At 32.0% G+C, this 102,325-nt stretch overlaps 3 protein-coding genes and 2 long non-coding RNA genes across 14 annotated transcripts; 3 read left to right on the top strand and 2 right to left on the bottom strand.

Annotated features, from left to right (window-relative positions):
- Window positions 1–6,427: 6,427 nt before the first annotated feature.
- LOC148625176 (forkhead box protein N2-like) lies at window positions 6,428–40,237 on the top strand. 5 transcript variants are annotated; one of them, XM_088568537.1, is made up of 9 exons: window positions 6,428–6,552; window positions 10,558–10,672; window positions 25,756–26,374; window positions 29,482–29,630; window positions 32,984–33,039; window positions 33,615–33,674; window positions 35,369–35,428; window positions 35,848–35,923; window positions 36,268–40,237. In XM_088568537.1, the coding sequence occupies exons 2-9, from the start codon at window positions 10,650–10,652 to the stop codon at window positions 36,767–36,769; spliced, it is 1,545 nt and encodes a 514-aa protein (XP_088424663.1). In that variant the 5' UTR covers window positions 6,428–6,552; window positions 10,558–10,649; the 3' UTR covers window positions 36,770–40,237. The 5 variants fall into 5 exon arrangements, with proteins under 5 accessions (XP_088424663.1, XP_088424664.1, XP_088424665.1 ...); XM_088568538.1 differs by lacking the exon at window positions 6,428–6,552 and adding an exon at window positions 6,816–6,836; XM_088568539.1 differs by lacking the exons at window positions 6,428–6,552; window positions 10,558–10,672 and adding an exon at window positions 22,070–22,210.
- LOC148625177 (uncharacterized) lies at window positions 21,019–24,150 on the bottom strand. The gene is made up of 2 exons (XR_015919873.1): window positions 23,863–24,150; window positions 21,019–22,142 (listed from the first exon to the last, which is right to left on the bottom strand). It is a non-coding gene; the product is annotated as an uncharacterized LOC148625177 (long non-coding RNA).
- A 336-nt stretch (window positions 40,238–40,573) lies between the features above and the next one.
- On the bottom strand, window positions 40,574–87,067 carry LOC148625174 (phosphatidylinositol N-acetylglucosaminyltransferase subunit H-like). Of its 6 annotated transcripts, none has more exons than XM_088568543.1 (5): window positions 51,314–51,608; window positions 50,548–50,626; window positions 46,300–46,427; window positions 45,935–45,997; window positions 40,574–43,250 (listed from the first exon to the last, which is right to left on the bottom strand). In XM_088568543.1, the coding sequence occupies exons 1-5, from the start codon at window positions 51,539–51,541 to the stop codon at window positions 43,167–43,169; spliced, it is 582 nt and encodes a 193-aa protein (XP_088424669.1). In that variant the 5' UTR covers window positions 51,542–51,608; the 3' UTR covers window positions 40,574–43,166. The 6 variants fall into 6 exon arrangements, with proteins under 6 accessions (XP_088424669.1, XP_088424668.1, XP_088424674.1 ...); XM_088568542.1 differs by having other exon boundaries at window positions 45,935–46,000; window positions 51,314–51,584; XM_088568548.1 differs by having other exon boundaries at window positions 45,935–46,000; window positions 51,481–51,566.
- LOC148625175 (NF-kappa-B inhibitor cactus-like) lies at window positions 55,037–59,645 on the top strand. The gene is made up of 5 exons (XM_088568541.1): window positions 55,037–55,446; window positions 56,306–56,658; window positions 57,615–57,703; window positions 58,074–58,310; window positions 58,753–59,645. The coding sequence occupies exons 1-5, from the start codon at window positions 55,076–55,078 to the stop codon at window positions 58,759–58,761; spliced, it is 1,059 nt and encodes a 352-aa protein (XP_088424667.1). The 5' UTR covers window positions 55,037–55,075; the 3' UTR covers window positions 58,762–59,645.
- Window positions 87,068–92,311: 5,244 nt separating the features above from the next.
- Window positions 92,312–100,409, top strand: LOC148625173 (uncharacterized). The gene is made up of 2 exons (XR_015919872.1): window positions 92,312–92,554; window positions 100,161–100,409. It is a non-coding gene; the product is annotated as an uncharacterized LOC148625173 (long non-coding RNA).
- The last annotated feature ends 1,916 nt before the right edge of the window (window positions 100,410–102,325 follow it).

Below are 102,325 nucleotides of genomic sequence, written 5' to 3'. Positions count from 1 at the left end.
CGTAAAAGGCGACTAAATAGTGCTCAGAACCCTAGCCGGGGGCTAGGGCGCTCTGCCCACAGAGCAACTGGGATGTGTGCCTCAGGTGGTGGAATAGGGTACCCCTGGCGTGTTACATGCTGGGTTTGTCAGGCTATAATACGGAAAACCTGACCGCAAACCATAGTGGTGCACCGTGTTGGGAAAGATGCCACGTTCCTCGCACGTTAAAGAACCCTACTGTGGTATTCTCCCGGAGTAGGAACCATAGGGCTCCGCCACAGGAGGCTAAATTGCCCGACCCTACCCACCTCTCCCTATTTCCAGTGGCAATTAAAATTTGTCTACCCCATTGTCCTTTTGTCCCACCCCCTTTTCATTTCATCATTTCATGATCATTTTCTCATCGATTTCATGTTCATCGTCTGAATATAGTTGAAATATTGCTGCTCGGACGTTAAACCACAACAAACAAACAAACAAACATAATATAGCTCGAAGACAAGAATTGATATAGCAGTTGCAAAATCATAAAGATTTGTAAAACCTTTTAGCATCTGCAAATGCGGTTTGAAAGTCTCGTTCTAATTTCATTTTCCAGTCCGGAATTTCCGATGTAAAACGTGTTGAAAGAGTAATCAAGGGAACCAAGGTTATAGCGGTAATCAAAAGAATGAAATCCAGGGACAAAGACCAGACATGGAAAACAGACATACACCTCAAAGATCATAAAGTAACTAAAATCATAATACAAAGTAACAAAAGCAGATGAGCAACTCGGACTTCACTAAAAACTAGGAGCATGGACCAGGTGCACCGGTAGGGTAAGCGTCCTCTGCTTTTCTAGAGACACCCACCGAGTTGCTCATAAAAAGTCAAGTACGGGGTAGACAAACGAGGAAAGGAAAACTACGACCCGTTGAATAAATCAGTTTTCATGGTGCAGATGGATACACCATAACGATCCACGAGTTCATGATGACGACCATGAAACTTCTCTAGTGATGACTTCAATCTTGTAGCAACATAACCCTGTTCCAGAAGCCAATTTGTTAGAGTTCTAGCGCGATACAAAAAGTCTGCGTAGTTTCGGCAAGCTCTGGCATAACGTATGAGTTGTGATATGAACACTCCATACGCAGGTGCTGAAGGCTAAAAACCACTAATTCCACTTCCCATAGGCTTCTATGCTAATTTCACAATATTCAATGGCTTCTCTGGACTTTACCTTAACTTTAACCTGCAGAGGACTATATATCAGCATGATTCTACATATGTCAGCTCACAATCCTCAGAATGGCATGTGGGGTTAGCAGACTTGCAGTGCAGTACTGGTCACCGGAAGTGAAGGGTCTATAAATAGCATGGGAAATCCCAGTGTTTTCACAAGATAGGGGTATATTTAAAAATCATTATGGAGATTAAGCTTCACATCACAAGAAGAAAATGCACCTATAAAATGTACAGAAATGTTTTTTCTTTCAGAAACTGTTTAAATTTTTTAAATAAGATGAGAACTTTTTTCACAGCACTATGAGGAACAGGGGTAATTTTTGCGTAGGACTATTTTTGCCTACGTTCCAAATGCTCATTGGTTGAATTGGTGGTCTGTAACCTGAAGGGATGTTGAAATCCGGAGACCGTGCACGATTTTTATCTTGATAGTCGTTAGAAAAATTAAAGGCCGGTTCCCCGCGGTACCGTTGAATCTCCAACTTTTTTTATGGCACATCATTCTGACCAAGGAATTAAATATTATATATATATATATATAAATCCTTGTTCTGACCCCAACCCGATGTATTGATATCCAAATAAAAAAGAGGATGGTTGCAAGGTCCGCGCCAGAGCAAATTCGGACTCTATATCGGGACCTATTCTCTTTATCATATTCTTCAACGACATATTTCACTTTACACTTGATAGCTCAATGTACAATTACGCGGACGAAAACACTATCTTTTATGCAAATACTGACATTAAAGAATTATAGCAGTTTTTGTCACGACATGGGTTGTGTCCTTATTGCATGACTTATGATATACCGGGTTCTCAACCCCGCTTGGGAAGAATTAGGATTGATTTTACCTACGATGTGGACATTGTAGTTTTAAACTGGTCTGGAGCTGGCATGTTAGTTAACTGCTACTAGTCCTCTGTTTGTGTATTTGTGCATTTTCTATTCAGTTTCTTTATTTCTATTGTAACAACGTATTCAGACCTTTTTGAACTAATCTAATTTTTTCCACAGTGGCCTGATTTTAAAGGTGGAGGGCTGTGATCATGCCGGGCCAAAGTACTTTAATCCCGCCGCATTTTTTTTTTGCGCCTGTCTCAAGTCAGGAATTTCTGGCCACTGTCTTGTTTTATTTTCACCTTTAGTTTATTTTTATGTTACTTTAGTATTCAAGGGCAATTCTTTCTCTGTACCTATGTATAATGATGTTTTAGGACCAGTTGCAGCCTGCCCTTTAGTGTGAGGATTTCCTCGTCATTCATTGAAGACCAATGGGCGGCCCTGGGCTAACATTTTCATCCAGGTTGGGTTGTTGTCTCTTTGATATACTCACCGTACACATTCTCGTTATATTGTAAATGCACTTGAAACAGATATCTTGGCTGTAATACATGCAGTGGTTCTCAAGAAATCAAATGAGAGCAAACTGATAAATATTTCGACACTGGCACTTGACAAAAGATCAATGGATACATATATCACCTTTGATCTGGCAGGCAACAAAATAAGATGTGAAAAAGAAGTGAAACTTCTTGGCGTAACTATACTTAACTATAAACTTCACATCAATACACACACATTTCAAACATTTATAATTGAAAAAAAAACATCAAGAGAACTTAATGTTTTACAACTACTTAAGCAAACTAAGAAAATTAACAATATACCATTTTTATCTTGTAAAATCTAATTTTTGTTCATTATCATAGCATTTCTGCAGTGAAACAAATACAAAGGAAAAAATAAAAGATACAGAGATGGGCACTACGTTTTATTAACCAAGATTATAACTGCTCTTATGTAAACCTGTTAATTAAATCTAAAATGGCATGCTTAAAAATAAGACGTTTAAGAATAATGACAGTTGGAGTATTTAAAATTATGAATGATGATAGCCCTACAAAATCTTATCAATGTTAAAAATAGAAAATTCTCTTTCAGATACAATAATATAGTTGACATACCCAGAACCAGCAGGTATGGCTTGAAATCTTTCCGCTACTCTGCAGGAAAACTATGGAATGAATTGCTGGTTATATGGCGCTGCTTTTCAATGGTCTCACACTTTATTTAAACTTATTGCATTTATTGTTGCTAGTTTGATTATGGCTATGCTTGCATGATATGCGTATGTCTTCTGAATTTTATGTTTTGTATTATATGTGTACCTATGTCTTAGTTTTAGGTTTTATATGTAAGTCGGTTATAAAAGCTCGGTTAGAGCTTATGTTTCACTGTTCTTAAAATGGCGACTCTAAATAAAGTTTTTTTATTTGATTTTATGCGTAAAATAGTACTATCACACCGGTTGTTCAGTTCTATGCATTATAGTTACTTTGTCTACGAATGTTAGACGCATAGTACTAGTAAGTCATCATCAGCGGCGGATCAAAATATTTACAAAAATGGGGTGGTGATTCCGATAAAGAAATAGTTTCCAGTTGGGCTATTATTTGCTCATTTTCACAAGGGTAATCAACCCCAAAAACCATCCCGATGTACATCCGTCACTATTTCATACATTTCAGAACAGCAGCATTCTGAAATGGAGATGGAGCCTTTCTTTGCATTAGACCATCATGCGAAAGGGTACGTCCTATTTGTCCTATTATTTATGGCAACAGACGCCATTCTTACCACATATACCTCAGAACAAACAAAAAACAAAAAACAAAAACAAAAACAAAAACAAAAACAAATAAACAAACAAACAAAAATAAAAAAACAAATAAACAAAAACAAACGCAAAATAAGCCGAACTGAATGCTATGTTGAAAACTTATTGTGCGCTGATCTCAATCTTACTTAAACATGCTTTATAGTATTGATAATGCAATTTCCCCAGTAATGGTGTCAGTCTGCGGTTTGGTGTTATTTATACCTATAATAATCTATATTCATCTAGGTTTTCCATGAAAACCGACAACGAATCTAGATATTACGCAAACTGACGCACTGCTTTAGGATGACATTTTAAAGATAATTTTATTGTATGGTCATGGTCAATTTATGAATCAAAGATTTCAATGTTAACAATATACAACAAGAAGCGTGTGTTCAGATACGTTTGATGTCGATCTAGGTTTTTTACTTTTACCTTATCCCTACTTTAGCAATTATTTTAGGCGTAAAAAATCAAACAATCGATATAAATTTATTCAGTACGTGTGTACTTTGATTATAGTAGAACTGTACTATGTATAAGTAAGGATGTGAACATTGCAAACTAATTTTCAAGACCGAAAGAAAAGGTAAATGTAACTTTAAAAAAATGAGAACAAAATATTCATGCAAATTATGAAGAGAAAAAAACTAGACACTCAATTGAAATGTGAAAACGGACTTGATTGATGCTATATACATAACAAGTCAATTTAATTGTCCAGTTCTAATGTGTGTTTTTTAGGATCCAGTTGAAAACCAACTGGATTGGTATTAATGGTGTAAATTGTGATTCAACCTACGAAAGTACAGGAAATGCCGCTTTGCAAATTTGGGGAACGACTGGGCCAATTCCGAGGCGAATCAACGAAATAATGAGTGTTATTGAGGATTTCAAAAATGAAAACACCAATATGTGCTGATCAGTTCCAGTGCAGAAGAATTACAACGTATATTCAACGTACCACGATAACACCATTATAATCATCATCCCATATATATGAAAACAAATGTAATTGAGTTCAATCAGAATACCATACTGGCACGTATTTGGACTTTCTAAAGGTGAAAAGTACAAACATAACTGCTCACTTGGGTTTAACAGGTTGCGATAAACGAGAAACTTGTGTAAATGTCGATGAAAAGAATACAACCGAAAAGAAGAACGAACTACATATTCTCTGAATATCAATCGAGTACGAAAAAGCATGGTACGAACGGTGTATAGATCCAGTTACACCCTACAACATTTATACAAACTTGATGTGTTACCCCATTTGCAATATGGATTACAGAAACTACCTTTGCCTACCGTAGATCTAGATAAACTCGATAAATTTCGTTGTGGTAGTCATAGACTTTGTTGTGTATGTCTTTTTCCAAGTTAGGTCTTTGTCCCTGGATTACATTCTTTTGATTTCCACTATAACCTTGGTTCCATTGATTACTCTTAGACAATTTTTATCTTCACCACAACGAGTTGCTAAAGCAGCAATATACCTTCTCACTGGTGCTGTATCGATTTAAAAAGAGCTTCGTAAGCGACAGCATTCACTACTCTATCAAATTATAGCATATGTTTAACATTAAATCATCTTGTATTTGTTAATTACAATATTTTGTCAAGTCTTGAAAATTCTACAACTGTATGGCTTGCAGCATATAAATGAATTTCAACTTATTTACATCGAAAGAACTGGGAACGGTTTCAGTTAATGAATATTGGAGCAATATCCTATTGAATGATGCCCAAACAAAAACGTCCATAAATTGTTTTGTATAAATACATTGTATATATCTCATTTATAGAACTATAAACCCATCAATTTTGGATGTTAGAAAATGTACCGTAATATAACTAATATAATTATTTATTTATGAATGCTTAATTCGAATATTACCTATGCTTAATCATTTATGCATATATGCTAAATTCGAATTTTGTGTATGCCAAGTTATTTGTGAATATGGATAATTCAAATTGTGCAATTTACTTAAGCATATGCTTTATTCGAATTAAGTATACGTTATTTTAGCATATGCAAAATATGAAAGCATACCCTTAATTCGAATAAAGCATATGCTTGTATAATTTAGCATATACAGAATTCTATTTTAGCATATGGATTTTGGACAGAATTGGATGGTGAAGTTGAATGAAAACTTTTCAAATAGAATGAATATTACCAGAGACATAAATATCACTGATAAATATACATGTATTTTATATGTCTTTGACATCACCCAGCTGATATTGGATTGAAGTTATTTCACAAATCTGTTCAATACTTAACAATATAGAGAAAATGTATGTAAGTTACTGTTACAAATTACACTTAAAGAGACTTGAGTTACTCGGGGTGAATGAAAAAAAAAAATGACATGTATTTCTCGTTTTTTTGGGTTTAGATTTTAACTGTGTATTTTTATACTTGGAAGATATTCATTAGTGTATGGTAGAAATTTTTATAAACTTTGACATTTCTACTTTGAAAAAAGTATGTTCCTTAAGGAGGAAGATTATACAGAAGAGAGACGTGAGTGAGTGAACTACTTTACTGTACGTAGTTCCGAGTTTTAGAAGTATCTTTGTAACCACCACGTGCTCCAGTTGGCGTTGTCACGTGGTAAATAATTTCCGCTTGAAGAAAGACCATGCTGAAGACCACGCCAAGGTATAGTTTTGGATTTTTCTCTTATTTCATTACAAGACAGCTATTTAAAGCACCTTCTTACCGATGATTGACAATGGAAGAAAATAACAAATATCCTTTTATCATGTGCTTGTTCCGAGAATTCAGCAGACGCTTCAAAACGTTGTGTTGTTTACGTTTCACTTCCCGCGAAAATTCTACATTTCTCTCTATTCCCGACGCAGAATAGCAGCATGGATAAATTAACGCAATTCCAATGGGTCCTTGTTTAGTTTTTATAATTTCTGATAGCCCCCTTTTATAAGGTACGTTTTTCATTGCATTTCAACGCTCTTTTTGCGTCAGTATGAGTCATGTGTTTTGTCTTTTTAGTGAGAAATATTGGCGAAGCTCCAAGTCCAAGATGTACTCCATCATAGGTTTTACTTCTTTTTCGATATTTTCAGTTCTTGTTTTATGAACATTTTCTCATCTTTTTTCATGAAAAAAACCTGCTGTTAAATCCCCATTTCTATATTACCGTTGTATTTTGTTGTGACTATGTCACAGGTATAGTTTTAGTTGATAATAAATGATTGACATCAGCTTAATCAATGATTGTAATGATCTGTTCACTCTATTGGGATTAGACTAATGTTATATGATCATAGGTGAACAAAAGACGTCTTATTAGTACATTTGATAATTAAGAAAAATGCTCCCTCACCATGCATGTAATGATTATCAAGCTTTCTAGTCATCTTGGCCATAGAGTTTTGGCCATGATCTTTTTATAAATGCAGTGTTATATATATATATATATATTTGAAATCAAGTAATTTAATTTGCATTTAATTTATCATTTGATATATTAATCATTATCAACATGCTTCTTTCATGGTAAAATAGTTTTATTATAGTGAAATATGTTGTTTTGCCTTAATTCTGGTCATTGGAGAAGCAAAGAAAATACATGAATAACATAATTATATAGAACTGAAGCAAAATAATACCTATGGAAAAATGTGGCAATGCCGGGATTAGAATTTAGTCTAGATATTTGTCTGGACCACAGGTCTAGTAGACAAAAAAATATACCTAGACTTGCAAGCAAACCACTAGACCTGATTTCATTGAAAACTTTGATAGGACCCAGAACTGAATAACACAAGGTGGTTTGTATTTTATAGAAGTGGCAATTCGTTCATTTTTGTAGTGTTTTTTTTTATATTTCTATGCAAAGTCAAGATCTTTTTAGAAGGTAATTTATTAAATAAACGAGTGAAAATGATGTCAGCTAATGGGAATTTGGAACTTAGGTGACAGCAGAAAATATTATCTTGGAACTTGATGGGCTGCAAACTTTAAAGGAAAAAACAATGTTATTGTGCAAGTAATAAATATTGAAACTAATCTGTTAAATATTCATGAAAATTAAATTGAAACAAATTAATTTCCTTTTCTTAATTAATAAATCGCAATTTATAATTAGGAAATTTGAATTTGGGACTTTTCCTGTATAATTTCCACCCAAAATAAATAGAAGAAGAGATTTAGGCGCAGCATGTATAAGCAAATGTCAGACATCATTGACCAACAACAGGATTTGCAGCCAGATGACTATTATTTGTAAGGAAAATCTTATGGCTACTTCCGAAGAATGTTCGTGTTGCTGGTAAAGAAACTTTCAGAACATTTCTATTTTATCATTTGTGCAATCGTAAGCTTGACAAGTAATTGTGTTTTGGTGATTAGATAAACATGATCGTAAGAAATATATACGGAATATTCTTTGTTTACATATTATTTGCAGTACTTGTATCAGTACCAAACTGACTTAGTGACGTCACGAGCCAATCGGAAGCTATCGGTAAAAATCAATAAAATCTGGCTATGATCTTCCTTCAAGTAGGAGAATTCTGCAAGATGGCTATCCCCTTATAGTTCAAGGATTTCGAACTTTGCATAGCCTTGAGCATTATATAAAAGCACATTTTGTATTAAAGGTTATTTATTTTTGTTTGCGTGGGTATGATTTATCATAAGAGTCCAACTTAATGCCAAGGTGGTCTTTCCCTTTAAAGGAGACGTGACACAAATTTTGTTTATATGATTTTTTGTTCATTTGGTTTATTACACCTAATATATATATAATCAAAACACTCCTTGCAGTCACTTACATCCTTTAATTGAAGATAAATTAATTCAAAATTGACAATAACCCAAGTCATACAAATTTCAATTAGCCATGTGGTCTTGTGACCGTGTTATGTCATTGCTTCTCACTTCGTAGATTGATTGAAATATGTGGGGCTTCTGCATTTGTTACATGATTTCTACAACTGAGAGTGAAAATATTGAAAGTTTTGGTTTGCCAGCAAATATATACTTACAGTTGTATCAGTTAAAACCACTTAGAGAAGAAAATGATAAAAAATGTTGGATATAGTTAACTATTACATGTTTGAAGACTACATACAAATATTTCATTATGTTCTGTCATGTAAGATTGAATATTTTAGGTTAAGTAAATTAAATTCATATTCTAAGATTAAACTCTTCTGATCTCAATCTATAATGAAAATATTGATTTCACCCCTTTTTAGCTGACCTGGCCAAAGGCCAAGTGAGCTTATACCATCACTTGGCGTCCATCGTCATTGTCATGGACAAATTTTAAAAAATCTTCTCCTCTGAAACTACTGGACTGATAGGTTTTAAACTTGGCATGATTGTTCCTTAGGGTGTTCTGCACAAAATGAGAGATAGCAGTTTTTTTGCAAATAATTCAAGAACCGTCGCCTTTAGCAAATTTCTGGCAAGGGTCATATTGTTCAGCATCATGAGCTGGACCTATGCCAAAATTTTCAAAATGATTGGTCAACTGATGTAGGATTTTACAGCCCCTGGAACAGTTGTTTTTGCATTTTTCGCATGTGCAACTTTGAAAATCTTCTCAAAATCCATTGCTGAGAATTCAGTGAAAGTTGACATATATGTTTCTTTGGGTATCCCACACAAATTGACAGTTGGGATTGTTGATTCATGAAAAAACATGGCCGCCATTACTAAATATAGAACATAGGGGTCAGATGGCAGTTTTTTTTTTTTTTTTAAATAACTCAAAAACCGTTGCCTTTACCAAATTTCTGGCATAGGTAAAATTGTTAAGCATCATGAGAAGGACTATGTCAAAATTTTCAAAACCATTCATTGATTAATGTAGGAGTTGCGACCCCTGAAACAGTTTTTTTGTTGTTTTTTTTTTTCACATGTACAACTTTTAAAATCATCTTCTCTAAAACCATTTAAGATCATTGAATGAAAATAAGCATAATAGTTCTTTAGTGTATTGTGCTCAAAATGCCTGTTGTGATTTTTAATCTGTGAGTACATATGGCTGCCTATACTAAAAATGGAACTAAGGGGTCATAAGACAATTAAAAAATTGTTGCCCTTAGCAAAATTCTGGTTCAGGTCATGAAAATGCTTTGAAAAGCATTTCCTGCATTTTGGCAATTTAGTTGATTTTAACTTAGCCTGTCTCATTCCTCAAGTTTTTCAAATAAGCAAATGGTTAACAAGGTGAGCGATTCAGGCTCTCTTGAGCCTCTAGTTTACAGAATGTTATTCCTGACAAGTGTACAAGTACCGGGGAGTGTAATATAAAGTCCCAGCAAGTTCAGATGATAACAGGAACATGTTTATTATTTTGATGATTTTATTTGATAACCCATAAGGGTGTTGTGCTGAAGCTTCCTGGTGTACTAAATCTTTTTTGCTAAAATGAAGTATTTTAACTGACCTATAAAAGAATTTTCTCGGTACCAGAAAAGCTCCCTTAAACTTACCTATGGTCAACTATTATTTACTGTGTATTGTGTCAAATTCTTCATGTATATTGTTTTATTTCAAATAAAGAAAATGTGATTTTGGAATGAGGGAAGGTTGCTGGTAATGCTTTATGTACCATACCATATCAAAATTAAAATTTCATCAATTACAGATTACATGTATACAGCAGTCATTTATTATCTTCTATTACAGGAAAGGAAGAAACAAAATAATGACTGAATGAATTAAAGACACACTACAGTTATATATTTTTGTGTTTTTGAAAAAAAATAAAACCTACTAAAATGAGAGAATTAGATGAAGAAAGGTAAGTTCCTTTTGTTTTTTTTTTTTATATTATTGAACTGATTAATTAATCTTGCTTCTCTCACATATTCAAGCTTGTCTTTTAGCTGCATGGATAGAAGTGTACACATTTTTAATTTTAAAACAACTTACCTAGTAATTAGAAAATACAAATAACAGAAGTACATGTAGAAGTGATTTAAATTTTTCAATAAGGCAAAAAAATATGTTTTGTTTCCTGCTTTTTCCTGATTTTATAACCATTTTGTCTCGAGCACTGTTAAAGTCTAGCGTGTTTCCCCATTAATTCAATGTATTATGGTTTTGAAAAATAAAATGATTTCCCTACCTACCTACCCTATTTTGTAGCTGGAAACAAGACTTATTTTTAGCCTATCTTACATACTAGTCTTTGGCTTGTTTATCACAGAGCAGGCTAGTTGAAACTTAATTAATTTGCAATGACATTGTAGGCTAGTAAATTATCCCACTACTTTTATTTTATTATAAAACTCTGACAAACTCAGGGAAGCGAATTTAGTGCAGGGACAATTTTGCTTAGTGAACATTTTCTCAGCACACCAATGGACTAGTGTGCCAAATTAGCTATTGTCAATCTCAAGAAAGATGTGTATGATCTCTAATGGACGATCATACTGTAAATAGTTTTGTTTAATTCATGTTTTCAGAGTTGGCATCATGATAATGATATACTAGTCCTGATGATTAAAAATCTCATAAATGATAATGTTAGACCACATAGAATGTGGCAAATGCCACTTTTTGATCTTCTGGAAACCCTCAGTTTAAGATTACTATCAGAATACAATAGCATTAAAACCTAAGATTTTTCAACTCTTTATATCTTTTTTCCCCGAACTCAGTTGAAAACTTGACATCATTGTTATTCCAAAAAAGATGGTACACCTAGATACAAATATGTAGTCCTTGGTATTGATTCCTCGTAGTTGTACTTGTTAAAAAAAGATTCCAAATCATCTTCCAGATATACCGAAGATGTTTTCAAAATGCTGGAATTTTTGATCAACAACATATTCGTCCAGTGTGGTGGATGCGATTTTCAACAAATGGGAACAAATTGTTATCCTCTACTTGCTGACATATTCCTTCACTCTTATGAGGCTGACTTTACAGCTGATCTGATCCAAAAGAAAGGACATCATTTAGCTAGATCCTTTAATCTCAGTTTCCACTTTATAGATGTCATATTATTAAACAATTCCCAAACAATCCTAGTTTTGGGGATTTTATACATGGCATCTACCCTTAAGAACTTGACACAAAGGATACTACAGACACTGTGAAATCAGCCTCATATTTGACCTACACTTAGAGAAAGATGGTAGAGAAAAACTATTGGCCAATCTATCTGACAAACACAATGACTTTTTATTCTGTGTTGTCAACTTTCCTTTCATCTGTGGCAACATCCCTTCAGCACAGGTCTGCATATGGAGTTTTCATTACACAACTCATATGTTATGCCAGAGCTTGTCTTAATTGTGTAGACATTTTGGAACTGGTTAGACTTCTTGAAATTAGGGTTCTGAAACAGGGTTATATCGCAACAAGATTTAAGTTGTCACAATAGAAGTTTAGTGGTCATCTTCATGAACTCTTGGATCGTTATGGTGTATCCATCTACATCATGTGAACTGATCGTTCAAAGTGTCATAGTTACCATTTCCTCCTTTGTCTACCCTGGATTTGACTTTTTAATGAGCAATTTGGCAGGTGTTTCTAGAAAAGTAGAGGATGCTTTCCCTACCGGTGCACTTGGTCCATGCTCCCAGTTTAAAGTGAAGTCCAAGCTGTTCATTTACTTTTGTTGCTTTGTATGTATCATTTTATGTTCTTTGTTGTGTGTGTCTGTTTTCCATGTCTGGTCTTTGTCCGTGGATTACATATTTGATTTCTGCTAGAATATTGGTTCCCTTGTTTACTCTTTGTATATTTTTTTTTCACAAAGTAAGAAATAGTACTGAAACTGAAATGTTATGCTGTTACTGACATTCTTTTTTTTCGATATTAAAAAAAAAATTTTTGAAGTCATTTAATGGTAATAATAGGCTACTGTCACAGTTACATGCTGTTTTCCTGCAATGACTTGAATATATAAGTGCCTTTTTTTTTGGTCTTTTCTTTTTTGCTGGCAGCAGTAAACAAAACTATTATTTCTTGTTTGGCCTTATCACAAATTGTTACACAAGTTAAAAAGCTGTCTTTAGTACTAGTATGATTCACAATCAATGCTTCAATAAAAGTGAACTTAAGTATGAGTAAGGCACTCAATAACGAATTGAATCAATGTGCTTTGTAATGCAACGTAAGTCGAGAGTGTAAAGGAAAAGTATAATTGAGTCTAAAATTTAATCTGTGGAGTCACAATGTATAATACATGTACATTTACCCAATGCGACCCTCTGCAAAGGAGAAGAAAGTTTCTGACATGTCTGATAGTCATTTTTCCTGACGGTGGCCTGAAAATGATTAACTTTCAATCAACAAAACTCAATGTAGATTTTAAAAGATTTGTGTGCTCCCAACAAAAAAAGTTACTTGGCCATGTACATGTATTTTCTCATCTGTTAATCTGTAACAAGGTGTTTTTGACATTTTTTTCTCATAATTTGTATTGATTTTGCCACAACATTTCTATAGTTTTAGATAGTAACATTGTATTTTATACAAATTACATTATGTTGCATTACCTATGTACTTGAATGTGATAAAAGATTTATTTTACCCCAACTCAGCTAGTCAGTGGTATATAGGAATCACCTTGTATGTCTTCAAGGATAACAATTAGTGTAACAAAATGTTCAGTGTTTTCATTAGGAACAGACTGGAGGCCAATTTGCATGCTTCAACACCTGTCTGGCCGGTTAGAATTAATTACTTGAATTTTATCCCTTTGAACGTAATCACTCCATTTACCTGCTTTTCCTTCCAAAATTATTATTTCTGGATTTATAATTTTGTTTTGTATGCAAGACAGGATAAATAATCAAAAGCAAAAAGTGGGCAACCAGTTGTGTAACATGGGATAATGATTGCTGAATGGTAAAATCCCTGGTTTGACTAAAATGTTGATGGGAATCAATATTAGGCTCGGGATGGCAGCTCTGAACTATATAGAAAAAAAGATTAGAAGTTATGTTATGATTTACTTAGTTAAGGAGAAAGTTAAAAAGACAGAACTATCTTGTGTATGTTTATAGTTTCCATGGATAAATGTGTTACTTAGATCTACAAAATTGAATGAAATAAAGGAAAATGCAAGATCATTTACCCTTTTGGCCTTTGTGAAATAACTCTTCTCTTTTACAGGTGACATGCACCTTTTGTAGAGTTGGTCAAGATACTAAAAACTTCACCAAATGTTGCCATATATATTGATGGGTTGAGTGATCCCTACTTCCTTCCTTCTGTTACACAGGGGTCCCATTTCTATTCATTACTCCTCTGATACCACTGAATGGATTTAATGAAACTTTCTCTGAATCTTTATTACGTTCCTATAGTGCACCTCCTATTTTAGATTTTCATCTGAATCAATTTGGCGGTTTCAAATAGCAAAACATGGACTTTGTCGTTTGTGCATATGGAGACCTGGGGAGGGGGGGGCATCTCTTTTCTGTTACTCCTCCTATACCACTGAATGAAATTGAATTATATCACAAGGTACCATAGAAAGGCTGGAATTGATATTAGGGGTTGTGACTTGAACCATTTTGAAAATAGAGGCTAGAAATAATAATTTTTTTGCTCATCTGGCCTTAAAAGCTATTTTTAGACCACAGGGGTCAAGTAACCAATTTCTTCATATATCTCAAAACTATAAGTGATATTGGCAAAATAAATGAGACCTTCATTCTTCTGTTTGGGTTGAAGTTGTAGATAGACCCCTTGTTCGATGAAAGATGCCAGGTTTGTCTTTTTTTTGGTGCAGTCTTTAACCAATAACTTGAACATTATAATACAGTCGAACCTCATTAAGTCGAAGTCAAAAGTACCATGCAAAAATATTTGAGTTATCCAAGGTTTGAGTAATCCGAGGTCGAGGATAAACCGAAAATACTACTGTACTAGTTTGGTCCATGATTTTTTCTGTATTTACATCATATGTTGTACTTGTACATGTACAAAAATGTACTTCACTTTACATGGTACTTTGTAATGTTACGCGTTTCATATCAGAAGATATTTTTTTGTATGTTGTATATCATGTTTGAAATACTGAATGGCACCGAGTGTTTTAGTGAAATTTCCTTTTTATTTTTTCTATATCAAAAACTTTATAGTTCATAACATGCTCTTTGTTTGATTCACAATCAGGAGTATCATCAAACCATGTACTCTACAATATTACGATAAAATTTCAAATTCACTAGCGAAACGAATGTAGTCGTTGAAATAACCTTACTATCGTCTGTTTGAAAGTTCATTAAATAGTCAAATACCATTACAATTCATCTGTATTTAAAAAAAAAAAAATTCAAAATATCAAAATATCCGATATCACTGTTGGTGTAAATTCCGACGTGATATTAATAAAATTCATTTCTTTTAACAACACGCGCAATTTTAAATTAATTAAATCAAACTATAAAGAGTGTCAACAAATTAATTTTAAAAGCCACGCTAATTGTTGTTAAAACACACTTTGATCATGGTTTGTAATAAAGCAATCAGTTTTCCGACTAATTAGTTGACTTCGAGACATCAGGCTTAATTAACCTCAAAGTCCGATCGAGGGGACTGATTGATTACTTCGAGTTATTTAAGGTTTTGATTCATCCGAGGTAAAATTGTATTGGGTGAAAGGGGAGTTTAGCTGGGACTTTGTAATTAGTTAGAGTTATCCGAGATTTCGACTAATCCAAGTTCGACACATCAAGGTTCAACTGTAGATAGGAAAAAAACATTCAGTTGATTAAATGGTTCTTACGTTAGGCCCTACAAAGGTCTTCATTGGGTAGAAGTTGTAAGAGGACATCTTGTGGCCTTATTGCCCTTGAAAGGCAAAAAATGATGTTTTTTGCTGTTTTCAGCCAATTTCTTGGAAACTATAATCAGTTGATGAAATGATCTATGTGATAAGGCCTGCAAAAGTTTTTTGGGTCAAAGTTGTCAGATGACATAAAAAGAAGGGTTAGGATTGATTTTGGGGTTGTGACTGTTTGGGAGTTAGGGTTCAAAAAGGCCCAAAAACAAACATTTTCATTATGTCTGGGCAATAACTTAACTGTTAGTAAAGAATCTCTCTCTTTGAATTGAACCACAAGATGCCATATCACAAAAGGAAGGCTAGGATAGAATTTAGGGTTTTTGACTGGAGCCATTTATGAAAAAGAGGCCAGAAAACAGACTACATTGTTTATCCTGAGACAAAATTTTATTACAATAAAAAATTAGGAGAGATATCAAGCTTGAATGCCAAAACTGCCCCAAATGTTTAGGGTTCAACCTCTTAGGTCATATCAAGCAGCATCCTGCAAAGCATTTTATTTTACTATAACTTCAGAATTCTTTCAGTAATTCCATGTAAACTGGTGAATAGTTCATTTTTAGTTCACCTGGAACAACAGTCCCAGTGAGCTTATACCATCACTTTTCATAAACTTCACATTTTGCTCAACATGAAAACCCCTTGAATAATTTTAACCAAATTGGGCCCAAATGATGTATGCAGGAACTTTTACAAAAGGTCCACTTTTGGTTCCCCATGATTAAACAAGATGGCACACAGAGGACATTTAAGCTTTTCAAGGATCAACTCCTTTGAAACGACAGATGCCAGTGTTTGAAACTTGATAGGGTTAATGACCATAATGCGCTCCACAAATGATCCTCTTTTTGTATGCCTCAGGTGGCTCAGCAGGTGGCTGCAGCCACTCAAATTGGCATTGAAAACCTATGAGGAAATACATTGCCTTTAAGGTCCACTTTTGGTTCTCCTTGATTAAAGAAAATGGCAGTCAGAGGACATTTAAGCTTCTGATTGGCCATTTTTCGAAGATCAACTCCTCTGAAACCACAGATGCCAATGTCTTGAAACTTGATAGGGTTAATGTAATGACCAATACAAACAGTCCTCTTTTCATGTGCCTCAGGTGGCTCCATCCATTCAAATTGGCATCGAAATCCTATGGGAAAACACATTTTGGCTTATATCTTTGCTTTTACAAAGCCAATACTGACTTAACTTAGCAGAAGTGATAAAAGGGACAACTTTAACATCTGATAAAATTTTGGTTCTGCTGGAATAAACGAGATGACCTCTAGAGATCAAATGATGTGACTACATGATTTCAAGTTCTTCGGGTGATCGATTCATGCTCTCTAGAACCTCAAGTAATTGAATTACAGTACACTCAGGGACATTTTGTTCTCAGACACTCAAGTCAGTGTTTTAAATATGTGTTCCACAGTGAAACTCTGTGTCAGTCAAATTTTTTCTGGGTGAAAAATGAGTGTTACACCCACCCATTGGGATATCATATATTCTGGTTAGTAATTGTGAACAGAAAATCTCTGATCTGGGTGTTAATTTCCTGGGTATTCACACCCAGGACGGTGAAGTTAATCTCATTGATCTATGCCGTCAATATAGACGATGGTACCTGAACTTCCAGGTCCCTGATATCCAAAATTCATTTGGGACCTCTTAAAATTACAATAGGAGAATCCAGGGGACTTGTGAAAATTCTCATTCCAATTGCCAAATTCTACACTTGTAATATGAATCAATAGTTTATTTGCCCAGCTTTAATCCAAGCCTTCCACACAAAAATTCACCAGTTGAGATGATTGACAAATATAATGATAAAAGATAAGAAAATCGTAAAATAGATATTATCGTTGATTAATACTTCATTACTGTCCCATATTGAGTTATAATTAATTGAAGTCCATTTGATGACCCGAATCACATCAGAGTCATTGTACACAATGTGTTCATTTACATTTTAAAAAATAGACAACTATGTGTGAGATACTTCAAGAGATTTTTTTATACGGGAGTAAACATTGGTCAGCATCAATTAAAGTTTGAAATCTTTTAACAAAACTTATCATTAAAATAAAGATATTTATAGGTTGTGTTTAAAATCTTTTAATAAAACTTACCATTAAAATAAAGATATTTATAGGTTGTGTTTGAAATGTACTTTAAATAAGAAATGTCTCCGACTTAACTTGAAGCATAATTTTTTTGTGGTTGAAAACGACTTGTTAACTTGAAGAAGACTGAACAAGGTGGCCTTCTCCTTGTTTGGACAACGTATAGAATTTGGCTTTCCGTCTGTCCAAAAATGGTATTCAGAGCGTTACTTTTGAACATTGTCATATAATATCACTGAACTTTGACTGTTGAAGGCTTATGAGGTAAGGAAGACACCTATTGATTTTGAGGTCAGTAGGTTGAAGGTCACAGTCACATGGACTTCATGAAATAGAATTTTTTAGATGAAATTTTGTTTCTGGAGTGTTACTTTGAGCATTACTTTTGAGTGCCTTGGTAGAATTTCACCAAACTTGGACAGTTGAAGCCTTATGGGATAAGAAAATAATATTTCATGAAATTTTACTTTTGTTATGAGGCAGGGGACCTGGAGCACTGCTCTTGTTACTTTTCCAATTTATGGGACTTTATTCATAAAAATTATGAGATTTCACCATCATGTCATTTAGACACCTTCCATCATGTACGTGTTGTTGTATTTAAATCGATGCATATTGTGGCGGCATGTTTATTTTGGGGAAAGATCTAATTTGACACTGTTCTTAGTCCTTATGGCATTAAATGATCTGAAGTATAAATATAAGCTTAAAGGGGATGATTGGTCTACCCTATTGTGCTGCTCTTTAGTTTGGGTTAAATAAGTAAGCCTCATGCACAATGATTTTTACCAAAATTACGGGCCTTGAACATAGCAAAATTCACAGAAATCACAGTTTTCCAGACTTTTTTTCTAAACGCTTGCAGATATGGACATGATTTTTGGTATATAAGTTCACCATGATAAGTTACAGGTCAAGTTTACATTTTGTTCCGGTACAGTGATATTTACTTTGGATTAACTAAAACTCAAAGAAATCACACTCTGGAGTTTGAAACTACCATTCTGAGTAATAGAATTTAGTTGAAGATAAAGGTCTATAGCCCAAAAGACATTCTTATTCCTGTTTTTACTGAGGTCCTTCTACATGTATTTCTCTTACAAACAAATTTACTTGAGTATCCAACATGGGGACGTGTGGGGTATGTGAGCGGGCTCATCAAGGTTCTTTAATTTATGTAGTCTAGTCAGTGTTGTGCGTATGTTTATACATGCATTTCAATAAAAAAAAAGTATTAAATTTTGAAGATATGCTTTTAGGATTTTCTGAAATATTTGTTCAGTTACAGCCTCAAAGCCTACAATTTTTGTGTACCCCGCAATGCATTGTGAGGGGACATGGAAAAGCTGGGCTTCAGTACGTCCGTCCAGGTTTTCCACACTTTTTTCTGACGCAGTTGGTAGAGTTTCGCTTTTTACCCTTTGACCTTAAAGACGCTTCTCTATGGAAATGCAATGCACCTGATCAAAAATCTGTTTCCCAATTGGCCAAATACTGATAACTCAGTGGTGTTCGAAAAACTGTAAAGAAAATTGAAATTGCGTGGCATGTGTTATTTCATTGAATGATAAGTTGAAAAATATTACTAAAAAGAACAAAATTTTACTGCGACGGCTATCTTTTTTAAAAGATAGTACTTGTTTTGTAATGCTTCTACCAAATAAGATTTTGGTATGTGGCTTTATTATGAAGGGTTACAGATTAAGTTCTACTTGGGTTATGGTTGAATGATTTTTACAGAAGGTACCAGTATCGTATTGCATATCCCTGAGCAGGTGTACGTCAAAACATGGATGCTATAAAAATATAGTGCATTTTCTTTTTGCCTCTCTACAAACTAATATTTTGTCAAAAGATATGAACAATGACTTATAAAATAGAGCAAACATCACACTGTAAGATGAAGAACTTTTTTAAAAGAAAATCTAACATAATATCATAAAAATGTTCCACTGAAAAGGTTGGTTTGGTGAGTGCAAAACGAAAGTGAAAGTAGGGAAAATGGCTATTTGTAGTTCGACTTTTCTGTCCGATCTTCGTGGACTTACCCTATTTTCTTTGCGGGAAATTATTTTTTCACATGTCCTTAGAAATGCTACATAAGTGAAAGTTTTATTGAATCAATTTACATATTTTTTAAAAAATCCTAAAAATATGCACTTCACTATAGAAGTCTATGGGAAAATTCATACGATACTGAGACCAGAAGTTTTCCAGGCTTATTTTTGTAATGGTTTTACCATTTGATTTTATCTGTTGTATGTAGTCTTACTCTGAAAAGTTACAGATTAAGTTTGACTCTGGTTATTGTTGAATTATTTTTACAGAAGTTATGGCTCTGGACTTAAAACATTTAAGTGAATTTAAAGTTTTGAAATGTATCTTTTCAATGTCAGGGCAAGGGCATTTTACAGGTGTATGAATATTTATGGAATAGAACCACAAGGTTACTTACCACACAAGTCAGTCTGATTTGATATTGAAGGGTGTGATCCTTGTGGTTTCAGATATAAAGGGATAAAAACTATGTTTATGCTCAAAAACTTGAGAGAGAGTATGTAGCTCTACCTTAAGGTTCCTTGCCACAAAAAATGTCTCGATTGAATTGTTAGATTATGAGCATAAATTTTAGGAAAAAGGGACCAGAAATTGGTTTTAAAAAAACCCCTTAAAATTGAGTTCTTTGACCACTTTCATTCTGGTCAAATTCCTATGTCATGGAAAACAAAATCACAATCCTAATTCAAGCTTGAACGTCATGTTTATAATTGCCCCAAATCTGCGGTCACACCAAGCTGTGATCTGCTAACCATATTTTTTTCCCTGTTGACTAGTCACATAATGGGATATTGTTTTAGTTCAGATCAATTGGTCTGTCTTCCGTCTTGTACATAGCATTGTTTCACTGGTAAACTTGGGAAAATTCCATTTTTGTGCATTGTAAAAATAATTCCAAGCATTATGAAAAAAAGCTCTTCTTTCCATTTATAAGATTTTTGCAATAATCTATTGGTATAAATGCTCAAAAGTAACCTCAAATGTATTGATCAAACAGTAAGGTTTTTTAAAAAAAAATTGAGGGTTTTTTTCTTTTCTTTTCATCAATAAAGTAAAGGATTTTTCCTGTACTATTTCCCTGTCTGTGTCAGATCAATACTAACAAGTAGCCTATATTTTATCTGCCTTGGATTGTAACATGTTCTAGATCTTAATAAACATAGATTGTGTATGTAAATTTTCTTTATATATCAGTTACATAGGTAAATGAGTGTGTATTGTCAGTTAAGTCAATATCTATCTTATAATCCAGGTCACAATTGACAAGATAGTCCTTTATAATCAATTTCATTCTATTGCAGTCATTCATTAGGGTCATCTATTTCATCAGTGTTTGTAGGCGGTGCTCTGAAACATACATCTTTAGCCAAGGAGGCATGGAATTTACTACAGCTGTTGAGTAATCAATGAAGTGTATTTATGACAAATTTAAATGTCCTTGTAATGGATGATTGGGTCTCATTTTTCTTTTCCTGCAATTTTCCCCATGTGTTGCAGCATTTGCATAGAGAGCGCTTAATTCTCAGTTCAAGATTCATGATCTTAAGATATGCTTTTGTCACTTCAATCATTTTTATCTATTAATTTTGTACAACTCTTCTATATTTTCCAATTTATGTTTCCTTGTACGCTAAAAATAATTTCTAAATTTTTTTATGTAAAATTTTTCAATGCCCTCAAAAATGTCCTTCCTTAAACTAGACCATAACTAATTGTTTTCAGTTATACTGGATAATCTTTTAGGTGGAAATACATTATGCAGACAGTAAAATTATAATCTTCTAACACTTGTTTCAACTTCCTGCTGAGTTAATAACATCCCCTCCCATGAAAAATGAGGTAGCCGTGAACATTTATAGTGAGTGATTATAAAATGTTTACAGTATATTGTATAATTGCCTATATCTATCTTTAATCTAGATAACATTTTTGCCAGGGGGCACTATCTCTTTAGAGTGTCTTCCCCTTGACTTTGACATGTCCAATTGTTATTTGTGCACACATGGCCTGCAGGGCTGGTAATTAAAGCCCCTAACATGTCACTAGTTTAAATAACAAGTACATGGTTGGTTGCCAGGGAAACAGTGTGTGGTATCCATGGTAATGATGCACAGCTGTGTGTCCTAATCACATGGTAGCTGGGATGATCTGGTCAGCTAGCCAATGAAAAGCTCTCTATATCTCATCTCCCAGCATTCTAAGTTAGTGATGAGTTGGAAAAGGGGACGCCATCTTTAGCTGTCCTTAGCATCTATGTAAACTTTCTCCATTGATGTGAATTTTTACATCTGGAATATGAAATAAGAGACTTTGTAATTTGACAATCAGTTAGAAAGAGTTTCACAAGTGTATTAAGGTAAGTAAGAGAGATAGTTTATCTCAGATCACATGTCATTGTGTATTAAATATGTCACTTGTAAACTTTTTCTCAATTTGTTTGTCCCCAAGTCTTTTAAATAGAGATGAACATCAAAATGTTATGAGAATATTTCTCAAGACTAGTGAAGCATAAATTTTTATTGTGGCCATTATTATCTCACTCATTCATTGTGAAATATTACATTTTCCCAAAGATCTGAAGACTGTTGCATAGTAAAAATAAAAGCATGTGGTTGAAAATTTAAATACCCTGTAGTGGATTTAAATGCCATCAAGTTATGGAATACCTATTAAATCTGAGATAAATCTTTGTTGCTCAAATGGAAGCGGCATTTTTAAATGACTTTGAGGAGTTACACAAGCTTTAGACTTGATTTTTACATTGATTTTGAGTCTTGTTTACACCATTGTGTTGACTTCCTGTTGTGTAGCAAATTTCTTAATCCATAAACTTAGTAAGATGGATTGTAGATGATTTGTACATGTAAAGTACTGCAGTATGCAGAAAAGTGTATAATGTATATTAGGTGTGTGTATGTTTTACAAAATGAAGTATTATGACTAGCTTGTGGTGTGGTAAATTATGAACAATTTGACAGGTTTAATTTCATTTGTAAATGATCAGAATATTGTTTGTTACTCAAAAAATGTAAACCTAAGTTTTCGTTAGAAGTTAGTTTAAGGATGTGCAATACCCAAGTAAGGCATACAGGATTAACCTTCTGTTTTATTTCAATTCATATAAAATAAAGATCATTTCTTTAAACTGTTAGAATGGAAGTTTAATTGTACTCTGTGCTTTGTAGTGCATGCACATATATGTATTCTCTGCATTTTTTTCTTTTAAGTGCAAATAATTTTGTTTTTTAATTAGTAGTAATTTAAAAAAGTGCACTTACACAAAAAAGATAACCTTTTTTTTTGCTGTGTTTGCCTTAAGGAATAAAGAAAAAATAAAGTAGGTTACTTGTTTTTACAAACATGTAGCTTATTTGACTATTCAACCTACTATACCAGGTGTGGATCCAAGGATGGATGTGCTGGCCATAACCCCCCCCCCCCACAGAATTGAACAAAAAAGCATTTTTTTGTGCATAAAATCTCGATTTTTCCCTAATTTTACCCACAAACTTTTCTTTAATTCTATTTATATCCTATATCTGCCCCTATATACTGTCTGTGAAAAGCTGGTCTAAAAATAATATGGTCTGAATCATCTGTGTTCAGTAGGAATTTGTATTCTGAATTAAAAAATATGTTTATATTTAGCAAATGCAGAAAAATATTGTCTGAAATGCCAAAGATGGTTCCTAGATAAGTTTAGATGACACTCCGTCTTAAGTCATTGTTTCTTTAAGGCATTGTTTACCCAGAATCCTACACAGAAGCAGGTAATTGATTCTATGGAGGGAAAAAGAAATAATCAATGACAATATGGCCATATTGGAAATCTGATGAATAATTGTATCATTGTATGAGTTAGACAATATTGCCCTCTTGATTAAAATCTTCTTTAATAAAAATTATCCTACCCTTTGTGAAGGATCGTGAAATAATAAATGTTTTTCCATGATTGCTTTAATATGGTGTATTAATGGAATAATTAACTAGTGTCAACTAGAGACTTACCCTTCTTCCTTGGTAATTAGATTTCCTCTTTGATCAATTTCACCTCCATCAATCTATTTTGCTGGCTTTCCATTTTATCATGAGCTGGAAGGGATTGCATGTGTTTCCAGTAATCAGCAATACTTCTCCAATTTCTTCTCATCAAAAAATGTCTTGGAATCAACAGACATGATGGATGGGATGTTCTCACCTGGTCATCATCCACCTGTTATGATGTCTACCTGTACAGGTAGATTAATGATGCAATTGATGCTGGTCCAATAGATTTTGAGCTTACATCTTCAGAACCCAGGGCTATATTGATTGGAGAGAAAAAAGAATGAAATTAATTTTATTTCTTTTTCATTTTCTTCAACTGTCACCTCATATTCAGACCATTTTCTTTGAAATCTCATGAATTTTCAACTGATGAATAAAATGTTGAAATCAGATACATTTGTCTTAAATCGTGTGACATGGCTTCCATCTGTTTCCATGGAAACATTTAAAACAACTTTATTGATTTGCTGTAAGCTCAGGAATGAAAGATAATTTTTTATGGAATTAATGTGTGATGACAATTTCAGATAATGTAACAATGAAAAGGTATAGTAAGTTTTAAAATAACATGCCATCAAATGTTGTCAGAAATTAACTTTTCATCTACTTTCATTTTGCTGTAATAAATGTATTACTCATATTTTTTTAAAACATTCTCTGACATCCTTTGTTCAAATGGTTGTATTGTGATTGACAATCTAATTTCTCAAGATGTATTTTTTTGAGTATTTTTCCAATAAAAAAATGACATTTTAAAATTGTTTTACAACTTCATAAACTGACTCAAATGCTTGTAATGTCATAATACCATTTTGTGGCATTTTGTTATTTTTTTTTAAGTTAAATGCAAAGCTTGAGTTTCACACCTGGCCTGTTAACAATGGGGCTTTGCATACATTGACTGTTTTACATATTCTGTGAAATACTTTGTTGTTTGAGCGATGTTGTCTTTTCAGTTAGACAACACCAATTAAACAGTTCAACTGCTAAATAACAGTTTAAGTGATAATATGCATAATTAATAGAAATAAGAACACTTCCCTTTTATCATCTTTGTTTTGAAAGTTAATTAGATTGAGTTAAGGATTGTAATGCTAATGGTCTGGGATTATATAATTAAGGGGGGACAATAACTTCAAAGGATTAAATCTGTGGGTCATAAAGACTGGCTTCAGAGTGTGAGATTGTTGGAGATCTGAGTATTACCAAATTGTCATTACTAATGTCTGGGCTCTGAGTGAAGGTGCTCAAATACTCTTTGATCAAAGTGTTTAAAGTGTAGATGTAGATGTTATTGTCATTTGTACATTTATAGAAGATTTCTTGGTGTATTTTTTGAGAGTTCTTTATTCGTTTTAAAGGTAAAATTTAATCATTTACCCATTGTTAACATGTATTAGTGAATTTTCATCGTTACTGGTGATGTTAGATATCTTCTTATTTTTTTTTAGTCAGTATTTTCCTTAATATCAATATAATTCATCATTCAAAAGTGGAGAGACATAAATGAAAACAGGATCAAAATGTTTTATAAGTTATAAGTTAAGACTATTACAAATATTTTGTATATTTCATTGTGTTAGTTACTCAAGTATTAGCCTTGTCAGTTTATGTGTGTGTCTTTGGAAGTGTTTTAATTTGTTTCTTTGTGAAATTTACAAAATACACCTTAATTAGACTGAATACACTCTTAGAAAATCAGTCAATTGTGGTATGCTAATTTTCCCCTTCTGTAGATGTTATGTACACATGTTTGAATGATATATGATAGCTCCATAAACATGTCATTTATTTCATAGCAAAAAAATATGTCTTTCTTCAAAGAAATATTTCACTGTTTGTTTATCATTTCAGCTTTGCATTGATGCAACTAGTTACCATGGTGCCCACTCGAAACTTAGATGAGAGTGATGCCTCGATGAGAGAAAGACTGGTTAACAGTCTAAGCCAGAGTTTCCCTGGTAGTGCACTATCCAAGGCACTAAGTTGTATGTCTGCTGAGGATTCTGATGATGACATGAAGGACCCAATGAGTAGCAGCTGTTTTGCCGAACTTCGTCTGGACAAAATTGACGTCGATGATGACGATGATCTAACAAGTTTATCTTGGTTACAGGACAATGATTTGTTGAAAAACATCAAACCGAGTGATGTGGATGATGTTGATGATGATGATTCCCAAAAGGAAAATGACATTAAGGAGGGCAACCATTTTAATCCAACACATCCACCACATGTACCGTACAATCCACAAAAACACATTCACAGTAAACCACCATATTCATTCAGCTGCTTGATTTTCATGGCGATAGAAGATTCTCCACACAAAAAACTTCCTGTTAAAGACATTTACTCTTGGATATTAAACCATTTCCCATATTTCCAGAATGCCCCTACAGGCTGGAAGAACTCAGTGCGTCACAACCTCTCTCTCAACAAGTGCTTCAAGAAAGTTGACAAGGACCGTGGACAGGTAGGTTGGAATTTATCTTCTCTTGAAAATTTTAAAGAACATTTAACAATTTTCATGTGAGCAAGAAGCTTTTAAGCTTTGTATTGCATGGGAATGAAATGTCCACAAAAATGTTGAGGTTTAGGTTTTAATTCCATCTATCATTAAAAAAATCTTTATTTCTAGAAAAGCACAAAAAATGGTGTTCTCTTATACTCTCATGATATATTATTTTAGATTACATTTTATTTTCTGGACTCATTTACTTTTAATCTATTCCCAGAACTGTCATTTAAATCAGCTATATTGTAGGAGCTCTCTTGACATTGTTCAATAAATAATCGTTTATTCAACTTAAATGCATTTGAAATAAAATCAATTGTAATCACTTGAGGGTTAAATGTAATTGACGGAACATCTATATTAAAAGATGGTTACTTTATTTTATTCTAATCCTTAGGATTCACTGAGGTAGGGTTATTATTAATTTGAAGGAAAGGCATTTAATAACACAATTAGAAGTGGTGTTTAACTATCTGTCACTGTGATCGATAATTTGGAGGAAATGTTAACACGATCACTTTCCTGGGTTTTGTTCCCATACACAATTTGTTGACTAACCTGTCGATTATACATACATCATAATAGGGGGGCAATTTTTTGTTTCAGTCTGTATTGTTGATAGTTAAGGACTTGTGAACTTGTACTAATGGAGTTTTTACATACATGTAGGTTGCTTTAAAGTAACTCACAGTTATACATATACTTGGTACATGTGTTATGTGCACCCACTTAGAATGATACATATTTGTGAGGAATGTACTGATATCACTCCTTTCTTTTTAAACATTTTTTATCTTTGCATTCATTGACATTTTTCTGAGAAATGTTTAAAAGGCCTTTTAAAAATGAAACTTGCTACAACACAATCTTTCTGTGACACTTGTAAATTTGATTCAGATGTCTTATAAAATAATTAACCTCCTGGCACTTCCATTTTTTTCTTGTAGGCCACTCTGCAAAAAAGTTGTAACAACTTAAACACCACTTGATAATGTATTCATAAACAAGTACATTTAGTATAGAGGCCAAGAATTTGATAAAACACTTTCACTGAATGGGTGTAATCTACTACCAGAAGCTTGTTATTATCAGGTCACATGACCAAACTAAATGGTTACCATGGTATCCTTGTACACAGATATTTGGCAAGCATCTTTGTTGTAGCTACCTTGTAATTAGTAAACAAAGGAAATATTTAATCAGTCATGGATATAATGTAAATAGATATGTTTGATAATTATCTCATCAGGGAGCAAGTTGCAGGTTACTAGGATTTCAAAATTATTTTTATCCGAAAATGCAAGAGAAAGTTATCAATATCTGTGATGCTTGATACTTCCAGGTTTTTAATAAGAATTTGTATCAGTTATACAAGATAGTGATCCAGTTTTATAGGTAGTTGAATAATTTTTTAGTTACTGAAAAAGACAATGCATCTTTAATTTCTTATATGTTCGACCATGTTCAGGCTTTCAACATGGTATCATTGAAATTTGAAAAAGTTAACACACTTCAATGATACTTAAACATGATGCAACAAAAGAAACTGTAAACTTGCATGTACATGATTGTTTGAGAACCACCAGGTGGAAAAGACAGAGGACTTTTTCTCGACAGGTGATAATACTTGTTACTCCTTATCTTAAGGAGTCTCCTCTTCTCTTATCTAGACACAAGTGTCACTGTAATGCAGTAATAGATAATCAGTCAAAAATATGTTAAATACATGTATATATATTAATCTCTAGATTAATTCAAATATGTATGTAAATTTTTGTATAATGTTTGAGATAAGAAGGACCTATTTATCAGTTACTTATAGACTGAAGTCCATCATAGTTATGGCTATTATCTATTCTCTTGTCTGTATGATATATAAACCTGTTTTAAGCCATCTCCTTGTTAAGGTGTCATTGGTCAAGTTCTAAACTGCTATCATGTAGTGGTCAGAACTTATAAAACACAAATAATGTGGTGTGAACACTTTGCTCTGATGAACTAAGATAATGTTTTGTTTCTCTCATTTAAAAAAAAGAATAAAACAATAAATTTGTATTATTTTGAACCTATCATTTCCTTCAGACTGACAAAGATGTACTGCATTGAAGCTTCAGTTTTCTCTGTTTTTATTTTTTTTCTTTGCTTGTCATATGTAATGACCATTCAAGCTACTTATTGTAAAGTGATTGTAAAAAGCTCTCTTTCTGTAATAAAGGCACTACCTTGCCATTAAAGCTCAAGTATTAAGGGATATCCTGTATTTCTCTTGTGCTTTATGGAAATATTAAATTGTATCCCATAAAAGTATTATAAAATAATAATACCATAATAAATAGGGTCATTTCTGAACAGGTTTTTCTGATCAAAATGTTGAAGATGCTAATTACAGGGCTTCCTGGTAGAAAATTAGTTCTGCCGGCCATTGTGTTTGTATCCTGGTGATAGTTTAGTAGGGTTGCTATGGATACAGTTTTCTGGTTATAGGATTTCAATTTCAGCGTGCTAGGGAGCAGTGAAATAATTTCTGTCAATTAGATGCTTGTGCTGTTCCAAGTTCTGACTCTCAATAGTAAAAGTGGTTGATCTATTTATAAGTTTTTGCAGTCAAGCCTTTGTAAATGTAGTACTGAAGTAGTTCTGCTGTGTAAAATGGACCTTTCTATTTTTCATCTATTTCCTTTTTGGTCAATTCATTTACATATGTACATCGTCATATATTACAGTGTTGTTTTCTATTCAAAGATTGTGGCCAACAATTTAGTAAATGCTACCAAATTTGATTTATAACCTTAAGACCGAGAGGAAATAAATATATTTCTAAAAAATAGGGTAGGTAGGTAATATTGTTTTAATTAAAATTATTTTCAATAGACACTTATGGGAGAATTTCTTGACTTTAATAGCGCCCAACGAAAAAAAAAGATAGTTCAGTGATATTTCATATAAAAATGTGCATGGGTAGGTATAGTAAGCTTAATCAGACAAGTTTTTTTTCCCAAACGTGTTGTTAATTTTCTTGTTAGGTCAGAGGTTATGTAAGCTTAAATGTCTTGTTTTCTTTGTAGAGTATTGGGAAAGGATCATTATGGTGTATAGACCCAGACTACAGACCAAACTTACTTCAGGCTCTCAGGAAAACTCCCTACCATCCATATCATCAACTACAGATGTTAGCAAACCCTCAACCAACACAACAATACCACTATGTTCCTAAGTAAGTTAATTTCTTTAAAGCCAGAGTCCAATAAAATACTATCAACAACATGTAACTCAGTGAGTCAAATTCTCCCTACCATTATGCATTTAAGTTTACAAAAACAATTGTTTAGTATCAAATTTCCAGCTAACCATTGATTTTTAAAGCCCTACATGTACATGCATTATTGTCTATTTTAAGCCATTTGAAAAAGTAAAAATATTAACAAGGGATGAATGGGAAATTTTTAGGTTCAGAGAAATCACATGCAAATAACTGAAGTATGTGATTAAATGTTATGGGATTTAGTCCAATTGACTGTCTAAGGTGATGTGTTTGGTTTTTTTGCTCACCTGGCCGAAGGCCAAGTGAGCTTATGCCATCACTTGGTGTCCGTTGTTGTGGACAAATTTTAAAAAATCTTCTCCTCTGAAACAAGAGGACTGACAGGTTTTAAACTTGGCATGATTGTTCCTTAGGGTGTTCAGCACAAAATGACCGTTGGCATTTTTGATCCATGAAAAAACATGGCAGCTGTTACTAAAAATAGAACATAGGGGTCAGATTGCAGTTTTTGCAAATAATTGTGCAAATTTCTGGCATGGGTAATATTGTTCAGCATCATGAGATGGATTTGTGCTAAAATTTTCAAAACGATTGGGCAACTGATGTAGGAGTTACAGCCCCTGAAACAGTTTTTTTGTATTTTCGCATGTGCAACTTTGAAAATCTTCTCAAGATCCATTGCACAGAATTCAATGAAAGTTGACATATATGTCCCTTAGGGTATCCCACACAGATTGACAGATGGGATTGTTGATTCATGAAAAAACATGGCCGCCATTACTAAAAGTAGAACATAGTGATCAGATGGCAGTTTTTTGCAAATAACTCAAAAACCGTTGCCTTTAGCAAATTTCTGGCTTCAGGTAAAATTGGTAAGCATCATGAGAAGGACCTATGCCAAAATTTTCAAAACCATTCATTGATTAATGTAGGAGTTGTGACCTTTGAAACAGTTTTTTTGTTGTTTTGTTTTTCACATGTACAACTTTGAAAATCTTCTTCTCTAAAACCATTTAAGATCATTGAATGAAAATAAGCATAATAGTTCTTTAGTGTATTGTGCTGAAAATGAATGTTGTGATTTTTAATCCGTGAATAGATATGGCTGCCTATACTAGAAATAGAACTTGGGGGTCATAAGACAGGTTTTTGAAAAAAATTCGAAAATTGTTGCCTTTAGCAAAATTTTGGTTCAGGTCATGAAAATGCTTTGAAAAGCATTCTTGCATTTGACAATTTAGTTGATTTTAACTTAGCCTGTCTCATTCCTTAAGTTTTTCAAATAAGCAAATGGTTAATCAGGTGAGCGATTCAGGCTCTCTTGAGCCTCTAGTTTAATTTTCTGGTGGTTTTTAGTGGCAAAAACATGTGAGATTGTGCATTGTTTATTAAGAGCTCTATGCCATATTTTTTAGGTCAGTGTTGTTAGTGATGAGTGCTTTACTTCTGAGCACAATTTTAACACCTACATTTTAAGTAGCAATATATAGAATCTATGAAGATACTTTACTTTTGATACTTTAGATAGTAACATCAATTATGGACTGTATTGAAGTATCCCCCAAAGGTCTTTAAAAAAAAGGTGTAAAATTATGACCCATCTAGTGTACATAGTTGAATGGCTCTTAATAAACCTTATTAATGACCACTAACATAACATCATTGATTTTCAGTTGAGAATGGTTGATTTTGTTAAATAGAGTCAAGTGAATGTGATTGTGATGTATATTTCATAAAATGACTAATGATTATGCACATATAATACTGAGTCCCTGAAGTCCCATAGCTCCTATATAGCTGGTATATTTTCTATGTGTCATTTATATTAACATGTTATTTTCCCCTGTCTTTGGAATGTAAACAAAATGTCAGAAAAATGATTCAATTTAGTTATATGCAGGTAGAGAGATATCTCAACAGCTCTATGACCGATGATGGTTTTATTTTATATAAATTGAAATATGAGATCTTATTTCCAAGGACTCAGCTGAAAGTCAAATCAAATTATCTGTAGATTTACATAAACCTATTTTAACAGTTCCCTGAAACTGAAAGTTTAAGAATACATTGAATAAAAAATGCTATAAAAAGATGTACAAATGTAAGTAAACCCCACGATTACATCATCATCATTAGGGATAGGTGTGTTCCATGCTCATCTTTCTAGATGGTACATATTATGGTATATTGTTGTCTGTCTGGCCTTCTCACTTCCCAAAACAACTCGAAATGCTTTCACTAATTTTCCTGAAACTTTGGTTAATTGATTTTTCATTTGAAGTGAGCTTTCTTTCAATTTATAAATTTAGGATTTTATGCTTTTGGGATGTGGACTTTATTAGTAAAAGTTATTGAACAGTTTATTTTAAGAAGCACTCCAGCTTAAGAATCATGCAAAATGTGATTCATGGGTATAAAGCCTACATATTTTTATATTTTGTTTAAATTGCCATAGTAAACAGAAATTTACATTCAGCTTTTCATATAACCAATGTTCTTAGGAGATAAAAATTATATAGAATGAACTGTAGATTTCAAAATTAATAGAGATAACTATGTAAATGACACTCAAATACAATAGAATCTGTTGGATTTTCAGCGTTGATTATCTCTCAAAAGCAGGCAGATTTGAATGAATAATTACACATTTCATAGTATAGACCCAATAAAACAACTTACCAGTACTTACAAAAATAAAAAAAATGAAGCCTTCTTTTGGGTGTTTAATATTTTTAGATTTTGCATGATTCTTATAAAGACAGCTACTTACATGTAGGGTTTATGGGTGTATTACCTTGTTGTGAAATTAACATTTATTACTTCATGCCATTGATAAAGTAATTTGATGAGATGTTGTAGATGTTTCAGTGTGAAATGGTTTTTAATAAAGGAATAAATCACCCAGTTTATGGGATTGAAATGTTTTACAAGTAGTTACCAAAGCTATACATGTATGTTTAAAAAAAGAAAATTTATGAATGAAAAGCTTTTATTTGTCTTTTGATCTTAAGTTAGAAGAAAACAAAGGAATACTATAAACATAGAGAAAACTTGAGAAAAAAAAAACAATAAAATTGACCATATGGATATAATATTAATATTTTTTAATAAGCCATTTCTACAAATATACCAAAATTTTTGTCTGAAAAAAATTTCAGACTTTTTAAGGTCAGTCAGTTCCTATAAAGTCACCCAACTGTAACTTGACAGGATACATACATATCTTCAAAAATTCATAAAAGGCAAATAAATATTGTTCTTTACCAAAGCTTAATCATTTATGTTTTGATATTTTTCTTTTCCAGTGGCATTAGACCTCTTCCATTAACCCCCAGATTTGGACCAAACACCATTTCTCCACGTAAGTTGATCAAATTTCTTAGCACTAGACGTGAGCTTCACTATTGTAGGCTTCAATATTTCACCATTATTTCACAGGGATGATTTTTTTCTGCTTTTTAGCGGAATTCCGCTACTTGAAACATGGATTTTACCGTTACAATTCTTTTTTTTTTTTTTTACTGTTTATTTATTTCTGATTTTTACCAATTTCTGCTCTGTTTGACAATCTCGTAAAATCATCCCTGATTTAAACATTTTTGGTATTTATTCTGCCTTATAACTTTTCCATCTGTAGTTAATGTTTTAGTGTTGTAGTGTAACATAGTGTTTTTAAACTTCACTTGCCTTATAACAGAACACATAATCATCGAAGTGTGCCAATCCGATTCTGGGAAAATGATAATGAAAATATCCAATAAAATAGATAATGCATGTGATTGGTGTTCCAGTAATAATTGAACATAACTCCAGATATTTGATGTTCAAAGAAATGGCAAATCAGCCAAGGAAGACTGAAATTGAATTTTTTGTTCATTATATTTTTGTTCATTACTAATGTAAAAAAGGAAAAAAAAATATTTTTCTTTTTTGCAGATTTGTTTCCGTTTTTAAGTAAAAGATTGGCACAATCAAATAATGATAGTTATGATATTGGTAAGTCTATATTCTCTAGCACACAGTGTGGCATTTTATACTCTTTTTTTCATAGCTTTTAGGGTATTGATCATACAATTGAAGATTTCATTTGTCGCATATTAAAAATAAAAATGATTCTTCTTTCCACATTATTGACATTAATCTTTTTTGTGATTAAGATGGGTGTTGACAGTAATCTGTCCAACACACTTCTATTTTCACTTCTAAACAAACATTTATAGTCAGGGTGAGAACTGTGGAAACTATAGAAAAAAAGGATAGTCTTTGTTTATTTGTCCTGTGAAATACATTGTGACCCCCTGCTGCTTAAATTGATTCAAGTTAACACAACTGCTGTCATAATAATACCAAGTAGATAGACCCACTAAATGACAAAAAAACAATAAATCTTTTGAGATTATACAGACTAGAGATGGTCAATGGATTAACAAGTGGTCATATAAAAAGATAAAATTTAATCTTTTTAGTTAATTGTAAGTGATAAACATACATGTATTGATATTAGTTTCATTTTGCCAAATTTTTACAAAATGTGTCTTTCTATTCATGTTTGCTTTTACTGCAAGTTTTGTACATGTATGATAAAGACTATAGTTTTGAGCTGTGAACTTTTTAAAGAGTCATTAGTGATTGATTTTTTGTTAAAAATCAATAAAAAAAATCTTTTTGTGTAATAATCTATCAGATTATCATTGACGACTCCTCATGTCAGCTGTAACAATAGATTTAGCCACTAGGGAGCGTTGGTTACTAACATCTGTGTACATGTTGCTATGGCAACTGTAAAAGAATAACAGATGTTGGCAAGTTTATAATACTTGACATTGAGTTCTCAGGTTTCCCTGTCAGTTGTGTTGTAAAATGAAGTCATAGTCTCAAGAGATAAATCGTTATCACTCTTTAATATCCCATAATTTGTACAGTGAAACCTGTCTAAACTAAACCCTGAATTATCAAAAAGTCTGTCCACACCAGATACTTTAAAGTCTGTTCATATCAATATATATATATATATATGTATTTTGAACCTTTGTAAATGGCACCCTTATCTTAATTTGAACATATTTTTAAATTGTGAAGGGGATTCTCTCTAGGCAGGTCTCATTGTATTTTGCAAGAATTTTTTTTTATTTTATTTTTTTTTTTTTTAATAAATGTTTATGACTTGATGTTACAAGCCCTGTCTAAATCTCTTATACTGTAAATACAGTTTGTACTTGTAAAAGTGTTGGGTAGCTCCAGATTTTCTGTATCAAAAAGACTGGTAAATTGTTTCAAGATTGAAAGCAAAAACTTTCGAAATTTGTCTTGAAAGAATCAAGTTGTATTATTAATAAACTACTGTGAAAGTACTATTGTTCACGGGATACTGATTTTTGTGGTTTTTGTGGGTAGGCCAAACCATTAAATTTGATTCCCAATGAAAAATGAGATTTTCATTGATGTGTATACTGAAAACCTCAAAACAACAAATTCAATGATCCATGAACTGGTGTTTCTTCCCTTATCTATGAAAAATTGGTATCCATACAGTACTTTTACATACAGTGTAAGAAATTTATTTAAAAAACTTGCATTAGGTTGTAAGTTTTGCCATTCAGTAAGGCTTTTAAGTTATATGTTTTGCATGTGTAGCTACAGTAGATAACATTTTGTATTATTATTTTAATCAAAAATTATTTTACTTACAGACCGAGATATTCAAGATGTTGCTCACACTTTGGTCTCACTGAAAGGATTAGGAAGCAGAGGTCAGTATGAGTTCACCCCCTTGTCTTATTTTAAGTATAGTATATAAAGTAAAGCACTAAAAAGGAATTGTGTGTTGTGTGGCCTTCTGATTATATTTGGAATAGGACTGACTGGAATGCCTTAGCAAGTACCTTCTGACTGTTTGAAAGTCCCTATTTATAGATAATATTCTGGTTTGAAACTTAACAAGTAGCATCATCTGATTTTCAGAGATTTTTATGATGAACTTTTATAAAATGTTTGCTGACATATTTGCTTTTAAGTCAAATTAATTGCCTTTGTTCAGTGTTCATGAAACTAGGACATTTTTATATATTAAAAAAAAAAAAACCAAATCATCAAACAGTATTCTGAGTTTGCTGGATAGTGTGAACAAACCTTTTATACTTTTATAAAAATTTTCTCATTTAAATTTCAGGGTCACCAGCAAGGTCCTCAGATGGGGAAGATTATAACTCGGATAACTACAGAATGAGATTAAAAAGAAAGAAAATGTAATTCTATGAATATGATAGATTTTATCTAGGTGTTTAAACCTCCCATAATTAAAGCAGTGCAAGGGAGATAATTCAAATATTGCTGTCTTCAATTAATTTAAAAAGTGAAACAGCTGATTTTTCGTGCATTTAAGACAAATTTACTGTTGTAGTTGCAGTACAATTAAACAGAGACTGACATCAACTACCACACTTGGTCAATTTTAATATGGAAATTGAAAAGAGCACAGTATGCAATGAAATTTACTGTTAAAAATAAATATTTCAACTAACTTGAACAAAAATATGAATTTATCATTTGAAATATGTTTAAACCAGTATATTTTATTCTTTGTTTACAGGCAGCTCAAGTCAGATTTTGTGAAGAGGCAACATACAGAAGAAATTGTTGTCACAGAGAAACCAAGTGAGGACCACACCTATAGCTTTACAAACTTCCGTGACATTGCATCACCTGTTTCATCTATAGATGAAGAATATGACTTCGGTGAAGAAGAAGAAGAGTTGAGTGAATGTAGTGACATGTCTGACTGGGACAGTGATATAGATGAAGTTGATGGTGACCTACCCAAGAAAACGGCACCAAGTAAGGTGACACCTCGTAGAAATGGTTCATGTACTCCGCAAAGGAACTTGTTCAATAAAACAACACCACGTAAGGATGTTCATCAAAATTCTTCTGCTAAGTTAACTCCACGGAAACGTAAAGAAATTGAAGAGGAAGAGCAGAAAAAAATAGTGGAAGGAGCAGATGCACTGTTAAATTTGGCGGGAATCAAGACAAACTCGTGTTCACTCAGGTCTAGAGACATTTCTCTTAGAAAAGATAGGTCACATTCTTGATGTTTAGGCCGATAGGACAGTGTTGCCATGACAGCAATAGTGCAGGGATTACAAATGCCATAGATAACAATGATGTCTTCCTTTACTTGTCTATATTTGCTGCTATGTACATAGACCATATCTAGTAGTAGTAGAGTTTTTGCTTTTTTAATGACCACTTACCAATGATTTGCTATGCTTTGAAAGTTTGTATTTTGAAAATTGTTTAAAAAGTTAACTTTAGCTCAGAAGTATTTTTGCTACAAGATTTTGTAAAATTCTGGCTTTTTGATGAAGTTCTTTTCATTCATTAAAATCAATCTGATTTTTAAAGACAAGAAATTTACCATATTTTAAAAACTTTATGTTTAGTCAGATGAAAATAAAATATCACTTGGTTTAAGATAAGGGGTCATCTTTGCTGTATAGTAATGAGTTACGCATTTGAGTTGTATAAATTGTGCCAACTTCGTTTCTAGGTGCTGCAGTTGAGTTAGTACAAGTGTGATTAGTACATAGGTGCTACACATGGACTTAATTCTTCCATTTTCTTTTCTTGCACTGTATCTTTTTTCTTCTTTTCTAGGCACAAAAATCTTAAATTTTCTACATTTTTCTTGTAACATGTCCGATTTTTCCATGGTACTGAATACAGAATTTAATTGTTTAGTGTTCAGTTGACTTATTTTTGTTACTATTATTTTGTACAAGATGTGCAATGGTTGGCTGACTTTCTGAGTTTATTTTATCTCAAGGGAGATAATTTGCTTTAAATGTGCAATTTCAGTTGTACCAATATTGTGTTCAAAGGATATTTTGAAAGTAAAGGAATTTTTCCGTCATCATGAGTGGAATGAAACAATTAAGATAGTTGGTCTTCACGCTCAGTCATCATAGAAATATAGAAACAGCAGTTGTGATTTTGCAATAGATTTTTTAAGATAAATTTGCCAGTGATTTCATTTTTACATTCCTTGTTTTAACTACATAAACTGTTATATAAATAACCCTGTGATGATTGGTACAAAAACTTATGAGGGAAGCCTAAAACAATTTGTGGAATAGTTTTTGACCTGCTTTGATTGAGATTAATATGTTAAAGTATGACTTATTTAGAAGAGATGTAGTTATAAATGAAATTATGAAAGAATTTAGATCAATTGTTGAGGGTCCTACAAAGTTAGAGCATAAGATGACAATATAAAAAAATACACCATAATTATCACAAACTTTTCATCATCACATTTAGTCAAAATGTGTTCAGGTACATTTTAAATTGTCTTTAGACAGTTAGCACCAAGTGCTAATGCTTGGATATTGTTTGTTATTACTTGTTGATTTTTTGTTGTTGAACATTTTTTAAAAGAAAAAAACCTTGTACCTTTCTATCAAGTTTGATGTAGATGTAGGTTCATTGAATACTCAATACAATATTTAGTGCTTAGATCATAATCATTCATTGACAATATACAGCATTATTCAGCTCATCATGAATAAGTTGTTGGACTTTAAATAAATTGTTCTGGTGATAGGTTTTTTTTTAATTAATTCATTTTCATAACTAAAATTGTTGTGTATTGATTGATAATATTTAAAATTAAATTCAGATTTAACATTTTCAACTTCCAAACATATAAATAACAACTTTTAAAAATGGTTTGAAAGGTATATAGGATATTTTCATTCATGTATGTAAAAGTGGAAGTTCATAATTTATCAGTTTTATTCATTAAATATTTTACCAATAGAATTTGGTAATAATAAAAAAAAAACCTGTTTAGGAGGTAATCAAAATTTACATATTTAAGTACTTGGTAGTTACGACAATCTGAATTTAAAAGAAAAGAATTGTGAGAACTTGATAATTCAACATAAATATGAAAACAAAACTTTTTTGTTATTAATATATACACGTATCTATGTACAATCTGTATAATTAGACAGGTATTTATATTGTGGAGGTTTTCATATGTATGCATACTATTTTATTTCATTTTCTACCATTTTATATAAGATCGTTTATGTATGTCTCTATTGTTATTGTTTGTCAAGAGACTGTATTGGTTTATTGGAAGGATATTGACATGTGATTCAATTGTTACTTATGGCATTTTTTGTGTATTTTTAAATTTGGAAAAGGATCCAGTTCATTCCTTACCAGTGTCAACTTACATTCTTTTAAATAAGTAGCCTGGATTTTACTTTCAAGCTCTCTTCTGGTATAACTAATATGCCATTGTCTAATGCATGTCAATTTCTTTGCAATGAAACCTTAGTTTTAAACTTTATGGATTAAAAATACCTTTGTGAAGATTTAATTTAGTAGAGGATATTTCTCAGTTGGTATGTTAATTTACTGTAAAACCAATGTAGTTATGAATGCAGTCTATTTACATTTAACCTACTAATTGCTCCATACAACTACCACATGTAATATCTAACAACTCTACATTCTACTTTCTGTTTAGATGTCCCCTTATCAGCCAATCAAATGTCAGCTTTCATGATTGTGAAAGCATCAGTCTTGAGGACTCTGAAAAGTTTCATCTGAACAGAAAGTAGAACAAGATTATTGTTAGATCCTACATGAGAACAAATTAATTAGAGTGTTATGAATGTTCACTTTCCAGGTTCTACCCTCATGATAGATCAGATTGCCAAATAAAGGTGCAAAATTAGCTTTAATCATTGTAGATTTCATCATCATTGTTATAATGTATTTTTATTATTTTGATTTTATTAACTGTAATATGAGTTACGGCATGATCAACAAATTATTCCTATTTTTAGAAGGGTCAAAAACTGTGTTCAAGTTCCTAGTCAACTTTTATCATTAGATCATGTGCTTATCATTTTAAAAAAGGCAATTTTAGCAAAAAAAAAACATTTTTGTTGAGTTTGTTTCATCTTGTTTTGTTTTTGTTCAATTATTTTTTTATTCATTACAGTAAAGAGTAAACTAAATGTGAACTTGACTGTTTGCTTAACATTTAACATGGTCTATTGGTGAGATACATACCATTACTATTAATTCTTTAAACTGATTATGAAAAATATAGATTAGTAATAATTACCAAATTTTGGAAAAGTTGAAGCTATTTGAACTGATAAAGTTACCTGAAGATAAGAAGATACATGTACAGAAATATCATCATAGATTTTTGCTCTTATTTTAATATGATGGACTGATAATTGCATTACTTCTTTATTTAGCACAATAATTTAACAGGATGTCAAAACAGTGTTATTTTGTGCTTTTGATTTTTCATTCTGCAATATCTACTTCATCGTTGAAAGCAATTTAAGAGATATCAGGGATTTCTATGCAAAATCATCATGAATCAAAATTGGTTATTTTGTGTTTATTTGTGACAGGTAAGTTTTGATGTTTTTCGATTATTTGTGCAATATTTCTTTGAAAAAGATAGAATCCCATTGAAAACATCTTGTACATGTGTACACAACAGTAAATAAACTATATAATGATAATGTGTTGTATTTTCTATACTTCTTTAATTGTCATGTTTTAACAATACCGAAAGGAGCTGTATTTATAAAGTATGCAAGACTTTCAGCTGTAGCTATTGTAGAGAGAAATAGTTACTTACTTCAACATTGCTCAATACAGTGCTACTGTGATTATTTAACTACTAGCCACACTCAGAATTTTCAAAGTGATCACAAGCTTAAGTGTTATAGCTCTTCAAGTGTAGATTTTATTTCTAAATTCATTGGTTATACTTAATGTGGAAGATCAAAGTGGACCAAAATTTTCTCTTCTAATTACTTGCTAGACTCAAATCTAAAAAAACAAACACTGAAAAATAAGGTTTCACAAAACAACTTTATTTAGAATTCTAGTATAAATCCAACAGAATATGGCAAAGTATAAATATCACACAAATCAAGTACTGAACCTAGTTCAACAAAACGTAAAAAAAGTACATACCGGTACATCTGAGCTGAGAATATTTTTAGCCATTTGTGACATCATTAAACCTAAGTCTATTAGGTCACAGGGGCCTGAAATACATATCAGTTTAAGATTATGCATATTATCAAATAATCAGATTACAGAACTTCTAAATGAGCTAAATCTTTATACTTTAAAAACTTAGTCAGCCCTGTATGGATATCTCCATCTTCGCTAACCAAGGGTTTGGTCATGTCCCCTTCCCTTCAAGCAAAGATGGACACCAATTCAACTCTAGAAAGTAAGTACTACACTGATCAATACATGAATACTATCCTTGTTAACATCCACATCATCTTAATTTGACTAGTACAAAGGATTCAGACAAATCAGAGACCATATGTATCTTTACAATATGAATATCCTACTGAATACATTATTGAAAATTATCATATCACTAAGATAGTGCTATATACAGAAATAGACCAAAAACTCACTATTAAAAATCCCATTCAACGCACCGATTACACTAAAGTGCAAAGAATTGGATGTTAAAGGCAACCTTAACAGAACTTATTTTAACATGTACATGTTGCATTAATTGATTCAATATTAAGGCAAAACATTAAACATGTCGAGTAAAATGACTCGCACCAGTAAGTTACTAAGAAAGATATTCTGAAAAAGAGAAATCTAATATTTCATTGTTACTTTGAATTAACTCCCTTTTTATATCTTGGTTATATATGTACATTAAAATGCAGAACAACTTGTAATTTTTTCAATGAACCCACCTTCAGCTGTTGTAGTGTTGTATGGATATCAGTATGTCTGTTTAATACATTTTCATCATCCTTAATTGCACGGGGAACTCTTTGTAAGGATAATTTGTAATTTGGTATGCAGCTTCATCATATATAAATGGGTTGTACTATATGTGCGAGTATAAACATACTTCCTGTTTCTAAACATCTACCTCTGAATTTTAAGCAAGACAAAGGCATTTTGCACCATAGACTTTTTTTCTAGTTAATCCATGATTTATATGTGAATAAAAAGAAAATACAAGACTGCACAAAATCGGAAGTTACAACTCTTGTCACTTACTACACGATAAAAGCACTTAAAATTATTCAGATCCCTCACATAACTATAATTAAAGCATCAATCTTGGATATATGGTAGTCATATTTAACAATTAACTTTCTGTGAGGGTATGTCAGTGATTTTGAAGATGTTAATATCAGTGCGTCTAATACTCTTGTACAGAGATGAAAGTAAATGTTCAGTAGAGACATTCATAATTGGAACCAAAAAAAAAAATTTTGTATTTTAAAAATTTTCATAACTGCAATACAATTGTAATTTTTCCTTTGATTCTTAAAATAAAACCAGTTTTTGTTTGATGCAATGCAGAAATAGTTATTAACAAGAGACAAAATAACAATAATAGGGCTTTATTGGAACATTATGTGAAAACACTCTACCTCGTAACTGTGAAAAAGGAAGATGGCAAAATGTTCAAAATGGTTTGACTCAAAAAGTACATTTTGGATTTTGTTAAAATTAAACTTAACCTGTATTTTAATAACTGCAAAGTTATAAAAAAATTCATTGATCTGTTCTCAAGTTATTATCTGAAAATCATCAAAGGATGGTAAGACAGACTGACGGACAAGCAACCGTTTAGAAGGTATCATATTCAAGTGGCCGGGTATTAAAATTACACAACTAAAGAAAGCATACCAGATTAAAGCTTTTGTCTTGCAAAAATTTATGAGATCTAGATCAACTATTTACCTTGAAGGTAAAAACAACAAAAATTAACTACCTTTTTATGTCTATAAATGTGAATTGAATGCAATGTATTAACTGAACCTCTTTAAGACTTATTATTTGTTCAATTAATGCACAGATTCAGTTGATATAACTTTTATTGAGATTAAAATAAATGGCTTTCAGATGAGTTCTTGCATCAAAAAAGTATGCATAATTTATTTTTACTTTACAACAATGTAGTACATATGGTCAAATGAACATATTCAAAGAGCATTAATTTTTGGCATCTTTCAAAATAAATGTTTTACACTGTGAAAATATCATTTATTTTGCATTTGCAAAATAACAACAAAACAAAACAAATGCAAAAGTAGTTGTAGGGAGAGATCGTGGACAAACTAAATATCTTAAGGACCAAATATGTTTCATGTAAGGGGATATTTATGCACTTTAGTCATACCGTAGGCTATGGTACGACTAAAGTGAATTAGTATGCCATTAACATGTTCGTCAAAAGGCATAAAAACATAAACCAGTACTTGAAAAGTAACAGTTGAGATGCAGAAATGTTATTATTTATAGTAATTCATGAAATGTGTTGAGTGGTACATAATATTGAATCAGTGTTTTTGTAATTGTTTTTTCATCCAAGAAAGTCTATACATTGATATTATGAGATATCTTCCACCACTGGGTTCCTTTCACTGAGAATTCTTGTATCTCAAATCAACCATTATTATCACTTTTGTTTAATAGCATACTGGTTTGTTTGTGTATTTCTTGTAGAACCACTGTCTTTGGTTGAAAACTCTGGAAAAAGGATATGACAATAAAGCTTAAAATGCTCTAGAGTTATCTTTCTTTCTATAAAACGAAAAATGGCCTGGGTTTCATAAAACAATGAAAATGAACACTTTCCTCAAATCCTTGAATTTGCCCTTAAATTTTCAATTTCATGTGACTTGATTACTTGAAATTTGAGTTTAGGAAAATCTCAATTTGAGTTTTTTTTTTTTTTTTATGAAACCCAGGCCAGGCCTCTAAAAAGTGTGTTCTTTTTCAAAGATAGGGTTTTTTTACCAACCTTACTTCCATGTCAATAAATGTATCTACCTTATTTCCTTGATTATTTTACAGAAGATAATTTTGACTTGCAGGAATTTCATACATTTCAGAATGTACTGTTTAACTTAATGAGCTGATCCCTCTCTGAACTAGACTAACAAGCTTTTAATGCTAGTACACAGAAATGACAGCACCAAAGGAGACATGTCATACCACTCAGATACATTATTTTTTACTCGAAGTCAATCAGTTGTCTTTCCATCTGCTATATGCCATATTTTTGGAGGAGAAGCTTGAGGAAGAGATTGAATCTCTGACTTCCCATTAATGAGGTGAACATACCTCCATTTAATCACCAAAGCAGTGAAATGACAACTAATATGAAATATTGAAAGTAAACATAGAAAAAACAACTTGTGGCCTTTAATTTTTCTCGTTCCTTAAATGTGATAAAAAAAATAATGTCTTTATTTCTGTAAGAAAATACAAGAATACTAGTATATACACTTAGTAAAATGGGGTTTATTGACCATATTACACCCACTTCTTCATTCTAATTTTAAAAACAAGAAGTGATCTTAATCGTTATATCAAACTTCCCTGTTTTCAAGTCTATATAAAATAGAGGAAACCAGAAATATAACTTAATAAAACCCATGGTTACAACACTTTACAAGGAATTAGAAAACAAACACAATAGTTTTGGAAAAAACGTCACTTCAGTTTATAAATGAAAATTACTGAGTCATTAAATTGTTTCAGATGTTCAAAAATGTTTAAGATTAAGTAGAAAATACACATGTACAAATCCTCAGTGTTCGGAAGGCAACATCAATGTCTAAGTAACTAAAACTTTCTATCTATTAATATACATGTACAAATCCTCTGTGTTTGGAGGGCAACATCAATGTCTAAGTAACTAAAACTTCCTATCTATTAATACTGTGAAAGCATCATTCTTGGTGGTATATCAATTTTCATGGTTTTAAAAAGTTCGACAAACCACAAAATTTAGTTTTTTTCAATTCATTAGTGAAATGCAGTCAAATCTTCTAATGTTATTTCCCCTTAACCATGAAACTAACTCAATTAAACATACTTACAGAGTCTTGTAAGATGTGTAATTGCTGTTTTATTGTTACATACATTGTTTCAGATAATACCTGGTAAAGTTACCTACTTGTAGTTAAGCACATTAGGGAGTGACCATTTGAATTTCATGGGGAAGGGTAGGGGGGGGGGCTAGGATCAAATTTGAAATAAAAAGGCAGGATGATGATGCATGGTTAAAACAATTCCAGGATGAACTATTGGGTAAAATAAAAAGGCAGGTCAGGAGTTATACTGAAAAAAAAATCCAGGATGCAAAATTTGATCCTAGCCCCCTTATAGAAAGTCAAGTGGTTTTGCTCCCTTAGAATTTTTACTATGAGCCAATGTTTTTCAAGTTTAAATAAGAAAAAGATTTGAGCAAGATGATTCATAAATACAGTTCTAGAAATGATTATATGACCATTGTTGCCATAGTACATTCACATAGGCTGATCCAAGCCCCTCTCTCCTCGACAATTTGCAAGTTTATGAAATAATATTTTTTTATGTGCGATTTGCATGGAAATGGTCCATCCTGTACTCAGTAAAGTACTGCAGGATTGTTCTATTTGTGCAAATCATATTTCAATTTCTACAGGTAAAATATTTTTGCTGGCACAATAAAACCAAACTTTAGGGTTTTTCACTGTCTTGAATATCTGCAGATCTTGCACAAGGACCCCTTACAGGGATTCTGTTAGTAGTTATTGGTGCTTGTAAAAACAAACTGTTAATGGTGGCCTAGCTCAGTCTTTGGAATACCTAATTTGATTATAGAAGGACATTTGATCATTCCCTGCTATCTATATAAACAAACACTTATATCCATGAAGACAGCATTACTTGAAAGGTTTTTTTCAATTCATTAGTGAAATGCAGTCAGTTTCCCTGCTATCTATATATACAAATACTTATATCCATGAAGACAGCATTACTAATTAACTGAAAATCTGACAAAAATCATAATATAATTTGTCTTTTATGCAAAAGATCCCCACAATGTCCACAGGAAAGCTCTTTATTGTTTGCGCGATGGTCACCAATTTTTGCACAAGTGTTCTTCGCATTTTTTTTTTATCTAATACAGAATCTTACCAGTCAAGGTAGTATGATGGCTAAAATATATATACTAGCAGTTCCAGACAGACAAAACTATATTTCATTAAGTTTTGAGAAAAGTATAAAATGTGTAAAGTTACTTATTACTTCCATGAAATCTTCAGTTAACACATTCATATTTTTTCACTTTAGTCTTTCAACTCAATATCATTGTTCCTTTTTTTTCTTCTTTTTTTTTGGGGTGGGTGGGGGGTGGGGGTGTTGGTGTTAAAACTTACCTTAAACAATGGTATAACTGTATCAGTATCCCTTAATACTAAAGCAAGGAAGCAAATAACAGACTGCTGTGAAAAAAAGATGTATTAAGTTGGTTCCAAATTCTTCTAATTCATTTGTTCTCTAATTAGTTGATTAGTGTAACGTGGCAGTATTGAATAATTTAGGATAAGAAAAATTGAATTTCGCCAGTAGCCCACGTGAGATCAGTGTTAATAGCGGCTTTACATCATCATGCATATATCATGGGACTAAACTAAACAAAAGTTGAACTCCAAAAATATTAAAAATAAAATGATATTATATTGAAGAAGTAGTTATATCAAATTTAAGATGAATCCTCCAACTCTACAAAAAATAGTAATACCTTAGTAAAACCTTCCATTATCACAATAGTTTTTATTTGAGTCATCTGGAAGAATCTTGATGACTGTTGTCCCAAATAATTTACTCTCTTTAAACATATTCCAGTAGAAGGTGCTATCAATAATGATTCTGTAAGTAAAAAAATCATGTTTATATAATTATAATCACCAATGGCATTAATTTTGGTCACCTCCGTGTCCCTCTCTTTCATAAACCTGGTCGCATAGAAAAATACAGTACAGTATGATATGCACAATCACTGATATGCAAGTACTTATAATTTTATGTTAATAAATTCATAGATATTTATAACAAAACTATATAAACTCATATATATATGAGATGGCTTAAGAATACCCATTGTCATTGAACCCTATTTGATTATCTCCCTTTGCAGTTATCTTTATTAATGCCAAATAATATTGATTCAAGCTTTCATATAAAATATCATCATTACGTATGTAGTGGCTAAGTGAGTGAGCTTACCAACTGAAAAAAATGGAAAAACCAATAAAAGCAAGCTGCCACAACTATAGATGTCAGACAAACTCTGTTGTGTGAACAGTGCAAATGTTAGGCTGAGAGGCAACACCCTATTTATCTATCATGTAACATTTTGCATATATAATAATGCCTTGGGTTTTAAAAATTGCATCCAAAGGTGACTTTATCTCTAGTCACCAATCCAGATCTAAGTGCCTTCATAAATTAATATACCAGTTATGATATTACATGTATGGCAATGGAAAAGTCTCATGATTAATGAAATGGCATAAATGGTTATAGAACTTTACAAACAACAGTTGAAATAGTATTGCAGTGGCATACTAGTACTAGATTTAACTCTTCATAATTGTACTATTGCAATGACATAGTTAGTTTAAACATATTTTATTTCATATAGTCGTAAATGTGATAACATACATACAAATATAATAGATATAGGATCCAGAAACAAGCATAGTTATGCTTTTATAAATCTGTCTCCATGTCAATGACATAGTTATTACTGCATTATAAAATGGCACAAATAATAATGCAATATCATTTATTCATGCCATTACATACATACAATTAATATGAATTATGCTATGGCTGAATTGACTGTGATGAAAATTTCTGCACCGTACATGTGACATTCTATATCCACAAAACCAAATTCTCAACATCTCTTGTCCTGGGAGACTACCTGTGATCAATATTAGTCTACTTTCATTTTCATCATTTTGTCAATGCTTTTGGCACCAACCATGGTGATCAACGATTTAAATATCTGCTTCATGAACTTAACAAATCCTTTCAAACATTCAAGTTTTCTACTTGCCAAAGGGAAAGTGGAATATAAAAAACAACATTTTCATATCAAAATTGTACTTGTCCTGGATGACTGAGAAGTGAAGTCCTAGAAACTGAACCATTTTATTAATGAAAAAGGGGGTGACTAAGAAAAAAAAACAATTCTAAAATTTAGCAAAACAAATTTAACTCAAACAGGGACAGAAAAAAAAATGTGATTCAATATATTCCCAATTACTTAACAATTAAGATTTAGAAAATAATAAATCTTACTCAAGCCACTGATGAAAAAAGGTTCTCATACAACATAAAATCCCAGGCCCCTCCTCTGAAAGAAAATGGTTTGTGCCATAGTCTGAACTTGCTATCAACAAGGCATAGGTAACTGAAGATAGTCAAAACCCTGTATGAAATTTCTCCCAACATAGGTTTACCTAAAATCTTAAGTTTCAAATGATCTGATTGGAAGAAATCGGAGTAGAGGAAAGATTGAGGAAATTCTCAATCTGATCTTTTTCATGAAACCATACCTTGATTAAAATATTTTTTGAAAGTTTAGTTTCAATAAATATTACCTGCTAATTTACAATAGGATTTGACCTAAGAATGAACAAATAAATACATGTAACATTTTTTCCAAATCCAACATCAATAGAAGTAGCAATAACAAGAGCAAGCATATAATGGACTGAAACACTTAACAGAGTAAAATGTGTGTTACCTTGATTTCTTTCATGCACAGCTATATATGACACAAAACCTAAAACTGAACTTTTGTGTACACTTACTAGATTAGGAGGAGCCACACTTATAAACATTAAAGATGTGTATTTATAGAGAGAGGCACAGAGAAACAGGGTGATTCAATCCTGCATGAACCAAAAACTTTGTTTGCTTGGGTTAAAAACACTGATACATGCATTAGACTCTACATATTCATATGAAACATGGAAACTAATTGAAAAACAAGAGGCTCCCAGGAGCCTGAATTGCTCACCTGGTCAAATGTTTGCCTTTCAAGGGCAATAACTCTAACAAGAAGTTGTCCGACAATTTTGACTCCATGAAGGCCTAGGTAGGACTTATCATGAGGACCATTTCATCAATCAAAAGTTTCATTCTATCTTTTATAGTTTTTAAGATATTGATTGAAAACTACAAAAAACATAATTTTTTGCCTTTCAAGGGCAATAACTCTTATATAGAATCTGACAACTTTGATCCCTGGAGACTTTTATAGGCCTTATAATAAGAATCATTTCAGCAATTGAAAGTTTCATTCTATCTATCATAGTTTTAAAGATATAGGCTGCAAACTGTAAAAAAAGTCATTTTTCACCTCTCAAGGGCAATAACCCTTATATGGAGTCGTCTGACAACTTTGATCCCCAAAGACCTTTGTAGGCCTTATAATAAGGATATTTCAGCATTTGAAAGATATTGGCCAAACCTAATGGTTTTAGAGATATATGCAAAAAACTACTGTATGACCCCTGTGTTCTATTTTAGTAATGACGGCCATGTTTTTAACCAATCAAAAATCTAAACGTTCATTTTGTTAAGGATATCCTAAATAACAAAGAAGATTTTTGAAAGTAATAACATCAAAAACAGCAAAAAATGTCCAAAAAGGGCAATAACTCCAACATGGGTCAACAGATTTTCACCAAAATTTGACCACTGATAGATCTCATCATGCTGAATACCTTTACCCATGTGTCAAAATTTGGCTAAACATAACGGTTTTGGAGATATATGCAAAAATCTGCTGTCTGACCCCTATGTTCTATTTTTAGTAACAGCGGCCATGTTTTTTAACCGATCAAAAATCCAAACAATCGTTTTTTGTAGGATACTCTAAGGAACAGTCAGTATAAGTTTCTTGCAAATCTATTAAGTAGTTTCAGAGGAGAAGATGTTTGAAGAAATTGTTAATGACAATGATGATGGCATACGCCAAGTGATGGCAAATGATTGAAAATAAGCAGCCACATGTGCAACTATTTAGGGATGATAAAATATATATAGTTGGTTATGGTATTTAAGTGATTGATTCTTACATCTTAAGGTTCATATTTGTGGCCAAAGCAAAAATGAAAGTAGATTTTTCAGAAATCCCATTCTGGTTTTACATTAGCAGTTTTACTTTGACCTATTTAATAAACGTTGTCATCATTTAATCAAACCATACTTCCACATGATTATGCACCAAGGTAAAAACATAAAAGAAGCTTTAAATTTGACTAAGGAAGCACTTGTAGGCAATATCTTTTTTTTTTAAAATGTTACAAGACTGGTGTTTATTATTATTCAGCCCTATCGTGGCTATGGGGATATTAGATTAACAGACTTATCTCCTTTCATAAACATCTACATACTGCATAATATGCTTATCCTTCTTCACAGTTCAATTGGAGTTGTGCTTACCAGATTATCTACCTTTGTAAGCATCCAACAAAAATAAATTATACATTTTATATCATATAATTATGATATGTTGGCTTTTTATTTCATTTTTTTTTTCATTTCAATTAATTCACAACATAAGCAAAAAGCAAAAATGACTCTCTAAGTCTTTAAATTTAAACTGGAAATGCAATTCTTAGCTCACGAGTTTTGTTTATCATGGTCTTTAAAGATGCTTAAACATTTTCTATTAAACAATTCTTATACCATTATAAAATGTATTCCATTAAGAATGCTTAGAAAATTCACCATAACTGGTAATTGGTAATATGGACTAGGTTCATAGCTAAAAAAAGGGGTTGGTTTGGTAAATTAATTCCAAGCAACACACATTTTGGGGGGGCCTGATGTATACAATTTTGTTTTTTTAAATTCAAAGCTTCTTTAAATATAAGCTGTAAGTTTCAATACTGGTATGAAAGCAAATGATTGAAACTTTAAAGAAAATGAACATTTACAATGTATTTTTACATCAAACAACACTTACCTGAAAAAGTCATGTTTCTATACTTCAAAAATACAATTAAACAGCCAAATAGTGCAACGGCAAGATAACTATTCAAAATCTGGAAAGGAATGATTAATGAATATGTATCATTATTTAAGCTACCTTTTCATAAAAAAACAAAACACACTTTAATCCACCCAGAGGACGCTAAATGATAGCGATGTCCAAAACTGGTAAAATGCAAATTAAGGATCCGATATATTATGGGTCCAAAAAAACTTCTGCAAGGGGATAAAAAGATATACCAGGCACATGAATTTTCTCCTGCTCCTGCAGTATCATAACATCACAACAGAATATGTGAAAAGTACTGACGAAAGTTAATTGGACATTCAGCTCTGAGATGTGAACCTTATATGTTAATGAACTTTATATGTTTCTATTCTATTGATTTTCAAAATAAAATTAGTAGATTCTCATCCCCTCCTGCCCCTGAAAAATTAACACAAAAATAAAAAATTCGGGTGGAAATTTCAAAAGCCAGGATTTTTTTCGCAACAGTTTCTAGTATTGAGATACTATAACACACAAATATTTCATTTCTTGGTGACTAAAATGATGTTTCTTCTCTGAAACTGATGAGGCTATGGATTTAGAATAATTCCATACATCAAATAGCTAAAATTTATTGGCTTGCAAATATCTGTAATGAAATAAATAATTGAAAGTAAAATCTTTCCACCTATCCCATATTTTGTGAAGGATGGATGAAAATTTACCATTTAAGTTCATTTGGCCTTATTACCTTTGGTGTTAGTATGATTTCATCTGTCTTAATAATTACTTTAATGAGTAAGTCAAAACCAGAAAATTTAAACCAGCAGTTTACATTGACAACGGTACATAAGAGCAAAGCAACGAAGAAAATACAAGTCAAATCTCTAGCGAACAAAAAAAGGAACGTAAACTTTCTCATAAATGTTGTTTTATATCCATTTTGTCCGTATTTATCGATTTCTGTAGTGAAACACATTGCAAACAAAGTAGGGTATACAATGGAAAGGGGAATGAAATATCAAATTTAAAGATTAATTTGTTTGTTATAGTTACGCCCCTTTCCATAAAGAAAATTCGACCCCCTTTTCCCCCATAACGAATTAATCTTTGTCTTAGTATTACTGCTCAGCACTACCAGTGCTGGACCCAACCAGGGGCACCCAGAGTTCCAATCACGGATATAGGTAGACATTGCGTACACCTTGGAAGTTTACTCGTACAACATAAGAGGTTGGAATTCAGTTAGGATGGCACCCAGTCAGAAAATAGCTTGCCAGACAACCTCTAGCACTGCTGGAGTACCAGGAAGTTCCACATGTCTTTTAATGAGTAGCTCGGGGGGTGATTCTAGAAATGCAGAGGAAGCTTACGGTAATACCTAACCGGTGCACCAGGACCATGCTCCGAGTTTTTAGTGGAGTCCGATTTGCTCATGCATTTACTTCTGTTGCTGTGTACGTATTATTCAGTTATTTTATGTTCTTTGTTTTGAGTGTCTGTTTTCTATGTCTGGTCTTTGTCCTTGAATTACATTTTTTCAAATTTCCGCTAGAATATTGGTTCCCTTGATTACTATTTCCTCTCTTACTAACCGCTGCAGACAGGTCTTTCATAATTTTCCTCGAGTTTGCAAGATTCTTTCGTGCAATGGCTGACTGCAGCATCTAGACTGAGTTACTGCGGACAGTGATTTCGGAAAGTCTGACGCTGTTAACTTCGTAGTTTGGCGCACCCTCCTCTTCACCCTAATATTTTCACAAGTTCTACCTGTCTCACTCCAATTGGCCTTTTTGACGCCCCCTAACCAGTACATCCCGAAATGTGTAACCCGTAACCGTACCAAATTCCCCGTACCCTAATAACTAACGCCGATTTTTCTATTATTATTCGGAATTTTATATTGAAACTTGGTCCTAAAAGTCTGAATGATGTTTTAAATCAATTAGAGTTAATGAAGTTAACATGAATGATTTATTAGCTCGAAATGACTTTCCTCAAGAAGTAGACAGATGGGTAGCAAAATGCAACAGGTCAATTTAAAGTGTATTAGAGACTTCAAAATCTTTTTGATTGCTTGACAAAAAGATGGGTTAAAATAAAATACATACTCAAAAGAATTACTTTATATGCAAACCAAGTGCCAGTTTCAATGATCATTTTAGTGTTCGGGAGGACATTTAGGCAATTTCGGGGGTTTGGAGATTAGCGGAAAAAATGAATCACACTTCGTACCCCGATATTTTAAGTGGAGTGTCCTATGCGTATACTGGTCGCTTTGAGTGGTCCTTTCTATCAAAAAGTATGATATGCATGGTCCAAGCTAAAGCCAAAAATATCTGTGCAGAAATGTAAGGAACCCTATGGAATCAATAATTAAAGGGTTGTAGCCGTATGGGTGGTAGTAAGAAAATCTACATTGCATTCGGAGAAGAACAGAACAATAAACGTTTAGTCTGTACATAAATCGATTTTGGTCATTTTTCAAATCTACCAGGTTATATTCAAATTGCATTTTGTAAAGGAAAATCTGACCAAAGGTGCAGAAATTTAGAATAGAGAAAGAAAATGTGGAATAATGTCAAAGATACATACAAAAAACAAATAATTTCTTTTTTAATATTTACTTACATCAATTCAATAATTCATGTTCACAAACTCCTGGAATAGGTCCAATTTTAAGCCATTACATGAAAAAATTTCGGCGAGGGGCTTCCCCCCGGAACCCTCTTTCTAGGGGTCTCAATCGCCGGTCCCTAACCCCTGCCTCCTCTAACTTAAACCCTTAATTGCGGTCATGGAACTGTAACACGAATCCCCGTACCAGCAAAGAATGGATACGATCTTATCAAGAATGATGAAGAAAGTCTCATAAATAGAATCTCTTGCGATTTTAATTTATCGCCCTAGAATATTTTAATCTAATGTGAAATATACAATAAAACTGTACAAACAACAAAATACCGAACTGCGATTTCGGGTACGGGAATTTTTAAAAATTAAATTTTCGAAAAACAATTTAAAAATCCTTGATCCTAGTCTAGCCATCAAATATCATTTTGTAAATGTGTACAAATTATCAACTGGAAATATAACGCAATAATGAAGACATCGGAAAATAGTATTTCGGTACGGGGGAAAGTTGGTACGGGTTACACATTTCAGTATGTACCCCCAACCTGAAATCCTAGATCCACCCCTGATCGCCCATGCAAATCAGGCGCGGATTCAAGGAAAGACGCGCTGTGCCTATACCCTTTTAATACTAGGAAAATCATTTTGCTCGCATGATTTTTTTTTCACAAATTTTACTCTTGAACATAATCTTGCCTCGTTCGGCTCGGCCTTTGGTTCTTTTTACTAAACCCCTGAAATCCTGGAACCGTCCCTTGTAAATGTTTTCCTCAAGAATCATGTAAAAAGATATGCATTATATTAACCGAGTTTTCAAATTTTTGAAAGCAAATGTAAATAACGAAATTGCTTCATATTTTTATATATATATATTTGGAACTCTTGAAACACTGGAAATGACTGGACTGACCCCTCAGTTGGTCAGCGCCCCCGGTCCCCCCTTATCGGAATTTGTATGGACCCATCACTGGTTTGTCTAACTACACCATGTTTTGCTCAAAGTGACATTTCCAAACAAAATTTATGAATAGTTTTGAACATTTCAAGGAAGTCAATAGAGTAGTGAATAAGGAAAACTACAAATCTGCAGCCTTAAAAAAATAGAACAAAAGCTGCACACACATGACCAACCGTTCCTGTGTTAGTAACTAGTAAATACACGTGCACGTATTCTTTAAATCTTTGCATTTCTTGTTTTCGAATATATTCAAATTCAAATTTCGTTATTTTTTTTTCAATATTACAAAATAAAACATTATAGGTAACAATTTGATAAATGGAGGGCTTGGAAGATTTCTTCAGATCAAACTACTTATATCCACCATGTTAAAGGTTAAAATGTTTTATTTTCTTTGTACATTTTTATTTATCTAAAGCATAATGATTTGGAAGATAAAAATATTTTTCTCCTATCTTCAAGATCAATATAATTATTTTTAAAAAAGGCCCGAGTCAAAGTTTTATTTTGATTAAAATTCTTCAAAGTCTATTTTTCTTTTGTATTGTAGACCGTCAACAGAATATTTCGCGGTTTTAAAATATGATATATAATGTTACTCTAGTCACTTGTGAAAAGTATGAAAATGACCAATTTCTTTTTTTAAGCGGAGATTTATTTTTGGAAATTTGCTCTTCACAAAAATTGGAAATAATTCCAAACTTAATTTTGTGCCTTACGACTGCACACAAGACTTCTCATGTATAGTTACTATGAAGGGGAATCCCCAATGTCTAAATATAGTAAAACCTTTGAACTAGCTCAATAACTGGAAATTCCCAGAGCAGATCTCAACAAATTTCCAACATTCGAATAAGGAGTTGTGTAGCGAACATCGTTGTTATTGTAATCATTTTTTTGGTCTAAAACAAGACGTATAGTATGGATAAACTTTGCAAGAACGATATAGAGACTGATGACGTTGAGGCCGACTGTGGCCCCATCGAACCTGTACGTCCTTTTCATTTAGAGGATATTTCAAGTGAATTTCCATCTAAAGACATCAGATTCAGGAGTGTAGAAAGTGGCTATGGATCTGTGAATTCAATTCATTCATCTTTAGAATCAGGGCTAACATCAGATTTCGAAAAATTGAACTTGAAGCCGAGATCGATAGAGGGGCCGAAAAAGGGAGATTTGTACGACAAAATTGACCAAGAGAGCGTAAAACAAAAAGAAGAGAGTGGATTTGTTGTTTTAGAGCACGAAGAACTTTTACTAGAGATTTTCAAGCCAGACAAAGATGGAGATTCGTGAGTATTTGCTTTGTTACGCATATTGTAGATCATTGTGTAACCTCCTTTGTTATACAAGTCAATAAACATGCGCAGAGTGATCATGATAACTGTTAGATCTATTTGTCGACATTTAATTAATCATGAATTTAAATGAGGTTTGTTTCATAATCCGATTATTGCATTGAAAAATGTTTTTACATTATGTTAAAACAACGTTCTGCATTATGCGAAAACTACGAAAAATCCAACTAATCACCGAAAATTCCCGACTACTATTGACTTGTTTGCTTGACCTATTTTAGTAACTTAGGCGATAGTCATGCGCATATTAGTTTAAAGGGGTGGTTATGTTATAAATGGGTAAAGTTTTCATTAGTCACATTGTCATGAAATTTGGCAGGAGTGTCAAAAATGAGTTACAGATTGTACTAGTTAACCCCTAGTTGATTTTTTTCAATTCGTGTTTATTTTCATGTTTTGTATACACAAACTAATCACAAAAACAATTTAGAAAAAAAAAGAAGTACATGTTTTTATAATCTTTCAATCAACGGGATGGTTTTGTGTATCAATCGTTTAATCATTTTGTCTTTTATACTTATAATGCGTATAATGTATAACTACTACTGTACACAGAAGGAAACAGTTGATTTTTAGGTGCTTCTCCTATGATATTTTTTATTTGGCTTGTCAGTGTGGTTTATTTTTTTATGATAAACATATGCATGTAACACATGTGTATTGGCATTCATTTTTTTCTTATCGATATCAATTCATAACTATCGGAGAGAAAACTTGTCAGTAATCCTACCTCGACCTGCCCGTGATCTGTGTTACCTTTGATCTACCACCAATGAACTTATCTTAATTTCAGACAACTTCACATGGCGATTATTCAACTGTTGGCTCCAATAACGATGTACTTCATTAATCTTGTTCCAAGCTTCCACTGGTTGAACCTCCCGAACAACCTTTTGCAAGTACCACTCCACTTAGCGACCATAACTCGCCAGGCAGTAATTGTCCGAAAACTAATGTCAGCTGGTGCTGACATCCTCGCCCGAGATTATAAAGGGGACAGTTCACTACACATTGCATGTAGGGAGGGTTTCGACGACATCGTCGAGCTATTGCTGTCACCAATTCAATATAACGAAACAAGCGAAATTAGGTACCAAATGGAACGACAGCAGATTCCCCAAGATTTACAGCTCATGAATTATAATGGTACATATTAGTAATGTAATTATACAATTGTTCGTCTCTATATCACGTTTCTGAATTAGATTTTTTTCTAGCTATGTGCAGGGACTTTATTTTACATTCCCTGCTATAAGGTAACCGAAGGTTATAATGGGCCAGACTTCCCAAATTTTATTTTCTAATTCATCTGAAATGTTAACGTTCTAAAATTGCATTCCCATTGAAAAAATCCCAGATTTTCTGTAGCCAAATTTTATTTTGGAAATCAGATGGTATTTATGGAAACTAAAGTATGAACCAAATGCACGACCCTTGGTTTGATTGTATTTCTCACAATCAAACCAAGTCTTACTCCTAGTTTTGTGTGGTCAGACTTTGGTGGACTATTATGTACTTAAAGAGGAAATGTCGCGGTAAAATAAATTTTGGAATTTATGTGTAATATTATACTTGACAAGGATGTATGTTTAAAGCAACTTAACGTAAATACTTATAAAGGTCACAACTTCCTGATATGTAATAAATAAATGATTATATGTTGGGTTCACTGTCACTTTTCCTTATAACAGAAACAACTTTGTATTTTATGTTTGTGGTACATAGTACTTGGATTGTTTATCAGTTCTCAAGTTTACCATAAAAATCCCTTATGTAAAATAAACGAACCAGTAAACAAACACACACACAAACAAAAAATGATCACATTTTGATTTGTCTTATTTTATTCATTTTACTAAATGTAGAAAGTGTTATTCTTCAAAGTAGAAACTTAACGAAACTTTACATTTTTGATAATGTAAATGTGTCGTCAAATATAAAGCGTTGCATTGTCAATTGTTAAATATGTTCTACTAGGTGTAGAAAGTGCTGTTGTGAAGTTTATGAGTTGCCCCATTTAATTTGCAATTAAAATTTTTTCGCCGATATACGTGACATTGCTACAAAGCAATCAGTAAATGATGATAACCTTCGTATTTCAGGACAGTCATGTCTTCACTTAGCAGCTGAACGAAGCCATCTCCGAATTCTCCGATTATTGTTGAAGTCAGGTGCCAACATTAACATTAAGGTAATGTTCATTAAATCAGAAAAATGCTATGGGCAAAAGCCTGCGGGGCCGTCACGTGGGGGGGGGGGGGGGGAAGTACCACGATAACCTCTTCAAGTTGGATGCCAAAAGGCGTTTAAAGGAAGGTTAGCCGGTTATACGCCGAGTATCACGTTTTCATTCTAGTATGGTTACAAGGTTGCAAAAGTTGCAGGATATTACGTATATAGGATGTAATTTAACATTTTAATTGAAAATAATTTTTTTTATTTTCATTCATGAAAAATTTCCTGTTAAATTCTAAACTTTCACGGAAGTGTTTCACACCTATTTGGTGGGAATGGTCCTTGAAAACTATTTTTACTCAAGGGATTTTTATTTTGTTTTGCAGGATGGAAAGTGCGGGAAAACAATACTTCATTATGCTGCTGAAACCGGAAATCACGTTCTATTGGACTTTCTCCTAAGGGAGGGTAACCTTGACTTGAATGCTCTAACTTACGGAGGGTTATCGGCGGTCCAGTTAGCGGACGGACGTTGTCACAAAGATGTTGTATCAACGCTGAGAAGTCGTGGTGCTGTGTATGCACCCTTACCAGTGGAAGAAAACGATAGCGATGAAGACATGGTTAGTATGGAAATCTTTCACTAATTATAACCACTATGCAAAGTAGTACTACCGATTCAATCTAAACCAAAGTAGTACTACAGATTCAATCTAAACCAAATCTTGCAGAAGCGAAACCCTTCCTTAACAGGACACCTTTTAAGTCCTTTTATATCTGTTAAATGCACTATGAACCTGGGTAAACCGAACCCCTGAAAAAAAACCCAAAATAAATAGAATCTGGCTATATTTCTGCAGCTGCATATATTTTATCTAATGGTTAAACATACTAATTAAGCATGTTGCATTTTTCTGGTGGAAACAAACAAAAATAGATTATCCTGGTATTTTGCAGACAGTGTCTTTAATTCTGGGTTATCTTTTTGTAATAGAAATCTGATGTTAATTTGGTGGATTTGATTTGCTTGCACTATTTTAAATTTCCCATTTTATATTTTTTTAGAATGAGTGAACTTCAGTTTGGAAGCTTAAAACATCTTACGAACTCACGTGTCAGCATCCACGCTGAAAGAAAACATACCTCCACAAGGAATTACCTCTTAAACACAGGAGAGGCAGCTGAGATGTAACAGAAGAAATCCACGAACAGGCGAATCTGACTGATGGAGATTTTACAAATGATGCATAAAAGAACAATTTGAATGTGTGATCATTTTAATTCATTATATATGCCAGACAGTAGAAAAAACTGGTTATAAATATGAAGTTTGTTGAGGTGGTGAATGTATGGTGTGTTTTTTTAGTTTTGTGTATAAGTGGAGTCGGAGTTTAACTTTATTTCTTTTTTAATTTACAGACTATTACATGCAAATGTGCATGGTTTACAAACATAAGTAAAAATTTTAAAAAATAACTCTTGCATTTTAAAATTTTAATAGAACTTCAAGTGGCGCATGTATCATTAATTTTGATGTTGTTTATGATACAAATCATTTGTAGTGGTGATTTTTTTTTATACAATTTTATCTTAAATTGTTTCATGCTCAAAGCTCAGCTTTTAAACCCTTAATTACTACATCCTACACTGTATACCAATATTTGGTGAAAGTGCATATTTACTGAATACTATATGCTCTATTAAAATCATGTGGGTTTATCTAATCAATATTTTTAGTTTTTGAAGGATAAGTGAGGTGATTAAGAAACAATATTATTTTTAACACATATACCAGAAATCATTAGAATTCATGATTTCTTATTAATGTCAACAGACTGTTTCTTCTAGTTGAGAGCAAAAAAGTGCATTGAACCATTGGAAGTTTTGTTCACACTTTGTAAATTCTAGTAATTATATGGTTCATATTTATTGAATAAAATATAATAGTTGAAAAAAAAGTTAAGTGCTTGTTTTTGTACATTTGTCTTGAATCTAGTTGACCTAACTTTGCTGAAAGTTGTTGCATATTTTCTAAACTTAAGGGTTACGTGCAGTAGGTCATATAAAGTCATAAATGAATACAGTTTCCCAAAAAGGTAAACACATGATAAGTACATATATCTGTGACATGTCAGGTGCCCTGAAATGTAAGTAATGTATCAGTTAGTAGCTTGTTACCTGACGTAGTGCTGCTTTAAACAAGCTCATGCTGTCTACTGCAAGGAAATAGTACACTAAAGACTCAAGACTTTTTATGACTATATACAAACATTGAAAACGAAACGTGCCATGTCATATGAAGATGTACAATTATGGTATCAGCCATTTAAGTGCAAATGTACAATAGGAAAACCAGCTTGTTTCGGTATTTAATGATGTTTTGGAAGGTGTGGACATTATAAAGTCTTATTTTGTGTGAAAATCGGCATTAGGTAAAAAAACTATTGCAAGTAATGTGCTTGAGCATAAAAGTTATCTATATACATGTAGTCGCATACTTTTTGGGAAAACTAGAAATATTTCTGGTTTCTGTTTTCCGCGTGTTTATTGTAACCCAGTTTTGTGTATATATGGAAATCCCCGGTCGATAATTTTTTAATATTGTGGATTTTCAATACTTGCATCCGAAAATTAAAGTTTGCATTAAGAATCAAGCAAATAGGTGGATTCGCCTAACTAGGCGAAACGATTTGTGTTTGCAGTTTTAAAGATAACAAATTTCCCTGCTTAATCGACAACGATTCGGAGTGAAATGACGTCAAAACGTGACAAATGTAGTCCTGTATCTGTTATTTAAAAAAAAAAAACCAAACGATCTGTAAACTTCATAAAGCCATTAACAACCATGTAAGTTTTGTGAATGATTCTTTACTATGAGTAAGTCTCGAAACTGCCAATTATAATTATGTTAATTTGATTAGTATAAGTTGTATGTATTTCTATATCCTTGCAAAAGCTTTAAAAACAGTTTACGAGCGCTCTGAGGCAATACCAACTTTGATAAAACAAGCTTGAACATGTATCCTTGCCCCATCAATATGCACCCCAAAAATGTTTATGACGTCCAGTACAGGTACAAGTATAATAGCATGATGTATAACTAACAACTTTTTGACCTTTTATGAGGCAATAAGAAGTTCGAGCCGTTCGATCTGGATTTTCCAACATTACAGGTTTCGCTATCGATAATTTTACATTTCTAGAAATTATGCGTATAGAGCGAGGCTCGGTCTTGGTCTGAATAATTGAGACATTGATTATAAATTTAGAAATACTTTTGTTTTGAACAAAAATTTTGAAAAATGGAGCTACGGTGCTGATTTATATTTCAAGTTTACATCTCTTTGGATGAAACTACAGCAAACCGAAAGCAAAAGTTTTCTTTAAGGGCAAGCTCACAGAAAAGGATGTTTTTCATTATGCATCGAAATGCAATGGAGAAGGTGACTTTACTTACAAATGAAGTTAGTAAAATTATATGCATACCCAGGATTTCAGGCTTTTGGGGCGTGTAAATTAAATACAAAGCCGAGTGAAGCGAGGCAAAAGAAGAACTTTTAAGGGTAGAATGTGTGAAAATTTAGATTTTGTGAAAAAAATTGTTGGGGGTAAGGCGTACACCAGGTTCACCGCCTATAAATCCGCTCCTGCTATCAAATCATGATCGATGTGTGCACCATTTGAAACTTGTCTAAATATACACATCGACAAAAACCAAACTAACAACCGTTGTTGAATCTCTACTTATTGTAATTTATGAAAGATGCACGAATTTACATTATTCCAAAAGCCTAATAAATAGCGGAAAAGAAAAACTAAAATAAATAGCGGAAACGTATACAACAGTCTTTTTCCATATTGTCTTCCATTTTCATCATCTCTTAATAATAAAAAAAGACATACCTGATTTATTTGTGGTGAATTATATGATAAAAATATAGTTTACACCTGGTAACAGGCAAACACATGTAGGGCTTTATACATTAATGATACTCGTGTACACAAATATGTTCAATTCTTATTTAATTTCTTTCAGGTTTAACGTGGGCTTTATAGAAGGTACAATATGAACCTTAAAAAAAACTCCGATTAAAAAAAAAGACCGTGGATTTTAATACGTAAATGATTTTAAAGAAGTTCAGTAGTGGATCCCATCATGTGTATATATATATACGTCCTCAATATCTAGAACTTGATACTTTCATGTATGCATGTCAGAACGCAAATCAGGCGGGAATTTCCAATGCTTTCAATTTATGAAAATTTTCATTATAAGTGACATGATATTCTTATCCACGAATCCATAACACTATTACTGCATGTATATTAATGTGAGACATAAATAATGCATTTTTGTACTTAAAGAGATTTTGCTGAATATAAAAGGAGACACTGAATCAATGGTAGATAAATACAATTAAATAGTGCAGGTATACAGTTCTATCAGGTTTTACATATAAGGGGTTATTATTTATAAAGCTATAGATCAACGGCATTGATACCATAAAACATGTAGATTCTCCTTCGTTCACGAGCTGATCTAAAATTTAATTATCTCGAGTGGAGAAATTTTGTAATCTCCGAGAGCATTGGAGGAGAATGTTTCTCCCATGAAATCTGTAGAAAACTCGGAAATGTAAAATGGTTGGAAAACTCGCAGAAATGTAATCACAGCCCGGTGGTTAAAAAGTCACGTGCATTTTTAATCACCGGCTTAGAAAGGGAGAAAAAAAGTTATATGATGGAAGTTACACTGAAAATTGTAATATTGTGTAGTATTGTTTTTTTCCCTTAGTATACTTTATATCGTGTGTTTGTGTGCGCGTGTGTGTTTAATTTATTTGCCTTTGCTCTTTGCTTGTTCATGTTACAGATACAACGAAAAATCTATAGTATTATACTACGACCATACATTTTTAACTTGTGTACACATTATACCATATAGCTTATCGATCAGCTAACAACCTTACATTATATTTTTATTAATTGATCATTTTGGAAAGACCCAGTTAAACAATGACTTGCTATTTAGTACTGCTATTTATATGTGAATTACCACAATGCATGCAACGTGACAACTTAAGTGAAAGTTTTTTGTAAGAATAGGACAAAATGGGAAAAATCAGGAAAAAACACCGATCTGACTATATTATTTCACCCAAGGATGCTTTCTGTATCTGAAAAGACCATTATTGGATCTCCGCATCACTGGATTTGCTCAACATATTTTCAATAGAATGTTAGAAAAACGAGGTTTTTGACAGAGTTACAATGTATCTGCCCATGAAATGTTCATTATCAATGGATTTCAATGAAATTATAACTCAATTTACTAAAATGATATTGGAACCTTGATTCTGATGGTTCAACTTTCAAAATGGTTTTTTATCTTGTTTAATCCACTGTCTGATTCTTACAGAGACCGACAATAAAACAAGAAATTACATTTAACATTTAAGACATTAATTCAACCACAAAAACATTTAAGTATGAATTACTTCCTAGTTGCTCATTTACTTTTGTTACTTTGTATGTACGCTTTTAGTTACTTTATGTTCTTTGTTGTGTATGTCTGTTTTCCATGTCTGGTCTTTGTCCCTGGATTACATTCTTTTGATTACCGCTATAACCTTGGTTCCCTTGATTACTCTTTCCTTTTCTTATATAATTATAATATACAAGTAGCCTATATCGCACAAGAATCGGTTAGAAGTTATTTTTGTTTATTGCAACCTTAAATAATGGATTTCGTTGGTAGCCATTGTAAGTAGTAACAAGCTGCATGTTCGAGTTTCATCCGAAAGCAATGATACTATGATCCATTTTGCTGAAGACATGATACTTCTTCATTTAAAATGCAATATTTGACCAACACCATTAAGTCGGTTTTTTTACAATATACTCAATGGAGCTTACCTATGTTCAATATTTTATGAGTTATACTTATACATTCTTGAATTTTAAGCATAATTAATATTCATCGCATTCACTTCTAAATTGAATCTAGTATTAGTTAGTTTTGAGTTAATTGATTTAACATAAAAACGTGTATTCCTTTGCATTTTTTATTTTATTGAATAAAACTAGAATGGATATGGTGAATATGTCAAAGAGACAACAACCCCACCGGGATTAAAAAAGTCAGCTCAAAGCCATCCATTTGGGTCTTCCATAAATTAGGGGGGACCCTCACATCATAAGGCAGGCTGCAGCTGGGCCCAAAAACAGCGCAATACTTGCTCCTATATACTCTAGCAAAATAAAAGTAATTTTAAAGTGAAAACGAAACAATATATACAAAGGCCAGACATTCCTGACTTGGGACAAGCGCAAAAAACGCGGCGTAGTTAAAGTACTTTGGTGTGATCACAACCCCATTTTAAATCTAGCCACCGTAGAAAAATGTTACACAATTATACAAACCTAAAAAAAACAGCTAAAAAGTCTAAGTCCCTTGTTAAAACAGAAATAAAGAAACTGATGATACGTTACACAATGCACAAAGAACTACTAGCAGTTAACTGACATACCAGCCCCGGACTAGTTTAAATCTACAAATCGTTTGTTATATCAATCGCAATTCATCCCATGCGGGGTTGAGAACCACGGTATGTCATAAGTCATACAATTTATAGCACAACTCGCAGCATGCCAAAAATTGCTTTTAAATATAGTGAGTTTGTTTCCCTGTAAAGACTCTATGATCGAATCAATATTAATTACTGAATGATAATGCTATCGTTAACGATTTGACAACAATGTAACTACATCCCCTACGAATTAGCTTATTCAACGGTTTTGTTAAATTATTAGGTGTGTATTAAAATTTCCGTGTTTTATGAAGTATATAAAGTATATAACCATAAATTATAGGTTGGGAGATACCTGCACGTATAAATTTCTTATAAGTACATCTGTATTTAAGAGTGAGCTCCTTGTATCAGTTGAAAAAATGGTGAACGTTTTTACGAGCTTGTGATATCGAAAATCTTGATATAGTAATTTCTCTGTTATATAAAGATTTCTTCTATTAATTCCGAAACCTTGTTACAAATACGAGCAAATCGAACCAATTGTGATATGTAAACACCATATGATGGTGGCAAAGGGACAACACCATCTAAAAACGGATAGTTATCAATAGGGAATGAAAAATCATTCGTTTTATCGTAAATTTAGTATTAAGTTTACCGTTATTGATATGAATGCATAGATCAAGAAACTGACATTGTTTATTATCAATATTTACTTTATTCAAAGAAAGTTCTTGAAGTATTCGTTTTTAAGAGCCAAAAATATCGTCCAAATATCTAAAGGTGTTATCAAATTTATCTACCAAAATGCTGTTCGGGAGGGTCTTTATTTATTCTAGTCAAAAGCATATTTTCATTTTGTTTAAAATAAATTACATCTCCTTAGATTTCTGGTAAGGTAATGACACAAATTGAATGGTGAATATCAAGCAAAATAACTCGTAATAAAGTAACACGAAGCACACACACAGATTTCTATCCTGAAGCTTGGAAGTGTTTGATCTAGTTATCGTTCTTCCATGTTTCAGGTGATTTTCCAATTTCCAAGAAAATCATACGACACGTTTTACATATACGCGTTATTAAGTATTTTGTATGAAATATGATACACTTAATTTGTTCATGCAGTCACATGTCTCTTGATCGTAGGTTAAATAGTATACACAACCTAGTATGTTTATTCAAGGACAAGCGTGTTTTGATCTGCTACATATAAAGTTAAATGAACGATTTATTGTATGGCAAGCGTTCATCCATGTTTAAAATACGAGCATCGGAGAAGAGTTCTTTGAATTTTATCACAATCATTGAGTTATTGAAACAAGGTATCAGATGTGCATTTCGAAAGTTATACCTACATGTATTTGGACTTATTTTGAAATTTTGGAGGTGTCCATCATAGACTTAAATAACATTTTGCAATGCTATTAGTCAATAGATCAGTATATGAACCCTTCGTTAGATAAACCTAGTAGTTTTGAAAAAAAAATGTATTTGAAACACTATTTTAATTTGTGGTAAATCAAATATTGTATAGCTCACTCAGAAGTGTATTTATAGAAGATATTGAGATATTGGAAAAACCCATTATAACATGAGATGCCAATCAAAAGAAGTTAAAAGTACAATATCAGGTATTGCTACCCTGATGGCATGATTTCGTAGGTGTTGAGTTTGTAACTGTTCTATTCATAGTTTGCGTCATCTGAATTAGTTTCCTACATCAATATATTTTACCATATAACTATTTCCAACTATCGTTGACATTGCATGCATTTCAAATGGTCTTTTCATATTGTCAAATGTTTCTAAATTAAGACACCATATTTATAACATTAAAAATATCAATGAGACAAACATGATGCAGAAAACAATATGAAATCATTGACTTTCATCGACTGAGAAATTTATCATTTTCATTTATACAAATATTCATGCACATTTTGCATCATCTATATATAAAATAGTTATATTTCTAATAGTATAATATAAATAATATTATAATATAATTCGAATATGACGTACTTAAAAGGTCTTTAGACCACAGCCGTGGTTAATCTTCTATTTCAAAGTGAAATAAATCCCACAGTTCCTACAATGGAAGAGTAATAAAGGAAACCAAGTTTCTATAGTGGAAATCAAAATAATGTAATCCAAGGAAAAAAACCAGATATGGAAAACAGACACACACATCAAAGAACATAAAATAACAAAAATTATACATAAGCAACTTAGACTCCACTAAAAACTGGGAGCATGGACCAGGTGCACGGGTAGGGTAAGCGTTCTCTTCTATTCTAGAAACACCTGCCGATTAACAGCCCTTATCGTGAATATTTTATTGGTGATATTAAAAAAGTTGGGACGACTTGATATAAGGCACATAAAAATATGGAATCTGTGGTGAAAGTTAGCCCAGTGATTCTTTTCAAGGCTATTTCTTTACACTTGTTTTTTTTATCTTTCCATGTTTAATTATCAAGTTTTTGTCAACGCAGGTAAAGGAAATTTCATTGTTAAAAAGGGGAAATACGTATAGTTTAAAATAAAGATAACATGATATCTAAAATTTGCATTTGAGTATCAAGATATCTGATATGCCTTAGAAAACTATTAACAACAGAAACGTTTTATAGATCAAGCTGAAAACCCTTTAAATGGGATGAATGTTGGTCTTCAGTTTCTTGCTAAGAAAACAAAATTTCTAACCTAGAATAAAATAAGAACAATGCCAATTATATGTAAAGAAGGAAAACAAAAACAACAATACTTTGTTGAAGCAACATGCATTATTTATAATATATGTAAATTCCGCATTTCACAGAAATTTAAAATAAGTAAATACTAGGAACTTTTACATACACGTATAATTATATATATATGGTATTAATCCAACGAGGAGGAATGACCCGGCCAGCAAAAGCTATATTTTTATATAGCTTACCTGGCCGAATGGTCTAGGGCGCTGGACTTAGTGCAGGCGGTGTTGCCATAGATGTCACAGCGGTACGAGTTCGAGTCCTGCGGAGGGAACAACCAAAAATTTGCCAATTCTGACATCGTTGGGAATTTTTGAGACCTTTCTATACGTTTTCATATCTTCCCGGTATCAATTTGATCCGATGGAGCAGTGTAGCGAATAGAGTCGTCACATTCTGAAACGTATATATATATATATATATTGCAAGAAGTAGGAACTCATCCAATTTCAAAACATCTGTGTTTATCCATGGTTTGTACTGTTCGTTTTCCGTGTGTCCTTATTAGATCTCTTTTGTTCATTGCGTGTTAAAGAATTTCAATTTTGCCATGCATATTTCCCATCTTTCTGTTACATAATTATCCCCGAAAACTTTACTGGCTGGCGATCCTCCGACATTTAATTATAATGATGTTGTTATGGCTTGGTATGTACTTATATTCTTGTTCAGCATTGTATACAGTAAATATTGGATCGAGATACCAACTTTCATTTGGACGACCGCAAAATTCTGCGACCGTGCAGCTAAACTTCCAATCATATTTGTGTACAAAAGAAAAACAAATTACATTGTTTGTAGGATATTATTTTAATGTTTATTTGTTATAATATTATATTATCAACTTATTTTTATTCTTACACATGTTAAATTGTTAAAATAATTCATTATAAATTTCGACCAAATACACTATGGTAGAGTGCGCAAGTTGATCTTGTTAGAAAAGAATGCATTTTGACACAAAAGCAAAGCATCCATAAAAATCTAACTATTAAAGACTTTAAAACAAACGAAATACAGATATTAAGATGGCGTTTGGTACCTTGACTAACTTCAAATATGCAATGTCATTACATCCCGAGCATTACCTGGACCTTTTTCAAAATACTTTTTTTTGTAATTTTAGATTATACTTCATGCAATCCTTTTCCATCCAATTTGTAAAGCATTGTTTCAAATCATAGTGGATCAAATATTGTTAATTTAATGTCTTTCTTGCTGAATATAATAATAGAAGGAATTGTTATATTTATGGAACATATCTGTATATTTTTAACTTATTCAATAAGAGATTCCTGTTGTTGAGTCACTTCAATAAAAGATCTGGTTTTGCCAAGTTGGTGACATGGTTTCGTAGGAGTCGGGGGTCGGTTAATGACTAGCTTGAATCGTTGCTTTCATATTTGCATTGGGTTTCTTTATCATAAATACTTCTTTAAATCAAGGGGATGTCTTGTTGAGTTCAATAATAAGTTCAAATTATGTATGAAATTATAGATTGTGTAAGTAATACGATATCTTCAGAAGTAGGAAATATTAACCCTTCAATACGTACTTTGTTATCATTAAAGAATATACATTTCCCAATACTCAATTCAGATTATTTGTATTGTATCTGTATTGAATTTTAGGAATGATGCAAATTTTGGTGTTTTTTTTTTCACTCGCATTTGTTCAAATATTGTATAAATGGTGATATTTTGATATCCACATTTATACAATATTTGAGCAAATATCGAATCTTGGTCCCCTTCGATTGCTCATCCATCGCTTTTCAATCGGTTAATCTTATACTAGCAGCTTGACGAGCATTTTCAAAATAAATAAAAAAAAATTACAAAAAACAAACGTTTTATAACTTACCAATATTGTAACTTGATATTTTGGACGAAAATGATACAATAGTTGCATTTATTTTTTCGTCTATTTCTTTTCACGTGAAAACTCGCAAAATATAAAATATTCGCGAATACGCATACTAAACATTGATCCTATGGTGACTCGACATTATTCGTGATAATGCTTGAAAACCACCAACCGCTATGATATGCTCCACGCGAAATATTTACAACTACAGTTCAAGTTAAAAAAATATGTTACAATATCTATGATATTATTTTAATTCCTATTGCATACCTAAAAGTGAAATTAGGACTAACCATACAACACTGATAACACTGTGGAAAATTAAACGAAAGGAGCAACAGAACACTGATAAAAGAAATATAACACGACCCTCCGTATTGTGTGAAACACGTTCTTCATTATGTATTTCTTGGGTCATTAATATTAGTTACTTGTAATAATAAAATATATATATTCTTTCTGAAGGATTGCTACAAGTCTATCTTTGTATTGATAGTTTACAAAACACTGTTGCTATCTATCTGCTACATACATTTATTGTAAATATGAGTACTTGACAGTAATGATATAAATCTAAAAGAAAACATATATTACAACAACAAAAAAAAAATTAAAAACTTGAAAGTATTTACTATTTTGTATTTTTGATAGAGGTGATGCATTTGTTACGTATCACCAAATTCGTTCTTTTTTTCTGCTGTAGCAAGTCTAAGTCGTACTTGTACGAAAACACGTTTTTAATGTACATCAGAGAATACACCAGGAAGTAACGTTTAATCTGTACCCGGCTGTGTTCGTGGTGTATCATATAATCAAAAGTTTATTTCACCTTATCTAAAATATTTTCACATCCTTGTATAAATCCATGAAAAATCAATTTAAGATAGGAAATGGGACTTTTACGATTAGAAATAAGTATACATGTACATTCAAGCAAATCAGAGAAGTAAAACTAGTTTCATAAAAAATATACTTTATTATGGAGACATCTCCGATGGTCTTAGTTATCGATATTATCCAATCAATAATAAAATAAACGAACAAAGCATGGAACTTGTCAAATTATACAGGAAAAAAATCCTTTTTACGAAAACCGTTACCCAGATATTAAATGTCCGGACTTCCTTTTGGAAAAATATGATCCCGGAAGAGAAAAATATGTATACAAGAACTCAGTGGTTAAGTAATTTCACCTTTTCCTGGAAATTATGAGATGAAATAAACAACAATATTTATAACTACACTTTAAAGTACTCGTTTTTCAAGGACAGTGCTAAAAATGTTGATTTTTTAGCCTAATACTTTTAAAGGCAATGTGAAGGTTAAAAGGCAACAAATCTTTTACGTAAGGATTGCATAATTGTTGTTACTCCAAAACAAAAAGACCACTGACCTAGATATAAATACGCAGTACTTGGTAGAGTCTCCATACTTAAAAAAAAAACGACTCCATATCATCTTCTAAATATACCGAAGAAGTTGTCAAAATTATTGACGTTTTGACCGACAACATATTTGTCAATTGTTGTGGATGTCAGTATTCCAATCGGAACAATCTGTGCTCCGCTACTTGCTGACCTATTCCTTTACTCCTTTGAGGTTGATTTTATAGCTGATTTTTCCAAAAGAAGGAACATCGTTTAACCAGATCCTTTGATCTCGGTTTTCAGAGATTGTATACATTGCATCTACCCCAGAAGGCACTACAGATACAATAAAGTCAGCCTCATATCTTTTGTACCGTGTTGGACTTCTTTCAATTAGGCCTCTGGAACATGTTTACGTTGATTCAAGATTAGAGTCATCACTACATAAGTTTTAAAGTCGTCTTTATAAGCTCGTTATGGAGTCGATTTGTTCAATATGTCATAGTTTTCTTATGAAAACTCCGGACTTGACATTTCATGAGGAATTCGGCCTTGTGCTTTTAGAAAAGCAGAAAACGCTTACCTTACCGGTGCACCTGGTCCATGCTCCCAGTTTTAAAAGTTCGGATTCCTCGGTTGCTTCTGTTTCTTTTTACGTGTTATTTTGGGTATTTCACGATCTTTGTTGTATGTATATGTGTTTTCTCTGTCTTTATCCTTGGAATTTATCCTTTTTATTTCCGCTCGAATAGTAGTTCCTCTTGAGCTAATATTTAAAACTCTTTTTTATTCTTTCTGTTAACCAATAAAGGAATCGAATAATATTTAGTGAAGCATTTGTACTCTTGCAAATTCAAATAAGTGTAAAAATATGTATGTTTGTTTTTCAGCCAATTCCAGTACGTTTTGATTTTTTTCTTGTATGATATTTTAGTTAGAATTAAATTTATATTATGAATCCAAAAAGGCATTATCTTGATTATAACTTTTTTAATTTCTTCACTTTTCTGATGAATTTTTTACAGTTTATTAAAAATAAGCTGTTCGATTTTTTGGGTTTTAATGTAGCCCGACTTTGCTCATTCCGGTTGGGGGGTATTTTTAATTACAGTTTAAATCTTTTATATATTATCTAGAATGCTTCTGAATATTGAAATTCACCAAACGTTTCATATAGTCTTTCTTAAGTTGGCGGGAGTGGATCGAAGGAAACTCTTTCTGTGAATTCCATTTATGAAACATATAAAAGTCTTAGACTTTTTTTCAGATTACTCACTAAGTTCATATTTTGCATGATTGTTATGTTTCACGGCTACTTTAATATTTTAACCGAATATATAAACAATAAGTTCTCAGTAATAATTTCATCAATCGTATCTGTGATCATCACACTTAATAAAAGAGTAATCAAAGGAAGAAAGATTATGGCAGAAATCAAAAGAATGCAATCATGGATAAAGACTAGACAAGAAAAACAGACACACAAAACAAAACATGAAATAACCAAAATAACACGTATAAAGAAACGAAAGTAAATGACTCGGACTCCACTAAACAGTTGGAGCATGGACCAAGTGCACCGGTAGGGCAAGTGTCCTCTGTTTTTCTTTTGATAAATTATAGACTGAAACCAATACTCAAGAATTTTTGAAGAAATGCGCAGTTTAACGTGTATCATCCGACAATATTTTGGTCATGTAGGATTGGTGATGTCAAGAAACGATGTGGGCTATCAATATTTGTCAGATTATACATGATTCTTTAATACTAAGGTATCATATTTAGTTCAGCTTGTATAGGACAGGTGCCAGGAAAATATGTATCTTGTTTGTTTTAATTTAAAAATTATCTTCTGCGCCATTTTTTCCGGAATTTAACGGGAACGGATTTATTGACTGATTGATTGATAAACACAAAATAAAAAAAGTAGTTCGAGCTACACTACTGCTTTAAAAAAAAATTATATATTATTATTATTTTTTAATTTAAAAAAATCCGATTATGACACAACAGAAATGGCGATGACTTTAAGGAAGGGAAAGATGATGTGAGTAAAACCAAGAAGGAAGCTCGTTTAAGCATACATTCCTGGAAGTAGTACCTAATAAAACAAAGGATATTAAAAAGAATAAAAATTTCCATAAAATGCATGATAAATTCCTTAACTTTAGTCGTCTAATAATAGACAATATAATATGTTACAAGGATGATTAAACTCTTATTACAGAGCAGTCGTGTCTTTCAAATTTGTTTTCAGACATCCCACACGCACGGACATAAAATAACCGTATATCGTTGTGAACAGATAATTATTCACTTAAGCACTATTTTGATTGCAAAACTACTAGGTACTCAATTCGTGTCTTTGTCTTTATAACGACAAGTGAAAAGAAAACAGAAATAAAGTATCGATTATATATTGATAAATGAGAAATACACACTTGAATAAAATATAATAGTAAAAACACCAAATGAAGCACCATGAATCTAATATTAGCATAACTTAGATCGTGGTAATTAGAGCTGTCCTTTAGATATAATAAACTAGGTCAAGGTGAGTTGTTTATGATATACATGGACCAGTATCTCTACCAACCGGTGTATTTGTAAATTTTGTAAAGTATAAAATTGTTATCAAAAGCAATTGGTGATAAAGGTAAATGAATGTGTAAATAATCGATTTTGAACTTATATTGTTCATATTGTTCATATAAGTTACTAGGGTCGGTATAATGACAGTCAAAACAAACTAGTACCGAACAAACCGACGACTTCATTTGAAATTATTTCACATTTTCTGAGTGCTATCATACTCGAGGGCTGATAAATCATATGACGTGATAAACACTAATTTATAATCTGTTTATCATATACTTCAAAACTGTCAAATGTCTTTGAAAACATGAACAAGGACTGCTCAAATCGTGTCCACGTTTTTAAACAATTTTGTAAAATTTTCCAGAAATGACCGGAAAATGGTTTGATTAAGCTCCCGAGCAATGACGAAGCGGCATGCGATAAAAATACAGGAAGTGCACTTATTGGCCCGTTGTGGCTATTCATTTAGGACAAATGTTTGGGAAAAAAATTTAAAATTCCGGAAAAGGGTGTGATAAAGATTACGAACAATGACAAAGACGTATGCGATAAATTCTGGCAGTGCACTTTAATCTGCCAGCTGTATCTATTATTTACGTTTTGAGAAATATCAAGGGTGCCATTTTGCCTTTATTTATAATAACTATATGATGTAATATATTCGTGCATGTTCTGTGCCTTCTTAACATTATCTTGCAGGTATTATAAGGTATTACATAACTTGTAATAGAACTTTACAGGTGTAACTTTCATTCGTTTATTATTAGATTACATTTTTAACCTTTCAATAGGGCATTATGCAACATTAAAACAAAGTATTATTTGTCTTTGCATTATACTAAATTTAAAAATTTACCTTCTTTCATGGATAAAATATTTAAGAATCAGTTGATTAAAGAGTACTCAAAGGAACCAAGGTTCTAGCGGAAATAAAAAGAAAGCAATCCAGGGACAAAGACCTAACATAGAAAACAGACATACACAACAAAGACCATTAAGTAACTGAAATAATATATACAAAGTAACGAAAGCAAACGAGCAATTCAGATTCCACTAAAAACTGGAAGCATGGACCTGATGGACCAGATGCACCGGAAGGGTAAGGGTCTTCTGCTTTTCTAGAAACACTCACCGAGTTGCTAATAAAATGTCAAGTCCGGTGTAGTTTTCATGGTGCAGATGGAAACATCATAACGATCCACGAGTTCATGATGGCGACCATAAAACTAACTGTAAGAAGTCTAACACGATACAAAAAGTCTGCGTAGTTACGGCAAGGGTAGTGCATTTTAGAATAGTGCATTTTTATTTAAACTTAGAAACTTAAATGAGGTGTTATTAAAACATTTGTTTTTTTTTTTATCACCGGTCGAATTCTCGCTCCTGATTTTCTTCCCACATATACTAGTAATGTTTATGTCAATTTCCCAATACTATTATTTATCTGAAAAAAGTTTGCTTGAGTTATTACATGATTAATCAAAGATAATTCACGAAATAATTTATTTGTCCTCGACTAAGCAATCTTTTTGGTTTCTATTATGGTTTCTTTTTTTTCTTCTTAAATTGTAAAATGTCAAATACTAAAGATTACTTATTATCATTGGCATTGCGTGCAGCACGTTGCTTTCATTGACAGAAAACTTGAAACACGTTTTCATATTGGTGTTGCTTGCAAAACATTTAAAAGCTCTAGCTATTCTACTTTATCCAGTTTTGAATTTCGTGTAATTCAATTTTTGAAATATACTTTTTTATGAATGATATCAAATGACTTAATGTTTTGTAGATACAGTTAGCGCATACGAATAAAAACGGCATCTTTATTGAAAGATAAATCCACCCGTGCTTATATTTTAACAGATACGGTTGGTACTTCCACGAGATTAAGGTATTACCTTCCCGTAATACTAATATTTTGGAAAAATGTTGCCTTTATATGCCTGCTCAAAAAAGCATAGAGATGTCTATGATTTATAAAGTTATTAGGTATAAGTATTAAAATGTCGCTCAGGGTAAAATAATGCGACATAAATGGCCAGACCGTGGTAAAACTATGTTAAAATGGAATGACGTCGGTAAAAATCTATGACGTCTATAACGTTAGTAAAATGTTTATTACGGCTGTGGTCGAAACACCTTCGAAGGACTTCATGTTAGAAGGTTACAGACCACCAATTCAACCAATGAGCATTCGGAACGTACGCAAAAATAGTCCTACGCAGAAATTACCCCTGTTCCTCATAGTGCTGTGAAAAAAGTTCTCATCTCATTTAAAAAATTTAAACAGTTTCTGAAAGGAAAAACATTTCTGTACATTTTATAGGTGCATTTTGCTTCTTGTGATGTGAAGCCTAATCTCCATAATGATTTCTAAATATACCCTTATCTTGTGAAAACACTGGGATTTCCCATGCTATTTATAGACACTTCACTTCCGGTGACCAGTACTGCACTGCAAGTCTGCTAACCCCACATGCCATTCTGAGGATTGTGAGCTGACATATGTAGAATCATGCTGATATATAGTCATCTGCAGGTTAAAGTTAAGGTAAAGTCCAGAGAAGCCATTGGATATTGTGAAATTAGCATAGAAGCCTATGGGAAGTGGAATTAGTGGTTTTTAGCCTAGAATGGATTTTAAAAAATCATTACCCAAGTACTCACTCCGTGTAAACAAAGTAAGACAAAACTTTTCTACGTTTCTCATTAGAGATCAAGCATTTAAGGTAGTAGACCTATGGTAAGGGATATAACTCTTGAAATCAGTGATATGTTTGTATCATATTCAGTTTCACCAAAACCTATCAAACTTTCATTTGAAACATAATGAAATCAGTCCAAGTTACTTTGATGCTTACATGAGATTTATGTAATATGCTGAATACAAACATTCCATTGATTTGAAAGAGTAGTGTCCTTACCCAAGCTCTACCTCCTTAATTAATGATCAAAATTTGACATAAAGACATGCTTGAATTCATGATGAAAATTTCATGACTGGAAATTAGTCCTATTATAAAACTTTAAGTCGATGGAAAAAAAACACAGAAACATGACAGAAATATCAATGAAATGAATTCAGAATGAACTTCTGTTCCGGTATTTATTTGTCAAAAATAATTACCGGAACAGAAGACGCTTACTTATAATTCATTTTAAATAACTTATAAAGTTATTCAAAATGAATTATAATTAAGCGTCTTCTTGTTATGAACTAAACCTGATTGATAAGGATATCCGTGAGTTGTACATACTGACACCATGTAGTAAATGAATGTCTTAAAACCTACCCGGTAATATCTTGATATGTCATTGAAAGTTTTCAACCGAATAATATTTGTACATAACAATTGTACTTCTCACTACAAAAATAGACCTTTGAGTATTAGTAAACGTACTTTTATGGTTCACAGATACCATGAATTACATAAATAAAAATGTTATGATATTGATATAACACAGAACGTGATCCATTATAGAACCTCTCGGTGATGGAATCGGCTTCCTATTTCGATCTTGCTAAGGATTTCATTATCATCTTTAAGAGTTATGTCCCCTTAAAACAATTTATTTCAATTCCTCATATCTTGAAAGCCATAATAGATAGAATCAATATAAAAACTGTTTCATGTACATAAGATGAATACCTAATGAATAAACAAACTTGTGTTTTATTATCAAACCATACAGGAGTTATATCCCTTGAAATATCATACTTAAGATTTTCAAATTTATATTTCAAGAACCAGAAGTTGTAGAAACATGGGACTTTCATCAATGATCTTTGGTCTATGTGACCTTCATTTGCATCCAAGGTCAAAGTTCATAGAGTGCTAGAAAGCCTCACTGCAAACTACAGGCCTTGATACTGAGAAAACAATAAGAGATAAGTGCATACATACAGAGTATGAAATGACCCTCTCGATAAGACCTACATTTTGAGACAAAATTTACAACTGTCAGACCGTCTGTTCAAAAGTTAACAAAATTCAAATGTTTTGCAGAATTCGGTTTGTGACCTTGACATAAACGTATGACCTTGACCTTGTAAGCTTTTTCAAGGTCAGGTAATCCTAAGATCTATGGTGGTAGTTTCATGTCGCTACGACTTCCGGTTCAGGAGTTTGTTATTGCATCATATTTTAATAATCATTGTGCTCAAAATATGTTCCAAAATCGCCCAAATTGTTTTGTAATTTTGTTGCATATGTTCTACAAATTATCATACAGTTTTCAGATTTGACATATCTTGTTTACTTTTGGATCTATTGAAATTTTAAGTTTTGAGAGCGGGTGTATATATTTTAAAATGCACAGCAGACACACAAATGGTCATTCCACATAATGAAAGATCTACACAAGTACAAATGTTTCAAAAAATACCAAAGACCAATATAAAAAACCAATGATACGACAACAACTTAAAATTTTCATATTTTCCAATGGTTTGATATATTTCATCAATGCCTATTTATAGATTTGATATTGCATCATTTTTCAACTTTGTCGAAGGGGGTCATGTGATATATCATTTTGAAGATCTAAATGAGCACATTTCATTTCAAAAATCAGTGTTTCAACCATGATTAGTAATACATGTTCAAATAGTAGGGTCATTAAGTGCAAAAATTTAAAGTTCTTAGAGGGTAAGGTTGTTGCATATCAAATGAAAGGTCTTACAACGTACATCCGAAATATCGATGTTTTGCCTCAAAATAAATGACTTTGGTGAGGTCAATGAGTGCAAAACTTAAGTTGTTTATATAGTTATGTTGTCGCATATCAAATTAAAGGTCATAATGTGTACATCTCAAATTTCAAATTATTTATACAGAAAAAGAACCGAGTTGGGGTTAATAATTGCAAAATTTTAAAGTAGGGATGTTGTATATCTATCGAAAGGTCGTCGAGTTGACATTACAAAAGTCATAATGGGAACATCGACAATTGCATTTGACAAGGTCACCAAGTGCAAAAGGTCAAACTGTTGTAGATGTTTGAATGTGTATATTACGAAGAGAAAGTTTTCAAGGGAAAGACCTTTCAATTATGTAACAAACAATTAACATACTAGTTATTTTTTGTATTACATCGCATTCCTTAGGTATGCTTTTGCATTACATACCATTGTTTTAGATTGCTTCTGTTTCTATACATTGCCTGAATATTTTACGGTTGACATGATGAACTGCTTATTCAATAAGACGACTCCATCTTGAAGAAGGTTGGTTAAAATAATCTTGGTTATCACTGACAATTTCTTCAAATTAAACCTAGTCGGATTTTTTTTTTTTACATTTTCCGAGAAATCAAAATAACAGCTATCCTTCGATCTTCGATTAATTTACTATTTTAGGTTTAAAAATTTCGAACTATATAAAGACTTTTATTACACATGATATGGGGTATTGTCATTTTTTTGCGGTAGCATCGTCTTAAGCTTATTTATCTAATGAAGCATCCTTGTTGATCAACAAAGAAAATAAAATGTAGCAAAATGTACATTTTATATTTCAAACGCCGTTGGGGTATAAATTAAACGTATATACAATACAACATCATAGAAAAGGAAAATCCAAAACCTCGTTTATTAATGATGAGAATGCTTATTTTGTGGAAAATGATATAATACAATATGTGACATTAGGATACATCAGGATAAACAAAGGGGACAAACCTAAGTGCAAATATGTCATTTAAACATTTGTTTTGTAATAGTCTGAGTGAAAATAAAGTCAATATAACAAATATTCAAAAGATTGAAGATTTATATTTTCACATCTTCGAACGCAGGGAATATTAAAAAAAACATGATATGAAGTTATGACAGGAAGAATAATAACAAAATTAGCGAACTGATAAACTCAAGGCAATATTCAACAGAAAAAAATTAGAAAGGAAAGTTCGTATAACAAATAGCAATGTCAAGCTTTAAAAAAACGTTGGAAACACCACAATGTTACTGACTTGATTTGAAGGAAATGCCTATGGTTGGTGAAACCAGGTTTATAGCGCTCTAACTCACCACCTCAAAAAAACTTCAACGAAAAAACTACTTAAAAAAACACATTTTACGCTGGTATTGCCTTTGTTATACAGACTTTCCTTTTGACTATTGCCTAGATGTCATTTCGGAAATTTTGTAATTACCCTTAATGACACCTTACTGTTAACTTTAAGTTGAAGGATGTTGGTTTTCTATCATTTTAAAATGTTTTAAGCCTAGCACAATATTGTTCCATCGTTTCTTATCACCTTATGTATAGTGTAAACGATAGTGTAAGCTAAATAAACAGGCACAAATTAAAGAATCATGGTGGAAAAAAATACTTAAGTACATCAAGAACAAGGCAATACATCTGAGTACACCAATCTTTTACAAACATATGAAGTTAAGTTACACTACTCCTTGTTGGTGTCTATTATTGTCAAAGCTTCGTCTCTCTTTTTTTGTTGCAAGTCTTAAGACATATTTATAGACTTCATACTAGGTCAAGTTTCTTTTTATAATCATTTATGTAACAATATTACATACTTTGTAGTTGTAACCGTCTTTATTCCCATTAAGTCACAATGGAATCTCTATTCGATGCATTCACTACAATACAATGCAGTTTTGAAAGTCGATAAATTAAATAGTACGTTGAGCGGTTTGTTCATTGGGACTATGCAATTTCCCAAGATAAATATTTTTATCAATAATTCTCTTACAAAAATGCTGTGCTTTCCTCATCAATTCTATAATGTTTCACAAACTGTCACTTTATACTAAATTTTTGATCACGTTTCTTTTCATCGGAGATTTTTTAAAATCATTTTAATGATAATGTGACACTCATCGCAAGGCTGAACAAAACATTCAATTAGCGCTTGCATTTTAAAATATTTTATAAATTTTTAGTTTAGATGTGTGCGAGATGTTTAGGATGCCTAATGATTTGATTTATCTATTTCATTAAAAGGAATAAATTTATACAGTTTTCCACGCTATATATGAGCAAAATTGTATATCAAACTAGTGTACAAGAATATAAACAAGTGTTAATATGAAATACCAGCGTTCTTTGTGGTGCAGGTGGCTGCTTAACTATTATTTTTTGAGCAAATGAATATGCAAATATTGTGCATTTTTTAAGGTTTGTACCATCAAAAGTATTTTTTACTCAATGAATGTTGCATACTTGAAATGCAAATGAATACCATTAATGAAAAACTAAAAAGGAATTCTATCAAAATATCGTCTACATTTATTATAATAATTTGGAAATACCAGAATAAAGGCATCCTAAACAGTCATATCGAAAAAAAAATGTATTGGTATTCAAACTATTTACAAATAAACTTGTTATATAAGATTTGTTATCAGTAAATAAAACTAAACCAACATATAGACAGTTATTTTATAACCATTGCTGTAGTAGTTAAATACTTTTATTAACATCTAGCATCGGATTGATGTACCAATTGATGTATTTCATTAATTGCGTACAATGTACATGTATACAATTGTAAATGAATGTTTCTTTATAAGAACGTCATTTAACGTTTTCAACCAATACATGTTATCGGTGATGTACCTGACGAACTAATGATAAATCGACTTTTACATGTAGCATATGAAGATATCTTAAAAGTTTATAGCTACTACACCCTATATTTATAGACACTGATATGCGGAAATTTCTAGATACACCCGAAGAAGAAAATGTATATATCCAAGTCTCAAACAATAAAATCATTTCGGATAATAATGAAAAAAAATGCTTTGGAAGAATATACAGGAATATATTTAGATCTTGTTCCCTTTTCAAGAAAAAATACATAATTTTAAAACTTTATGTACAGGCAAGGTATGTTCCAGACTGTTCCGTTTTGTTTTTAATTGCTTGGATCATTTTTCGATTAAATATGAATAACAAGTTGTTTTTTTATAAAGATATTCCCAATTTTACTTTGGCCGCATGTTGGTAAGTATGCATTAAAAAGTTCACGATAAGCTTTAAAGGATATGTCCTTTAAGTATAAAACATCTAAAACAGATGGAAGTAGTTCCTCATATTCAAACCTGACAAAAATATATCTTTTAAATTTGCTAGATGACAAAAACCGATGCCCATATTTAAGATATCTACATGATGTTCTTAAATGAAAGCCAAAGCTGAACCTGATGACTTAGTTCTATATCTTAATTAAATAGTTAACTTGCCATTCACATGTTTAAACATACTATGTATTTGCTTCGGGGTATTATACTGCCTATATCATAACACGATTGTACGTTTTGTATGTTCCAGGTTGATTCAATACAATTTGTTGATTGTTTCGTCATATCATGCATTTTAAGTCATTCTAGAAATTTTACATGAGTTTATAATCAGTGAAAAGTCTTTCTGTTTGTGATCAAGACCAGGTCACTTTTTTCTAAGACAAGAGGTCAAAATTGACTTTGGTGGTCAATTGAAACATTTAGGCTATAAAATTTAAATCGACCTCTACAAAAACTATTATTAATTTTAAGATGATTAAAAAGGAAAGTAGATAAAGATAAAAATGACGACGTAATTGATGATTAATGATAATGTTGATGATGTGAAAGTAGACGAGGATATGACTCAATCTTAGACATAAAATGATACACTGACTTGATAAAGGTTGACAAACTTAGTGCAAATATGTCAGTGAAACATGCTTATTGTAGTAGTCATACTTCAGCCAAGAATAAAAGTAATTGTTCTCGAACATTATACAATAAAGAACAGTATTATAATGTTATTACAGAAGTTTAGTTTAACGGATAAGACAAAAACAGGCGTATCAATGGTAATTGACGTCGACAGTAACATTCAAAGCCACCTACATAATATAATGAAATAGGGTTGTAGGTTATTTGCTTATTAAATGTTAAGCATAATAACTACGAAGTCATTACTTATCTATGTTCGATTAAGTGTTTTTGTCTTTGCGGGCAACTGATGACACTGATATATGCTAAATTAAAGAAGAATTGCAAACAAGTGTTGATTCTTAAAAAAAATACACCGAGTTAACTCTTTCAAATATATGAAATATCTGTCATAGTTTTTCCAACTTCATTTTTAACGCAATGTGCACTATTTCGTAGTTCAACCATTTATAAAAAAAAAGTGTTGTTTTTTTTAAATTAGACAAGGAGTTTCAATCTGATATTTGACCATGTTTTTCCATTAAGGAAATGTAAAAAATAATTTTGAGGTCCATTTTATAAAAAAGGCACGTACTTTGGTACACCAGAATAGATAGGACTAAAATAGACTTCTTTCACTTTTATTTTGAGTTCTGTTTTTTTATTGTGACGTCGCTCTTTTTTGAGGCAGATAAGGCATGACATGTTTGTGTTAATAATGAAACATATTAAGGACAAACTTAGGCCGGCTGTGGGATTTTGACTGTCTTATATTATTTTTGTGTCGATTGGCACTCATAGTCAGGCATTACAAAGTATCCGTTTTAATATTTGCCGTTTTTACCAATTATACAAAATTCAGACACTGCTAACAAATCTACATACGCCATAATTTAGGTAACCGTCGTTTTTTGCAAACAGATCTGTATTTTAGAGAAATCATACATTCATCTCCTATCTATATCAACCGAATCAAGAACAATAACTCTTACAAACTACAAGTCTCGTGTATGCAATCTATAACAAGCGAATGACAAACCAAGACTGATTATTTGGTCTGAACAAGAAATAAATGTGAATAAAGTAGGTTTTCCTTAGCAATTAATCTCTTCCTGACTATAATTTATAAAATACTTATTTAAATTATGTGTAAGAAATATTTGAGGTTTTAAATGGGTAGCTGACTCATTTTTGACTTTATATATATATGGGACTACGTCTCTTTTTTTCTGACAAAATATAAGAGCAGATCTACATTTTTCAAAAGCGAAACATATGAGTAGGGTGAGGTACCCTCAAATAAAGAAGTATTAGATTCCCCACGACAGAACAGATAAATAAACTTAACGAAAAACTTTTTTTTCACACTTTAGAGATAATACTTTCTTATATCTTGATGTGACTTTCCAATGATATAGGTAAGGCACGATATATCGGAATATAAAACAATATTATATTTTGTGGGGCGAAACAGGAGACGGATAAAAACCATTGATACAGAGAAAAATCACTCCTTTCCGATAACCTAGTCTGTGTGTCTTAGGGATTATCATAGATTCTATTGGACAAAATAGTCCACGCTGGTATAAACTGTGTCGAGTGTTGTTTTTAATTATGTTCCAAACATTTTGGAATATGTCAAAGAATATATTCTGCACTGAACTGTATTACTCGAATCAACCAGTCGTCAAATAACGATACCTATATTCACTCAAAAAATAGAAGAAAATCAGATTTAGTCGGGTCAGAACAAAGTGGGTACTTCTAGATAACCAATACATGCATTTCTTATCGGAGTGATCAAACTATCCTCAAAGTAGCCCGGCTTATTTACCATTTGAGGAGGCTTTTTTCGATTTTATTAACACCTAATAAGATAAGTAATCTTTGTGTATGACTAAACCGCACTTGTTATCCTCAACAAACGTACTAGAGAATATAGTTGGAGGTTACGGTTCCGGAAAAAAGAAAGTACCAGGAAATTAACCAAATCAATCAATTGCGACACGTATTTTGCTAACAATGCTTATCATATCCTGTGTTTTTTTTTTATTTCTGAAATAAAATAATGACAATTAAAACAGTTCAGACCGTGTGAAAGTTGCTCACTTTGAAATTTAGTGGACAAATTATATACACATAAACAAGTAAAATAAAAATTCCGAGAACCAAAGGACGAAAGTTGAATTCAAAAGTTATAAGTACCAATTAATCCAAATCGAATGGAAAAATTTTACAAAATGGCTTGTCACTATACAATAACAAAGAAAAAAACTTAAATGTTCTTAACACCTCTTCCGTCTGAATACCTACGTAAATACAATTAACACTAAAGAGTATCAGCTGCACATAAGCTTCGTAATAGAGATTTTAGCATAATTGAAGCGCGATATGTAAGGAGTATTACAATGTTGGTATCTTACAAGTGGTTTTATACTCCCAAAAATGTTATGTTTGAACTTACATCATACAAAAACAAGCATGCACATTTCACCAAAATTCAATTATGAATTTAGAAGAAATTGATAGACAAAAAGAGAATCAGATCTTTTTTAGTAATGTGACAGGAGCATGAAATGTCATAAACATTATCAAAGAGTTATCTAAGAAACCAATATTCGAGGGTAATAAACGACTAGATATAAAAAAAAAATTGACACACGCCTCAAATAACATGAACAATACCCAAAATATCACGTACAAAGAAACAAAAGTAATAAGCAACCCCGACTCCACTAAAATCCGAGTTCAGACCACGTGCACCGGTAGGGTAAGCGTCCTACTCAAAGTTGCTCATAAAATGTCACGTCCGGGTAGGCGAAACAGGAAAGAATAAGTTGAACACGGGAACAAATCCCAGTTCTCATGATTCAGATGGATACAGCATAATAATTATCAAACTTTTGTTATGATGACTTTAAAGTTGTAGTATATAATATAACCATGTTCCAGAAGCTAAATTGTAAGAGGTCTAGCACGGTAAAATAAGTGCAATTTCGGCAAGCTCTGGCTTAAATTATGAGTTGTGGTATTTAAAAACATTCATATGTGCTGAAAGAATGTTGCCATAGTTGAAAGGGAAGTTGATAATACGGAATGAAAAGTCATTGCACGTGTCGTTTAGTTTGGTCATGAGTTTTCGTTTTTCATTGATCACTAAAAGTAGGCCAAGATATACGGCTGACTTTATAATGTTTGTAGAGTCCTTTACCTCAAGATGTTTTGGAACAGACGTGATATATAAAATAGCCAAAAACTAGGATTGTTTAAAGACAACAAGTCATCTATATAGCTATATAGCGGAAGCTGAGATCAAAGATCTGGCTGAATGATGTTTCTTCTTCGCTAAGTATTGCTTTTTGTGGTCGTTGTATATTTTTCAAATTGTAGCTTAACTAAAGTGTATTTTTATTTTTAATAAGAAAATAAAATCGTTAATTCTCTTATAATAAGTTATTCATTTTGCATCCCAAATCACATACGTTTGGTATGTAATACATTTCAGTGCCAATTTACATCGACCGCAAACGTTACTAAAGCTCTCAAAATCCTAGAAAAAAGCCTGGATCAAAGGACCTGGTAAAATAAAATTCCTCCTTTTGGATTAGATCAGCTGTAAAGTCAGTGTCATAAGAGTGAATAGGTCAATGGGTAGAGGAGAACAATTTGTTTCCATTGGAATGCCGGCCGTTTTTTAAAAACGTTTTCACCACACTGGACAAATACGTTGTCAATAAAAAATTCCAGCATTTTTTAAAAACATCTTCTTCCGTATATTTGGGAGAGGATTTGGAAAAGTTTTTTTTTACAAAGTATGGCGAATCTCTACATATCTAGGTGTATCGACTTTTTTGGAGTAACAACGATGTATAATGTTTTTTAGTCGGGATTTAAATCAGTTTGGGGAATAGAAGAGTTGTGTAGTTGCGATGGCCATAACTCCCTATCCGTCTTTGGATTTTTGTCGAATAAATTGAACTTGTTTACTTTATTGTTATATTGACTTAAAGTATTTCCTATACATCTAATGCTGTCATTGCATCCGTACATGCGGTATTGCTAGACCTAGTCTGTGTATCCAGTATTTCCCTCTTTTTACTTTGGATAGGATATCAAGGCTCGCGGTTAGAAAAGAAGAGTCACGTCAGTTTAGTGATTCAGGACTTATTTCGTGGTCATTGCTAATATTTTGTTTTTTCCATAATAATTTTAAAATTCTACAAATAGATATGAGTTACAGCCTAACAGCAAAGAAATAACACCGTGACATTGCAACTAAAATTGCCTGGTAGATCTGTATATTGAACTTTAAATATGTGTATTAATATCTATTGTATAGTATTTAAATAGATATTATGTTTCGATGTCGTCAATAATTTAGTAATACATTATTTATAATAACATTGTAATTGTTTTGTTCCATTTGTCGGATTTTTTGTCAGTTTTATATTCATGACAATTTGTAATCACCAAAAATCAAAGTCATAACATGTAATAAAAATAACGTGATTGTCCTTATTACTGACCGTTTAAAAAAAGTCATGCATACAGAACAAATCATTGTCAAAGATCATTTACATATAATTGTTTTAGTTACTGTATTTAGTTGCACATATTAAGGTCGACTTAATTAGTTCATAAAAAGGAATATCAGAAATGTTTCTTCAAATGGAAAGCAAATTTCTATGGAACCCATTCGAATACCGAGTTTATCTGTACATATTTTTATCAGAAGATTGAAAGTCCACCTTAACATCTACCATAAAGATATTTGGTTCATGGTAACATATTTAACAAATAATTATTTTTGTATCATTTTTTTCGCATATGATCTTTTCAAATCTATTTTCTCTTCTTTTAGATTTTCTGACAAACACAATTAGCATGTTAACTTGACCAACCTTTGTCAACATTTGTGAATAAATTGACGTATGATTATGAGTAATCAAGGGAACCAAGGTTATAACGGTAATCAAAAGAATGTAATCCAGGGACAAAGACCAGACATGGAAAACAGACATACACAACAAAGATCATAAAGTAACTAAAAGCATACATACAAAGTAACAAAAGCAAATGATCAACTCGGACTCCACTAAAAACTGGGAGCATGGACCAGGTGCACCGGTAGGGAAAGCGTCCTATGCTTTTCTAGAAATACCCGCCGAGTTGCTCATAAAAAGTCAAGTCCGGGGTAGACAAACGAGGAAAGGAAAACTATGACCCGTTGAATAAAGTTCATGCTTATTTTTATTCAACTGATTGGAATTTTCAATATTACTTTCTTTCGAAATGACGGATATTATCGAACCGGATTAAGCTGACACATTTAAGACAAAGAAAAAAATACAAATCATAGATTTGGACAACGTTAAGGAATAAACCGATTAAACTATGAAAAAAATGGGGATGGTCATATCCCAGAAGACGTAGTATCAATATAATAAAAAAAAAAACCTTGAAGCTTCTTCATCCGCTTTGATCAGAAGATCTTATTTGCACAGATACACACACAGTTATTTTTATACGCCATCGCACTATAAAAGTACAACTTTATGTTCATGCTTTTATAAGCAATCACATCAAACTGCACGACAAAAAAACAAATATTTAGCCCATTAAAGTTATGATCCGTTGAATGTGAATCAAATCATATCCGATTATTTATTTACACGATTTCAATTTTCACAGGTACGTACATGTCATAGTTACACTAACAACGATCATTACAAAACACTATTTCGGTCCACAAAAAATAGGTAATGCACTAAATAAGGAAGTACGATTTGATTTGCTAAAAATAATTAGAAATCTATTGAATGTTTTTTTGAAAATTCAATATATTTAAAGACTTTTGTGAACGATTAATTAATAATTGCAGGAAGACAATTATTATAACAAATTAATGAAGCATATTTGAAAAATAAAACAAGTCTTTTGATAAAAACAGCTCATTGTGATAAAATGCCCCAATGTGATATATGTTTCCTCTGTAATTATCGAAAAACCACGCGGATTTAAGCTCGGTATAAACACAACTCTGTTTACGAGTAAATCAACAGGCTCTCAAATAAAGTGTAAATCAGTGTAACATCCTCCTTATAGACACGAGTGAAGGTATACTACAAATAACAGGGTAAAGTGTTATAATATGATTCCCTCTGTTATCGATATCCACAATCACCATGAGACGAATGAAAGAGATGCAGTGTTGCCTTTTATCTCAGTTTCTTTGTGATAGAAGCAACGAAGATTATTATCTCTTCTGCTTATTCGAGACTTGACCAAAGACCTTGCAAAATTTAACTTACGAAGAAGTTTGGACCCATAAGAGTCGTGTTAAACAGCCAAATTTCCTCATGAAAAAATTGCTTGTTTTTTTTAAATATATAAAAACTGAAAAATCATATGGTGGGTTGATTTTTTAGGGTATTCAGTCAATATATTTTGGAAGGTTTTGGTATAACATATTAGTTGTGATCTAAACAAATCCAGGACTGGAGGAATGTTGCATATACATATAAAAAAACTGACAAATTTAATGAGAAGGCGCGTTTGTCGAATATGTTGATGTTAGGTCAGTACACGAGCGTTATCCAGGTGTATAAAAACTGCATTAGTACTTATGGTACTTATTAGTACTTAGATTGTTGAGATTCACCCATTCTCCTTGAACCGCGCCGTTCCCGACGAGTCGTGTTTGTCGCCGCTCCCGACGGGTTCCTTTCTAATTAAGTTTTTTTTGCACTGTGTACTTTTTTATTTAATATTTAATTTGTAGTTTTTAGTCTATGTTTATACAATCCCCCATATATTTTTTTTTATTTATGTATAAAAGTAAAACACTGCTCTAATTTTGTTTTTATTTTTCTTAAAACATAAAATAAACATCCGCCGTAAATCTCTTTTAATTTATTTGTTTTCAAAACAGGAGGTTTGATCTTATATTTTATCAAATCTTTACTAATCTTTTATTCATTATGGCTAATCTTAAATTCACTTTTTTGAATTTGTGAAAAATCTCAAGTTTCATTTTCATTCATTGGCAGAACAGTTCCCACAGTATAACATAGTACGCTTCAATAATAAGGTATGGTAATATAATAAATTGATTTTTTAAATTATGTATTCCGTTTAATTCACGTGAACTATTAAATCATATAAAGTGTATCATGTAAAGTGGTATATTTTATTATTTTATTTATTTATTTTTTAAATTGTGCAGTTTGAATCTGAGAATACAAGCTTAGGTAATGAGCAAGTAACCGTAACCTTTGTACTACATTGTACACATAAGAGCATATGGATTGATTTGTTTATTTATCATATTTTTTTAAATATTCGAATTAAACCGATTATATATTTTTCCTTAACATAGTAAAATATAACATTTTAGTATAATTATAAACAAAAAAATCGGCAATCATCATCAACACAATCGCGTGTCCTAGAAAGTGAAAAGTTTACTTTTTTGTAGTAATTTGAGACTATAAACAAATCATAAACAATTTACAGAAACGTTTTGAATAAGCCCGTTGTAGGAATCGGTTCAAGTTGATATTAATGAAATGTGTACTACAGTTGTTTTATGATCTTCAATAATTCATTATTTATTCCCTGGCTACTTGATGACACTGTTTTATCAAATGGTAAATATCGGGCAAAAAATTCTGAAATGTTAATAATATAATAATTCAGAACAACACCAACATCAAAGTACTTGGCCTAAACATAAAAACGCGAAACAGAGTCGATCCACATACAAAATGTGACGAAAAGAATAAAAAACAATAAAATCTGAAGATATATATGAATTTAGGTTATACATATGTATTATGCAATTTCATGGCTTCACCTGTTTTATGATACAAAACAGTACTAGATATACATGATACAACCTTTTAAAGGTATATAGTATTATAGTTATAAATAAAAGTAGGGAATTTTCAAATTTGTTTTAACTATAATTTCCAAATATGGACATGGAATTTATTATCATATTAATTTAATACGAAATTATTAAAGTACGCATTTAAGAATAATGCATAAGAACTCAACTTCTTACTGAAGTTAATCGAAGAAAGCCATATCTTTGGTCTTACCAGTTCATCATACCTGCGGTGATAAAAGTATATGAAAGTGAGCATCCCAAGTCCCCTCATAGTTGGTCCACAAAGGGGCTAGAAACAAGCATTTTTCCTAATTTTTATACTAAAACTTGTTTATTTAGGTATGATTTTGAATTTTTTTTTTTATCAGATTCGTCATGAAAATGCCCTAAGAAATCGTCTTTTTTATTTTTGCTGGATTTTAATTATATATTTTTATCAGATTCTTCATGAAAATCACTGCCTGAAATGTTCAATCAGATATCAGATATCTCTTATAGTTTTCGAGCTGTAATGGACCAAAGGGGACGATTTTGAGTTTTTAATTGAATTTCATATGAAAATCTCAGTCAAACTACAAGAGCTTTAAGACGTACTAATTCTTACCAAATCAACCAAATTTACCTATTTGATATTAAAATTGCAGCTTCATAGAATGCAATCACTAAATTATTTTGGTTAGCACATGTTTTTATATAAGTTCATACAATTCATGCATCAATGTTTTTTTTAGCAAATTGAATTCTAATTTGTGCAAAAATAACAACTTCTACTACTATTACCAATATACTTCTAAAACACTTAAGTGTCGGTATCTGTGTCGTTTTGAAGTGTAGCTTACCTCATGAGGTCAAATACACAAGTTGCAATGTCATCGCATAAAGGTTTATTTCAAGTTATTTATTTATAGACCGTTTTTAATCATATTTCAGTCATACATTTTAGTCAGTGGATTGTCAATCAATATAGCCCAGATATTGAAAGTATGGTTTATCATGTATAGTATTTTATTTAAGTATGCCATAAAGGAATTTCCAATTTGCATGTAGTTGTTTCGTTTGAATATAAATTATTGAATAAAGGTGTTGTGCTGTGAACATTTATTTTACACCAACCAAATGAATTAATGAGACAAGATCAGATACTACCAAAGCTAGGCACATCATTTCGTAACTGTCAGTTTTTTTACTGCAAATTATGATTAGCAGTTATTCAACACAGCTTACCAATTTGTTCCTTTAATTACTGCATTTTGAATTTTGAATTTCCTAGAATAGATATTTTTTCTAATTTGGTGTAAAGAATATAAATAAATACAAAATGTTCAAACGAGGAACAAAGCATCCCCGGAAAGACGCAGAACAACTCGTCCCACAAAACTGAACTAAAAAGCACACACATCAGAGCAATCGGTACGAACCTAGTCAAAGCCAGGATGAACTCAAATATCATTCTGGTTCTTATGCCTAAATCAATTAAAAAATTGATTTCTATTGTTTTTCTTGTAAGTTTCACGTGTACAATAAATACGAATTAAAATCGTGTCTCAATGTAATGGTCCTCTCCATGTTCCATAAATACGTGTATAGTAATGCGAATATAATATTGTAAACACATTACATATCCATTTGAAACATATTAATTATCATGTAGTACACTTTTCAACATATAATACATAAAAATTGGTTAAGCTGTCACTTGATTAACGAAAACACAGTGGTGACAAAATGCATTTTCATAAGATTTAAGCCGTTCGAATACAAGCATTTTAAAAAATTATCCCTCAAAAACATAAGAAACGCATTACTTATGAATAGTGTGAATTTTTACGTAGCAGTCTTTTTAAAAGTGAGACAGGAGGCGATTCGTGCATGTAAAAAAATCCGCCGATTTTACTTTTATTTCTAACGCAGAAACAGTTACAGATCCATATATGCAGTCTTAGTTAATCATTCGGTTGTTGCACATTTGAGATTAAAATTATATAGATTATATAGATTGTTTTAGAAATTGGCACTTTGCAAGAGATATTGTTCTTGGATTCGTTAGATTTGGTTAATTTTAGTGGGAGCATAAGGTTTGGTTTCCTCAAAATTACAAATATAAATACAGAAAGGAGTATTGTCACCTAAAAAATATAGCATATGTAGACAAAAACAGAAACAAAAACAAAACAAAAACAAAACTTTGTTCGTTTTCTTTTATCTACAAAATGAATCACTTTAGCATGGGCAGTGTCTGGACTGATACTTGATAATGTCAGCAGTAAAATAGAAACTATAAAAGTAAAGTAAGCATGTGAGAAAGAATGTCAACGAAAGAACCAGTAGGTAATCAATGCAAATGAGAATAAATGTATGTTTTATAAATGTAATCATTTTGTGTTTCAAGTGTAAGTTTTTTAAAACATGTCCATGTTAGGTAAATATTTTCAAAACAGGAAAACAATACGTTTTGAAACGTAATACCTTATGACAAATTTTGCACTTTTGAACTTTTGTGAAAAGGAATGCAGGGTCTACATGGTGAACTTGTACTGTTCTGTAGGGTCCATATTATGACCATATTTTGTATGCCAGGGTTCATATCGTGCACTTGTTCCTGTTTTGTAAGATCCATATCATGACCATGTTCTGAATTCCATTGTTCATATCGTTCACTTGTACTAAAGATGTATCCGGTTATTTTACAAGCTATATAGCATTTATCCAATAATTTAATCGATTTAATACGTCCTTGTATTACATCGATTCTAAATGCTACAAAATAGTCGGGAAAAAGTACGTTGTTACAGTATAACACGTAAAAGATCTCGGATATATCCCGTCGGTTCCTATAGCCAATGACAAAGTCGGAAAATAAGTTAGTGACCTCTTATTGGATACTGTTACTTGTACATTTATGTCCTGTGTTCTTTAATAATTATCTGATTACGGAAAAAGTTTCTGACAAATGAACAATGATTACAAATCAAAGCGTTGGAGTAAATTCCTCCTTTTCTAGGAAAAGTGAAATTTCTAATATCAAAAACATAAGCAATATCATTTGAAGCATTCATATGTTAACGACAGTGCTAATTGTATGTTTCCCCATTCATATGTTAACGAGAGTGCTATTTGTATGTTTCCCCATATGGCCTGTTTGCTGTGTAATAATTTGGTGATAGAATGGTGTATTGCATGCCATAATGGTAATGTATAATTAGTAAAAATTAGTAGAATTAAAAAACATCTTTTTTATTTTTTTTTTAACTTATTCGTCTTTCAGTTCTTATTTGTGATTATCTAATTGCTCCGTGTTCTCCTATACGAACAGACATACTAACTTACCCTACAGGTGCACCTGGTCCATGCTCCCAGTTTTTAGATATCTAAGCACCATAATAAACTTAATATGAACAGTGGCGTTGATTATTAATTAAGTATTAATTAGCCATTTTGATTCCTGATTGCTGACAAGTTATCCCGACTTCAGCTACTCAGCGAGCATTCACAAAATAACAGGACAAACATCAAAAAGCCACACAGGGAATCATAGTCCCAGATCAATTTGTCCACTTTGCTTAAATTCTCCTCTTTTTTATATTTCGTTTTATTATATTGACGGTTTTTTTTCCTACTTTTTCTCTTTTCGTGAGCTGTTTATTCTGTTTTCCGAATTCTTATATTGATGGCTTCAGAGTTCTAGGTATCACTAACTTTTTACATATTTTAATTTAAAAAAAATAATAAGTATCCCCTTTTAAACAGAAATACTGTGACAAGAAGGTATGGCGAAATTACATGTGTGGGAATGATTTATTCATCTTTATATTTTTGTTGGATTTATTATATTTTTTTTTAATATTTTTTATATAAGTATGATTAATTCTGGACTTAAATAAGGTACCTAGTAAATATTAGTAAAATGAAAAAAAAATATGACTCATCTAGTTTAGAAGTAAAAATTGAAAAAAAGATGCCCTCTGTGTGCCCTTTTTAATGCACCTATACCAGGAGGCTGCATAATAAGTGTCAGTTGTATGCATGGATTTTTATGTGACCATGGTGAACAACTTGTAATGTCCCATGAAAAAAGTTAAGATAACATCTTTCGCCTAGACTTTTTGTATTTGTACTTTTGAACTTCAAACCACATGAAAGACATTACAAAAAAGTAAGAGGGACTATCTATTTTACATAAAAGAAAAAACGTCTATAATTAGTAAAAATAAAACCAGTTGTAGAAATCGAAAGCATTTAATTTAAAAAAAAACACATTCAGGTTAATCCGTTGAGCGTTTGAAATAATACATGATTAAAACAAATGTGGGTACGGCCCAAAATGTGAAATTCATACACATATACTATATTGCAAATTTATTCATTATCAAATGATATCGCATCTACTCCAAAAGAACTGGAGATAAAGGATACATTCCTTCAGCACCTGCGTATGGAGTTTTTATACCACAACTCACACATTATGCCAGAGCTTGCCGTAACTACGCAGACGTTTTTGTATCACGCAAGACTTCTTGGAGTTAGATTCTGGAACAGGGTTATGTTGATACAATATTGAACTTATCTCTATAGAAGCCTTATGGTCGTTATCATGAACTCGTGGATCGTTACGGTGTATCCATCTACACCTTGAAAACTGATTTGTTCAACGAGTCATAGTTTTCCTTTCCTCTTTCGTCTACCCCGGACTTCACATTTTAGGAGCAACTCGTCGGGTGTTTCTAGAAAAACAGAGGACGCTTACCCTACCGGTGCACGTGGTCCATGCCCCCAGTGGAGTCCGAGTTGCTTATTTACTTTTGTGTCTTTGTAAGTATTTTTTAGTTACTTTATGTTCTTTGTTGTGTTTGTCTGTTTTCCATGTCTGATCTCTTCCCCTGGATTACATTGTTTTGATTTCCATATTTACAAAATGAGATAATGGCTAGGCTAGAATCAATGATTTTATTTTTTTCTCGAAGATTGGATTTTATTAATTTCTGTTTTAAATACGTACAAAATTTAAAACCCGAAATTCTCGTACCCCAAATCAAAGTGCAGCATTTTTGTTATCTGTACATTTTTAATACTAGTATACATTTTACATTAGAACACAAGATATTATTATCAAAATGTTCAAGGACGATACATTAAAATCGTATAAGATTCATGAGATTTCCTTTTTCATTAGGTGCAATATCATATCTATTCTTTGTTGGTACGGGGATTGATATCAAATCTTTCCAAATTTTAGCCAATGACTTTAGGTTATTTTTATGATGTATCCTCGGTTTTGTTGGATGTTACATTTTCTTTTGTATGCACAAGAATTTTATGTTTTAAAGACAATATCGGAATTATCCAAACGCAATTAGTTCTTATATTAACATATGTTCTCATTCATGAAAGGTTAGTGTTACCGCATCTGATTCATGTACTTGTACACACAAGTCACAAACATTTTTATGTAATTATATTATGTTTTTGAATCTAATCTTTTGGACATTATAACTCAATAGAATTTATTTCCTGTTCGATTGTTTTAAATCATAACAAGGTTAAAATGGTGATAAAGATGTTACTCAAGTGGTAAAGGATACGTATAAATACATTAGGAATTGTAGCGATTTCCATAACTAAGTGCAGATATGTCACCGAAACATTTTTCTTGTAGTAGTCAACAAGTTTTAAATGTTTATGAATTACTCGGGTATTTCTAATAAAAAATTCAGCAATAAATTTCAAATATCTATGTATATATACAAATAACAAACAGGCGTGCCGACTTAACATCGATAAAGAACCACCTACACTTTACCGTGTATTATTATTAGTTATTTTTGCGATGACTATTTTACCAATAAGATTACGAAGTCATTTTTTACATAGGTTCAATGTCTTGCCTTGATAAATATAAAGTCGATTTAATCAAAGACCACCTATTAAGGGTCAAACAAAAAACAAGACATTGTGGAAATAAATATTAAGGGGTTTTTAATAATCAAGTGAAACTCAGACTGCTTTTTTAGCTTTGTGAAATAGTTGAAGGAATATTTATGATTTATTTTAAACCATTTCATCCGAATTATCAGCTTTAACTATATATAGACTTTTACTACTAATTGAATGTGTACTGACTAGTATGTAATTTTATCAAGATATTTTTAAACAGACCTAAATAACTGTCATAGTTTCATTTGTGATAACTTACTAAAACAAGAAATTACGGTTGCATTGAATTTACTTTTACATAGTAGGTGTATTCCAAATAACCTAAAAACGAAGATAGTGTAATGATGAGGAAAGAACAATTGTAGATTTTTGTCATCATTTTTAAAACAATATGGAATGTCAATACATTCTGAAGTGGCTCAGTTGGCTCATTCATTTTTTGCAAAAAGTTTTATATTCACATTTTCTTCATGTATCAATTAATAACCAAAATAGAAATGCTGTAAACCAAATTTTGTAAAACCAATAATGAGCATTTGGTACAAAAACAAAACAGCAATAAGAACCATTAATATTAAGTATTTGACTTTAAGAGGCAAATATTTAAAAAATGATTTTTTTAAAATAGATAATTGAAGTTGCTGCGAAGAAAACGAACTTCGAACTTTTTTCTTTGAGATATGCAATTTTAAAGGAGAACAAATATATGGAAATACAGATAATCAAAATGAAAATTACATATCATATATAATATTTGAAAATAAATTTTAGGTACATAAGCGTTCTGTGAAACTGTTTATCTTTTACCAGAAAATTAAAATAACATTTATATTATAAATCATCTTTATCGAAGTGAAGACAAATATTTGGAAAATCATGTATTGCACATAACATCTGTGCGACAATAAGTTGATAGAGCCTTTATAGGACTTCTTTTTTTTTACCGGAAATAACCTTCAACAAGCGGCTTGGAAGTTGTAAGTCAAAACATAAGGAGCTTCTGACGCTTCCAGGGTACTTAAGGAGGTAGACCTAGGATAATGGACATAACTCATGAAATCAGTGATATATTTGTATTATATTCAATTTCACCGCTCTCAAGCTTCCGTTTGATTTTTAAGAGTTATGTCCCTTACCCTAGGTCTACTTCCTTAAGTTCGCCCACGATTATGCTGCATAGTTCTATGTATTTTCTTAAGTTCCTATTTGTTATGACTTGTTTTCCGTTTGCTCTCTGTTTTGTTTAGTTTTCTCCGACTTCGATTTATATATTCGGGTTTTTCTCTTTTGATATTTCTGTACTCTTAACTTATCTAAAATCCAAATAACGACACATGAACGTATTGATTCCGTGTGCCGTTAACAAAGACATCGTGGTATCTGATAAAAAATACGAACCTAGTGTGTCCCTTGTCACTTTAGTATAGGAAGTTTGAATTAATTGCGGCCGATCCTACATTTTTCATGCTATCTAAATTTCTATTTAGCAGATATGGTAAAATGTTACAAATACACCAGCGTGTAACCCAAATAAAAATAGTGAAAAATTTCAGAAGTCACCTGAAGATATTTAATAAGCGAAAACATACCTTTAAGAAATCCAATCCATTAACAGAAACAGAACGACGACACTTCTTCAAAATAAAACTTAAAGGTAAAATGACGTGACAAAGACACATTTATATCAACATCTCTTAACTGTGGACAGGCAAATGGGGTTACACTTGTTATAATACCATAATCATATCCCTTTAATTTAAGGTTATTAATTAACTGAAACAACAAAAAAATACACCATAAGATTCCATTAATAATGCATCCAATTCTCTCCATGAAGCACTTCCACGTACACCATACAGACAAAATGACAAATTCACATAAAGAACGCTCGCAGTTACTGAAAGCTTACTCATGACAAAGAATGAAACTACCATCAAAACTACCAGCATTAGAAATAATCAGTCACTACAATTGGATTTTAAGTAGTAACTAAATAGACAACATTTGATTAAATGCAATACTCATAAATGAACTTTGTTTTTACGTTTTGGTGCAATAAGGGGTCGAATATTTCTTTTTGTGAAAACTAGGTCCAAAGGATGGAGAACCACTTAAAAATTGTATCCTTCACAAATGAATCTATTATGGGCAATTGATAATTCCATCGGATTTAGTTTGAAAGAATGTGCTTTATCACACTCTATTTCCGTGAAAAATGGGTGAGCGACACCATTTTTAATCAGGAATCTGCAAGTGCTATTATAATTATGACAAAGACTTAGTAAATGTTTTAAGTACCAGTCCACATAAATTTCAGACACAGCTAATGGTAAAGTGATTCATGGTGAAGAGAAACCCACCAAACAAACGATGCTTTTTCAGTCTACATATGTTATACTTTCACATAATCATAATCATTTCTCCATTCAGATCTGCACTTTTTAGAAAATCATGCATTCATCTCCCACTGAAATCAACCAAATGGAACCAAATCAAGAAAAATAACTGAGTGCCAATTTCATGTACAATCTATATAAATTTTCTCTGAAAAGCGCAACACCCAAATGAAAAACTATTAGTGGTTATGTGGTCTGTAACTGATTCTGAATAAGAAATCAAACTGAATTCGGTGGGTTTTTGACATGCATGACCTTCTGTCTGATTTTTAGAAAGACTGCTACTTGTGAAATCGATACCCCTATTGCAATAAAATCTTCCGTGAGGAATCTGTTGCGTTCATTGAAATCTGACATTTTATTACAAAAACGAGCAAAATGGACCAATTGTGAACTGTAAATGAGAGGGTGCTTAAGAAACATCAACATCTAAAAATGGAAAAATAACAATAAAAAAATCAAAATCATCTCTCATTTTCTGGTGTAACACCTAAATAAAAAAGTGCACGATTATTATTATGGTAGACTCGGGCAATTTAAGTTCTTTTTGGTTTGATATCTGGAACATGTTTTTCGAAGTTATGAAAAAAAAATCAACATTGTATATAAAAGTATTATTAAAGTCACACAACAGATCATAGTTTGAAGGGTCTTGAAAGGTTTAGCAATGACCTGTAATTCGTAAAGGTATCGGCTTTTAGAAGAGCAACATTAATAGTAGACTCCATTTGAACAACATGTAAGTATAGGTATAGAGTATTATTACCAAAAACAAAATATACATTGTCAATTAAAAATACACAACATTGATCTTTTCTGAATATGTCCAATAAATATATTTTTATCGTCTCAAATCATTAAAAAATGCATGGTAGTCAATACAAGAATTAAATTTAGAGCCAGAATTATCAAGGAACCATATAATAAAGTATAACAACTTTTCTTTAATAAAGTTATGTTGCAGTATTAAACAAAACATTAAAAATCAAATTTTTAAATTATCAAATCATTAAAAAATGCATGGTAGTCAATACAAGAATTAAATTTAGAGCCAGAATTATCAAGGAACCATATAATAAAGTATAACAACTTTTCTTTAATAAAGTTATGTTGCAGTGTTGTATACAGGGTAGGAAAGACATAACTATCAACAGTAGCTATTCAATTTCAGCTCGTGTTCTTAGATTGCTAAATATTTATTCATTATTATTTTTTTTGGTTTCCCAAACAGCTTTCTTTTGACATCGAAATGTTGAATACGATTACAACTACCCTCCCTTATTGAACACATGTTTTAATATGAATTAATAGAACATTAAAAATGAAGATGCTAATTCTATATTCTGTTCATCAAACCAGACTTATATATATATATATTTTTTTGTCTTTTTGTGTTTTATTGTCATGTTAAATTTTTAAACCATTAATTGGAACAAGATTATCAATTTTAGTGATCTTATGGTAAAACCCCCATCATTGTATAAAATTACAATATTTACAGTGAACGGTATCGCCCCGTGCAGGTCCGGGTGTTAAAAGAATAGGCCTGCAGCAGCGCTAAGCTTGTCGTATAAGACGACTAAATAGTCCTCTAGTGCTCAGAATACGGAAAACCTGACCGCAAACCATAGCATAGTGGTGCACCGTGTTGGGAAAGATGCCACGTTCCTCGCACGTTAAAGAACCCTGCTGTGGTATTCTCCCGGAGTAGGAACCTTTGCGCTCCGCCACAGGAGGCTAAATTGCCCGACCTTACCCATCCCCCCTTTTTCCAGTGGCAATCAAAATTTGTCGACCCTATTATCCTTGTGACCCATCCTTTCTTTTTTCATTTCATGTTCATTTTATCATCCATTTCATATTCATTGTCTGAATATAGCTGAAATATTGCTGCTCGGACGTTAAACCCCAACAAACAAACGAACAAAGTGAACGGTATCAACAGAAATGTATTGTTCATGTATGCAGTTTCTTATAACAAAAATTTTGGTAACAAAAATATATATATATCCTACATATTAACATCTAAATGAACTGTCCCGTACCACTATACATCGTGTACTAAGTTACAGTCCTAGATTAATCCTACGAGGAGAAATGACCCGGCCAGCGAAAGCTATATTTTTATATAGCCTAGCTGGCCGAGTGGTCTAGGGCGCTGGACTTTGTGCAGGCGGTGTTGCCATAGATGTCACAGCAGTACGAGTTCGAGTCCCGCGGAGGGAACGACCAAAAATATGCATCGCAAATTTGACAGTTCTAACATCGTTGGGAATTTTTCAGACCTTTCTATACGTTTATATATCTTCCCTGTATCAATTTGATCCGATGGAGCAGTGTAGCAAATAGAGTCGTCACATTCTGAGACGTTTATATATATATGAATGCGACCCGCACTTAAAGAACATAAATACTGTAAATAGATTCTAAATGACTATTATACAGATGTTTTTTTTTTCTTTTTCAGGGCAGACATGGAATCTTGTGACAAAAGTGCGATATTTTTTTTCAGAAATATTGTGATGTTGTGGTAAATGTTGTATCAATACAACATTAAGTTTTTGTTTTAATTTTCCGGTTTGTGAAGAAAGCACAACAAATATTAATTAGCCATGACAATGGAGACATTCACAACCATAAAAAAAGCAATTATGTAAAATATTGTATTTATGACAATAAAGGAAACCTTTGTAAATTAAAAATACAAGTAACAGGACTATTAGTTTTCATTAAAAAATAATCTATGTCCTAAAGAAAAAAAATGAGGGCATTAATGGAACATAAAATGATATCTCGACACTTAATGGTGTAAAGGGGGAATGGCAAAATGTTCAAATGGTCTTACACAAAAACTTTCTTATGTTAATATTTGAAATTATCGGGGATGGAAAGACGAATGGACGGTCACGCCATATTTCGGAGAGTATCTTCGTGTGGTGGGGTATAATAACAATTGAAAGGTATTTTATTTCAAATATCTGCGTGTTACAGTAACTTAAGCAATGAAACAGAACAAAGGGAACGAATTCGCACAATACAACAATAGTAAAATGTTCTTAAAATAAATCCTAGGCTCTTTATCAATGTTAGTGACTGTAACTATTTCATACTACACAATACCTGTTACTTGTCATACCAAATGTTGGAAATTCCCGGCAAGACAAAACGTTCTTTACCGCTACGTTTTACAGAGAAAAAAATTAACTACCTACTGAGGATTACAAAAAGCATTGTATTGGTTCTTTTATCTAATTCAAAAAGTTAGTTTGAAACATTAAGGATAACGGTTATGCAATATCTTCTATTGGATAACTCTAGTAATAAAACAGCGTGTGTAGGTTGTTGAGCGTTATTCCAATGATCTTCCTGATATTGTTTGATTTTTTTTATTGTGGATATACCCAACGTGAGGTCTTTTTTGTAATGATTCAAAGAGGTAATTTAAAAATAACATACATCATTACGATATCCAATTGTCTCATGCGTAGATATCAGATGATTGGAAGTCATTTAGGTATGATTCCGACGTGTTTCGCCCATTTTCATTGATCTTTGCATGTGCATGTTAAAAAAAATAGTCATGTGAGTATTTTTGCGGATACTGAATGGTCTGAGTTCTAGATCCCGGAATATTTAACCCACAAGGCAGCAAACTGAATTAGTTCCTATTATTATTGTTTCTGACAATGGTTGTTATTTCTGATTTGTATGATGAATTTGATATATACATAAATAGTAAACAAGTACTCCTTCAATTATTGACTTCGCGTAATATGATGATTTTTTTTTTTGGAGTCGGAAAAAACAATACTGACCTGTTTGACATCAAATATTTAAAACAAAAAGCATTTAAACAATACATTTATCATACTGTTTTTCTTTCTTCTTTTACAGTTATCATATCGAAATATTTTACCGAAATGTTTATTAGTATGAATCACAAATCCTGCTTCCTATGTTGTAGTGACCTGATTTGAGTTTATGTTATAAACAAAATTGTTTTACAAGTTTTAAACCAGCAATAATCAAAATTGTATCACTTTAAATAATTTACTTAGATTGGTTATTTTATTATATGTACGATTGTCTTAATTCATACTTGATCATATCTGTATCGTACTAAACCATACTTCAAGTCATTGATAGATTTTTTTCGATATATTTCGGTAAATAAGGCATCGCTACTGAAAATATTTAACATTAAGACCTAATTTTATTTGGTACGGCTTTATATTCACTGAATCTTGCCCATTTTGTATGCACAATACAATAGGAATGCGTTATATTTACATATGCAAGCAAAATATCATATAATTCTTTGTATATATTTCTTTTGTAGAAGTCGTGTAACTATAGGTAAAAATAGGTAAAATGGATGTAAAAGCGTGCATCAATTGTCATAACGTAATCTTTTACAGAAAGGTTTAGTTATAATGGTTATCTGCTTTGGGTTAATGCTAAAAACAAATTTACTCCATTTCGAAAAGTGTTCGTCATCGTAAAATTGCGGACCCTTACGGTGCATGTTTTCTTTTCCCCTTTCGTCTATCCTTGACGTGATAGTTTATGAGCAACTCGGTGGGTATTTTTAGAAAAAAAAAAAACAGAGGACACCTACCGGTGTACCTGGTC

The sequence above is a fragment of the Perna viridis genome, chromosome 2 (genome assembly GCF_037379345.1).
Source record: "Perna viridis isolate PV_CMFRI_1.1 ecotype Kerala chromosome 2, ASM3737934v1, whole genome shotgun sequence".
In the NCBI taxonomy this organism is placed as follows: domain Eukaryota; kingdom Metazoa; phylum Mollusca; class Bivalvia; order Mytilida; family Mytilidae; genus Perna; species Perna viridis.
The sequence above is the reverse complement of the archived record's forward strand: the minus strand, read 5'-3'. Positions and strand labels throughout refer to the sequence as shown.

Excerpts from the sequence above, each read along its gene's own strand:
- LOC148625176 (XM_088568536.1), top strand. The coding sequence starts at position 24,416 with ATGACAATTTCAGATAATGTAACAATGAAAAG. Across the intron at positions 29,631-32,983 it reads CAATACCACTATGTTCCTAA|TGGCATTAGACCTCTTCCAT; the intron begins GTAAGTTAATTT and ends TTTCTTTTCCAG. Across the intron at positions 33,040-33,614 it reads ACCAAACACCATTTCTCCAC|ATTTGTTTCCGTTTTTAAGT; the intron begins GTAAGTTGATCA and ends TCTTTTTTGCAG.
- LOC148625175 (XM_088568541.1), top strand. The coding sequence starts at position 55,076 with ATGGATAAACTTTGCAAGAACGATATAGAGACTGATGACGTTGAGGCC. Across the intron at positions 55,447-56,305 it reads CCAGACAAAGATGGAGATTC|ACAACTTCACATGGCGATTA; the intron begins GTGAGTATTTGC and ends TCTTAATTTCAG. Across the intron at positions 57,704-58,073 it reads GTGCCAACATTAACATTAAG|GATGGAAAGTGCGGGAAAAC; the intron begins GTAATGTTCATT and ends TTTGTTTTGCAG.
- LOC148625174 (XM_088568542.1), bottom strand. The coding sequence starts at position 51,541 with ATGTGTTTCACTACAGAAATCGATAAATACGGACAAAATGGATATAAA. Across the intron at positions 46,428-50,547 it reads TAGAAACATGACTTTTTCAG|AATCATTATTGATAGCACCT; the intron begins GTAAGTGTTGTT and ends TTTTACTTACAG. Across the intron at positions 43,251-45,934 it reads CAGTTATACCATTGTTTAAG|AGTTTTCAACCAAAGACAGT; the intron begins GTAAGTTTTAAC and ends TCCTTTTTCCAG.